Raw genomic sequence first — 144,179 nt, forward strand, 5'->3', positions numbered from 1 at the left:
AGGGGAAAAAATCCTATGGCTTTCTGGGGAATTCAGAAAGTCACTGCTTTCATCTAGAATACTTTGCTTTGTCTCCCCAGACTAGCCTCTACTTTTGCCACTCCTTTGGAGATCTTCTAGACAGGTAATATACCTGGGCCCAATTCTGCTTAGTTTCAGAGCCTAAACAAGATCAGCAGGAATTGTCAACTGGTCAGACAAAACACCAAGTGCCAGATACAGAAAAAATGGTTCAGTTATAAAATGACATATGGAATGTTAGGAATAAAATCCGTTCCTAATACAGCAGCAAGAAGAGTTTGGCAGCCAAAGTACTTACCAAGAAAAGTGGTGTGATCCCCTTATGGGGCTGAGTTCAAGCAGAGGTGGGCATCTGCCTGGAGTACTTTTGAGTTCCTACCCTGAACAGCAATTGGATCCCATCCCACTTGATTCATTTCACACATTCAGCAATGTTGAAATTCCAAGTTCTCAGCCCAAAGGACACAAGCTTAAACATAACCTTCAAAAACTTTTATGGCGGATTACAATAATTTCCCTGTAACCCCATATAGAAAATCCCCCCACCCAATGTTTTCGCCTCCCACTCTTTTCACAACTCCCGGGAATCTGAAAGGAAGGTTTCATCCTCCTCTTTCCCAATTCTTCGTGCCAATAACCCCAACCATATCAAGTTCACGCCTAATACTTTAAAACAGTGAAGCATAAAAATACAGGGTGACATTGTTAAGCAATGAAAGAAGCCAGAGAGCATCAATCCTCGTATGCCAAAGGCACGCTCAAAGATCTATTCAACCCGGGAGCAGCAAATCTTCAGATACGAGCGAGACCAACGTGCGCAGAGCGGATTCACGCGAGGGGTCCCGCCGAGCTGAAGGGAAGCAGCCTCGGCGCTTGGTTACCGAAGACGACCCCAGTTAGCCGCGGAAGGACCGGCACCGGGCCCGCCAATTCCCCGCGGCAGAAGAAGATCCACAAAGCGCCGGCGCTCCCGCCTTCGCCGAACGTTTCCAACGTGTGAGGCTAGATCCGGCTGGGCTGCCGCGGAGGGATCCCCGATCCGTGGGCGGAGGAGTCGAGTAAAGGGAGGGGGGAAGAGAAGGAAGGAGGCGCCGGCGCCGCGGCGGCCCGAGCCGCGGGGGGGGCGGGCGGGGGAAAGGGGCACCAACATGGCGGCTCCATATTAACTTTCCCCCCCTTCGGCAGTGGCTGCCACCGCCGGCCGTCCCTCTCTTGGGTAACCGTCATGCCGGGCATGATGGAGAAAGGAGCCGAGCTCCTGGTGGGCGCCAAGAACAGGGCGGCCCCCAACGGCACCAAGAACGGCGGTGGCGGCAGCAGCCCCGGTTCCAACGGGAACTTTTTCGAGCCGGAAAGCGGCGGCGGCGGCGGCGGTGACAGCGGCGACGAGCACGGTGCGGGCTTTATCTTCCCCCACCCTTTTTTTCTCCCGAACGGGTAGATTTGGGCCTAGTCACGTCGCCCCTGTTTACACTGGCTGACTGGTGGCGACTGCACTGAGCTTCTATAGGTCTCTCTCTCTGTTGGGGTGTGTGCGCGAGCGCGCGCTCGTGCAGAAGAGTGTGAGAGATAAGCGCGCGACGAGGGTCCACACAGGGTGCGGATAACGCGAGTGTGTGTGTGGGGGGGGGGCGTGTGTACGCGCGCGCGCCCTCGATTTCTCTCGGGGGCGCGCGCGCTGTGTGTGTGTGTGTGTGCCTGCTTGTCCGTCTGTCCATCATCCCTCTATCCCGTGGAGAGTGGGTGTGCATTTTCACAATGGGCACACGTGTAGTGCAACCGCAGCTCAGGCGCGGTACTGCATGGCATTTTACGTGTGTGTACACGTTTAGTGGCATATTATAACCTTGCAAACGAGTACGTTGTGGGTGTCTGGACTGTGAAAAGATTGCCATGAAGAGTGGTACACGCAGGTCTAGCTACGTGCAGCCCTTTCTGCCTTGTTTTTTTCTGCTAGGAATGCACTCGAGACATACACCCACGCAACATTGTGCTGCATCAGCACAATAAAGTAAAGGGACCGTTTCTGTATCTTTCTAAATTTAATTTAGCACAATTGTTGCCTTTCTGGAAATTAATCTTTACCTGGAATGTTAAAGGGAAGTAGGCATTTCTTTTTCCGGTGTATATGTGGTGGGGGGAGTAATCTCTTTTTTTCTTCTTTCTCTCTCTCTCTCTCCTTTCTGTCTCTCTCCCTACTTGTTCAAGGCTTTGAGGCTATCAAAGCAGCAAGGCTTGTGCTTATTGGTAATTGTCTATTGCATTGTCTGCGATGCTTCTAGATCCCAATCTCCACATTTTAATTTGTAATGACTATACTTCAATCATTGAAGAGAAAGGCGTCCTTCCCCTTCCGCCCCTCTAAGAGGCATTTATTTTTTCTTTCATTGCAGATGTAGGAATGAGGGTCGGAGCAGACTATCAAGCTCGCATCCCTGACTTTGATCCTGGTAAATATATAGATATATATTTAAAATATATTTGTAATTTGATATCTCTGATGTTTTCAAAAATGGGAGTTTATTGCATGTGTTTATTATAATGAGAATGTAATTGAATTCTGCTGAATATTATGTGAGAGTGAAAGGAGGAGAGTTGCTTTTGTGAAGGTTAAAGGTGTAGGATTTTCTTTGGCACCCCTCCCCCAAGGCTTTGTGCAGCTTGTTCGTGGTCACTGAAGGTTTGCAGAGCCAGCTTTTGATGTTTGGAAGTTGAAATAAGCAGGCCTTATGTATGGAGAATGTGGCTCTTGTCTTCTAAGTAAGAAAGGAAGGATTTTAAATTTTCAAAAACTTACCTGTCTTACATCTACAGTAGTTTGAAAAGATTACTTTATTCCAAGAATATTGAAAACCATGCTTCCTTGATTTTCCAATATTTAAAAGTGGAGAGTAATGAAGTTTTCAATGTAATAAGCAATGCTTCTGTTCACCATGTGATGGAATAGACAAACTTGCACTTCTTGATACTGACTTAACTCAGTCTTAATTTGCATGTACTATATTAGCAGGAAATCACTATTATCCAAACATACTCTTTATCTCTAGCCATATGTACAAGGAAGCACTAATAACTCTTCTGTAAAGCTGGACAATCTTTGTCAGTTGATTACTGCTGCCAATAATTGTGCCCTTTTCTTGAAATTATTATTTCATTCTAGGGTGACTCTGAATCTTTTGTTTTAAAGAAGCAAACTCATTTTCTTTTTTAGAAATATTTTACTATTGCTATTAAAATCTTATCAATTATAAATGCTTCATTTTATAGTAGAAAACTGTTTTCAACAATAAAAGGATTCAGGTTTAGTTTTGTTGTACCTGCCATATATAATGTTGGCTTTTGTTTCGATTCATCATATTTTAAAATATTGCCAGAGGTTGATAGAATTTGTGACTGGATTCTTGATTTTAAAAGTGCTTTGTAATTTTGCATATTTAATATAAATTCAATAATACCCTAAACAATGCTAGTAGAAGAATTTGCAATTGAAGTATTGTCCATTCTTAGTTTGTTGTGTTTCTTGTTTGTTCCCAGAAGTTTCTTTGATATGTTATTTAGACATTTAACAAAAGTCACGCCTCTTTTATAACCTATTTGCCACTTCACAGGTGTTATTATTACTCTATGATGATAGAGTCCCAGTATTTAGTATGGTTGTAGATAATTTGGGAATGTCGTATTTGTTTACAGTTCATCCATTTGGTCTCAATCAGTGATACAACTATAAGAGAAGCATAAACTATTAGATAGGTTGCTGAGGCTGAAATGTGGAACACCATCTCATAATCACCTAACTTAATTATGTGTTCCATAAACCTTCTTGAGTCAAATGATTAATAATTTCACAGAACTGGGTATTTATAAGAAAATAGCAATAGATGACAAAAACCAACATCTAATTGCTTTTTCTCTCTGACCAACTTAACTTCCAGGATTATCATAATGTTTGTCATTTCAAAAACATGAGAGAATATTATATCTTGAATTTATCATTGATCTATTCATGTAAAATGTTCCTCTCAACTTTTCAAATACTCACAGCTAGAATTAACATTTTGAACTACCTACTCATATTACAATGCTTCTTAAGCAGTGCTATTAAAGATGTATAGAATATTTTAAGGATGGATTGCCATTAGTATTTGATGCCTATAGTGTGCCACACTATAAGAATTGTCTTGATTTCTCATGTAACCTCTTTCCCTAAATTTACTTTCATTTTTTTGCTTAATAGATTAAACCTATGGATTTGTTTTTTATATATTTTACCTAGTTGTTTTCTTTAATTGAATTCTTTCTGCTATTTAAATTTTACCAATTTTACCTTCACCCTGTTTACTTTCTGATGCTGAAAAGTATCAGTTGAATAGCAATAACAATAGCACTTACAGACTTACATACTGCTTCATAGTGCCTTACAGCCCTCTCTAAGAGATTTACAGAGTCTGCATATTGCCCCCAACAATCTGGGTCCTCAGGTTATCCACCTCGTTCAGCATTGAACTGCTAGAAGTGAGCAGAGTCAGCCTGCAATACTTCATTCTAACCACTGCACCACCACAGCTCTTATCATATTTTATATGGTAATATATAATATTATATTACTCATATCTTTTCTGTTCATTAGGGATTTGAAGTATCAAAGTTTAAACATTTTCATATGAGAAATCACCCTGTTTGTGTTAGGTGACATGTTACCTAAAGATATTTTCTTCATTTTCAGTTATCCATGACATGAACATATTCCAGCAATCTTTTTTCTTTTCTTTTCATGGCATTGTGTTCATCTTGTTCCATACCTGAGATAGTTAAAGTTGCCCTCAGCTGTTCCTTGACAAAATAATACTTCCTTCTTTAAGCAGACAACAAGCTGTGGCAATTTGGTTGTGGAGTACAATCTGATATGTTTCATCAACTGAGTTCTTTTGGTAGGACTATCAAAAGATACTTATCAGCATGGCATCTATTGGACACTTTAGGGTGGTATGGAGTATATGCCTTTTCTCTCTAGCTTTTGGTGTAATTTCAGAGCTATACGACATTGGGCAGTAGGAAAGTGAGTCTATCAAATTGGGCTTTCTCCTTTACATCCTTGGGCGGGGAGGGGAGAACCCAGCTTCAAAGCTTGGATGAGTATAACTAGCAGCGAAGCAGCAGTGAAAGCAGAAAAGTTTCAGAACGATGCCAGATAGGCGAGAAAGAGATAGGTTCCCAGTCATGCTTTATCGTGAAACTTCTCCAGTGCCTGTCAACTTTTGTTTGGGCTGCTCTTGAACATGAGTGTAGTACTGTTCAGGAAGAGCACTGAAGCCATGTCAAAAAGGAAAGCAAATATCAGTTGATAGTCAAACTCCCTTTGAATGGTGCTTATGCAAAATATATGTGCATAATCAGAGCAAATTTCAATAAAAAACTAAACCTACCATTCTTACTTTCCTCTCAAGGCCTAGCACCATCCCATGTTAAGGATAGAATTTGGTAAACAATTTTATGTCAACTGGAGATATAATGGAAGGGAAAAGAACTTCTTTCGGTCTCCATTTTAAAATGTCCAACATGTCATAAAGCAAACACTGTTTGCAGATGTTGCGTTTGTTCCAGGTTAGGTATTGGCTAGAATAGGGGGGCAGCAAATTTTATGTCAGGACAGGCATACAGTACTTCGACTTTGTCAAAAGAAAGAACCCAAATCTGACCTGGGGACACAAGCAAAATGCAAAAAGAAATCACCAATTAAGAATAAATCAAATTATCTGAATGGTAAAATATATAGTATTAAACTATCATTTGATTTAAAAAATGGGAAATTGAAATTTTTTATTTGGTGACTTGTAAAAGCTTTCACTAAGAAGGCTTGCAGGAAAGCAAGGGCCAGGTGAAAGAAAAATCCTGAAAATAACCCAGAAAATGTGTGGAAAATTATTTTTTCTTTTTTGCTGTTGCTGTTGCTGCTACTACTATAACACCATTCTTTGAGTTTTTTCTGAAATAGTTAAAAGAAATGAAAAGATCATTATAAAATGTTTCCTAAAAGATTCTTTTCAAATTAAGATAAAAATGTGTTCTGCTTGGAAATACATCAAATTAACAAAATACAGCATTAACATTACTTATTTATTTATTTATTAATAACATAATTAACAAATTAACAAACCATGAAAGGAGAGTGAAGCTTACTTCAGACAAAATAGATTTACATGACATGCTAAAAGTTTTTAAAAGGCTCAGAAGTTAAATTGCTGGTAGCATTTTAGATTCAGAAAAACTGAAATATTAGCTATCACTTTATATAGCAAATATTATTCCCTCTTTTTTCTCAGCTTGCTTTGCCTTTAAAATGCATGGTTTTGTATCAGTGGTATATCAGGAAACAAAGTCCACAGTATATAACATTTTTCTTTTAGTGTTTCAATTCCTTGTTTTCAGATGAGTTATTTGGTGTCTTTTTTTGTGCAACTTGCTATAATAAAATATGCTAATTTCCTAGAATTGCTAGTTTAAGTTGCAACAAAAAATTAAAAAATGTAAAGAAAATCAAATCAATAAATGTATAATTATTGCAATTATATTTTTTGGTTTTATTTACTAAGAATATTTTATCTATTTTGCAAAGAATGACTTAATAACTGAAGAATTCTTCCAAACTATTTTTTCCTCAAATTTGAGAAAAAAATTGTTGCTGAAATTTCTAAAAATGTTGTATTTCTAGTTTAATCCTATGCAATATTTTATCTCCAACATTACCTTATATAATTTTTAGTATCGTATAAAATGTTCTTGAATTTTTAATACAGGTATTACAATAAAAATAAAAATGTAATATTTCTGCAGGGTGGTGGTTTGGTAATGTTATAGAATAATTACCTCTTCCTTCTATTAAGATTGAATTTTATTTTTATTTGTTACCCTTGTTTTTTTATGGCTATAATTACATAATGCAGTTTAGATGCCCAGAACCCAGCTGGGTGTTTTATCATGTCTTCTCTTTTAATAGTTATCTTCAAGGATATTATTTGAATTCCTCAGCTAGAATACAGGTAGTCCTTGGGCTACAACAGCAGTTAGCAGCAGAATTTGTGTCACTAAGTGACATGGTCAAAAGGGCAATGTCACGTGACCACACTGTTTAGCTATGTCAATTCCGGCATTCCTGGTGGCCGCCATTAAGCAAGGACCGCTCATGACTGCAATGTTCAACTTCCTGACAGCATTCCCATTGATTTAGCTTGTGGGGAGACAGCTGGAAATGTAAGAAATTGTGATCACAGGGACATTTCAACAGCTGAAACTACAAGGATCCATCATAGGTACCATTCATTCAGTGCCATCATAACTTTGAACAGTTGTTGAACAAATGCTTGTGTTCCAAGGACTACCTGTATCTACCTTTGTGTCCTGGTTTTCTACATTGATCATGTATCATTTTATTTACTGACTTGCCAACTATGGTAATTTTTAGATGCCTCTACACAGAAATGATTCTGTGTCACACTCAGATTTTATGTTGTATACCAACTATTTAGTCATTACTACATATATAAATAGAGAGACGCGGTGACTCTCTATGGCTAAGATGCCGAGTTTGTCGATCAGAAATGTCGGCAGTTTAAATCTCTAGAGCCGCGTAACGGAGTGAGCTCCTGTTATTTGTCCCAGTTTCTGTCAACCTAGCAGTTTGAAAGCATGTAAAAATGCAAGTAGAAAAAATAGGGACCACCTTTGGTGGGAAGGTAATAGCATTCTGTGCGCCTTCGGTGTTTAGATATGCCGGCCACATGACCACAGAGACATCTTTGGACAATGCTATCTCTTCGACTTTGAAACAGAGATGAGCACCGCCCCCTAGAGTCAGGAACAACTAGCATATATGTGCGAGGAGAACTTTTACATTTACCTTTACATATATAAATAAATATATATTATTACAATACATTTATTTATTGCAATTTATATGGCTGCCATCTCAAATTCATATTGAGAAGCTAATAAATTAATATACAGCTTTAATAAATATTCTCTATGTTTTCTGTAGTTATGGTGGTTCTAGATTTTATCTCAGTTTGACAATATTAGTGCTTGTGATTCTTTATTTCCTTGTTTTGAAAACATTCTTGGGCTTTTTGCTACAAGTTGGATTCAGAGTTGATCATACTAAAACAGATCCGTTGAAATCAGCAAGTCATGACACATCCTTCTGATTTCAGTTGATCTCTGAATGTGATTCCTTCTACATCCAGCAACACGTATATGAGGAAAGATTAGTGGGAAAGATTCATCACTATTTTCACAATCCATGATATTTGCACCTTGCAATGGAAGCAGTTTTCATCTTTGATTACCAAATGCAACTGAGGTTGACAATCTATTGCCCATGTCTTGTTGACTACATATCCTATCTTAGACATGCTAAGTTTTCTTTTTGCTGTTTTTTCATCTTTCTCTTTTCTGGCTTGGGAGATTTCTTCAGCTTCTCTTCTGATCACATTTCCACATCATGCTTATGTAGATTTATTATTAAGCAGTATCTCCTTTCCTTCAGTGAATATGGAAAGTACTGTATTTTTCGGAGTATAAGATGCACTGAAGTATAAGACACACCAAGGTTTTGAAGAGGCAAATTTTAAAAAATGTTTTTGCACTCTGCTCCTGGGTGCTGGGGGAGGGGGGGCAAAAATGAACCAAAAAAAGCCCATTTTTTGTGAAAACTGGCCCATTTTTTGTCAAAAAAGGGGCATGAATAGCCTTAGAAGGATTATAGAGTCTCCTGGGGCCTGGGGGGACGACGACAAAATTGAGCAAAAAGTGGCCCAATTTTGCTCATTTCTGCCCTCCCCAGCCCCCAGGAGCACTCTGCAAGGCTCCTAAAGGCTCTGCACAGCCATTTTGGTGAAGGGGGCGGGGTTTCAGGAGGCAAAAAATGTTGTATTCAATGTATAAGATGTGTCCAGATTTTCAGCCTCTTTTGAGGGAAAAAGGTGTCTTGTACTCCAAAAAATATGGTAATCTATCTGTGGCATTTTTGGCCTAGGTTAGTATGATGTGGGAACATTTATTTAGTGAATAATATGAGTGACATATAAAAATAAATAAATTTCTTCCTTCATCAGTGTGGCCCTAAAGCGATCGTTGGTACTTACCTGAACGTCGATTCTAATGATGAGAGAGGGAGGTGCTACCAGTGGGACATACCCAAGCTAACGTCCAGAGGGGGGGGGGAATTATAAATTTGTAATGGCTGATGGAGCCACTACTTGCTGCAACACTCTATGGCCAAATGATGCTTCAGCCTTGTAAGAATCCAATCTGTAGTGTCGAATAAATGAAGTAGGAGTCTCCCAAGAAGCTGCCTTACAGATATCTTCAAATGGCGCTCTAGTCGCCCATGCCGTCGTGGTGGCCGCACTGCGAGTAGAATGCGCAGTAATTCCCTGAGAAGGACTTTTGCCCTTAGCTACATAGGCCAAGGAAATCGCTTTCCTTAACCACCTACCTATTGTGTTAGATGTCACCCGCGCACCTTGCGTGGATAGTTGGAAGGACACCAGAAGAGCTTCTGATTTACAGAATGAAACTGTTTGACGGAGATAAATCTCAATGCCCTGCAGACATCAAGCCTGTGCCAGAGTTGTTCCCTAGGATGAGATGAGCAGGACAAAAGTTGGGCAACACTATCTCTTGTGCCCTATGAAACGGGATATTAAGTTTGGGTAGAAAAGTCGGATCTAACCGTAATGTCACCCTATCCTGGTGGAAAATGCATAGATCGTTACTCGAGGACAGAGGCCCAATCTCTGAGAGGCATCTAGCCAATGTTATAGCAAATCAAAAAAGTTACTTTCAGAGTTAGGAATTGAAGGGACCGAGCGAATTGGTTCAAAAGTTTCAGTCATAGCCTGTAGAACCAAAGGTAAGTCCCATGTGGGGAATCTACGTACCATCGGAGGGGCAATATTGGCAGCCCCTTTCAAGAATCTACTAAAGGAAGATGAGATAGGGGAACCTGACCCTCACCTGGTAGAATGGTGGAAAGTGTCACCATTTGGTGACATACGTCAATCCCTTGTCTAACACAGCTTGCAAGAAGTCTAATACTTGCGGCACAGATGCGTCCTCTGCCCTAATGGACGTTGCCTCACACCACTGTACAAACGCCGACCACGTAGTGTTATATATTCTAGTGGTTGAAGGTCGCCTGGCTACTTCTAAGATGGAAATAACCTTAGCAGATGCCTGGGCCCTACTCAAAATGTCCCTTTCAAGGGCTAGGCGGTTAGTTTTGGCCATTGAGGCTCTGGATAAATCAACACCCGCTGGCACAAACAAATCTCCCTGGGTATTCTCCAAGGTGGAGCCACTGACAGGTGGACCAAGTCCGCATACCAAGGCCTCCTGGGCCAGTCCGGCACTAATAGAATTAGCTCCGCCCTCTCTGACACTATCTTCCTGATGGTCCCTGGAAGAAGGGGAAGAGGAGGGAAAGGGTATAGAAGGCCTGACGGCCATCGGCATCTCAGCACATCCGTGTCCTCGGCTCCTTGAGTCCAATATCTGGTCACAAATCTCGGCAGTTGAGAGTTCACCAGAGTTGCAAACAGATTGATCACTGGAGTCCCGAATCTGTGGCAAATACGCTGAAATATGTCCGGGTGAATCTGCCACTCCCTGTGGTTTACTGTGGCTCGGCTGAGCCAGTCCGCCTGGTGATCGGCAGTCCCGGAAATGTGATCCGCCACTATCGATATCACATGAGTCTCCACCCAGGAGATCAGTCTGTGTGCCTCTGTCCACAAAGCCCTGGAATGACTCCCACTTTGCCTGTTCACATGTGCCTTCATGGTGATGTTGTCAGTGAGAAGTAACACATGTTTGTAATGCAAGGCTGGAAATGAGAGAGAGCGAGACGTGCCGCCTTGAGCTCTAGTTGATGTTGTGACACAAATCTGTCTTTGTCCAATGGCCTTTGAGCCCATCAATGCTCCCCAGCCGAAGAAACTTGCATCCGTAGTCACAGTTACTCTCTGTGGCTCTCTGAACTGCGACCCTTGGTTGAGTGCTGCTGACAGCCACCATCGCTCTAATTTCCAATAAGCGTTGAATTGCGAGCTTAACCAGTTCACATCTAGCTGGTTTCCGGGACGAAGGGAAGGACCTGTAGTACTTCAGGGGGGAAGAGAGGAACTCTAGTATGAGGCCCTGTTGGACAAAAGAGAGGACCCAGGCATCCGGCATTATGCGTTCCCATTGTGATGTAAAATGATGCAGGCGGTCGTCAATGGGAAGTATGGGATTTGCTTCACTTCCCTCTGCAGAAGGGACGACCATGCCCCCTCGAAAGGGCCATTTAGCCTGATCTTGACCTCTACTCCTGTCCTGAAAGAAATTCTTGGACTGGAATCTGTCTCCCCTGGGGCCCCAATACCTGTTCTGCTGAAAGTCAGGTTCAGAGGGTCGGTAGAACTGTCATCTGCGATATGGAGCTGAGCGGGACTCTTGGTGTTTAGCCGTAGATGGGAGGACTTTCTTTTTCTCCTTGTTTTCCACCAAAATGGGATCCAAGGATTCCCCAAAGAGCTTTCCGCCTGCATATGGAGCTGATGTCACGTGAAACTTCGACTTATTATCAATCTGCCAGTTCTTTAATCACAGGAGGCGTCCTGAGGCTACAGAGGCAGACAAAGCTCGAGAGGCAAATTTAACTGACTCAAGCGTGGCATCAGCAGAATATTGGGTTCCGCAATGATCTTGCTAAGATCTTTCATTGTGCGGGTGTCTTCTGGGCATGTGCGCTCCTGCAATTGTTGCAGCCACAACAGAGTTGTTCTATTGAAAAAGGAAGCAGCGGCTGTTGCCTTAATGGCCCAAGTGAAGCTTGAAAACCCTTTCTAAGGATAAGGTCTGCTTTCTTATCCTCAGGCTTCAACTTGTCTGCCACATCTCCCGCAACTACGGCTGCTGAAGAAGACAGAGCGGCAACAGGGGTGTCAACTGTAGGCACCTGAAGGGTCTGGGAGAATGTTTACTTTACATTACTTTACAATGTTATTGTAAAGCTTCCTGTCATCCCAGGGTTAGGGAAAGTACCATGTTGGCCCCATTGACTCTTGACCACTTCTAAAAATAGAGGTGGAGCTGGCACCTCTTCCTTATCTAGGGTTGACTTGGCAAACATAGTTTGTGTTAGGTCCTTGCGGGAATCTGGAGCGGCAGCAGCAGTACTGGCACCCAACTTAGTTGTAGATTTCACCTTGGTTAGCAACTGTTTGAATAGAGAAGGCTGGAAAAGTCCAGCAAAGGTAGGACTGTCCTGCTTTGCTGAGTCCTCATCATCAGACATTACCAGCCCATGCACAGGCTCCTCCCCAGTAACTGACTCCCTCACTGGCTAAAGAGGGGGAACTTGGAGCCTCAGCCTCCTTGGCAACATGGACCGCTTCGGACCCCTTGTCCATAATAATCAGTCGGGTCTTAACTGGTTTTTTGGAATCTGTGGACTCTTTAGCTTGTGATTTCATGCCAGAGGAAATCCCATGGGATATTGCAGGAGCAATTAATCTTTGAATGTTAGGGGGTAAATTATGTAATTCCTCATAATCATCCTCCATCTCCTCAATGTCAGGAAGCTCTGCATAGGGAGCCAGCGAGGGATGAGGAATGAGGAAATCTCTAGAAGAGCCTTCCAGAGGATCTCCCATCACACCCCTGATGGCCCTAGGGGAAACAGAGGGGGAAGGGGAGACATCAATTCGAGCATCTCTACCCTCTCTAGTGGGAGATGGGGTTAAGGATGAAGCAAGACTAGAAACTCTGGAGGGAGACGTGCTCACCTGGCTCTGTTGATCCAGCAAATGCTCTGCCTGGGTCACACATTTCTCCAGGGCCCTCTGCCTTCATTGTTCATCGCGCAAAATGGCCCTGGACGGCCGTTGTGTCGCTGGTGTTTTTGCGGCTGAAGACCTAGGTCTCGCCCCAGTCACTGTTACCTCAGAACCCTGAGTCCCAGCTGTGCCCTCTTGTCTGGAAGACATGCCTGCGCTAATCTTCATTTGCTCCACTGGCAACCCTGTGGAAAATCCATTCAATGGGTCCTCCTTCCCTTAATTGCCTTGCGACTCCAACAAGTAACGACCTTCCCAACTCTATACTGAAGGCTGCAGCCTTGTGGCACCTAAAATGGTGGCTGCTAGTATTTTTTTTAAATCAAAATGGCCACTGCTTATTCCTTGCAACTCAAAATGGCTGCTGCCTTCAATTAACGGCCATCCGCTTCAGTACAAATGGCGGGCGGCTCAGGAAATGCTGGATTACATGGTGATAACAAATACCGCACTTAAGACAGCTTACAGGGAGCCCCATGCAAGAATCCCGCCAGCGCGACTGCCGACTCCTGAAAAGCGCTTCTTTCGGTGGCTGCTGGCTTGCTACAAGGGAAGGAGAAGGGCTGTTAGAAAAAACTTTTTAAAACAGCCGCGGCTTTTCCCACCAGCCGGGGCCAGAGCTGCGCGAGCCAGCTCTAATTTTACTTTCAAGCTACCTCTTACCTCGTCTGCCATGGAGCTGTAACTTTAAATGCTGCCGGATCCAGCAGAATGCGATCCGGTGCCACGCGAGGAGGCGATGAGCCCGATGCCTCCCCCACTCAGTGAATCACGATCTCCGAAGTTTGAAGGAATTTAGATAAGGAATAGCCAAATTCTCCTCAAATAATGTAAATCTCCAGAAAAAACAGTAAACCCACAGAAAATAGCAAGAGCTATGAAGAAACCCAGCCTAATTGGACCATAGATTGAGAGGAAACTGGGCAGGAGGGGTGGCTGCAACAAATTTCTCTCAGTCTATGGACCAATCAGGATTGATGATAGCCCACTGGTAGCACCTCCCTCTGCTCATCATTGAGAACTTTCTATTCCCAGTTAGACAATTTTCTTTTCACCTCAGGATAAATTTGGAGCTAGTGGTAATCTTCAACTCTAACACTTCTCAGCATTTCTATTAATGATGTGAAAAACTAAGAGGAGTCCTTCAGGAGGGATTGAATAGTCTTAGAGTTGGAAAATTTTGCTTTAAACTAAGTTTTTTTCAGGACATTTTTCATAGCATTTAGTGATACGAATTAGTAATGATTCCATTTTCTGAGATATTTTTGACTTTCCAATGCCCAGGGATTTTCTGGTGGCTTCCCATTCAAGTAGTAACCAGAGGTGATGCTTCATAGATTTTCAAGATAATCTAGAAGATGTTACTAGCTATGACTATAGTTTGAGAACCAATTTCTTATTAATGTAAAAAATACAATATATTCCACAAGCTCATAGGAAAATAAATAAGATGTTCAGTTTGAATTTTAAATTTAATTTTTTCCTGTTACCTCTCTCGTTAATTATTTTGCAAAGATAGATGATAATAGCTATCTTCCATACACATTAGCTATGCCTTCCCTAACATGGTGTTAAGTCTTAACCTTAAGATAACTTTTTTCTAACACGGATAAAAACTAAATGTATCATTCTAAATGCTCAGCACATGAAATTATTTTAGTTGTATCAAGATGGGATTACTTTTGAAAGCAAAGTTCTCATTGGAATGAATTCCAGCCTATGCTACTTGAACAAGTTTTCCATTGTTTCTATTTCATTACTTACAAGGTGAAAAATACAGGATAGTTTTGTCCAATTACATATTAGCAATAAAACGCCAATCAGGTTATGTTTCAGCTTTGACTTAATAAATGTTAATGCTTTTATTATCTGAATTAAGTGTTCTTTGAAGTACTGAACATATTAACTTGTCTTTCAGGAGCTACAAAATACACAGATAAAGACAATGGAGGAATGCTTGTGTGGTCTCCTTATCATAATATTTCTGATGCCAAATGTAAGTTTGATAAACTGCATTAAATAGAATCCTGGGAATTAATATGTATCAGGATTATTATCCAATCTGGTAAAATATTGAAAATATATCCCTGCATTTCATAGGAATACGCTTTCTAGTTTGACAGATATATGATGTGACATAAAATCAGATATAGTGACGAGCAATAAAATAATCTTCAATAGCATAATGTGGATATGGAACATCCTGCAACAGCAAACCGTGTGGGTGTGGGTGTGTGCACATGCGCTTAGTATTCTGATGCTTCTGAATCTGGAGTTTTAGATGAAGCATTGATTGGTTGAAGTGTACGCTGAGTTATAATCAATTAATGATGACTTAGAACAAAATAAAGTAAAATCACTATCAAAATAAACTGAAGTAAATAAAACATCCTAATAGTTAATTACCAAATAAATCTGATTCCAAATGGCATAATAGTTAATTACCAAATAAATCTGATTCCAAATGGCATTCAATCATGTCCCAGGAGTTATCTGAAAGGATATAGGCTATATTAGCTTCCAGAATAAATAACTGCATTAATCCAACATGAATATATGTGTACGTACTGTTATCATCTAGATACTAGAATTTTTATGCAGTTTTTTTCTGCGCAGGAAAATTAATAATATTCTTTTAGTCAGAGATTTATATATCTAGTGTGGTGTTCTTGCATGCTACTATATATAGCCAGTTCCATATATTGCATGATTGGCTTATGGATTCATGAATCCCTGTTCAACAGTCCCTTGCTTCAAAAGTATTTATAGATTCATGAATCCATGTTGATATATTTTCTAGTTACCAAAAGAAGGATTCTGTAGGATTTAATTCTGTAGGATTTAATTCTTTTAAGAATTAGATTTTAAGAACAAAATATTTTTTTTAAAAAATGGGGGAAATGACAGTTGAAACCATTTCAGTTTTCTCCTAGATTGTTGAATATGCCATAGTACTAATAAGTTTAAATATCTGCATCTCCATTCAGAAAATTAGTTGTTCCAGTGTTATAGAAATGGCATCAAATTAACAAATATATCACATTTTCATGTTGCCTATTTCAGGGCTTAAATAAAGTCTGCCCTTCTAAATGAAATATTCTTGCTCCCTAGTTTTTATCAGACTTTCTGAGCGTGTCACATTTATCTCTCCACATTCGTTTTATATTTTTAGCTCTCCATCTGAGTCTTCTCTTTCCTTTCTACCTTATTTAACAATACAGAGATCTAAGCTGTTCTTCAATAAAGATCAACAGTGCAAAAAAGGAAACACTGCATTGAATCTCCTTGTATTGCACTCATATTTGAATGTAATATTATTTCATTGAAGCAGAAAAGAAGCTAGAAAGAAGAAAACTCAAAAGTACCTGTACAACTGATGAAAAGGTGTTTGGAAGCTCTGGGGTAGTAATGAATTGGATTTTAGACCTTCCATAGAATTACTTCAAGATGGATCTTTTTGTGCTTATTGTTGGATTTTTTACTGCACTTGAATCAACGTAGGATTGCAGTTTTGATCACTTTTTTTCCATTCCTATAGAATCTTTTCAGTATATGCATTTTAATAAATGCATATAATTGAAGCAGGATATAAAGATAAACAAATAAAAAATAACATGAGCACAAATATATATTTCAGTATTTAAATAAACCAGAATGGAATTATATGGGTGAATGTAATCAGGATCCATGATCCTAAAATGTTGTTTTTTTCTGTAAATATATTAGAAAATAATTCTAGCATCCTTCTGTTACACAGTGGATGAATACATTGCTATAGCAAAGGAAAAACATGGATACAATGTGGAACAGGTAAGAGTTTTAAAATATTAATTAGTACAAGACAATTTAGTCTTTTTCTTTGCAGGGCTTTGATTTGTAAAATTATATAATCATAAAATAGTGTGTATTGTTTGTGAAAACAGAAAAAAGTAATGTTCCATCTTCTGTTCCTTCTAAAGGAAGTAAAGGGGAAAAGAGGGACATTCAAATATCCCCAGGGAAGAACTCTATAATAAAAAGGCCACTGGTAAAAGTCTCAATTCTGATATCAGCTAACCTAATTTCCAAAATGAGTGGAATGTAGTGTTAAACTTCAGATTTGATTTAAATGTGAAAGGGAAGATATGAATCTTCAAATTACCTCAATGTCAGCTTATTTAGAAAATGAATGAAGCCTGTGCCCCTGTGGACACTTAAAATGTCAACTCCCATTAGATCCAGCCAGCATTGTCAGAGATGATGGAGCTGAATATTAGGCCCAAATTACAGTTTTATTTATTTAAATAAGCATAGTTATTTCAGTGTAAATATTACTTGAGTACTGTAGGAAAGGGCAAAATTCATTTTTTTAAAGTAAACTTTTTGAACCTGATTGTAGTTCAGTGCAGGCTGCAGAATGTAGAATATAAGCAGAAGCAAGGGATTAAATGGCAGTTACGTTGTTTGCAACAGTATACTGTACAATGTGAAACTTTCCTTTTTTTCCTTTTTTTCTCATCAGAATATATAGTTTGTATTGGAGAAAGTATCAAAAACATTAGGTGCAGCTAGGTGGGTAAAATGTGCCTTCTGACAGACCTGGATGTGATCTTCCACATCATTAAGATAAGAAAGTAAAAGATCAATGTGGCACACCATGAAACTTATACCTGTTTGGTTCTTTTTTAAAGGCACTTGGCATGTTGTTCTGGCATAAGCACAACATTGAGAAATCCCTTGCAGATCTCCCGAATTTTACTCCTTTTCCAGATGAGTGGACAGTTGAAGATAAAGTCCTTTTTGAACAAGCTTTCAGTTTCCATGGAAAAAGCTTTCACAGAATTCAACAAATGGTAAGGAAATAAACGGCTTCCCCCCCTCCCCTGTTATTTATTCTTTTTAATTTATAAAAGTTAAGATCTACATGTATTCATTCCAAATTTCCTTTTTTTAGTTGTGAAGATGTATTTAACAGTAATATAAATCTGTCTTTCAAGTTCCATCCCTTAACAGAAACTAGAACTTGAGCCGACTTTAACTTTAAAAAATAAACTTTAGAAGTAAAGGGGAAAATACTTGTTAGTAATTAGTAATAGATTTATAAGGCTAATGCTATTTCATCAGAATTAATTGTCAAGAGTTTGTTGCAAAAATTAAATCCAGAAAGCACACACAGATAACTGACAGCTGGATTCATTAACTTCTATTTATACATAAGAATAGATGAATAAATGTAGTATACCAACAGGTGGTTCTTCCAAGTAAACACAAGGCAGGAGAATTACAGGCAAACACAAGCAGTTAGTTTCATATCAGCAGACAAGGCCAGACAGACTGCTACTTCTCAGAGCAGCAGACTGCTTAAGTTTTTTGTTTCAATAGTCTGCACAGACTCAGATCTGTTTAAGCTCCCATTGGCTGACTTAGTTGCTATGCCTATTCATTTGCTGACCTTATTCCCATGTCTCTCCCAGTCATGGATATTTTAACATTAATGATTAAGGTAAATTCTGTTTTCTAAGATTAAGAATTAATATACATAAATAGTCTATTTTCCATCAAAACAGGATGGACCTTTTATGGCAGTATTTCTCAACCTTGGCAACTTTAAGATGTGTAGACTTCATTTTCCAGCCAGAATGGTGACTGGGAAACTCTGGCATTTGAAGTCCACACATCTTAAAATTACACCTTATGATTTAAGGTTTTAAGGTTTTTTTCACACTAAACTATGTGCCAATTTTCCCATAGCATTTATAACTAGTGTCTGCATACTCTTACCTTGTTTCAGCTTCCGGACAAGACTATTGCAAGCCTTGTAAAATATTACTATTCCTGGAAGAAAACACGCTCTAGAACAAGTTTAATGGACCGCCAAGCAAGAAAACTAGCTAATAGAAATAATCAAGGTGATAGGTAAGCAATGAAATATGTGTTTTAAACAAGTAACCTATTAGAGAGAGTAGGCATTCTGTTTGTTTTTGTTTACCTTTGACTATTTTTAATTTAAGGGAATAGGTTCTATGCCAGTTTTGCCAATTTTGGTGCTTTCAAGTTTGTTGAAAGTGTAAGTCCCAGCACCGCAAACCTTGAAATTCTGGGACTTCAAAGTTCCCAACATTTCTGGAGGACATCTAATTGGGGAAAACTGTTCTATTTCTCTCTACCTGTTTTGTTAAGCAGATGGAAAGACTGCTTCCTAATATCAGAGCATAGAAATTGTTAAATTATAACCATTTAGATATTTTTGTATTATTATAACCAATAACAATAAAATGACATGCCATATACAGCATTTTTGACCTGGTGATCTCACATATATAGTTTTTCTATTGTTAGAAATAGCTGAACAGACACTTCTTAAGGGAAACCATGACAAGCTGACTTTGTAAAATATTTAGACATTTCTAGATATCTTACAAGGTAGACAGGAGTTGTTTAAGATTTTTTTACAGAGCCTGTTTCAATAATTACGTGAATTTGTTTTGATCATTGATAAAGCAATATAATTTAAAAAACCTCACACATAAAGACAATTCACATTTTCTTTCCAATGCATACAAGACCACAGCAATCAGTTGTGACTATAGTGAGTGGTAGTCAACATTTCTGTTTCACACCAGACTTCATTTGTAACTGATTCAGATTTCTGAACAGATAACATATCCTTAGGTTAGGGAATACTAGTAGTACAGATACTGATTTTCCCCTCAACCTTTTTGCTGGTTTTCACAAGGCAAAGGTGAATGCTTTTTCCTACTCATCTCAATATTTCTGATTGCAGCAGGGCACCTGACAAGTATTTCCATCATTTTTAGCCATTCCAGAGCAGGTATTTTCTTAAGAAAATTATTAGATGATTGGGTGAAGTCTCTATTATTTTTTATATCTTCAGAGAAGGTATCTTTAATTGCAGATTTCTTGTAAAATAAGTAGGGGTTTTTAACAGTCTTGCACATGGGACTGAGATGCTTTAAATAAACAGGACATGCTTTGATTTACGTAGTATGGATATATTGCTTAAAATTATTTTAAAACTAATATTCATATAATAAAGACATGAAATTTTAATAATTTGTAGCTGTGTATTTAAAAATAACTGAATTAGTACTATTTAAAATTAAAATGACATTTTAACATATAATACAATAAGCACAGTCTATTTGAGCACTTAGGGCAGAAATTGAGTTGTGAAAGTAAATATTGACTAATCATTTTCAATCTTCAGTGATGATGATGTTGAAGAACCTCACCCTATGGATGGAAATGATAGTGATTATGATCCCAAAAAGGAAAGTAAAAAAGAGGTAATACAAACTGAAGTTAAATTGTCACCTGAATTGGAGGTTCTGTTTTTATTGCTATATTTTGGTCTTCAGATGCTGCAATCAGTGATAGGGATATTATGACATCATAAAGAAACTTTAGCGGGGATTTTCATCCTCTCCCTCACCCTGCATTTATGAGCAGAATTTTAACTTTTATGAGTTATGCAGAGATTTAACATAATTAATTTCTTTTCCTGAAAATAGCAATAGCATTAGTACTTAGACTTATATACCACTTTACAGCGCTTTACACCCCTCTCTAAGTGGTTTACAGGGTCAGCATATTTCCCCAAACAACTTGGATCCTTATTTTACCCACCTTGGAAGGATGGAAGGCTGAGTCAACCTTGAGCCTGGTGCAATTTGAACTGCCAAATTGCAGGCAGTTAGCAGAAGTAGCCTGCAATACTGCACTCTAACCACTGTGCCACAAATATATTGGAATGTGTTTATTTAGAACATGGATATCATATAAATATACATTGATATTTACACTGATAAGATACAAAATGTAATTTAATTAACACTTATAATTATTCTTCCTGCCCACTTGTAATGCAAATACATTTATTCATTCAGAAATCTCACAAACTACCTATCATTTTAGGGAATCGTGGCAACATAATGCTTGAGAACTCCCAACTTATCTGATCACATGTCAGCCATGTGGCCTTTTTTGCCAAGGAAAACTTATACAGCTGATTTTGTGTTGTATGATCATATGTGATATGAAAAATGTGTTAAAGATTTTAGAAAATTTGAATAAAGTGATACAATTAATGTGATAATTTGTTTTTAAAGTACAGTACCATGCTTAATAGAAACTTTGAACATTGCAGGGGAATCATGAGCAGCCTGTGCAGTCCAGCAAAATAGGATTAGGTAGAAGAGAATATCAAAGTTTGCAACATCGTCATCATTCTCAGCGCTCTAAATGCCGTCCTCCAAAAGGCATGTACTTAACTCAAGACGACGTGGTCGCGGTTTCATGTAGCCCCAATGCTGCCAATACACTTCTTAGGCAGCTAGATATGGAGTTGATCTCATTGAAGCGACAGGTATTTACTTGGGGGGGGGGGTATTTTTTTAATATTTTAGGTTCTAGTAAACAGGGAAATCTGAAACATGCCTATGGTAGATTAAAAATAAATTCAGTGTGTGAGTCTCTGATTATTACAATAGATTCAGGAGTTGAGATTTCAGTATAATTATTGGTTTTCTCAAGACTACACAGATAGCAGTTGCAGTAGTATTTAGACTTGCATATTGCTTCACAATGCTTTACAGCCCTCTCTAAGCGATTTAGAGAGTCACCGTATTGTCCCCAACAATTGGTTCTCATTTTACCCACCTCGGAAGGATGGAAGGTGAGATAGCTTTGAACTCATTAGGACCAAACTCCTAGCAGTGGGCATAATTAACCAGCAATACTGCATTCTAACCACTGTGCCACCAGGACTCTTAGCTAAACGTATTGACTTCAGTATGAGTAAACTCATGGTTTCAGTTTTACAGTGTGATTTTATCAGTAACCTAATCCTGTATTGAACTTTTAGGAGTTAAGGCAGCAGGCTAGAAACCAAACAGTTTGGTGTTCCAGTTCCGCCTGAGCCATTAAAGTCAACTGGGTGACCACCTTGGGCCAGCCTTTCTCTCTCTTTTCCCATTGTGGAGAAATAAAGAGGAGGAAAGTGTGTTGGACTTGAGTTATTTATAAAAACAATAAAGGCAGAATATAAATAAATAAATAATTGTATATGATAGAAGTTCCCAAACTTTCTTGGTTCATGGCACCTTTAGGGTTTTAGGAATTTTTTCACAGCACTTTTAGTCCTGTAGTATGCACAGTGTCCAACAGATGTCAAAAATCACTTTGTTATTCCACAGAACCCTTTTGAGTTTGCTGTGGTGTCCAGGAATGTCATGCTGTAGTTTGGATCCATATAGCATTTTTATTTCTAGTAGACTCAGTCCCTTTGAACTGGAAAAATGGTCTAAATAGATAATAAATAAAAGTACACTCTTTCTCATGCTTTCCCATTTTCAGCAAGATAAATGTTTAAATGGATTTCTGAGTTTACATAAATACAAAATAGCATAGGGATGGTAAAACAGGAGAAAAGAGAAAGCAAGTGGTGCTTCTATTCTGTGATGCTTAATCATGAGAATTAAAGAGGCTCTCCAATGAAACAAATAGCCCTGATTCTTAACTAGGTATAAGCGGATGATCTCAGGTTTTATGCCAGGAATTCAAGATCTTGTTGGAAGCCACCATTTTATTTCTTGCTGTTTATTTTATAGTTTCTATATGCCACCTCAATTAATATAGATTCTGGGTGGCACATGGAAAGAAAATACAATCCTAAACCCACATTAAAACAAGCAATACTAATAATATTTAGATAATCTCACATTTTATTAACCAGGTTTATTTTTTGTGCGTGGAAGCACGCAATTGCGTTGCTCCTTAATACAAGCTTTGTCTCTTCAGAATTTTATTTTATTTCTGCTTGAGGCCTTTGGTTTAATTTTCAAGTAATCACTTAGCAGTGGATATTTACACTCTTTTATAGCAGCTAATTTTCATTCCTGTTTTGTTCATTGGACAAGGTCCAGAATGCTAAACAAGTAAACAGTGCACTTAAGCAGAAAATTGAAGGTGGAATAGATGAATTCAAACCTCCTGAGGTGAGTCACTGAAATGTAGGTGAATTTTCAGTTTTGCTATTGTTTTGGGAACTGAAGAGAATTCTTAAAGTATTTTGCTTTGATGAAAAAAATTGATAGAAACCCTATATTTTAAAGCATGTTTAAAATGTACCTAAAATATTTTATATGTTTTATTGAATGACAACATTTCATTCAATGCAAGTTTAAAAGCAAATTTCATTCCGTCATAAAAGAAAGATGTAAACAGAATTTAACACTTAAATTACTTTTTGACAGGGTTGCTCCAATTGTACTTTTCTAGATTGTAGCCATTAGTTGGCATACAAAAATCCAGTGGAAATTTCAGGGTACTTGCTAGTCTGTATGAGTGATTTCCTCATTTGTTTCAACTCTGGAGTGGATTAGGCCTGTAAGATCTGTTGCATTAAAAAAGAATGGAGACTGCACCTTTTTACAGGAATGGCACTAGCTCAGTATCAAAGCAGTGTATTGCAGGCAGAAGGTTCCAACTTCCAAATGTCCCTATCATTTTCATGTAAGGTTCCAAAAAAATCTTGTTTAAATTTCGAAGAATCGCTGCTAGCTTTAGATAATATGCTTTGGATGTCAGCTGTTATTACTTTAGCTAGCATGCCCAGTAGCAAGAGTTTTTGGGAGGAGGAGTTCAGAATATCTAGAAAGCAGTAAAGTAACCACCAGCCATAAATCCATTAAAAAAAGCCAATTCGCCACTAAATTTTCCTGTTCTTTGGTTTCAGTTAGCTTAAGTTTTTAACGCGAACAGTCTCTCTTGGATAATAAAATCAGCTTACCAGATGACATCACTTCTACCATTCTTAGGGGCAACCTGCAGTTTCAGTTAGCACGCAGCTAATCCAGAAAGGAATTGGCACGAGGAGTTAATACCCCCCCCCCCCCCGAGACTTGCGGGTGTCTCTGAGGTCCTGGGTCTCTCCTCACCTTCACTGTCGTCTCCGGGACAGCTAGAGTTCAAAGAACCCGTCCAAAAATCCTTCGGTATAGAGGAATTTCAGGAGTAGCCTGAAACTCCATCTTCTCACTGCTAAGCCCCGCCTTTTTCTTTAGCGGCGAATTGGCTTTTTTTTAATGGATTTATGGCTGGTGGTTACTTTACTTCTTAAATGCTTCAAGAAACTCCTCGACATCCTCCCCCCTCTGACTCTCCCTAAGTGGATCGTAAAATTTATTTTCTACTAATTAGCCCGTCACGATTCGACATCTTTATTACTTTATTACTTGGCTCTGTTTACGATCAGATAAGATTGCACAGCCTGTAAGAGACTAAGAAAAGTGCTTCGAAGTCTGTGGAAAAAAAAAAGAAAAAAAAAGAGCTTGCAATTTTTAACTGCGACACATCATGGCGTCTCAAAATACCTCTAAGATTTCATTTCAGACTCTTTTTTCCGCATGTAGAGGGCTTTTTGACTCTTATCAAAGGCTGGAAAGAAAATTGGACCATCTGATTTTAAAATATGAAGTAAAAATTGAGATCGTTGAATGTTTAAATGCTCCTGAAATACAAATGGAAAATGTGAGAAATGGTGTCTGGTCTATCTCAGAGGAAGAAAGGAGGGGGGGAGCTATAAAGAAGACTCATTTAAAGAGACAGAGTGCAGGAGGAATGGAAAATCCACCCTTGAGAATTAAAGTTAATTTCGAAAATTTTACAAGCCCAGGACAACATTATTATTTCATCACCGACATTCAGAGTCCAAAGGTGCGAAAATATCATTGTCTGGATTTGCTTATGAAAACATTTGGTAAATTTATCCAACGCGTGGCAATTGGTTTGAGAAGATCTTGCTATTGGAGAGACACTGGCTGACAGATGGAAGAACGTAATTTAAAATTAGCTAAATCTGATTACCTTAATGTGTAATAGATATAGCTGAATAATGACTGATATGGATAGTAATATATATAATTTGGAACTGGCTGATAGATTGAAGAATACAATTGAAAACTAGCTAAACCTAATTGCTTTTTTTTGTAACAGATATAGTTGAATAGTAATTGATATTGATAGTAATGTATATAATGTGGAGTTGATATGATAACTAACAATTGGATATGAGAAAACATCTTTAGATTATACATAAAGAGTATTAACTACAATAATTATCACTATTAAAAAACTAAATAAAATACATACAATCAAATGTTAATCAATACTGGGAAAATGTTATGATATATGATATAATTAAATATTATGGATGTCCAGCTAAAATAGGACATGAGGATTTGATGACAATAGAGGATTTTACAAATAAGTAAATGAATTGTCAGTATGTGTTATGGATTAATTCTTTAGCATAGCTAAGGATGAAGGATGTTTAAATAACCATAGGTAATTAAAACTGGAGGTATAATGATGTTGATATGGTAAATATCCGAGTTAAGATATTTGAATTAATATGAGTTAATGGAAGAGAAGCACCAAAGCATGTTGTAACCAGTTGATATACTTCTCTTTTCTTTTCATAATAGACACCTGTGTTTTGTTTTGTTTTCCTGCCTTGTCTCTTGTCGTTTTTGTCTTTTTTTGTATTATTTTTATTTTTTATTTTTTATTTTAATTTTTATTTTTTATTTGTCCTTTTCTTTTTTGATTTTTTCTTTTCCCACCGGTGTGGGCAGGTATTGTTCAAGATTATTACTCTTATTAATATTTCTAAATAATAATTACAGTTAAATGAAAATGGATATATAATAATGCTTGAGTTAATATGAGTTATGTTGGTTGACTGTGGAGGAGATGTACCAAAACTTATCTGTAATTGATTGATACATTTTCTACAGATGTAAAGAAAGATGCTGTACCTGTTTTAAATTAAAATTAAAAAACATTTATTTAAAAAAAAAAGAATATCTAGAAAGCATCAGTTTGCCTTATCACAGAGGTAGACCAAGAATCTAAATTTTTAAAAGATACTTTTTATTCCTAATTCAATTATCTGGGGAAAACATTAATAAATTGGCAAATGTAAATCTAGGTAATTGAAAGATGGCTTTGTGGCTGAAATTTTTACTGTTTCAGATATTTAATGGTTTGCTATGTGCTGTCATTCTTTGTTTCTTAATAGGCAAATCAAAAAATAAATGCCCGTTGGACAACAGAAGAACAACTTCTTGCAGTTCAAGGTACATTAGTGTTACTAATATTTTCTTTCAGGTTGTAATTCTTGACATTCTGAAAACATTTTTTTTTAAATGTGGCCATATGTACTTGTGTTTGTTGGGGCAGGAAAGAGTGGCAAGTGAGGAAATGTATATCATGATACAAATACCACAACACAGATATTTGCATTCAAATTTTGGAATGCTAATAAATAAGGATGGAATTTGCACTATGATATAATTTCAACTTTTTAAAGTCAGAAAAATATGGATAATGTAACCAGTTTAAAATAGAATTAAGGAGAGTTTTTTCTATGCTTCCTTATTAATACAAATTCTTTAAAACCTGTCAGGCATTACAGTTTATTCGAAACATGTAAATAAAATGAAAATAATAAGTTGAAAGATAAAATAGAGAGCATAGATTCAGAGCGACTCACCCATCACAATCATGAGGACCCCCTTTGCTTAAAAGGAGGTGGCCAACTGCAAAAAGATGGGATGACTTTCCCAGTGGGAAAGCTGGAAAAGTTGAGGTGTAGACATTGTTTCGAGAAGGAATCATGCTAGAGAGACTTCTGTTAAAAATTGTCACTGAAAAATGTAATTTATTTTTCAAATACAATATATTTATCTGGAATATTGAAGATACTGTCTCAGTTCTGCATGAACACAAAAAATCCATTGGTCAAATTATTTTTCTAGGCTGAAGTTCTATATTCATTTCAGCTATAGCAGGCCATGCAAAAGTATGCAAAAACTCAGACATTCCACTGAAAGAAGAGAGATTTTTCTCCAAAGAAATAACTAATAAACGTTGTTCTGGTTATGATTTATCCAATTAAAAAGCTTTGAGTCAGATAAATGACACAATAAATGAACTCTGGTATTCTTACAACTAGTGATATTCACAATATGACAATTTGATCAGTAAAATACACCAACTACAAACAATATTACAGTGTTTTTCCCTGTGATCAATCTTTATAGAAGCACTACTGCTTTTAAAATTGGGTTTCAGTCGTACAGGACATATATGTCATGAATATTTCTATTTATTAACTTGAATCTTAATTATTTATTCTTTTTTAAGGTGTCCGCAAATATGGTAAAGATTTTCAAGCTATTGCTGATGTAATCGGCAATAAGACTGTTGGACAAGTGAAGAACTTCTTTGTAAACTACAGGCGTCGTTTTAACTTAGAGGAGGTATTGCAGGAGTGGGAAGCAGAACAAGGAACCCTGGCTTCTAATGGTGATGCTTCTGCTTTAGGGGAGGACACAAAAAGTGCTAATGTGTCATCAGGAAAAAGTACAGATGAAGAAGATGAGGTGTGTTTCTGTGTATTAAATAAGCATGAGTTCAGAAATGGCATTTACATTTCCTATCACAAAATGTAATATTTAACTCGAAATGGAATGCTCAATCAACAGTGTTGGAAGCTTAATGCCTCCTGGTTTACAGAGCTCTCTCCTCATTGGGATTATGATAGCCAAACACGTCCAGTCTGGGCTGCCTCGGATTCTTCCCACAGTTCTAATATGAAAAACATAGCTGAATAATCCTGAATAGTATTAGATTCTTTTTTTATATTGAAAATTTTATTTCCATACATTGCTAAATAATTTAGAACTTGTTTTAAATAAGGGTTTCTTAACATGGCCACACTAATAGTGCTTTCCTGTGTCTGGAGGTAGCAGCAACCCAAACTGCATGATTATGAAGAATGGCTGCTTTTACATATATTATCACTTTATTTATAGGCCCAGATCCCACAGACTCCTCATTGCGTAGGGTCTTCTCCACCAGCCCAGGCATCTACTCCAACACCAGCAACTCCTGTAACAACTTTGAACCAGCCTCCTCCATTGCTTCGTCCAACCCTTCCAGCTGCTCCAGCTCTCCATCGTCAGCCTCCACCACTACAGCAGCAAGCTCGATTTATTCAACCAAGGCCAACCCTAAACCAGCCCCCTCCACCACTCATCCGTCCAGCCAATTCCATGCCTCCTCGCCTAAATCCAAGACCAGCACTGTCCTCCACTGGCGGGCCACAGCCACCTTCACTTATTGGAATCCAGACAGAATCACAGTCCCCGCTGCATTAAACAAATAGGACAGAACTATGGTATTTAAAGTAGTATCAGTGTCTATTTTCCTCAGCTAATGAAGAGGTGAAGGGAGGGAAAGCAAGCTTTCCACAGTATTGAACTGTCACAAAGAAGAAGGTGGAAATGGATATATAATATGTGAATGATCTGAGTGAGAGAAACTTCAGTGCAGTAAATTATTGCAAAGAAAACCATGTCTACAAAGTCAGCATTTTACAAAGCTAACTTCTTTTTTTAAAAAGAAAAGAAGAAAATTCACTGCACTATGACTTCAACTGGTTTTTAGTCTATTTATTTTATAAACTCCTTTGTATTCAACTTCATGGAAGTAAACCATCTGGATAGTGTAAGTTTCAATTTAAGATTCAAACAGGGCTGTAAATGTTGATAAACTGGGGAAATTATTTTTACATTTTCCTATGTTAGGAGCGCAAGTATTACTGACAAGGCTGCCATTCAGATTTTGACAGATACCACCACTTCGTACATTTTTCTAGGCTTGTATTTTCTATATTTCTTCATAAAGTACTTGTCTACTTATTGGAAAAAGGCTTGAAGAGTGCAAAACTAAGGTACTAAAGAGGTTCAACTATATATGAGATCTTCTGATACTGGAAACATGAATTGCTAGTGCAAACTCTGATATAGACAACAAGTGAGTTACCATTTGCATCCAACACTAGTAGCCAGGCGGCTAATAAAGTCACAGTTGTCTTCTTTTTAATAAACTTTGTAGTACTACTTCTTACCTGAAATTTTATTCTATTAAGTTCTGGAAATAATTTAGCAAGGAATGCTGAATTCCATACATATAGGGGCACGGTGAAACAGTCAAATATTAAGAATGTTTCCTGCTTCATTTCTTGGGATCACTCAGTCTCTTTTTGCTGTTTCTTGCCAGTGCATGTCCTCTCTTTTTTTCTCTTGGCATCAAAAAATATGCCAATTCATGCTTTACTTAATCAGTTGCAGTTTCTAATCAAAGTGACTTGCTTTTAATTTTGGGCAAGAAATACCAAGCAATGAAAATCTATTTTCTGAAAGGTGTGCATCTCTTTAATACAATTGGCTTCCCCACTTCTTACTAAAACAACAGTGTTTTAACTTTCAAAGTTAAAATTCAGGATGATTTCATGTATAGCAAAGCTGTACTAGTCTCTTATGTACTGCATTTTACAGTTCAAATATCAAAACTTTTAGACTAACACTTTATCATGATTAAGGTGTTAAAGGGATTTTGCCCATTAACTTTCATGTTCTTAATTTTTTAAAATTCTTATTTAAATCAAATTTCATTTGTAGTATATTAAATAGAAAATCCTTCAATGGATGTCTCTTGTACATTATCTGTATCCAACCAGAGTGTTTGGTTTTTAATACTGGCTTTTCGGGGGGGGGGGGGATCACTATCCCTTGCCAGAATTCTTGGTACTTCGCTATATTTGACCTTTGGTTCCGATGTCAATATTAATCCACTGGAATTCTTCCAATCTGCCATAGTCCTGTTTGTGCATTTTGGCATAACTCTCTAAATACCAAACTATTAACAATGCATCTTCAATATTTAAATATGTAGATCAGGTTTCCCAGTGACTGTATTGTCCTTTTTTTTTTTTTTTTTTTTGGCTAACTTTTGTCTTGTCTCTCGTTGCTAGAACTTCAGTATGCAGAAGATTGGGTGCTGCCATTTAAATGGCAATTTTAGACTATCAAAACTATAACTGGGCACTTGTGTGTTTGGGTATGATGGTATGTAGTATAATACTGCTTTACATACGCTATGCCACACAGTGGCATACAGTGACAAAATGTTTAGCATTTGTAGTACTGAATATGTACATAGCAAAATGTTGTCCTTTTAAAAAATTGTGTGCTTTCCAGATTATGTGCATACAGCTTGCACGTCCTGTTTGGGGTAGGGGGTTGTGTTAAGCAGTGTTTTTGCCTGGAGGAGTGAAATGCTTGCTGCTTAATCAAAGAATTAAAGTTTCCAAGGAATCTGTGTCTATTTTTATGTACCTTGTAATGGTTTAAGATACTTAGGCCCTATACTGTGATTCTCTTCTAAATTCATTTATATTTTTTTAAAGATTAGAAATAAAACTATACAATTTTTTTTTCATTTCAAAGAAGTTTTCTTTTTGGGCAATATTATAAAAATCTAGTTTGACTTTGTACCATTTCTACAAACCACAATCTTCATCTTGGTTTATTTTTGTCACTTTATAAAATGTTAAAAAAAATGCACTCCCTTTTAAGTTGGGCAAAAATTTATTTCTTACAGTGGTTATGACAAATGTAACATTGCATCTTCTTTTTATGTACAGTTTTCAGTTACAATAAAGAAATATAAAAACTTTTAAATGAATGGCCATCTATAAGGCCTATGTGTATATTTGGAGAAAATATTTCTAGGCTAAAGTATTAAGTGGTTGGAAAAGAGGTTTGTGACTACATGTAGACTGGATACTTGATAATATCCTTTAATTAATTATAAATTTAAAATGGTGGAACACTAAATTCTTGATACTGCAGTTATAATATATTCTTAAACAGAAAAAGTAAAGCCTGTAAGACAGATATGTGGGACACACGTGTGTAGCTTTTAGAATCTAGGATTGCATAATTTTGAAATGGTTAGATTTATTCTTAGCTCCATTAATCTGTCACATCTGAATAATATATATATAACAACATAATAGTAATAAAAATCAAAGATTGGAGAAAAGTATAAACTATTCTGAAGTTAAGCTAATTGATGAAAGTTAAGAACACATTATAACTTTCTTGAACTTTCTGAAGAGATTTTCTGTTAAAAGTGGAGTATAAGCATAGAAAAGACTTCCATCAAATAGCTTTATAATACTTCCTGGCAAAATCATTCAAAGACTTGTGGCAATCGGGTTTGCAAATTCATTTGCAACATACATTTCTTTTTCATGTTTTGCTTTCTATATTCTATCTTCCCTCAAAGATGCCAAAGCTAATAATATATATAACCTCTGATCATTATGCAAATAGATTTAAAAGGGAAGGGAAAATTGAAATAATAAAAAAGTTATCAAGAATTTTTTTCCATATTTTTTCTTCTTTCCCAAGCCGTTATGAACATGTTAGATAGCTGGTTGTTTATTCATGCATGTTTGTATTGTTTCTATCCTGCCTTTTTATTATTTTCTACAAATAAGGCAGCAAACCTCTAACACACCACCTCCTAGTTTCCCCCCAACTAACCTGTTGGGTTGAGAGAGAGTGACTGGCCCAAGGTAAGCCAGCTGACTTTTATGGCTAAGGCAGGACTGGAACTCACAGTCTCTTGCTTTCTAGTCTGGTGCCTTAATCACCAGACCATATATTACCTTTATTAATAACAATTTGGCACTTTAGTGCTGACATTTATATTTATTTATTAAATTTATATGCCATCCCACTTGATAACCAAAGTGGCTTACAGTATTCCTATTTAGGAATATGAAATTCAATCAAAATGACAAAAATAGTATTGAATTCTGCAGGAGACGCCACCCTTTTTGTGCATGGGCTCATATTCTATTGCTTTCAAAATAAAACTTCACCCTAAACTTCTATTTCCACTACTTATGTGTTAGTGGTAAACAATTTTTTGGCTAATTTCACATTAAGATTCTCCATAAAGTTTATTTGACATTATTTGATCATTAATCCAGTCTTTCACGTATCCTCTATCTTATCAAACAAACACCATTGGGAAAGGTGATGCAGACAAATATAACATCAAAAAATTGAAGGGAAAAACCCAACATGCTTTTAGAATAAGTTATGATTCAAGAGTAAAACCAAGGCTGAAAGTTTTAAGCATGATGCCTGACTATTGAGCAAAGACAAAGGTAAGAAATGGCAGGGAAAGTTGCCTGAATCATGAATACCAACAACTAGAGGAAAACAAGTAAAAGAAAAATGAGTTGTTTTTAAGAATATAGAACCCACAGGTAAAGTAGGACTACTTAAGCCCTACTAGAAAAACTTCTAATAGAGGCAAATGAAGATAAAAGATGGAAGTACTATACAGTAGTCCTCGACTTATGACCACAATTGAGCCCAACATTTCTGTTGTTAAGAGAGACATTTGTTAAGTGAGCTTTGCCCCATTTTATGACCTTTCTTGCTTCAGTTAAGTTAATAGTAATCCGGTTAAGTGAATATGGCTTCCCTTTGCTTGTCAGAAGGTTGCAAAAGGTGATCACATGACCTTGGGATCCAGCAATGGTCATAAATATAAACTAGTTGCCAAGCATCTGAATTTTGATCACATGATCATGAAGGTGCTGCAAAGCTGTGAAAAAACGGTCATAAGTGACTTCAATGGTGGTGTAACTTTGGTCACTAAATGAACTGTTGTAAGTCGAAAGACCACCTGTACTAAAATTTCTGCACAGGGGACTAGATTTGCAGAAACATTTGTAGAGATAATGCAAATATAGCATCTGATTCCGCTTAAAAATGAGTTATGAGAATCAGTAGGGATCTCAGGCCCGAAGGCTGCTGTCTACACTATTTGCTTCCATGATTGGAACTATATAGATCAACTGTCCAGTGCAGGGATGGTGTCACTGTCCATTCCTAACAACAGGTGGCAATGTAATCATCACTGAGAACCTTAAAGGAGAGGGAGTTCCCCACTGTTCTAGGGCAGTCCCTTCCTCTGCCTGGGAACTTTTAGTGTCAGGAGATTCCCCTCAATATTCATCTCTTATCAGAGGTCTTCAAACTTGGCAACTTTAAGACTTGTGGACTTCAACCCCCAGAATTCTGGTAGTTGAAGTCCAGAAGTCTTAAAGTTGCCAGGTTTGGGGATCCCTGAGCTATATTGACCCACACATTTCAACTGACTCTCAGTTCTTTCTTTTGATCCTTTTCTGCTTCCAGAGGAAAACCCATCCGCTCTCTTCTGCACCCTAAAAGCCTTTATAATAACTTCCTCTTAAAATTTTAACTTTTGCCAGCTAAACATGCCACGCCGTGCAGTCAAGATTTGCTTAAGGAAACCTCGCGCTACCTACCCTGCCTGGGTAACCTTAACGGAGTCGCGCACGTACAGTACTTGGCCGCCCCCAGAACCGAAGGCTGAACCTCGCGCATGCTTACCTTGGGAGTCCCTGAAGTAACTCCCCGTTGATACTTCTGAGAAACGATGCCACCGATTGGCTGAGCCGAAGCTTCGCTTGCTGCCTTTTTTATTTTTGTAAATCTCCCAAGCTTCGTGGGGAGGAGGCGCATATTCGCCAGTCCGCCCTTTCCGACGCCTCCGGTCGAGCGGGTGTGGGAAAGAAAACGCCAAGTGCCAGGAGGCGCGCGTCCCTCCAGCTCAGTTTGCTAAGCTGGGTCTCTTTCCTCTCCTCTCCTCCCCGACCTTAGTCTAAATCTCCTCGCCTTCCTTTCCCGGGTTTATCTTCCACGCGCGCCTTCCACACGTGCTTTGAAGGCTGCCGGGAGACCCAACGCGCTTTGTACCGCTGGAGGCTCGGCAGCCGCTGCGGAAGCGAATGCGGGAGGCGGCGCGGACGCTTAGAGACGCGCCGCAGGTAGGCGACCGGAGCGCGTTTTAAGCGTGAGTTTTAGCACTAACCGAGCCAGTTGCGGCTCCCTTAAACTTCGAGGCTCTTTCCCTTGTTTGGTGTTTTAGTTTTGAGCTAGTGAATTCACAAGGAGGCGCGCTTAACGTGTGTAACTAGATGGGGGGAGAGGCATGGCCAATTCTGCAGTTGTGTAGGCTGATAAGTTTTAAATCTTTTTTTTTTTTTAAAGCTTCATAGGAAGAAAAAATCCATCTGGTTCAGTTTCAAGTTGGGAGAAAGGCGCTGGAAATAAAATGGAGGTTGACTGAAAAGAAAGTTTATTGATGAGCAGAACCCACAGCGAGCAGTTTGGGGACAGCTGAGGAATTAGCTTGAGGGGTGCAAGGATTTGTATATAGTTTCTGAAATGCTACAGGGATTGTGCAATGTATGGAGCCTGGGGTCTTTTGCTAGTCTAATGGTGGTGGGTTAACCCTTTGTTGTTGTTAGTTGCGAAGTCGTGCCCGATTGACCCCGTGGGCAACTTTCTCCCTGGCCTTCCTGTCCTCTGCCATCCTCTGGAGTCCATTTAAGCTGACGCCTACTGCTTCAGTGACTCCATACAGCCACCTCATTCTCTGTGGTCCCTTTTTTCTTTTGTCCTTAATCTTTCCCTACAAGGCTCTTCTCCAGTGAGTCCTTCCTCCTCATTAGGTGACCAAGTTTCATTTTCGGGTTTTGGTCACCAAGATGTGGAGACTCTAGAAAGAGTGCAGAGAAGAGCAACAAAGATTATTATGGGACTGCAGACTAAAACATATGAAGAAAGGTTGCAGGAATTGGGTATGTCTCGTTTAATAGAAAGAAGGACTAGGGGAGACATGATAGCAGTGTTCCAATATCTCAGGGGTTGCCACAAAGAAGGGGGAGTCTATTTTCCAAGGCACCTGAGGGTAGAACAAGAAGCAATGGTTGGAAACTAATCAAGGAGAGAAGCAACTTAGAACTGAGGAGAAATTTCCTGACAGAACAATTAATCAGCGGAACAGCTTGTCTCCAGAAGTTGTGAATGCCCCAACACTGGAAGTCTTTAAGAAGATGTTGGATAGCCATCTGGCCATCTAAAGAGCAGTCAGGATTGATCTCCTCTGGGATTGACCAGTTTGATCGCCTTGCAGTCCAAGGGACTCGCAGGAATTTGTCCTTAGAATCTGGCTGGGGGAAGGATGTAAATTTTAATTCATCGCTTAGAGGTGAAGGTGTTTTGTTTGCAGGCTGGCCCAGGATTTCTTAATGGGCATCTGCTGTCGGCTATTAAGAAAGACTGGGGACTGCTTTCTACCTCTAAGAGCATGTTTCTCCATTTCTGCTTTGGGAAATATAATATTCTGCCTCTTTTAATATCCCCCAAAATATTTCATTCTTCTAGATGGGGGGGGGGGCTTCCCACAGCTTCAGCATTGGAGGTTTTTAAGAAAAGACTGGGCAGCTGCCTGTCTGAATGGTATAGGGTCTCACGCGTCAGCAGTGGAGTTGGACTAGAAGACCTCCAAGGTCCCTTCCAGCTCTGTTTTGATTAAATCAAGATTTTTGCTCATTTTTGCATTCCCAGAAGCATCCTGCGATGCTTTGTTAGTTTGGCAGCACAATCACCTCAGCAATCTAACTGACTAAATCTTACTGAAGTCAGCAGCCTTAAAGGTTTCAAGATATAAATCAGACTGGTTGGACTTGGGTGTGCTGAGTTCAAAGGAAAAGCATATTCTTTCAAATACGGCTGTGAAGTATATAGTAGATCCAAACTCTTGAATTTTAAAACCAGTAGGTGTAAAAAACTTCTGAAGGTTCAAAAAGCATGGTAAGGAATTAGGAAGATCCTTTTCAAAAAAATAGGGATAGACATAACTTATGAGTAAACAGAAAATGTACAGTACGTGATTGTAGTTATAGTCTTCAGAACCTGCATAGAGCTTTAAAATACTACTTCTGGAACCAATTTGTGACATACTTACACAAGATTCTTTGTGGGTTCTAGAAATAATGTTCCAAACAATGTAAACTATGGGATAAATCAAGAATTCCTCTACTATACAAGATCATTTAATGGAACAAGAGTTGATATATGAGTTTGTTTATTTGTTTGTTTGTTTGCTATTCTGGAGATAAAATGTACAGTCATGCTCCTTGAAACTACTGGGAGACTGCAAAAAACTCATAAGCTACATTAGATTTTTACATTTGTAATACCATTATGTGAGACAACCAAGCATAAGTTGGCCATAGTAGGGTAAGAGGGATGGAAAATTGTTTCGATAGATTAATAAATTTTGTACTAGACCTTTTCTTCATAAGGATGAGCTAAATTTATGTGGTACATGAGTTTTTCAGGGGCTTGCCCTATCTCAGAATATATGCACTACCAAGACAAAAAACTGAATTTGATTTAATTTAAATTAATGTAATTAAATTTAATTGCTCTTCAGAGGTTGAGGTGATTTTGTTTTTACTTTTGAATCAGTGTTGACTCATGGCAACTTCTTAAACTAGTTTCTGCAGTTTTCTTGGCAAGATTTTCACAAGTGGCTTTACATTACCTGGTTTCTAGGGTTGAAAGAGTGACTGGTGCAAGGTTAATTACTGGATTTTGTGACTCAGATGGGCCAAGAACTCACTCTGATTTCTAGCCTGATGTCTTTCTTAATCACTACATCAACCTGGCTCTCTTCAAGAGGATTACTTACAGTTAGTGCAGTAAATTGACTGCTTGCATGAAAGCTGCTGCATTAGTGTAAAAAATAAGGTATCAATACAAAAATAATGTTAGGTATCCTGGACACAATATTGCAGATCCTGTTATGGTTCCAAATTGTCCTCGGTAATCTACATTTCTTTTTTTTCTCTTTTAGATAAATAGTAGTTGGTTTTTAAATTATAGATTTGATACTATACTAAAGTAAAATAGAATAATATTTTTTAAAGTTAGAAAAGGGAATGGAGAATAGCAATAAATTAGTCATGAGGAAGATAGTTATATATGTTTACATCTGTGGGTATTTATACAATTTATAACCACTATTTATACAATTTTCTGTACTGCATTATATGATATATTTTTGTACATTTGAAAATAATATTTTAATGTTAAATCTTGGATTAGTTATTAACTATTTCTGTAAGTCAAGTGATTTTGCTATGAGAAATCAATATTAATTACAAGCAGTTTCATTATGATGAAAGACGAATACTGTCTCTTTTGAGATGAATAACCAATTAAAATAAACTCCAAGAAGTTTAGGGGAAAAGGGTTTTTTTGTTTGTTTGCAAAAGCAAAATAACAGATACTAATGCTGTTCTTAAACATTTTTGCAGTTGTCTGAATTAATAAGAGAAAAGGAACGTTGGTGTGCACTCCTAATTCCAAAACAGTGGGGTGCCTTCTGGCTGCTCTGTTAAACAAGAAATAGTCATTTAAATCAATTTATTTTCCCAAAAGTCACTGCTTTACTTTCAAAATGCATTGGGGCTTTGGTGCAACATCAACTAGTGTTGTAATAGTGATGTTTGAATGTTTTTGAATCATTTTCTCCTTTAACATTGCTTTACAAATAAAATAAATCTCAATAGAACATACCCATGTTTTTCCCCAAAATAAGACCCAGTATTATATGTTTTGGGCTCCAAAATAAGCACCAGGACTTATTTTCAGGGGAAATCTTAAAACGATGTTCAGTACAACCAGCGGGGTGTGGCCTGCACATGGGGTGGAGATGTACAGCTTCGAAGCGCAGCAGCGATTAGGCCAACCTCGGAGTGGGGGGAGGGGCGGACAAACTAGTTTGGGCTGTGTTGGGTTGGTGTGGTAAGGGTGCTGAGATGGGGGCAGCGAGGGGGAATTAGCATATTTTTTACCTTTATTTGAATATCACATCACATCAGATATACCGTGTTTCCCCAAAAATACGACCTATCCCAAAAGCAAGTCCTAACCCTATTTTCACGCCTGCAGCTAATATAAGCCTTACCCCCCCCAAAAATAAGGCCTGGTTAAGCCCTGCCCACCTTCTGGATGCAGGAGGCATGGATGTACAAATCAAGCTGGTGTTGGAGGGGGGTGGAGCTGCCCCACATATCCTGTATCCACTTACCTTAGGACCACCACAGCCAGGCCTGCCAGGCCCCAACCCCTCTCGGGTCGCTGACTAACTTTTGTGGGTACTTGTCCCAGTGCTGCCACTTGCAGCAGAAGGCCACATGGCACGTCACACCAGTGCCATGTCAGGACGCTCAAGTCAGGACGTTGCATGATGATTTGCGCCTGTGCCTCCACTTGCAGCAGGATGCTATGTGGCTCATTGGGCTAATATTGCTGCTCACAGCAGGATACCGCATGGCAAGTTGCGCCGGTGCTGCCACTTGCAGCATGACTCTGTGAGGCTCATTGCACTGGTGCCACCACTGGTGTGTAGAACAGCATACCAAACAACACTGCTTCCTGCTGTGAGTGGCAGCACTGGCACAACGAGCCACGAGGTGTCTGGCTGCAAGCAGCCACAAGTGGCCGCAAAACCTGCGCAGTGGTGCAACAGGTGTCAGGGCATGGGAGGCCTGTCTGCGGTGGTCCTAAGGTAAGACATCCTCTGAAAATAAGATCTGGTGCTTATTTGGGGGGCCAAAAGAAAATAAGACCGGGTCTTATTTTCGGGAAAACACAGTAGTCCACTGTTTTTGTGCTTCCTGCATAGAACATAAATAGGGGAAAAAATTAAAGATACAACAGCCCATGTGACAATGACATACTTTCCATGTGTCCAGATTTATTTCATCCAGTTCATTTTAATTTATTGGGGATTTTCTATGGTGGCACAGTGATTAGAATACAGTATTGTAAGCTAACTCTGCCCACTGCCGAGAATTCGATTTTCACCAGATCAAGATTGATTCAGATTCCATGTGAGGTTGGTAAAATGAGGACTCAGATTATTGGGGGCAATATGCTGACTCTGTAAACCACTTAGAGAGGGTTGTAAATCATTATGAAGTGGTATGTAAGTCTTACTGCTATTGCTATTTTTGCCACTATGCCCAAATTTTATGAAAAATCATTTTTCATAAAATGCTCTACTGGGTATTTCATAAAATGCTATACTGGGTATGAAATTGACTAGGATAACTTACTTGTATTTTATTTCAATTTTATTCCAATTCAGATAAACTCCCCTGCTTCTTTTCACCCCAGATCGTGATTTGTATGTCTAGAAATCTTCATTACCCAGAGGAGGGGAAATGTTTTCATAATTTTATTTTGTTAAAAAGGTTTTTGTGCAACTAAATGATGAGGTCCCCGTGCCATCACCCTCTGTGTCCTCTGTAGAGAGAGGTTTTATTCTGTTTGTTTGCTAAGTGGAGAAAGGCAGTTATATGCATCATCCAATTGTATAAGTTTTCCCCCTATCAGTTGTGTAGTTGTGGGGAAGCAACAAGCATCTACAGTATATCCTGAGGTGTGATTGGGAAGACAGAAGAACTGATCTGCGAAAAGCCATGGCTGACTTCTCTTAAGATTCAGGCTCTTCATTTCTGCTATAGATATTAAAATAGTTATTTGCTAGAATGCTCAACAAAATAATAAATAAAATAGAACAGGTATTGTTGATTAAATTAGATGTACCACATAATTGAATTTATCTAAAGAGAAGACAACCCAACTTAGTCCCTCCAAGTGAGGTGTAGCCACCTTACCATCATCAGCCCTAAGGATGGCAATTTCAGCTGAAACTAATCTTGGAAATTTCCCCCTTCCTAATAACTGTTTACATAGGTTTCACTCATGGGTAAAATATATCCTTTAGAAGCCATTCCTCTAAAAAGACAAACCCAAGAGAAAAAAAGTTAAACTAATGGTTTGTGATATTCAAAATTTATTTTTTTTAAAAAATACCTATAACTAATCCGCATCTGTGTGTAACAGCTATTCTCTCATTCATATACTCTCATATGTAAACAATTAAATGGATCTCTTATTTTGACAGAGATTTTTCGCATTGCAACTGGCTATGTGCTTATATGATCATGCAAAAGAGGTTGGTAATTTGTTGTCTTTCTACCTTATTATCATCTCATAAAAAGCCTTAATTCAGATTAATATTTTCTGAGTGATAAATGTGTTCATAGCAAACATTGACATTTCTTGGGTGCGTTCATCCCCTTTGAGTCTTCATGTTCCACTTTTGGAATGAAAGGTATGAAAACAACTATTTTCACATTCACATTCTCAGCAATATGTGTTTTCATCTTTTCATCTACTATTCAAGTTGATAGGCATGTTCCATACAATGTGGTAATCCTATCTTTACAGTACTTTATTTATTTATTTATTTATTTATTTATTTATTTATAGTACTTTATATTTTTACTACTATCAACTATTAGCATAAAACATATTACAATTCTGAGTACAGCTGAATGATTCTTTGAATACTTTTAGATTGGCTTCTTAATAAATATGAACATAATTGGAAATTAAGTTTTAATGCTGTTTGTTTTCCTTGTTAGCAAAGAAGTGTAATCCAATGATGCTTTTTACTAAGAATTTTTATTCCTCAAAAAGAAATAAAAAATCAGATACAAAATCTGAGATTACATATATTAAAAAAATATAGTGACATATTATATAACTAATAATCTAAACTGCTTTGAAAATTTTAGTAAATGCCACCTTACTATAATTAGGTGCTTTTTTCAAGAACTGAGTGTCTTTTATTTACATACATTCAAAATAATAAAAATGCAAGAAAATGTTTTAGATCTATTTCAGGGAGTTTTGAATTATTGGAGTTATATTTGTTTATGTAATATGAACATCATCACAGACTTGTAAAACCTAATAAGAAAGAATATTAATTGTTATCAATATTTAGGATTGTAGCTGCATTATACTTGAATATGTTAACAACTAGATAAAACTGGGAACTGGGTATGTCTAGTTTTATGAAAAGAAGGACTAGGGGAGACATGATAGCAGTGTTCCAATATCTCAGGGGTTGCTACAAAGAAGAGGGAGTCAAACTACTCTCCAAGGCACCTGAGGGTAGAAAAAGAAGCAATGGGTGGAAACTAATCAAGGAGAGAAGCAACTTAGAACTGAGGAGAAATTTCCTGACAGTTAGAACAATTAATCAGTGGAACAGCTTGCCTCCAGAAGTTGTGAGTGCCCCAAGACTGGAAGATTTTGGATAGCCATTTGTCTGAAGTGGTGTAGGGTTTCCTGCCTAAGCAGGGGGTTGGACTATAAGACCTCCAAGGTCCCTTCCAACTCTATTATTCTATTCTATTTGCAGAAAAGCATGTTAGTTTGTTATAAAAAACTAAGTAAAATGCTTCACAAAATGCACTTTATCTTAAAAGGTGTTTTAAATTGAGGCATGGCCAGTGTTAACATACATAGTGAACCAAATAGTGATATGCCACTTCAATATATTATTATGTTTCCATGAAAATAAGACCTATCCTGAAAATAAGCCCTAACATTTTACATGCTTGCCGAATATAAGTCCTACCCAAAAAATAAGTCGTAGTTTAATCCCCACCCACTCCATCCCACTATCTGGTTGCTCAAGGCTACAACAGGGCAGGAGGCCATGGGGTGCCAGTGGCGCTGCCACAAGATTGGCCAAGGCAGGTGAGGGTGGAGCTGCCCCATGTGTCCTGGAGCCACACACCCCAGGGCCCCTGCTGCCAGACCAGTCCCCTCTCAGCGACCTACCCCTGCCTCTTCCCTTTCACTCCCCTCCTGAGCTGGACTGCCAGGAGGATGGGGGGAGGAGCCTCGGTCCCCTTACCTGTTCCTGAGTCAGGGTGGAATGACAATGAAAGACCTCCACTGCCACTGTGCATCAACTGCAACCACTGCTGGAGGGGCTTTCTTCAGTTCCCCCTCCCCCATATTACCTGGTCACTGCCGCTGCCTCCACCTGCCATGCCGCCTCGCGCCACCTCCTCCCAGTTTGTCACCTGCATTGATGGTTTCAATGGTGGCAGCTCTGGAGGCTGCTGATAGGAAGTGGTGGGGAGCAGGGCGAGGGGAATCTTTCTCCACATATACATACCATACAACTCTCACCAGCCTACCCGCCTCATGCGGCACCCACTCTGCATTGTCCCCCCGGTGTCTAAGCTCTGGTAAAACTACGCTGCCTGGAGCTGGGCAAGAAAGGCCAGGCTTGCCTTCCCCGATGGTTCTGCAAAGAGGTTTTGCATGGAGGAGAAGATCGCTTCCTGCAGAGTTGCCTTGGCACCTAATTCAGACAGCAAACAGAAGAGTTTTTCTCTTTTTCTCCAAGGCCTTTGAAATCCCCTCTCCCTTCACTTTTCTGCCTTAAAATCCAGAGCAGACATGTTTTCCTCCTGATCAACTGAAGATAGCTACCAGTATGATTTTTGTGAGAAGCTGGACGTCTGTGTGAGTCCAGCCTACTTGTCACAGGCTGGCCCTGGCTGAAGTGGATCCACGCTTTCACCTCTGACTACAAGTGAGTGTAGTTTGTTCACTCTGACTAATGTGAAAGAATTGAGTGGAGTAATTTACTTAACAGAGGTCAGGCAAAAGTATTGGGTAGATGAATGCAGAACAGTTTTCTAGTTATTGTGCCTTTTATAACACACACACACACACACACACACCTCCATTCATCTTTTGATTACAGGTGGTCTTTAGCAATAACTTAAGACTTATATCCATTTCATAATCCTTTACAAACCTCTCTGAGCGGTTTACAGAGTCAGCTTATTACCCCCAACAATCTGGGTCCTCATTTTACTGACCTCAGAAGGCTGAAAGGCTGAGTCAACCTTGAGCCGGTCAGGATCGAACTCTTAGCAGTGGGCAGAGTTAGCCTGCAATATTGTATTCTAATCATTGTGCCACCACGGCTCCTTGACTTAGGACCTCATTTGGAACTAGAATTTCCATTACTAACAAGATGGTTGTTAAGTGAGTTATGCGTAATTGTACAATCTTTTCTGTCATGATGTAATCACTACAGTTATTACGGTGAATCAGGAAGTTGTTAAGTGTATCCAGCTTCCCATATTGTCTTGTCAGAAACTGGCTGGGAAGGTTGCAGATAGAAATCAAATGACCTTAGGACACTTCTAACCATCACATATACATGCTAGTTGCCAAGTGCCCAAATTTTGAACACTTGACTGTGGAGATGCTGCAGTGATCATAAGTACGTGGACCAGTCCCTTTTTTTATTGCCATTGTAACTTTGAACATTTGTTAAATATCAGTAGTACAATACCATTTGGCATAGCTCAGTGTTTCTTGATCTTGGCAAGTTTAAGACGGGTGGACTTCAATTCCCAAAGTGCCCCAGTCAGCTATGGCTGGATTCTGGGAGTTAAAGTCCACCCATCTTAAACTTCCCAAGGTCAAGAAACACTGACCATATTTCATAGAAATGGATTTGCAACCAAAACAATCTGAATACTATAGGGAAACATCTGAAGCTGGGGAAATGCTTTAATTGACCTGATGTGAGCCATGAATGGTGATACAGTTAGTAACAGCATGGAACATTTTAATAAGAAGGTACCAAATAGAGTTTAAAAACAAAAGAAATACAGTATATATTCTGTAGGAGTTTTAAACGTCACGAGCTACAATGGGTTACAGGCAGGAAACACAAATGTAGAAAAGTTGCTTCCTGTCTCATAAACGTAAATTTAGTTTCTGACAAATGCAAGCTGATGGAAATATGCATTATGTTTTTAAAAGTATCACAGCTCTGTGTGGTTTTTAAACTTAATTTCCTCCTTACAGTTACTCTTATATTTGAATCAAATTGTAAAAAGCAGTTTTATGAATCTTAATTTTGGAATGAAGAACTTCTTTATATTAATTGCAACAATTAAAAAATGGAATGATACATTAATTCAGACCATACAGTTTCTTGATATACTGTATGAAATCAAAAGAAGAATTTAGATGTATTTATTGGGTGTGTGTTATATCTATTTATGATGATTTTTGTGCAATTAAAACTGCTCCCACTGATGATGGAATCAAAATGAATGTACAGTAAATAATTTTCAGCTTCAAGAATGTGGGAGTCTGCACGTGTATTTCTCAACCTCAGCAACTTTGAAATGTGTGCACTTGAACTCTCAGGATTCCCCAGACAGCAGTGGGTAACTGGAGCTGATTAAGTGGATAAGGTCAGACTCTAGACATGTGTCCAGTTACGGTAATCAGATCTATTTATCAATTCTAGTTTTAGATAAATGTTTGTTTTCTGTCATATGGACAAACTTAACCTTCATCTCATTAATTCATAGTATTTTCAGATCCAGATTATATATAATTGAGGGTACTATCATTTTTTTTGTGTTTACATTTTCCAGAGGACAGTCATGATTCGCTCTCACAGTGAAAATAATGAGAAGTTTTGCCATGTTTTCAAGAGAAATGCATTTATTATGTCCTACATTTTTGTAGATGGTCCATTTTCGTGTGATGCCACTTAGATGCCTGAAGCATCATCCTTGGAAATTTAAGGAAGATACATTTAACTATTGCTGGGGAAGAGAGTGGAAGGAAATACCAAAGGAGAGATGGGAAACATCAACAATTTATTGTAAAAAATAGTCTATAGCAGGGATGGCGAACCTTTTCGGCACTGAATGCCCAAACTGGAATGCATATGCACGCTGGAGCCCCAGAAACTTGAAGACCAGCTGGCCTGTGCGCATGCGTGTGTTGGCCAGCTGGTCTTCTGGTTTACTGGTTCTCTGGAATGTGTGAAGATCAGCTGGTTGGCGCGCATGCGCGTGCCAGAAACCAGAAGACCAGGTGGTGATGGCGCACGTGCCCATAGAGAGGGCTCTGCATGCGACCTCTGGCACGCGTGCCATAGGTTCGCCATCACGACTCTATAGTAATCTTTAAAATGAATGCACAGCATGCTGGCTGCAAAATATTAGAAGTCGCCAGTCCACACATTTTAAAGGTGCAGAGTTTGAAAAGCATTGCTATGGATGAAACAGACTTAGGCCATCACTAACGATAACAAGGTCCTTATCATTTAGCTTTACTGAGAATTCCTGTCAACCTTCCTCCCTGCTCAGGGTGATGTAATTTAGCTGTCAAAATAAAAGGTACATTAATAGAAGCAACAATTTTCTTATGGTATGGGGCTTATATTTGGGGTTCTCAGAAAGTGGGTTGTAACATAATGATGATGATAATGAAGAGAATGAAGATGAAGATGATGATATACAGTGCATACAATGTGAAATCACAGCTGCCAGTTCTTTACCTAGTGTTGGCTTTCAAAAGCATCAAGTTCTTCCCAGTAACCTAAGATGATATCATAATGTATTATATGTGTGGATTCATGCAGTTTGACCTTTTGTAATTGACAGATGGAAATTTTGTCAATACCCAGTGTTGTTCTAAACGATTTGGTGTGGCAGCCAGTGTGTCAAAAACCACTGGTACCACCACAGCTAATTTATGCCATAATCCACAAACTTCAATTTTCAGATCTTGATACGTTGATACTTCGTAATCTTCTTCCTATTCTTTGTCTTCTATTCTATTGTTGCCTGGCATTATAACCGTTTACACTCAGTGTTTTGATTTGTAGACAAATTGCTGGCATTTTGTAACATTTTAATTTCCTTACCAAATTAAGGTAAGGATCTGGATAATTTTTTTAGTACTGAAACAAAAAGAGAGGGAGAAGTAACATTAATACTCAAGTATTACATTTCTCTTTTATTCATAGTTAAAGCCCATGGCCTCTGAAGATCTTGCAGGCCAGTTGCCAAATCTATATGTCAGACAGAACTCCTCAAATGCAGTATCTCTAGAATTTGATCCTGATGTCAACTATCAGTTTGTGGAAATCTTAGATGAACGATACAAATGTACACGCTGTCACCTAGTCCTCCATAATCCTCATCAAACAGGATGTGGACATAGATTTTGCCAGAATTGCATTGATTCTTTGAGGTATGAAAGGCTTCTTTTTCTTACAATATTTGTGCAAATTCATGCTGTCACTGTTTCCTTCATAACAATTATACAGTTTGTAATTTTATAGAATATGGAATGGTAACCCATGAAAGGATGCTTATTTAATTTTGCTTTTCTGGGGGTGTTATATAATTCCAGCAGTCTTATGTACGTAAGTGCTCCCTAAAATAAATGAATTTCAGATATATTTAATGCTAGCTGGTTACTATTCATAGTAATTTTTCCCAGTAATGTACAGCTAGCATTGTACCAAAATAGGTAAAATGTGGGCAGATTTTATATCTTGGCTGGGTAATGCTGTGAGAAATGGCCCATATATTCTGAACATAAGATCATAAACAGCTATATTTTCCCATGAACTTTTGTTTATTCCAACACTTGAAATCATATGTGACTTTAAGAGCACAAAAGCATTACAATGATAGAATCAAGTGTGGCTTGGTGTCATATCGTTACCCCCAAAAAAATTTTTTTTTAAGCCTCCTATCTGATAGTTAAAAGTCTCATTTTGATTCACTAGGTTTTCATTAGAAGATTGCTGTTTTCGTTTTCTGAAATATCCAGAAGTTTCTGGTTATATCTTATGAATGAAGTGGACATGTAGGTGATAGCTGTTATCATAAAGTAACATTAGCTAATTAGGGTGTTACTAATGAACGGGTGGGGGGAAAGCTGTGTAGAATCATGTCTGGAAATACTGGCCTCACTTGCATCTTTTCTTTCCTCTTTTTGTTGAATAAAACAGCTCATACGCTTCCTGTATCTTTGAACTTCCCACAGTAGTTTTTTGAAACTAGAGAAACCTCTCATTTCGTAAGGATAGCTCTCTCTATGGATATAGATTTATGCAGACATAGATATAGATAGAGCTACTCTCATGAAATATATATTGCAAACTAACAATGCAAAATAAATGTTATAAATTTTACTATTTTTATGAACCAATAGCATAAAAATTATAAATACAAAATATAAATACAAAAGTTTCAAGTCTATAACCAAAGAAAATTTGTTTCTGTCCTTACAGAGATTTAAATGCAGTACCTACATGTCCTATAGACAATGAAATAATAAAACTTCAAGAGGTAAGAAAAATTGTTTATATGACTTTCTTATATTCATATTCATATAATCAGTATCACGCTTTGTGTTGCAATCTGTTTATTCAGGTTTTTTTAGTGTACTGCTAAATGGAAATTATAATCAAAGTAAGGTAAATTTAAACCCAAATGCAAAAGAAATATAAAAATTTGAAAATAATCCTTGCTGAATAGCATTTTCAAATATGATATAAAGCTTGTACTGAAACTTATAATTAAGTCTCTAGGTATGAGAAATCTTATCTTAATGATGTAGTTCTTTTCCATTTCTTTCATTCCTCACATAAAGTTGCAGTTGTCAGAGAAGGTATCATCTATATAAAATGCACATAAATAATATATAAAATGTAATAATTAATTTTAGGAAAGTTGCCAGGCTGTGTCTTACAGGCAAAGGGTTGTCACGAATTACTATTATTTTGCTTGTGTGTATATCAAAATCATACTTTTTGTTTTAAATTTAAGGTTTTCAAAGATAATTGCTGCAAAAGAGAAGTACTCAATTTGCAAGTGTTTTGTAAAAATTCACCAGCCTGCACTGCAAAGTTATGTCTCGGACGATACCAGGTTTGTATTCTTGTATTATATGTTAAGCAAATTAAAAATAAATGCTTCTATAAACTGAAAACCGATCTTTCTTCACCTTTTTATCAAATAACTTTTTGAAGAAAATAGGACAGGGGTTTTCAAACTTTTTCAGGATACAGAACTTGTTAAGTTTTAAAAAAACAATCCAGAATTCCTGATCAAGAGGCAGAACTCTAGTGATAGAAAATCAGCTGCATTCAAATGAACTTTTTGTTGTCGTTAATCTTTTATTGAATGTCTTAAAGTTATCACAGAAACTTAAGAGTTCTGTGGAACAGTTTAAAAGATCCTGTATTCTTTTTTAAAACTTACAATACTCCTGACAATTTTTGAGTACTTTGCTTTTTTTAAAAGGTTTTTAAATATCATTTAGACCAAATTGTTTGTAAGACTGAATATCTTCTTCTGTCTCTTTCTAAATATGACAGTATAGGCGTGAGTATTGTTGCTCTCTCATCAATTGTATAGACTTATGTGTAGTTAGGGGCAATCACTTCACTCCATAATCACTCCATGATCATTTTCCTGACTCAATTCTAAATGTATTCAAATATTTTTATGGATAGAGCTAATGGTGTTAGTGGTATTCTTGTAAAAACCCTTTTTATACCTGCTATAATCTCCTTGCACTTCTTTTATGCCTTTGTACTTTTGTTGTTGATGTTCTTGTTAAAATGTTCTATTTTCTGCATGATTTTTTCCTGATTCTAATTCTGTTCACATTCTTTCAAAATTCATGCAATTCCTATCTGTTTTAAATTTATGACAGTGTTTTATATCTGTAGAAAATACGGGATATATATGTAAGCTTTTTCTGCACAGGGAATAAGCTTGCTTAATCTGGTGCTAACAGTTACAGTTTTCTCAGCATATTAAAGAAGTAAAGTGATTAATGAGTGTACGATAAACTCGAGAAGTCTACAGCATTAAGTAGCATCAGTTCTGTACTGAGAACAGCTTCCTCAAAAAATAATTAAAAAGAAGTGGTCCAACCATGCAAAATGCTTTTGTAGCGGACTAGGAAGTGGTTATAGTTTTACTTTGGGCTATTTTAGTCAAAACTTCAAAAGCTTCTATTCTTTGATATTTCAAGCAAACACAACTGTTATCATTCGCAGGATAATAAGACATGAAAAAAGAGGTTTATGTTTGCTTGGAGGGAGAAGGATTTATGTCACAATTTGTAAGTAGAAACCTAGAGGATAAGGCTGCTTTCTCTGTATAGTATAACAATCTGTCTAATGAGAGTACAATGCAATCTACAATGCATTATTCTACTTTCATTTACAGGATCACCTGCAACAGTGTTTGTTTGAAACTGTGCAGTGTACTAATGAAGGCTGTAATGAAAAAAATGTTCTGAAGGATTTAAAAGAACACCTTATTCAGCAATGTAACTTTCGAAAAGAACAGTGCCAGTACTGTAAACACCCTGTGATATCAGTTAATTTAAAGGTTAGATTCAGCTTTAAATTGTGTATTTAAAATTACATTATTTTATTTTTATAATGCTATGAATTATATATGAACACATCCAGAAGATAACATATTGGAGAAAGTTTATAGATTACTGTCTCCCATATGATCTATCACAGTCTTGAAAATAATGAAGGCACTCTGGATTATGCTATCATCTATATCAGGGGTCCTCAAACTTTTTAAACAGGGGGCCAATTCAGACTGTTGGGGGGGGGGCAGACTGACTGGGTGGGCGTGGCTAGGTGGTCATGTGACTGAGTGAGTATGGCTAGGTCATGTGACTAGGTGGGCATGGCCAACAACAGTCCATTGAACAATGCCACAAATTAAACTTTAATTTATTTTGCTCCTGGGGGTGTTTTATTTGCTTTTGTTTTCATGTTGCTCTTTGATTGCCTTTTCTTTTTTTCAGTTGTTTAGGAGTCTAGTGGTCCACTTCAGGAAACTCAGTTTTTCAGCAATTCTTCTCAGCCCCAAGAAGTTTGAGAAATCTCTCTGTCTTTCTCTCTCTCTGTCTCTCTCTCTTCCACGGGCCGTAGTTTGATGACCCAAGAAGTTTGAGAAATCTCTCTGTCTTTCTCTCTCTCTGTCTCTCTCTCTTCCACGGGCTGTAGTTTGATGACCCATGATCTATATATACCACATAATTTTGAAAATGCAAATTAGAAGCATTTTGGACACTAGTTGAAATTCATTGGCTGCTAAAGAGCTACCGACTATGAGATGCTATCATTATTGTATCTGACCTTATGAGAACTGCAAGGAGTAGTTCTTGTTGCCATAACTTTTTCAGAGGTTTCCTGAAATGATTTTGTATTGCTGTTTTTAAGTATCAAATCATTGTCATTTACAGCAGCTTCCGGCTGGGAGAGTAACATTTTTTTGTTTATGCTTGGTTTTTTTCCAATTGGCAAGAGGAATACAAACTCTGCAATTTTATGGAGTTATTTCTAAAAAACTAAAATAACTAGAAACAGATACCAGTTTTCTACTTTATAAGCAATTAGTTTATTGCTAATTGTTTCAACATATTTTCAAATAAGGACCATTTTCTTCTGCTTAAGCACAGCAGAAAATGGAGGAAAATATAAAGCAAGATAAACCAGTAACTATAATGGATCTTCCCTAGTTATTTGGAAAGTAAAGGCCTGGAAGATCAGAAGGGCTTTTAATCATCTATTGCTCTAACCTTGCGATAAAGATAGTGTTAGTACTCAGGGTTGTAGTTTCTTTTATGAGGTGTCTTGAAGGGCTGGCATCAATTTTGCAAATCTGAAATTTCTTCTTCCCTTCCTTGCTGTTATTTTTCAGAGAACTATTGAGTGTCCCTTCTGAGTTACTTCCCACACATTCATTCATTCCTTCAGTGAGCTGAGATATATCTTGTTTAGCCACTGACTTGTTTACTATTGCAGCTCTTCCTCCTCCTCTCCCCAAGTTTATTCTCAGACCATTACAGAAATATGATTATGAAAGATTAGCAGTTTTAAATTGTCTACCTTTAATATATTAATTGTGATATCAATTCTTTTGCCAGCTTATTTTTTATATAGCCCAAATTCCCCACCAAACTAGAGGTGTGTTGTGATTGTGCAGGTGTTTGGGCAGGGTGGCAGAATTTGCATACACTCAATCACCATTATATGCTGACTATATTTGGGAGGAAAGGAAATGGAATATCTAGGAAAAAGATATCGCTAATTAGCTGGTGCATGAATAGAGACTCCCCATTGCTGCATTCTGATATTGTCCATTGAGCAAGTTCAATATCCACATATAGAACTTTTGAAAAAAGTAGTTATTCAACTGTATTCCTTCCAATAATGTCAGTAATCCCGCTAAGGAACTGTCCTTGTAGACTGTGCCTGTAATTGATTCTATTAGGACTTTAAATGAGTGGTGGTAAATAACTATTTATTTACAATCATTTGTATGCTACCTGTTTTCACTAATTGACAAATCTCTTTGTTGGGCTTGTTAACTATCATCATCACCATCTTCCAATTTATTTTCAGACCCATAGGGAAGTAGATTGCCCAGATTATCCCTGGATTTGTCCCTATGGCTGCATGCAGATGATTCTGATGAAAGAGGTACAATATTATTTTTGGCTCATTAAAAGAAGAATTTTAAAATATAATACAATATTTTAATAACAAGCTATGCCTACTTTTGCTAGTTTTTATCTCATATGCAAAGTACTTATTAAATCTTAGTAAAGTAATTCTATATTTCCATAACAGTATCACATAGTATTAAAATTATTATTGAAATTCTAAATGATCATTAGACAATTTCCTTATTCCTAGGAAATTGTCTATTTTTTACCAAAGTTTTTATAGAATGTTGGTAAAAAATATGCTTATTATCCTCCCTTCTCCTAAATATTGAAATATTCCAAAATATTTCATTAATGCTTACTTAATCTGTATTTTTACAGGCAGAAGATCATGTTTTGGTATGTCCTGAAATGGAAATTGATTGTCCATATAAAATGTGTGGCTGTCCTAAAAAGGTATGGCACAATAAGACAGACATAATTAGTATTACAGTAGAAGCAGACTTTCCAAAACACAAAAGGGAACCAATTAATCACTGAATATTTTTCCAGTCCACTTTTAAGTTTGAGCAACAGTGAATATCTTCCCAATATCCTAGTTACTTTAAAACCATGGTAAGAGAATGTACTAATCAGGGTGCTTTCTCAATTACCTTTTACATTTGATATAACTTATTCATGTATTTTTTGTAGATTAAAAGAAGCAAGCTTTTAGAACACGAGGATATCTTCTTGAGAGAACATATGCTACACATTGTAGATAAGAACTCAAAGTTGGAAGATCAGGTAAAGTGCACATTCTTGTAAATTCCCAAAAGTTGTTTTTAAAAATGAAAGCTGTTTGGGGAATAGATGTAGAATGAGGTTTGAAAAATGACTTCATATCTAATGGAGTACCATCAATATGTAAATTTGCTTTAGTGCGTTAGCATGTAACTTTCTCTCTTTATCTTACTTGGGACATTTTTAGTGGTTTCCCATTTTGATACTAATTAGGCCTGAACTATTGAATTTCTGTAGGCTGCTTGCATCATGTTTCCTCAGAAGCATGAAACACAAAAGTGACATTGACATCAGATCATTGCAGGAATTCTTTTGAAACCAAAATTTTCAAGATTCTCCTTTGGCCAAAGGATGGACATAGATACTATTGGCAAGATGAAGTAGAGTCTAATGTGTTTCAGTGAATGAAAAATTTTATTCTTTTTTTTAAAGAACCATCAGGGTTTGAGTTTCTTCTGACATGTCAAATTACCTGAATGATTTTTAGCAATGATTTTGAAAAGTGTAGTGCCATAATAATACATATTCATTTCAATTCCTCTTACAATGCAGAAATTATGACACTAACACAATTTGGTAGATAGGCATTCATGGGATTCTTACTTCTGAATTCCCCTTATTCTCCAGATCTAAGTAGTCAGCCGATTCTATTAGTACATGAAAGTGGGAAGTTATATCATTGCATAGTAATTGAACGGTCTGAGTGTCTTCTGACTCAGCACCCAAATGCAGTCTTTTCCAGGCATTTTATTCCAGAAACATTGCTAGGCAGTTAGCAATATAGGAAACTATTAGATTTAGAAAGGTGTGGCTTAAGTTTGACAAGATGGTGATAATTCTATTCAGAAAAATGTAAAATGGAGGGCACCTAAGTACAAGAATGTCCTGTTTGAGTCAAAAATAGAACACGGGATGTTACGACTGTCCCAGGTAATTTTTTCTAGAAAGATGTGAATTACAGGTAGTCCTCTACTTACAAACTGTAATTGAGTCTGGCAAATACATTTGTTAAGTCATGAAAGTCATAAAGCAGGTCATGAGATGTGATAATTACCTTTTGTGAGGCCCATCATAACTTTGAATATTTGGTAAGCAAACACTCTTAAATTGAAGAATTCCTTGTAGTTGGCTTGTTTGCTACAGCCAACCGATCCAAGGTATGTGTGACTGCTGAGGCAAATGTTTGAATACAGCTCCTAACCAAGATGAGCATAAGTTGGGGAAGTTTACTGTAGGCTGTAGTGTTGCTCTGTGTGTGTGTGTGTGTGTGTGTGTGTGTGTGTGTGTGTGTACACATATGTATGTGAGAAAACTGTTTTTAATTGCTTACATTAACAATTTTAATCTTTCACTTTTCAGATTTCAGATCTTTATAAGAGCCTTAAATATAAAGAGTTAAAAATCTTGCAACTGTCAGATATGATTAAAAATTGTGAGAGAGAATTCAGAGAGTTATCTCAGCTATTTTGCAAAAACAGCAACCTGCTGACAAGCACTCAGGTAAAATAATTCTCCTTTCCTGTTATCTTCCTTACCTCAATGGAAAATCAATGAGAATCTATTTGTGAGATTTCAGTTTTGCTATAGTCGATGCATCCGTTTTTTAAAATTTATTTTGTTTTTATTATTTATTTACATTCTGAAAACATTGAATAATTTTAATATTAGTAATGCTTTATTAATATACTACTTTTATCAAATTTGGTTTTTTTTACAAGACTCAGATGTCCTAGTCATCTCATTAACTGAGATGGTCCTTGATATAAGTCTGAAGCTTATGTCATAAATAAAAAATAGTAATTATGCATCTCATTCCTCTAGGGAATATCACAATTTCAAAAATGAACCAAATACTAGACAAACAACTGCCTGCATCCCCAAGGAACTGCTACAGCAAAAAAAAAAAAAAAAAAAAAAAAAAAGGAAAAAGAAAAAGGCTGGAGGCTCAATTTTCTTATGCCTCTAAAAAGTCTTCCGAAAGAAGTCTTGTTATCATGTCACAGTGCTATTGTAGAGGGCACAACAGTTAGAACAGTTAGAATTTAACACTTCTATCTACTCAACTCATATATATTACATTCATAGATCACTGAGCTATCTGTAAGAGTTCAGGTATCGAAGACTACACTTTCACCATCTTGAATTTTATTATGCAGAATTCTAACACAAATATGATTTCTATTACATTCTCTCCTTGTAGAGGTGTAGATAATTTTGATTTTCAAGTAGTTAACATTTTGAGCAAAGTTCGTGGAAAATGTTGTTGACTAATTTTTTTCTGCCAAAAGAAATTATTTGGAAAAATTCCAAAATGAAGAAATTTTGTTCCTAACAGATCCATTGAAGGTTTAATAAAGATATTAAATAATGCTAGTTGCTGCATTTTCATTTTATTTTAAAATTGTGTTCCTCCTCTTACCCCCCCATCAACAATGCAACTGAAGACTTTGGCCATTCACATTGATAAAAATATCTTCCTGGAAACACAAGTAAGACAGCTGGTACAAAAGACAAATCAGCAGCAAAGCAAACTGGACCCGAGAACACTACTGGACACCATTGATAACCTAAAGCAGAAAGTTGCTCTTCTTGAATCATATGAACAACGTCTAGGTATTATTGGATTTACTTTCTCATAGATCTGGTTGATAACCCCAATTAGAAGTCAAAAGAGAATCATGCAGATAAGAGTTCTCAAAGTTTTGCTTTGGTCAGACAATTCCCAGTTCTTGAAATATTCCTTCAGTTTTTGTTGTCTGGTTGTGTAATATTGATCTGTCTATAGATGAGGGATCCACTTTTGTGCATCTTCTATCAAAGCCAAAATGGGTTGCGCCATCTTTCTTTACAATAATGTGTATATCAATTAAGTATATACTAATTCACTTAAATGCACATGTTTGGGATCAGTCCAACCTAATCAACAGGTTTGTATTGTGAAAAACTGCTAGATATTTTCCTTCAGCTCCTGTAGAAATTTGGGATAGACAACTAATAAAAGAAGACACCCTACTCTGTCCCCACTCAATTTCTATGTAGGATATGTGTTTGTGAGAGGGGTGCCAGTGAGAGAGAGAGACGGGGAGGAGGGAGAGAAAGAGAGAGAATAAATAGGCACAAATAATTATTGTGACTAAGAGCAACACTTCTTTTCTTGGTGTCCTTTGCAACAGGCTAGTAATAATGACATCATTTTTCAGTTCCTAAAGACTCCCTAATGTCCCATGATCATTCTTCCGTGTGGTGGAAACACAAATTGTAACCACTCTGAGTTGTCATGGCTAGTTGATGGCCTACTGACCATTTGCTTTCAACATGTTTTCTCTAGAGTGAAAACACTGTTTTAGTCCATTTGTTATTTGAACCCAATCACTGCATATTCAACCCAGAGTTTACCATTTTCTGGTAAAGCCAGTTATTTATTTTTCTTCATTTTAAACAATTTATATGACCACTCATCTTGCTTCTGTGACTCCGGATGGCTAACACAATATAACTTGTTCAGTAAATAAAATTAAGTAAACTTTGGCTTAGTAAAATCTGATAATGTTGCGTTTCAGTTTACCTTTACTTTTTGTTAAATATGGGATTGTACTCTACAACTTAAGCATTTTTTTTCAGGTACAACCAATTTTAAGTTGCAGAGCAGTCATATCGATATGTAATTAAAAATTACAAGATAACTTACTACCAATCTTAAGAACAAAGGTGGTTTCAATCAATAGAGTAGATTGGGTCTTTAAAAAGCAAATATTTTTTAATAGAGAAAATTGTGTGATAGATTTTTAATAACTAATATAAACAATGAGATATTAATTTGAAACATTTATGTTGAAGCAATGAAAATGCTGATTTCTAAGTCTCTATGTCATTCTCACTTCACCCCACCCTTACCCTCATCCCCCCAAAAGCCAAAAAAGCAAATCCTGAAATGTACCTCTTTTACTCCTCTAATTGTTTTAGAAGACTTGGCTACCCAACAAGATGTTGTCTTCAGAATGCACGGGACACAACTTAACAAAAATGAAGAACGGTTCAAGATTTTGGAAGGAGCAAGTTACAATGGAAAATTGATCTGGAAAATTATGGACTACAAAATTAAGAAGAAAGAAGCTATAGAAGGGCACAGCTTCTCCTTATTTAGTCAACCTTTTTATACCAGCCGCTGTGGATATAGATTATCTGCCAGAGCGTATTTAAATGGAGATGGCACAGGACGGGGAACTCATGTTTCATTGTATTTTGTAGTGATGAGAGGAGAATTTGATGCATTATTATCATGGCCTTTCAAACAAAAGGTTACACTTATGCTTTTGGATCAAAGTGGAAAGAAAAAACATATATGTGAAACTTTTAAAGCTGATCCTAACAGCATCAGCTTCAAAAGGCCAGGAGGAGAAATGAATGTGGCTTCTGGATGTCCTCGGTTTGTTGCACACTCTGTGTTGGAAAATGCAAAAAACACCTACATCAAAGATGATACACTCTTTCTGAAAGTAATGGTAGATTTGACTGATCTTGAGGAATTATGAGAATATCCACTATAAAACATTAGAGTGAACACTTTTATGCTCTCTGGATTCTTTCAAACTGATGAAAGTTGCTCTGTGGTCTACCAAGCTGTTTTTTTGTAGAGTTTTGAAAGACTGTTGTATTTTTTTGTACTTTTAAAATGTCATGTTAATAGTTCTGTGAATTATGAACATCCAGCAAAAGTTGATCTTGTTATTATTATGCTCTGTTACTGTTTCAGTTTAATAACTGAGAAAGCTTTAAATGGTTATGTTATGGCATCGTCAATGTTGACTCTTATGACCACAGATAGATCTTCTCCAGGACAATCTGAGCCAACCTGGTTCTTCATGTCTCAATGATGTGCCACTGCTTCTCAGTGCAACAGCATATCTCCAGTCCATTACATTCTGGTTGACAATTAGATATTTACAAAATAATTTTGAATTAAACCAAATACTAAAAGTCTCTACTATTTACTCTATATTCTTTATTCTCTGCATCATTTGAAGCCAAACTCAATTAACTATGAAGAATGGGACAACATTTTCTGGTACCTTCAGATTTCATTATTTTCAATTGTTCCTTCAAACCAGATCCCTCATAAGAGCCATATTTTTTTCATAGCCCAATGCAAAAGTACAGATTTAATGCATTATTCCAATTTTTAAATGGAACCTATTTGAAACTACTGTCCCAATTTAGATCATTTTTCCTGCAAGAACAATCCATTTTCAGTAACAACCATTAATTTTTAGTGCCTACGAGATACAGAACCGCACTATTTTCTCTAGAATCCATTTATTGTAAATCGGAGATCTCATCCCATGCGTAGTTACGAATTTGAAGATTATTTGCAGAGCTTGTGCTAAAACACGGAACCGAGTTTTTATGCCAAACCCTGCTACAGTGCAGTGCTTCTCTACACCCGGCCTGGAATCCCATTGTACCTGACTTATTGCTGGCTTAACTATGGCTTATTCAGACGCAGTTTCCTGAATTCATAAGACACTGAGCCCTACTATTCATAAGCGAGCCTGAAAGGTGGGTGAGGGCAGTGACAACAGTTTGTGGTTCGCCAGCTCCTTCAAGCGCAGTTCAAACGGTTTAGGACGAACGCGAACGCCTCCCACCCTTCTCCGCTTATGCGCTTCGTTCGAAACTGCCGAGAGGCGTCGGGAAGCGTAGCCACATGATATTCGCTTACAATCATTTCCGGGATGTGGGCGCCGGCCTAGTCCCGACAAGCGGCAGAGCTCAACATTGTGGTTCCGGGTTCCTGGAGATCACGGGGCCGCAGCGGCTGTTTTCCGTAAATCGCCGCTGCGTCCGCGTTCGCTTCCGCTACCTGCTAGAAACCCCCTCCTGAAAGTAGCCGGAGGTGAAGTTGTAGGTAGGCTTCTCTGGGTTGCTGGACTAAGTTCATGCGACTCTCGGTGCTGTAGCCTAGTTCTGGGGACGCGTAATGCATCCTTCGCAACCCTAATCCTTAGTATTACGAGCACCTCCTTCCTGATTGAAACGGCGACGAGAGTGCAAATAAACCCGAGAGACTCTGGTTTTGAGGTTGCGAGGGAAAAAACGTCTGGGTGGGGGCCTAGGGTGGGAAGAGAGAGATCGCACAAGCGTCTCCTGTAACCCGGAGCCTTTAGAGATGCCCCGGGTGAAACGAATTCGCCGCGTTTGCCACGACCACACTGATATTTGCATGTAGCTTGTAATCGAAGAGAGAGCGATTACAGTCGTGGTTTCTCTTGATAAATAAAGGATAATCGACATTTCCATGGACCTGCACTGGGGAAAAAATTTCCTTTAAAAGAAAAAAAAGGAAAAACAGCGGAGATTCATAATACCTAAAAGAGATTTAGAAAAATATTTGGTGCTTTTATATATTGGGCTTTGCTGCATCATTTTCTGCCTTCACATGACACCGTGAAGCGTAATGACATATACAAACTGGGTTTCTACGCTGTTCAACTAAAATTAGTTAATTTATTGCTTACTGAATTTTCTAATTTCAATCAACAATCTGACAAAATCGTAATTTTTGTATAATGGGTCTTTATTTTATTTAATGTTTAACTGAACATTTCTATAGGTGATTCTTCATAAAATATAATACAAAATGTTCATATGGTAGCATATGTATTGATTGATTAATTAATTAATTCATCAAATAAGACTAAAGGCAACACTTTATGAATGGAGCCTTTATATCTGTGGAGCCTTTATGTCTTCGCCCTTAAGGAATAGGCTTAGAGTTCTTGATACTTCTGTTTTGATTTGCTATAATAGATTGATATCGCTATTGGAGGTACTTGAAATTACTATTCAAAATAAGTTCCCAGAGCTCAATTCATTAATGTGATTGATTAGTTATGGTTTGATCTCATGTAATTTCAACCACTTTTGATTTGTGAACATAAACAGTATAACAAAACCATTGTGAGATAAAACATGTTAAGTATAGACAACCAATGTGCATCTGATAAAAGTTGTAGAGTTAACCTATAAGTATATGGCTTATGTGCAGTATAACTTCCAAAAATTGGGACTGAAGTATAAAGGGCTATTTAATTTGTGCTACTGTTAATTTTTATAAACTCTGTATTAAAGATTCATGCCAAATTGCCTTATGCAATATGAAGCCACTTTTCAGAAGCCTTCTTAAATTGCATATTTTATTATGATAGCAGATTTATCCTATAAAGAAACTTATAAAGTTGATTATCAGTTTGAAGAATTATATTACATGTGCATATGTGTAATTGGGTAACTGTATTAACCCAATTTTTTGAGTTCTCATGACACACTGAATTGTAAATTAATCAATTTGTGTATGCCTAAAATGTAACTAGCTTCTGATTTACTGTATTATAAAAAGATAGTCATAAATTTAAAGCAGCGAGGAGTTAGGACCACAAGCAAGTGCATTGATGGTCTGTTAGAATAGTTAGTGCTGTTACATAATAATTTAATGCTTCCGACAAGTGTTATGTTGAAACTCCTTTAAGGAAGTTCTGCAGGTCATAATTCAGTATTGGTATTGGTATTAGAAGTAGGCAGTGAAAGTTAACAGGTCATTTACATTTCTTTAGGAAAAATATTGTTTGCAACTCTGTGATTTATATAATGTCTCACAGATATGGATGACCACCATGAAGCAATAGATGAAATGCGGTGTGCAACATCACAAGAGAAAACAAAAGTCAGAGGTAAGAATGATTATTGGCCCTGTAATAGTAGTGTCAATAAATATATTAGACTTTTGATTCTGGTACAAGCTAAACACTACAGATGGAACTTTTAGTCATTTTTTAAAAAACATACCAAAATTGATATTTTTCTAATTTTCTATTTTCAAACCTCTGACATTCAAAAATAAGCTTAATTTATTTTAAATGTAAAACTTTGTAAAGATGAAGTAATGATGTTTGCCAGACAATTATTGTCTGGAAGTACTTGTCTCGCTGAAGCTAACTTGGTCTGGTTCAGATAAGGTAGTAATATTGCTTTTAACATTGGTGTTACTGTTTTCCTTTGATTTGTTTTAAAGTTTTAATGCACCATGTGTTGCCTATAATTAATGAGTAATTAAAGTATAATAACACATTTTTTTTAAAAAATGGGATCTAGATATATTGTATATCAATCATTCTGTGCTTGCATTCTAGATGGAAAAAAGGCAGAATGTACTAAATAGATCCATATATTTATTTGCTTATTTTTTATTTAACTATTATTTAATGTATGTTTCAGTCATTCAGTACTAACGATAGTTGACAACCATTTAAAGGAGAATCTAACACTAATGCTACTCAGCATATGAAAAGGGAAACCCTAGTCACTCTTTCTGTCCTTTTTATTTCTTTAGAGGAAAGTAAAAGGAAACGGAAGCGAAGCAGAAGCAGATCATCCTCCATCTCTTCCTCTACATCTTCTAATTCTTCTACATCCTCGTCTTCAAGGTCTTCTTCAAGGTCTTCTGCCTCACAAAGCAGAAGCAGTTCAAGTAGCAGAGGTAAGAATGTTTTGTTACAGTTATGAAATTCATTTTGTAGATGCTGCCTTTAGATGTTATATAGCCAATAACAATTATTGACCTAGCAGGAGTAAATATAGGTGGTCCTCCAGAAACGTCCATTCATTTAACCACTGATGGAAATTATGATGGTACTGAAAACATGAACTTATGACTGTTCTTCAAAGCCCTGCCTAATGCAGTGCCCCCCACGGTCATACTTGAATAACATTTAGGCCCACTTGCATTTATGGTCACCCATCCTGCTGTTGCCACACATGAACACATCTCTAACTGATTGTAATCCTTGCTTGCCACTCCTCTGCTGGGTTCACCACCTTGGCTGTGCACAGAGTAGACATTGTGAAAATATCCTACAGAGTTCTAGATGAGAGCTACTCTCGGGGCATGGGGTGCATAGTACACTACTAAGTGCTGGGATCTTCTGCTAGTGCAAAAGAAAGCGAGCATGAAAGAAGGTTCTGGCTAACACACAACGCCAGCAAAAGAAAAAAAGGACGAGCAAGTATGTGAAAGAAGGCAGCAGAAAAGAAGACCCAGCTAGTAGTGCTAAACAGTATGGCAATCACAACAGCAGGCAAGACAGCAGCGCAAAGGCAGGCAACCAAATGGAAAAGCTTGGGGGAAGATAAGTGGGCGAACGGAGTTGTAGTAATTCTTTACTTTCTTCCAAGAATGGCTTGGTGGGCCCTTGCCTAATGACTATATGGGATTCACTCAATGACACCAACTGGGATTGCCAGAATTGCTGTTTCTTAGCCATGTAGTTATGATATTTCGCTTAATGACCATTCCCTTAGTCATTAAAAATGAAATATAAATATTTGTTTCAATGAAATAATGCCAATATATTGAAGTGTACTGGTAAGTACTATACAGAAAATCAAGTAATGTGGGTAGGCAGAGCTGACGTGACGATACAATGTGCCATCTTGGAACTCCAGGATCGCCGTCGATAGCTCTGCCGCTGGATGGTCATTTTGGACCTAAACTCCCGTAGACACGGTGATAGAGAAGGACACATCTTGCCAATACCAGGGGCATTGCAAAGTCCCCGGTCGATCCAGGAGAAGCCCTTTTTTCCGGCCATAGAGAAGCAACCATTGAAGCTGCTGAAAGTTGGGATAGCTCCAGAACGGAAGCAAAATGGGAGAAAAAGTGTGTCGAATTGGTGAGATAAATTTTATTATTAGAGAAGCGAACACCCAAAAAGATCAAAAGTAAAGTTAAAGTTGAAGACAGAAGAGATTAAGCGGCGAGATTAAGCCTGAGTCAAACTTAGTGTTTTTTTCTTCTTCTTTTTAATTCTTTTATTGATGGAATTCTTACAAACGCTTCTTACTTTTTAAACCGGACTGAGTTTTTTTTTTCTTCTATTTTTCCTTTTTTAATACCTATAGATTAAGACTTTTTTTCTTTTTCAATGCTCTATTACATTTTCTCTTTAAGAACTTTTTTTCCTCCTTAAACCTGGAATATAAAGAGGGGAGTAAAAGTAGAAGAAAAGAAATAACACTGCCACTTGGAGGCTTGGAAACATTTCTTTTCTTTTCTTTCTTTGAACATTTAATCTACATTTCAAGGTCTTTGAGTTTGTTTATTGAAAATGATAGCGAGAGGAGCATGGATTGTTTATACAGGTGCTCCTCTGGGGTACTATCAGTAGCTGGACTGGAGTGAAAAGAAAGCCTTGACTTGAAAAAGAGACTTGTTTACTACCTGGAGGAATGTTGCAGCACGGAAAAGAAAAGGAAGTGACATTACAGATGATTATGCAAGAAATTCAAAAAATACAAGTAAGAACAGAGAGCATTGAAAAGAGAATGGAGAATATTGAACAAAGAACAGAAAAAATAGATGGAAAAAATGAGAATACGTATCAAATGATGATGAAATATGAGGACAGATTTCAAAAAATTAAAGAAAAAGATAAACAAAAAATTAAGAAAATTGATGATATTGACAGCAGATTGAGCATAGATGGAAAAGACGAGTGGAATATTGGAATGGGAGATTGACAGATTAGAATTTTACCTCAGATTCCAGAATATAGAAGAAGAAAAAGGAGAAAATTTGGCAGAAGTAATGATAGAAATTTTGGCAAAAGCATCGGTGACAACCAAAGGAAAGTTTATGGAAGGAACAGACGAGGAGTCTCAAGTCTTTACAAGATATGCAATGGAAAACAAGTTGCCAAGAGTTGTCCATATAAGATCTACCAAGAAAGCAATTAGAACACAAGTGCTACAAATGGCAGGAGATATAAGATTGCACTACTACTGGAAGGATACAGGATGATGTAATGAAATGCTATAATAAAAACATTTAAATTTAGAATATTACGCATAAAATGAAGTAATAATAGTTATAGTCAAATAAATGATTAACAATGATAATAATGCATATATATATATATACATTTTATATATATATATATATATATATATATATATATATATATATATATATATATATATATATATATATATACATATATATATATATATATATATATATATATATATATATATATATATATATATACACATATATATATATATATATACACACACACACAAACACACACATATACACACATACATACATATACATGCATATACATATATATCTACACACACACACACACATACTAGATTGATAATATGAACTTTTATATAAATTGTAAGTGAAGACACTGGGGAAGACGCACAAATGTTTTGTAACCAAAGGTAAACAATTTCATGTAGTATACAATATAAAGAGGTAATATTACTGGATGGTTTTAGGATGATGTCATGGAATGCCATAATATAATTTTATTCTAAATTTAGAATATTTCACATAAAAGGAAGTAATAATAGTTATAGTCAAATAAATGTTTCATAATAATAATAATTTTATACCTATATATTAGATTGATGATATGAGATTCTATATCAATTATAAGTGAAGACTACGATGAGGAATATTGGACTAAAATCCACACCTGGTTGGAAAAAATGAGGAAATACCAATGCAGGAGGAAATTATTCATAGAATAATGGAATGTGCTGAAATGAGTAAATTGACATTTGAAATTAGAGAACAAGAAGATAAACAATTTTATAAGATATGGGATTTGTTTTATTAATGGTTAGATTAAAAAAACATGGAAATAAAAGATATTAGGGAATGTTATTAATACAAGAATAATAGAATGATACTGAATATAACATAAAGATATATTATAATTGGATAGATTGAAGATGATGTAATGAATTGTTATAATATAAATGAACCCAATATTTATTATATCTTGTTTAATATGAAGGAATAATAGTGATAGTCAAATAAATGAGGTATAATGATAATAATGTATACAAACATATTCGATTTGATATTATGTGATTCATATAACTTGCAAGTGATGACTATGGAAAGAGTGCACAAAAACCTTGTAACCAATCGACACACTGTATGTAATGAAAGATGGTTTTATGTTTTGTTTGTCTATGTTTGTCTAAAAATAAAAACTTTTTATATACATAAAAAAAAGAAAATCAAGTAATGTGGTAGGTTTATATAATTCATCTGGCATTGCAACTAACAGTGACCATTCATTTCAAATGGACTTTAGGGGGAAATACCACCTAACCCAGGGGCCCCCATCCTGTGGTTCACAGCCCACTACCCAGGCCGTTGGATAATCGCCACCAGGCCGCATGAAAACTATGGCCCCACTTGCGTGAGCGTCGTCCCGAACACTCATGGCTCCTCACACAAGCCTCATAGGTGCTTGTGGCCCCATTTGCGCGAGCATTGCCATGAACGTCATGGGCACTCATGTGTGCATGCACTTGCCCCTCCCACAAAATCATCCCCTCTTTCCTCCTCTCCCTGCTCTGGGCTCATCAACCCAGAAGAGTTGGAGAACTCTGACCTAACCATCAGTGACAGAAGCAGCATTGTCCAAGATTATACCCTTGGGGACCAATAATCCAATCCATTACCCTAAGATAGTAATTACTTTTAATTGGGTGAAACAGTTTCCACAAATTATTATGAGAGTGAATTTCATAGTAATGTGTCATTCTTTAGCTAGTTGGGGGAATATCTGTATATGTAGCCCACTCCTTCACATATCACAGAATATACTAAAGTTCTTGTTTTAATTTACATCATGTCTCCCCTTCAGGAGCTTGGGGCAATGTGCATAATACTTCCTTCAATAATTATTTACCATAAGAAGAAATATATGAGGTAGGGTAAACTTAATGGCTGGCTAAATTTCAGCAATTAAGTTTCTACACTAACTAGAGTAAGGATTTGAATCGGGATCTCCCCACTCCTGGCGCAAGTACCTATGTCTTAATATCCAAATAATAAAATTCCTGGAAATTTTGAATCTCAATTTTAGTGACAAAAATCTAATGTTGTTTGAGTCTTAATATGCATTTGTTAAATTTTAATGCTTAGATTCTTCAAAAGTAAAAGCTAAGAAGAGGAAAAAGGAAAAAAACAACAAAAAGGTAAAACTAAAATTACTAAAAATATTAAGTAAAAATACAGCAGTGAAATGAACAGTACTGTCATGTACACATGATTCACATAAAGGAAAAGCTGTTATGTCCCTATTAATTATATCAAAATTATCGTTTCTACTTTTGCACTCAAGTATTAATCATGCTGCTTTAGAGCAACTGCCCCTTAACAGATATTGGCAACATGAATGGTGCAGGCTTATTTTTTTCTTTCTCTCTCTCAGTTTTCCCCCAATAGCAGTAAATTATCACTTTGGTCACTTTGAGCCCTGGTGGCAAAGTGGTTAGAATGCATTATTGCAGGCTAACACTGTCCACTGCCAGGAGTTCAATCCAGACTGGTTCAAGATTGACTCAGCCTTTCATCCTTCCAAGGTTGGTAAAATGAGGATCCAGACTGTTGGGGACAATATGCTGTCTCTGTAAGCCACTTAGAGAGTGCTATAAAAGCACTATAAAGCAGTAGGTAAGTCTAGGTGCTATTGCTACTGCTATAGCTATTGGTCTTATAATAGTTATTTGCTTTTCAATTGACTCAGTGATGTACTTGCATAAGTACATATAGAAACAGTATCTCAGTATTCAGTCAGTATCCCAATTACGTCGACTGAAGTATTCACATATATGAGTTGTGTGCCTTTTGTAATAAGCATCCAGCATTGACCGTGTACTTGGCAATGCCTCTAGAACAGAGTTTCTTGATACAATGTATCATGAGAGACAAAGGAAGCTCCATATGTTATGAATATCATAAAAAGGTTATCTTTAATCCCTAGGTCACAGTTAAAAGAGTTTGGGAAGATGTTGAGTACCAAACTTATCATATTATTTCTTATAGACTGAGAGATTTAAGAACCCCATTCCCCCAGTTCATTTTTTTGGTTAAATTTATATTATTTTTGTTCAGAAGGTAAAGGTAACATGCGTATTGTTCTCTTCTATTTTTTTTCCATAACAACAATCCTGTGAAGCAGGTTGGGCTGACTGGTTCAAAGCCAAAGTTCTTTCTCATTTTGAAACAAATCTCGATGCCAGAAGGAGCCTGGGACAAATATCAAGGGACTACAAGAAACTAGGCAGGAAAGCAAAACCATTTGGAGTAAAGATTATGTTTCCATCAATAAATTCATCTAAAGGTTTTAGCCTAAAGAAGGAATGAAAGAGTCTAGATGTGAACTGCTGGCTTGAAGAACATTGTCGTCATAAAAGGTGAACCATCTACGGGAAGCCATGCGCCTTGCAAAGACTGGGAAGCTTTAATTTAAGCTTGGAGGAGGGAGGTCTACAGGAAGACATGACACTTGAAGGCTGTCACAGGAAGGAGAATGTGAATTTATTCTTCTTAGTGCCTGAAGGTGGGTCAAGAATCAGTGAGTGGAAGTTTTACTAGTTTGGAATAAATAAGTTGGAGATTCAAACTGGAAATAAGGAATTTCCTGATCACCTGACTCCTGGAATCCAGGAGTGTTCTATCCCTCAAGGTTTTCAAAGAAAGGTTGGACAGCTATTTATCTGGAATAGTCTTGAGGATTCCTGGCCTAGGCTGTAGGTTGAACAAGATGATTTCCAAGAAGATTGCCAAATATTTGATAAATCATGTAGTATGACTTTTGATTGAGTGTCGATTTGAATCTCCTTGGGAGATTTTAACCACCATAACCTACGCTGCCTTGATAGGATGAGGACATTGATTTATTAATTCATAGAACTTATGTGAATATGTTTGAGTTTTCCATGGTCCATTTCTAATATAAACTTTATATTAACAATATTATTCTCATAGTCAAGTTGCCTTTTTTTTCTTTAATTGAGGAAAAGATCTAAATGGATGCAAGATGGTGATAGGCACCTAGATTTTGGGCCAGGGTAATTGTCAGGTTCCTCCCCACCCAAGTCCTGATGTGCTGCTTCATCATGGTAGGGGGTATTCCTGAAGGTTTAGCCACAAACCTTGGGAGCTTCTGCTTTGAGTACAGTAGAGTCACTCAAAGCCTGAAAGGCTGCCCAGATAAAAAAAGCAAGCACCTACATTGAGGAGCAGCAATCTAAAAAAAACAGATGCTAGGGGCAGATTATCACTTTCATGACAATAGAAAAGAAATCAACTCGTACAACATAGGAGAAGGCAGTGGAAAATCACTCCTGTATTTTTACCAAGAAAACCAGACGGATAAGCAATGATATTCTCTATGGAAGTAAAAGTTGGACTTTGAAGAAGCAGAATTCGAAGAGTCTTAGTGCTAGTGTTTGAGAAGACTACTGAGAATATTATGGACAACCAAGAAAGCAAATGGATTATTGAAGAAATCAACCCAGAGTTTCCACTCAAGGCACAGATGAACAGGCTCAGATTATCCTATGTCAGACAGTATGCAGAGACCCATTTCTCTGGAGAAGACTGATGCTGGGAAAAGTCAAAGGAAAGAGAAGAGTGCCACCAGCAGTAAGGTGGATGGACTCAGTTGAGTGACAAGGGATGCCATGTTTGAAGAGCTGAAGGATCAGGTTAGGGACAGATTGTCAAGGGGAAAAAATCTATATTGTGGTTGCAAAGAGTAATAAAATGACACAATTACACATAATCAAATTTTCAGGTATCTCTTTTTTATCAGAAAAGAAAAAAAGAGAAGATGAAAAAAAAGAAAGAAAAGAAGAGAAAGAAAGAGAAATCAAGTCCTGTACAGCTTTCTAAAGTAAGTGCAAAAACTTAATACAAAGTGTGTTTTTCCTCTTCTCAGAAAGACAGTCTGTGAAAAGTTAATGGAATGACTTTGATTAACTCTTTTCTGTAATTTTCAGATTGTATCTTACTATTATGCTACTTCATGGTTATCTTTTCTTCTTTTGTTTCCTTATATTTTCTTTTGTGACATATTTCTCCAAGTAATCAAAGATGGCATATTTGAATCTCCAACACATCCCCTTTTAGTTTTCAAAACTAATTAGCAGTTTAGGAAGTTAGACAATCGATAATGATTGACACAAAGTCCTTCAGTGAACTTCTAAAGTAGACATTTTAACCTGATTTTGTAAATCCAAAATTGACACTCTAAACATACCACCAGAGTGTCAGAAATAAATCAGATTAACACCAGGAATGCAAGAGTATAATGTCACTTGACATTAGCTTTGAGCTAATGATTTTAATTTTTAAGTTAACTTAATTCTATCTAGACCCAGGATGGCGAACCTGTGGCATGTGTGCCACAGGTGGCACACGGAGCCATTTGTGAGGGCACGCAACTTCCGGTTTGCTCATAGGGTCATTTTTCATCCTCAGGAGCCTTCAGGGAAACCTCTGGAAGGCCCCTGAAGGCTCCAGAGGGCTTAAACCAGCCCTATGAGCAAACCAGAAGTGACTTCTGGTTTGCTCGTTGTGTTGTTTTTCATCCTCCAGAGCCTTCAGGGAAGTCTCCGGAAGGCCCCTGAAGGCTCCGGAGGACTTAAACCGGTCCTACGAGCAAACCAGAAGTCCGTTCCTGAACTTCCGGTTTGCCCATAGGGCCGTGGGGTTTTTTTGCGTTCCAGAGGCTTCAGGGAAGCTCCTGAAGCCTCTGGAGGGCCTCCAGGGGAGCAGGGAGAGGCTGTTTTCGCCTGCCCCAAGCTCCTATAAAGGCTCTGGAGCCTGGGGAGGGCAAAAAAATCATGCAAAAAATGGGGGGGAGTGTCTATCATGCGCACATGCACGCTGGGGGGGGGGTCGCGCATTACATTATGGGTGCGGCACGCACCCCCTCCTGCGCTCCCCCTGCTTATGGCAGGCGAGCCAAAAAAGGTTCGCCATCGCTGATCTAGACTATGGAAATGAGTTATGGCTAATTAAATATATATACGATAAAAGTACTTCAGCCCTTGGTATTTAGATGATGGGAGTAAAATTAACAAATTGAGGAGATACCAAGTTTCCTATCTCTATCTTAAATCCCCTGGTTTTTTTCTATCATTTGAACATTGTTTTGGAAAGTTCAAATTCTGTGATCACTGTGAGAGCAAGACCATCTAAGTTATAGATCAAATTAGCTCTTTTTGAGGAAGGTGAGAAATCTGCTTTTGGAGCGAGAAATCTGATGATAGAATAACCTTTTAAAAACCTCTGGAAATATGAAATATTTATCTTTGAAACATTTGCCTCTGTTATAATGAAACTTGGGGAAGCAAAAAGGTGAAGAATGAAAAGGCTCAAGATTATCCTTATCAACCCTTGTGTTTTGTCCAAAAGTATGTACGGGAAATTATAGCAATCAAATTTAAGTAGTTCTCTTTGCATCAAACTTAACCCTGATAACCTCATAGGTGTATCCATGTGTTGTTGTTTTGGCAACAATATTGAAGTAATTTATCATTATTTCTTTTCGACTTATTTATTAATACCATAATTTTTACATCACCAAATTTCATACATTTTGTCATACATACAAATATTTGTCCAGGCTGTAACCCTGGTGTTTCCTTGTTTTACCCACCAAGAACTAACCAGGTTCTTGGGGACTTACATCAATCAAAGTTAGTAAGTTCAAGATCTTTTTTTTCTAGTGATGCAAAAAAAAGAGAGAGAGAAAGAGTTAAAATGCTGCTCTTTCTCCTGTGAGGTCCCATTCCTGTCCCACACCTACTTAAAAGTCATGCTTGATATCTCCTTTTCTTTTTCCTGCTGTTTGGAGCCATTATTGCTTTGCCTAAGGCAATTTTTCTGTATTCAGATAGAATTAGTCTACCAAACAACTTAATTACTCGTGAGCAGAAATCATTATTTTTATTGGATTAATTTACATGCCAGAATGGTGGCATGTAAATTAATGTCTTACATGTCTGAATGGTGGCAATATTTGCTAGCACTGTGTGTTTCAGTATATGAGGCTAATAGGACATCCATGTCTACTTAGTGAACATGTAGGTTGGGACTCTTGGCTTTATCCAATCCAAAGAAAATAGAGGGGAAAAGCTATAATATACTTTTTAGTAAAATAGTGCCTTTTTGTTACAGTTTCATTCTTTCAAGAAAAGTCATGGTCCTATAAATACCATTACTTTAGCTAACAAAGCCACAGATAAATATAGATAAAGATTATAGAATAGAGAGAGAGAGAGAGAGAGATACAAATTAAATATAGAGAGAGTGAGAGAGAGAGATGTGAGAGAGACAGACAGACAGACAGATATAGATGATAGATATAGATAGATGAGCGAGAGTCCATCCTTACTGCTTAATATGATTTACGTTCCATTTCTCAAATTTATTTGAAATTTAACTAAGGTCAAGCAACTAAACAACATATATAGCAGGAGGATCCTGCTCCTGGGGGGGGGGGAATTCTTTTTCCTCTTTTTTAAGTTGTTTCCTTGGGAACAGTATTCTTTCGTTGGGGAACATAGGGTAGTTTTGGTTTCTTGTTCTTTTAATAAAGTTTTATTCAGCACAAATTCACACTTTCTTGTGATTGTTGTGACACTAAAATGGTTTATAAGTCCTTACTGATGTAATTTAAAATGTACATTTTATTTATAGACCACAATATTGTATTGTTTTAGTATCTCAAAGATAAAAAGAAGAACCATAACTACAGTATGATCACAGGAAAGAAAATAAAGATGAAAATAAAGAAGAGTAAAAAGGATAAAGAGGTATTTCTGAATATGAAAAACATATTTCACATCGATATATTTAATGTTTAAAAATTTTAAACACTTAAAAATTTTAAAAATGGTGTTACCTGCATTTATAATGCATTAGCATTTAGGGTGTTCAGTAATTATCCTGAAATATAGATAATTTCTTATGTGTGTTTCTTATATGTTCCATCTAATATGTTCGAATATATTTTCTTATAAATTAAAAAAAAACTATTTCTAACCTTCAGACACACATACATTTACAAAATGTTTACAAATTCACCAAAATTTGAATCAAAAAGTATCAGGAAAGGCAGCAACACAAGTCCATTACTTATTACTGAAATATCTGTTTATGAGCAGTGAGATATGGAATGTGATTTGTAAATCTCCTGTTAGAACAAAATAAAGGAACACAATGGAAATGAGAAAATTAGTCTTCTCACGATTGTATCATGGAATTGGTCAACTTTAGCTGCATTAACCCTATGTCCTTTCTTAATTGTTTTACTTGTGAACCGTCATATATATTTTTATTACCTTAGATTATTAAAAATTGCAAGAAATGTTTATTTAGAATATCTCTTACACTCTTAACTATGCCGTTCCCACAGTTGTTCCTCCCTCTCATATATAGCTATAAGTGCTTGTGACTAGAAGGAAGGTAGAGGGGGCAAGGAAAGAGTGCTTTAACTGTCTTGCTGCTGAAACTCCGTATAAAAAGAACTGAACAGACCTACAGAACAGTGGTGGGTTGCAGGCTGTACGAGTGTACCGGAGCCTGCCCGGAGCACCGGATACCATTCTGGTACAGTGCTCCGGAGGGCACACCCGTCCACCCAAGCTCCTTACCGGTCTTTTAAGTCTTCAGGCTTACGTGCATGGTGCATACAGCGCCTGCGTGACGCTCTGCTGAACAGCTGGAGCATCGCAGAGGCACTAAAGCATGTGCGCACTGCACACGTCCATGTGAACACCGCTGGGCCCATTCCAACCATTCTGGTTGGAACAGGCTCTGGAAACCACCACTGCTACAGAAGTTCTGGCAGGGTTGTCTGGAGACCTCATTATTTTGTGTCTATAGAAGGTTCCCCCAGAGGAACTCCATGCCTTCCAGAGTGGTATTTCTTGTCATTATTCTGTGCAGAAGAACAGAAATGGAGGTGTTTTTGCAGAAGAAACGGTAGAGAATAGTCATTCTCCTTCCTAGGAAGAGGGGGCAGAGAGGTCCTTGTTCAAGAGTCAAGCTCACCTTGTTCAAGCTCACCTTGTTCAAGAGTCAAGTTCACTCTCTGTTGAAAATGCCCTATGGCCCACAGAAGTTTGTGGAATAAGAGAAACTAGTCCTTGGCACAAATTCAGTTTCCCTCCTTCGTTAGGAGATGAGATAAAATATACTATTCATTATTAAATGTATGCTGGTTGTATATCATTTCTAGTTTTTAATCTGCAACATTATGTAAGTGCATACAATTTTAGGAATACTCATTTGCCCTTGCTACCCTACCCAAAGTCATAGTATCTATTAAAATTTCTTAGCTTAATTTATTCCTTACATGCAGCAGTTAAAACTTAGCTTTGTACCTATGAATAACTGGGCAGCAGAATAATTTGAAAATAGTTAATGGGGATACTATTTATTGGGAATAGTCTTTGAAAATTATTTGCAAAATGTATTTTTGATCACTTAAAATTAGGTTTTAATGACTGCTCTCTTTTTTTTCAGCGAGATCGGAACCGAGCAGAACTTCTTGATTTCTTGAACTCTACTTTTTAGTGAAAAAGCTGTTAAATGAGGACCAATAAGTGTGTCAGCTTATTCAGTCATCTTGCTCCTTTAAAGCACCAAATACAAGCTCAGGGTGAAGCATGAAAAAACATCTTGATGCATGAGGAGTTGAAATTGTCCCACTATGACGATAATTGACAACTCCTTTAAAAGGGTAAAATAATTGGTGACATTTTATCAACAAAGAGCCATATTGAAGTTGAAAAGAACCTAATCACACTAGGACAAAGGCATAATCATTCATTAAAATGAAAGGATGCGTTGGAATTTCAGCCTACTGTGAATATCCAAATTGCATGCAGAATGCAACTTCACCATCCGTTGTCCTTGGTCATTTTATTGATTAAAGCCAAATAATAGCAGAGAAGTTCTTAAAGAAGAATCAGACCCGTGTATATAGATATTTTTAGTATTGAGAATATTTGCAAACAGCAACATACCTCTTTCTGCGTAGTGTACATTCTCTAAAGCATTGAGTAGATTTTTTTAATCATTTTCTTTTGTAAAGTATTTTCTTTTTAAAGTTAGTAAAAAAAAAACACTATAATTTCAGTTTATTTAATGAGGTGCTAGGCATTTAATTTTGAAACTGGCGTGGTACAACTATTAAATGAACATTATGAAATTAGCTTACTGCCCACTGCTGCTTGGTTTTTTCCTTATTTTGGATAGGATGATCCTTGATCAGTATTGTGGCCTTCAGAGAGGCATGTATCTAAGTCCATATTATGAAAATCTCAGTGGGCTACCAATTTCAGTTGAGTGTAATGGTATGGCTAACAGAGTCCTCAAAAGACTGGTTGTGGCATATAACCTCACGGTGTGTGAAGTTCATTTTATGAAAAAAAATCCAATAAAACATACTGCTTCCTATATAAATTGTTTTAGTGAAGTATTAACAAGTGTGAAGAAAGCATTAGGATTAGAAAGATACTGTTGAGAACTACAGCTACCACATAAGTTCATGATGGTGAACTTATGGCACATGTGCAACAGGTGGCACACGGAGCCCTCTCTGTAGGCATGTGAGCCATCGCCCAGCTCAGCTCCACTGTGCATGTGCGAGCACCTCCCACCGGCCAGCTGAGTTTTGGGTCTCTGCTGTACATGCTGCACAGGAGTGGGAGGAGCCAGGGGGTGCGGCATGCTCCCCTGCACCCCCTTTTTGGTTTCAGGAGGCTTCAGGGAGGCCTGCCAGGCCCAAAACGGGTTGCGGGGAGGGGGGTGAGGCACCAGGGCAGAGTGCATTGCATTATGGGTGTGGGTTTTTCTTTCCCCAAAGCCCTTAATAAGAAAAATGTCTAATGACTTAACAGTTTGTCTTCATTTTTGCATTTTTTAAATATTACACCTTAGGTGACTTGTTTACCACAAGAACATTTAAAACAGTAAACACCTTTACAATTTAAAGCAATTTATTGAAATAATGTTAAATAAGTATTGTTTAATTTATCAATAATTAAAACATAGTTATTATTCACTCTCCAAATGGTCATTGAAAGAGCTTTGTGGAGGTTTTAAATATAATCAAGATTGGGGACATCTAGATCTCAGGGTGGGGGAGAGATAATTCCACAGATGGAATAGTTACCATAAACATCTGCTTCTAAGTTCCTATCCTCTAACTTTTTAAAGAGGGGGATTCACAGCATTTTTCTTAGATTGCTTGAATAGCAGAAGCAGATTCTATTTATAGAGATAGTTCATTACACAACCTAAACCCAAACTACGCATTGCTTTTTAGATCATTAGCAACTTCTTTAATTTGAATCAAGAGCAGTGCTTGTAATATTGGTGTTACATTGTTGAAGGAGCTCTCACCTGATTACTTATTCCAAACAGTCTTTTGATAGTGTTCAAAGTCATGACTAAGAAGAGTGCGTTGTAGAAATGCAGTAGTAAAGTACGGGGGTGAGCAATTGGGTAAAGACCCATCTTTTTTATCCATGTCACCCCAAATCAATGGATGACTCTCTCCCCTGAATGGTTTAATATAGATAATAAGATAGGGAAAGGGGGGAGGAGAACTCTGAGCCCCATAAATCAGTGGCCAAGAGCTAAATCACTTCCAATTTCTAATGCAGAAAAGTGCTTCCAACTCCCTCACATGTATGCCAGCCTGACCTCTTGATTGCTGGTGTCAGATGTTGCTGAGGGATATAATAGAACCAGAAGATAACACTGACCAAATCCTGATAGAGGTAATTGAAAAACCAATATAGTTTCTTTCCCATAACTGTTCTGAACTCTAATTGAAAACGAGAGAATGTAACTTTTCCAAGGCCCATTGGAACTGCAGCCGCACAATCTTCTCTAACACCACCTCTAAAGTTGAAGGAGGATGTTGATTGCTTCAAGTCCTGCCATTTACTCATTTGTCTGCCTTAAGGAGCCAACGAAGGGCATAGGTTAAGCCCAGATGTAGAGAGCATATTCTGTTAATCACGCCACTTTCTTAACACTCCACAAGATCAGAATTCCATGTAGGCTTGCAGGAAGTTGTCCAATTAATTTCATTTGATTCTACTAAGCTGGGAATAAGATCTGAGCAAATACAAATTGATCTGTGAAATGTTTTGCAAACGTAACACAGCAATATTGTCAGGCCTGCAGCCATGTTCCTTTTGGATCTTTGGCCTGCCACACTTTCTATGATTCTACTCTGGTGTTTCTATGGTGGGGAATTCAGAGGGGGGATAGTACAGAGTAAAATGCTATGTAGCCAGAATAAAATTCCTTTCTAGAATGCCAACGTCATCCTTTGTCTTGCCATCTCTGCCCCTGACCGGAACTGGATGGGTGGAACTGCCAGCATGGCAGTGGAAGATTGGACTATGTGATGGACTTGTGGATGTGGGGGCAAGATCATGAACTTTAATGTGTGTGTGGGGGGGCCCAGGACCTTCAGATTCGGGTTTTCCAAAATGTGCCAACATGGCGCTCTTAATAAATTGGAACTTTGAGCAATACTTTGCCTTGGACTCTGATTTAATTTTGGATGCTATTTGGAATGCTGACAAATATATACATTGGGAAACAATCTTGCCCCCATCTGTGCAGATTGCATTAAAGAGTACTGCTAGATGTCAGTTTACTGATGCAATGATGTTCCAGTGCTGGTTGCCATGTGTGAGGGAAAATGGAATATGCTTATTTATGAATGCAATGTTTATAGTCCCCTACTTGTGTATCATTCTGGACACCCAGTAAAAGCAGTGTAACAAGACGAATAAAACAGCCATCCAGGGAAAAGAAACAATTCAAATTAGTAGAATTCACTCTCAGTGGCAGGTGTGCATAGTGTACCAGTGCAGTACCCGTGGAAAGAGCCACGTTTTCAAGGCAGGATCAGAGTTCTATGGAGTTCTTAGGCTCTACAAGATGACCCTGCTTAGTAGGACTCAAAGTATGCCAATTCTGTTTATTATTTATTTATAAAATTAATATGCTACCCATTTCACTGAAAAAAAAGATTATTAGGTTTTACTGGACAGAGACACACAACAGAAGGCAGGCAGGCAGGCCTACAACTTGATCCATATGGGGAACTTACAAATGACCACCAGTACAGTAAAAAAAATTAAACTTACTTTAAATTGCATTTGGAAGTCCTGACTGACCATTGGAAGAATAAGCATGGTGAATGCCTATTAAAATGCCTTTAAATAGGCATTTGGTTGATCCAACAGTTATCTTAATGTTTTTACTCTTCTGAGATTTGTCTGGATAGTATGTATTGATGGGATGATTATAATTCAGTGTTGCTGTCCCTAGGATTTGACCCACTTGGTTACAAGATTTGTGTTTTTCATTGTTCTTGCTTCAGTTCTCATAGCAAAGCTATTGGCACACGATGCAGTTATTTTTCAGTTAGCTTGTTACAAACTGACTTCCATGTGACTAGAACATGGATTTTCCTACTCCTAATCCAGCACCATAACCACTACAACATACTGGCACTCCATAATTCAAACCAGGTGTAGTACAAAAGTAACATCTTGGAGTTGAGCTTGGCTCCTGCTGATGCCATGGGTTTTGCAATGGTATGAAAAGGGCCAGTGACTTCTTCCAGGGTATTTGAAGTGTGATGCAACCTTTAAAGTAACACCAGAGGGCACCCTGTCCACCTGTAAATTTATCAAGGATTGATAATCAACATGAAGAATTTTAAAACCAGTACAGTATCTTATTATTCACTGCCAATTTTAGCTGTTAGAGAAAACACTGAGAGGCTCTGTTTTAAGTACTTCCCGGTACTTATGCAGAATTGGCAATGAGTTTATTTATATATGCTGCATCCAATATATTTAGAATGTGCATTTTAATGTGTATCTGAATGAATGCAACTATTCCTTTATCTATGCATCTTAGGGTCATTGTGATCTAGAGGCTACTGCAACATAAATTTCATATTTTTAAACCCTACAGCCCTGATGGCGAACCTATGGCATGTGTGCCAGAGGTGGCACGCAGCGCCTTCTCTATGGGCATGTGAGCCGTTGCCCCAGTTCAACTCCACCGCGCAGGCACGTACGCCTCCTGCCAGCCAGCTGGTCTTCTGGGCTCTGCTGCGCATGTGGGGGGGTGGAGTGCACGTGCATGTGTGGAGCGCATGCGGGGGGTTGCGCATGCATGTGGTGGTTTGGGCGTATGCTTTGGGCACTCGGTCCAGAAAATATTAGCCATCACTGCCCTATCATTACTCTTATTTTTACAAACAGGAGAATTTTGAACTTTAAATGCACTTAATTTTTTTATACCATACAACACATCCCTTATATTCTGATATATCTCAATAGTGTTTCTTTGAAACAAATCTAAGTCAGCTAGGGAAACAAAAATGCAGGTATTAGCACAATCCTTGGGGTAATGTTTAAAAGGATAATGTGGTGAAGAAAGCAGCTTGACCTTTGGACAATAATTTACTTCATGAATGCAGATAAATTCTTGTTGCTCTTCATATTTCCACTATCTTAGACTTTCAGTGAGAAACAATGCAAAATATTTTTAAAAGCCCGATTACTGGGTATATTAATAGGTAGATCATCTCACGAAAGAAAATTCGGACAACAAGTTTAACTTTTCTTTGTGAAAGTCATGCCAATTCTTCAGAATGCCAGCTGGTTTTGTGTTTCATAGATATTTATTTATTAAATATATGCCTCCCATCTCACTCTTAAAACAACTCTGGGTGACTTACAATATCGGAAAACAGTAATATAAAACAATTTAAACATTTAAACATCAAAAGGCCATAAACATCAAAAGTTAACAAAAAACACCACTATGTAACAAAGAAACCAATACATAAATAGGATGAAGGTGGGATCTTCTTCTTAGTGTACAAAACACATCCAGAGTGGATGCCTATTTTTAATCAACCATTTAATAGGAACGTTTTCTGCTAAATCAAATTTTAAAGTTTCTCTTTTCAAATTAACAACCCTTTTTCCAGTTTTTAATTTAGCAATTTGCACTGGAATTCTATGTGTAGGTACTAAAATATACAACTCCACTGTCTTCTGTGGAATTTTCCTGGGGAGGTAGGAATATGGGATACAACCTGAGTGATACATAAAATCTTTCAGTTCTATGTATATTTCAATCACACAATTCTTCAATATTACTCTCTCTCAGGTAAGAGTGGATACTATATTCAGGTATAACTATATAACTCCTGAACACAGTCTCTATTTTGCTTACTCAAGAAATTGCATTTTAATAGCAATAGAAAAGCATTGCTAATTGTAATCTATATCTAGATCTATGAATGAATATGTGTGTGTGTGTGTGTGTGTGTGTGTCTTGGCAATGTTTCAATGAGCTCCCACTCGCCATCTTCAGCTTTTTCGGCTTCGTGCTTGTGCGAGTAAAGCGTGGTCGGAGCTGCCGTCTCTCTATAAATCTTGAGGGGTGGAGTGCTGGCTTTGTTGCTGTAAGTGGGTTGATTGGCTGTGTAGTTGCATCCTGATTGGTAGATGGAGTTGGTGTTTGTAGATTGGTCGGCTGTTTCATATCATCCTGTGTGGCTGAGGTGCTGACTGTGTGTCAGTTGTTATTTTGTGTTGTAACAACCTGGATGGTGGGTGGGGCTCATTTGTTGACTAGAGCTGGTTTCCAGATGTCTGGTAGGCGGGAGGTATTATCACGTTTATTCATGTTGTGGGGGTATTTTTCTATTTCAATGGCTTCCATAATTATTCTCTTGTTGAAATGTTCAGTTTTGGAGACTTCAGGATATTTTTTTATCTCAATCTTACGCGGGAAAGACCGAAATACAAGAAGACCAGCATGTGTGTGTGTGTGTGTGCGTGCGTGTGTGTGTGCGTGTGTGTGTGTGTGTGTGTACATACTGTATACTGGATACTAAAGTAACACTGGAACTGTTAATAAATAGAACACAGCAGATCTGTATCTATCACAATCAATCACAAGGCAGTTAAAGTTAAGAAAAGCACTTTCGTAATTGAAGCATTTCACTCCTAGATACAAAAGTGATTGTATGACTTGATAGGAAATGGCTGTTTTTGTAGTTTCCCCCACAAATCGGGTTCTAATGCAAAAAGGACCAGGCACCCAAAACACCACAAAGAAGGAGCCCATTGTACAAGAGATGTTAATATTTACCATGTTCAAAATGTGCCGTAAAAACCACGTGTCCAATATAGATAGAGAGGATTCACACCAGCAATTTCTTCACATTCTCAGGCTGCCTGAGCAGAAAGAGGGGAGACCATCTCACAGGTTTCTGCTCTTGACCTTTAAATCAGCCTTGACTGATATAGTACCATCAGTACTACATCGTGTTGAGGTTTAAGAGTTGTCATTCCAGTCTATTTGGAGTTCATGCAATTTGACCAGACTACTTTAGAGTTAAGGTTAAATATGTGCCAATATTTCAACACTGGAGAAACAGTATAGAAATGCCACAATGAAAATAGTTTTCTTAGATGGCTTAGAAATGTATGATTGTCAAATTGTCAGTATCTCTGTACTCCCACTCGCACATAACTGAAGCCCTAAATCCATTTGGCATTAAACAATGCTATTTGCTGGTGTCTTTGTCAAATATATTTGAGAAAGAAGATAAGCAGGAATAGAGAAAATTCTTCAGTGCATACTCTGCTTACTTTCAGGAAATCCAACATTAGCAAAAGCATTCTAAAATAAAGCTGAAGCCACCATAATATAAAAGAACCCCAACAGTCTTTTGGGAACTTGAGTTCTGCAAGCAGCACAAAACCCTCTCAAGTGCTCCATTAATTTTCAGAATTGGTCTGAAGCTCTAATCAAAAACCACCACCTGTTCCTGTATCAACAAGATATCTAGCAGAAACAGAAAAGTTTTTTCTTTAGACAGATGACTGAAATACCACAGTGTACAATTTGCACAAAAGACTATGGCATAAATAAGATAGTCAGTCCTCCTATCTTCAACAACAATGTTACACAGTCTCTCTCTAGGGCTGTAAAACACCGAGAAGGACTTCACCTTGGCAGTTTGAGTTGTGCCTCTGGTGTGAAGAGAGTATGCAAGTTAGAAGCCATGTCAAGAACTCAAGTGACCATTCTTAAAGTGAGATTATGGCTGTTAAATGTTACCACAAAAATAAGCCCAGTAAGAAAGGGGAGCCGGCAGGACAGGAAGTGTCGTTCCAGGAATGCACAGAAACATCCTCAATGTTCTTTAAGAATGGAGTAAGGGAAGAGATGAAAGCAAAAAAAAATGGAGTATTAAAAGCAGCAAAGATGAATGCTTCCCTTGCATCAAAGATTAGAACAAGAACAATTAATAATTCCTCTATAATTAAGGTCTCCCTGAGACAGAACAACAAGGCATTGGCTATGGCCCTCAATGCTGCCAAGATAACAGCCAAGAATCTTACTGATGACAAGATGAGACTGCAGAAAGAAGTAGAGTTGGGTCACTTTGAAAATGCTTGCTTACGCCAAAAGCTCTCTTCTGAGAAAAAATATACTGATGAACTGCAGCTCTTTATGAACAGCTGCTTTCAAACTGCAATCAAGATGACGAGATTGTTAGAGGATGAAAGAGGGCACAATGATACTCATGATATTTCTTGCAGTCAGGATGATAGCAACTGTCCTAGAGTGGCACCAAAATTTATGAGAATTCCATTGTCTCATGTGGATGATGAAGGAAGTGGCAATGCCAGAAAGACATCCACCAGTCTGGAGAAATTCCCTTTGCAATCTGCTTTTGGTGAGACTTGGAGAAGTATGCCTTTCCATGAGGTAAAGAAGTCATTCTCTTCTTTCACTGACAAAGTATTGGCAAGCAGTGGAAATAGTCATGCAGGATTACATGGAGTAGATGACTCTACTTTGGCATTGAATTCAAGCACAATTTTTGGAGACAACCTTTGGAATGTGCCACAGAATTCCAGGAGCAACTCACTATCTATCCTGGATAAGAATTATCCTGTCCATCAATGGAATAAAGTCCTGAACGATTTAACAAATTCCATCCCTCTTGAAACTTCTCCAATATGTCTATACCGACGAAGAAAAAAGGAAGTTTCCTATGCAGAGCCTAGCCTGAATAAAAAACTGAGGCGTGGTGACCCCTTTACAATGACTGACTTCCTCAGTTCCCCCATCTATAAAACAAAAAAAAGTTGACAAAAGGAACTGAAATGTCCAGGAAAACCAAGAAAATTTTAAAAAGTTAGATCTGTTGATTAATCTTTAGACAAAGAATAACACAATTGTTTCCTAGGTATGAGGTTTTTTTCTTAATTCAGCGAGTTTTAGCCACTTCATTGTAAAAATAAAATTATTTTTTATAAATATTTGTTTCTCAAACTAGGTCTGTTGAATTACATCAGATTTATTCTAACTATTTGAAGATTAATTGGAACACCTATATGTAAACTTGTCATAATAACATGAAAACTAAAATCAGGTATTCTAAAAAAATAAATAAAAAATAAGCCCAGTAAAATGTCTGACTCACGTTTAGAGATACATTCTATCGTGGTCATGGCAGCACTGTATTTCATTTTTAAAAAATGTATACATCCAAGAGACAAATATGTTTCTTCCTGAACCAGTAGTGTAGAAATGTGTGCAATAAAAATAAGGAAAATACATTTTGTTGTATCTATTATAGAAATTATCAACCCAGGGGAGGGAAAATGGAAACACTGCCTTGGTGATACACCTTGAAAATGGTGTTTCAAAGCATTCCTTTTTCCCCTAAGCATAGGAGCCCATTGCTTTTTTCAGTTTTTCGGTTTTAAAGAAACGTTTTGCCTTAAAATATCTACATGGAGGTCCCTGTTTTTTTTTCAAGATAGAGCTAACATAGCCTGTCCATGGTAGTCACTGATTAGCCAAGATATATTGTATATAGTTAAGGCTATATAGCAACTAATTACCAAAAAGGAAGAATTTCCAGGTGCTAAAATTTTTCAAGGTGTATGTCTCCCTTCCCTCAAATTTTGTAGCCAACGTACCCGGCAAGGCTCACCTTTCTATTTAAGAGTTATTGGCATTCCTCCAGCTGATGATATTGACAGCAATGCCTGATAACATTTTGGCAAAAAGAAAAAAAGGGTAAACTACTGCTATCTTATAATACTTACTTTTGTTTAAAATTTAATGCTGGGAAATTCTAAATGAGATATTTCTGCCTTTTTATGCATGGATCCTTGCATATGGCTGGGTAGGGTTGGTGGTTGGGTGTTGTGCGGTGTATGCCAATTTTTCTGTGATCATGGACAAAAGGATTGAGAGGAAAACCCAAAAGAAAACTAAAATAAATAAGCATGCTTTTCACCATTATTCCCTGGGCCTTTTAGGTGACAAATAAGCACCTATATAAATGTTTTAAATAAACACATACCCAGGCTGAAATATGTGTAGTTTTGCATGCAAGTTCATAGCATAATAAACTGGTAAAAGTGAGGCTAATCTGTCGGAATGATTTTTAAAAAATGTATTTGCCCAAGGGAAACAGGAACTTGCAGGCATAAATAATAATAGGCATGGATAATCCAGGCATGGATTAAAAGGTACCTAAAAAGAATTCAGGTGAATTCTTCCCAACAGAGAAACAATTAGAAACAGGACAAAAATAATCATCCTGCAAATAGACCCCCCCAAAATAAATAAAATAGTCTGTTTCTAAAAAAAAAAAAAAACTATTGTTACAAATAAAGTCAGTAGTCCTTGGTATCCCTAAATTCAGGCATGCTCCACATTCTTTTAGTCGGATCCATGCCTCTCTCCACGTCTTCTGAAATGGTCTTGATATCACTGCTGAAAGGGGAAATCCTTATGCGGGATCTGAAAGTGGTGAGGGAGAGGCTGGTTTTGTTCTTGGTGTTCCATTGCCTTGCAAGTTTCTTGGCGTCCTCTTCCTCTTTGATCTTCTCAGTGGCATCGTGCAGAACGGAACGGAAAAGCTGAGGTATTTCTCCAGGCTCTGGTTCATACTCAGCAATAAGTTGCCGAAATCTAAGAAATAAATGAGCAAAAGATTCTAGCCTTAGAATGGCATATACAGTCCACCTTCACTTAAATTCTCAGAGCAGAGAGATATAGGTGTTAACTCAGTGTTTCTCAACCTTGGCGACTTTAAATCCTGTGGACTTCAACTCCCAGAATCCCCCAGCCAGCGCTGGCTGGGGAATTCTGGGAGTTGAAGTCCACAGGATTTAAAGTTGCCAAGGTTGAGAAACACTGTGTTAACTTACGTTAGGGGTGTCAAACTTGATTTCATTGAGGGCCGCATCAGGGTTGTTTTATACCTCGTGGGCCAGGGGGCATGGCCAGGAGGGGTGTGGCCATTACTCATCGAGACTCCATTTTTGGCAGCAACAGCCTGCCCAGATTCCATTTTTGGCTGCAAAGGCCTCCTGCAGCGAAAACAGAGCTCGGAGAGGTCACATGCAGCTTCCCAGGCCTTGTTTTCACTGACAGAAGAACTTTGGTCCTTCGTTGTTTCCAGAGCGGGCCCACGGGCCAGATCTAAGCATCCCATGAGCCGGATCCAGCCCACGGAGCTTGAGTTTGACATCCCTGTCTTATGACATTCTCTCATATATCAGGATTGACACAACTTCTACCACCATCTCTTTTGGAGTAAAGGGCACATTTATGTATTTCTGTATTTTTACACACTGTATATTCTTTATTGTGTTTTTATTTAAACTGACCTGTATTTGACTTCTACTGTTTTTACTTATTACAGTACAATAGTTATACTTACTTACTTACTTATTTCCATTTCATAATTCTAAACCACCCATCTCCCTCCCTCCCTTTCTTAAACACATTATTTCCTGGTGGTCAATATAAATGAAGGAAATAATAGCTCATCAACTATTTCCATCATTTGAATTTCCCCATCTATATAAATTATAGGTCCTCTTTAAAAAGAATCACTTGGCATTATAAATTATATGCAGTGATGTTATTTGGTTAAATTGGTAGCAGGCAGCAAGTTATCCTATCCAAATTCTGCCAAGCAAAACATTATAATAATCAAATGTCTGGATAAAACCCATTAGACAATCGCAAACTTTTGCCTGTAAAGACAGAATATGCACCTGAAGCAACTGATTGCATTTGTGATATATTTCTGCAAATTATTTCCAGCAAGAGTTTCTAAACAGACTCTCAGTACTGAGTTCTTCGTACATACAAATAGAATGAACATTCAGTAATTGATTCTAGACATGTCATTTAGAAAGCCGTGAATCATTTTTGAATTATTCATAAACAGTTGTAAAAAACAGAAAACGATGGTTTACTCTGCTTTTTTTAGTCCAGTTCAGCTGCAGGGGAAAATCAATCAAGTTTCAATGCTAGATATTCTACCCAATTCCCTGCATCTGGTGTTCTCTAAATGTGATGGATTTCAGAATCCATCATCTCCAGCCAGAGCAGTCTTTGGGATTAAGTTATTTCTACTTCACACTCATCCTATATACAGTGCATGACAGATTCCAAACAAATACCTAATAATAATTGGTCCACAATAGGATGGATGTAGTTTGGAACAGATATCCTCCAGCTGCAGACGCTCCCCTGGACTGATATCATGGCTGTGCTTGGGGTAGTTAACCAGCCAACCATAATCAACTCCTGTTTTGAGCTTGCGATACTCGTTTTCTTTCTCCCGCTGTTGTTTCTCAGCTTCTTTGATCTGCCAATCAAGCTCCATCATCAGGGTTTCAGTCACCATTTCCATTGGGCTTCTTTGAGAAATACGACTGGAAGGTTCATTCCATCCAAACCAGGATGCCAGTGCCATGTTCTTCTTTTTTCCTTCCTTTATCTGCAAAGAACAAGTGAAACCAAAATGTTTTTCATGTTTACAAGAGATACGGTGGGCAACATGTGTGTGTGTATGTTTGTTTGTGTGTGTAAAGAGAGAGAGAGGCATTCACATATAATACGTACATACCCAGCAAGTCTCTGAATTCTACAGTGTTCTCATAGTCCACTTATTGCCCTCCAAAGGACATCTGAGGGAGGGAGGGAGGGAGGGAGGGAGGGAGGAAGGAAGGAAGGAAGGAAGGAAGGAAGGAAGGAAGGAAGGAAGGAAGGAAGGAAGGAAGGAAGGAAGGAAGGAAGGAAGGAAGGAATCTCTTTAATGAACTGGAACAGGGCTACCTGGACATGCTTATCTAGAGTCAAATTAATATTATTTCCTTAGCTCAGACATTATCTACAGAATTATATACTGAACTAGCAGCAGATCTGAAATTTCACTAGTTTCTTAGGATGAATATTTAATTTGATATTTGATTGATATTTCAAAACGTGGAACTTTTTTTTAAAAAAAGGTCATCCTCACACCAAACATTGCTCCATACTCAACAATACCCTCCCACACAAGTAGCCTTTTCTGGCAATAGATGCACCAATTTTCACCCTCTATACATAAGGATGATTGCATAATGGGCTTCCCCCACCTCTGTTGCTCAGGATTTTTCAGGCTATTCCACAAAATAAGAAGCTATTTGCATCTAGTCCCACTTGGGAAGGAAGGACTTGAAAGATCAGCCATTCTCTCAAGGTTAAAAGGTCAACATTGTCTTAAGGAACTCAAGCGTCTATAACAGTGGTAGTGAACCTTTTCAGCACTGAGTGCCGAAAAGGACGCATGGAAACATCATGCATGGTGTGAGGTGCTGCTGATAGGGCATGTCCACAATCACTGTAGGTGGTTTTCCCAGATTTTCTGTTATTGGTGCAACACCCATATGCTGCTGGACTGTATTGGTGCTGATGTGGTTGAGAAGGGAGATGCCTAATGATGCCAATACAACACTTGCATTTCCATGGTATGCAAAAGACATTCAGTACTTTAGGTAGTTGGTTTGCGCTTAGCACCATACGGTGCTATTGGGCAACCATCATTCTATACAGTTTCTATTTTAAGTAATTTGACAGGCACCTATTACCAAACATTACATTCATCCTCATGCGCACTTTCCTATTAATGCCACCGTCATTTTGCAGATGGAATCCTAAGTAACGGAAGGAGTTTGCTTTCATTAGCACTTTGCCGTTGATCTTGACAGTGAGGTGCTCAGGCTGATCTCTAGATAATCAGGTTTCTTGATCTTAAGTCACAAACCAAATCGGCTAAGACTGTCATTCCACATCTAGACCCAAGCATGCAGTTCTTCCCTGGTGGATAGCTGTGAGCAAAACATTGTCAGCTTAGAGCAAGGCCCAGGGGACACTATAATGCAGATCTTGCATGATGGTATCCATGATGAGAATGAACAGCAATGGTGATAACGCTTTGGGGCATGCTAACTTTCCCAGGAAAGCCATCAGAAAGGCCAATTGTGCATCTTACTCTGGTTCTGATATTCTGATATTCTCTCACAAATTCACCATGCTTGATAAAATGTTTTCCACATTTGTAATACTGATTAAAATATATTTATATTTCTTAGATAATTTCCCAAGTGTCATATACCAATGGTACATTATTTAGTACAAGTTATCTTTTAAACTGTAGCAGAGTGTGAACTTTAGCCTTTAAAATAACTCCTCTTCTCTTGCTCTATCTGTATGACCAAAATTCTTAGCCCATTTCATCATGTACTCTTTAACTTTCTTTTCTTCCATTTCAAATCTCAGCAAAAGTTTATACATTTTAGCAATCACATGTTCATCATCTGTAACGTAACTCATTTTCAAATTCCATCTTATTTTTATAATTTCAGTTATTCTTATCTGTATTACATCTTCTCTTAATTGTGCTTATGAAAACAAATGAAAACCAAATCCATCTGCAATCAGTTATTCTCTTGACTTTATTTTAAGTTCCTCATATTCCTGTATGAGCAGTAGGGTAGTTGTCACTTAGTGACTATTCACTCAGTGACCATTCACTAAACTGTTTGCTCTTCTTCATGTCTAAAGTTATGCAGTCAAGGTGGCAGCAGATACCTGGCACACTAAGATGAAACTGGAGGAAATAAGTCAAAAAAACTACTCCAGAAAAATGATGGTACTAGTTAGAGAAATAGACAATGAAACAGCAGCTTATAAACCCGTGACCCGTCAAAACCGCAGTAGACAAAAGCGCGCTCAACGAAAGCGCGTACCTGACGTCATCAGCAGCGCGATGAAAAAAATTAAAAATAAATTAAATTGAAATTAAAATAAAATTAAAGCAAGCCGATTCACATAAAGGTAAGGGTTAGGTTTAGGGTTAGGGTTAGGTTAAGGGTTAGGGTTAGGTTTAGGGTTACGTTAAGCGTTAGGGTTAGGTTTAGCATTGGGTTAAGGGTTAGCGTTAGGTTTAGCGTTAGGTTAAGGATTAGGTTTAGGGTTAGGTTTGGGGGGGGGTTAGGGTAAGGTTTTCGCTTTAATTTTAAATTTACCGCTCACAGCGTGATGTTTTCGTCGCGCTGTGATGACGTCACTTACGCGCTTTCGTCGAGCGCGCTTTTGTCTACCGCGGTTTTGTAGTGGAACCTATAAACCAGCATTGTGTAAGGCAATTCAGCCAGCAATTAACAAATTATAAAAGGTATGAAAGAAACAATTCCAGCAGAACCAGAGAAAACCCCATGTTCTTTTGGACTACATGTTGGACCAGCTTTGGATGCAAGTCAAGTGAATGGATGAATTACTGCAAAAGTGAAAGTGCATTCAGTGCAAGTTATATTTCAATAGAACTTACTAATGTTTGAAAAGTGTCCAGTGGCACGGTAACCTAGAGGTGCAAATGCTTGCCTCGTGCTCAGGAGGCTGAGAGTTCAATCCTAGGCAGCAACAGACATTTATCTGTCAGGGTGCAAAGAGTAAATATCTGTTGCGAACTCTGCATAGGCATCAGGAAGGGCACCCGGCTGGTAAACTATCAGCTCCATTCAGTAGGTCCAACTCCACTCTGATACAAGGGATTATATGGTCGTAAAAAGCAAAACAAATAATGTTTGAAACTGCATACTTATAATTCACTAAAGGAGTCTAAACTGATTATTTAATTGGCACCTAGAGAAATCAGAGAAAGGAATTGCGCTGAGTGTTTGTGTGTTTTCTCTGAACAATTTACTAGAGCTGTGCAACAATTAGCTCTTTCAGAAGGCCTGGTTGTAATCATTTGCAAATTGCTGATGAAAATAAGGGCCAGTTTAATTTAGAAAGGAAAATTTTGTAATAGTAGATATATTTGAAGATTATTGAGCAACTGAAGTTTGTTTCTGGAGAAATGATTACATGGAATAATTCTCCTTAATAGCAAATTATAAGGGGTGAAAAGTTGTTACGCTAGGTCAACTTGTTAATTGTACCTTTAAGTGTTTTGAGAAATTATAAAAAGAATATAACTTGCCTACCTGGTGAATGACAATATATTCAATTAAAACATTTCTTATGTTCTTAATATGAACCTAAAGTTTTAAAACTCTCAGGAAAAATCCTACCATTTTAATTATATTAGGCAAAGATTTATCTTCAACTGAAAAGTTAAATATAAGCCAATGCTGCTTTTGATTTTTCATTTGAGTAGTTTAATACTCCATGTTACTGAATACTCCCACTTCCCCTTACAGTCTATAAGTTTCAGCAAAAAATATTTCGCTTTGTGAGGCTTAACCCATCCCATTCCAGCAGTTTATCCCGATAACTCAAAGCAGTTCCAGATATCAAATTTCTCCCATTGCATGTTGTTGTTAGTTGTGAAGTTGTGTCTGACCCATCACAACCCCATGGACAATGCTCCTCCAGGCCTTCCTGTCCTCTACTATCATCTGGAGTCCATTTAAGCTCACATTTACTGCTTCGGTGACTCCATCCAGCCACCTCATTCTCTGTCGTCCCCTTCTTCTTTTGCCCTCAATCTTTCCCACCATTGCATAGGCAGTTGCAATATTCTTCTTTCCCTTACCAATTTTATTCTGTGAACAGATGAGCTCTCTTACTAGATCTAGTCCAGAATAATATGCTTGTAACTGCTCTTGGAAGTATCGTTTGCCTCCCACATTGATTACCAAGAAAGAATCATTTTCAATTATCTTGATAAGACTTCGAAGTTGACCCGTAACATACTAATCTATGCTCTCAGAAGACAGTACACTTCATAATCCAATGGGTCCAAGTTGACATAGGTTTGATTGAATTTCTTTAAGTACTGAGTCACCAAATACTACAGTTTTTCTTTTTGTCTTCTTGCAGAATGCTGTTGCTTTGCCCAGTTGCTATTTCTTGGTGGAATACCAAGAGCACCTTCTGACTCTCTTTCTGAGAAATCCTCTGTGGAAGTTCACAAAGAACTTGAGATGCATAAATTTTCAAAGCAATCCAATAGATATGAATGTAATATATAATGTTCTCAGCCAGTTACTTGGATTTCTCACTGGTATCTATCCCACCACAATTTACTTTCAAGTATTATTTTCAGACTACAGATACTACAGATCTGGTATCTATGACTGTTTAAAAAAAACCCATCAGCTTTAATAACCAAGAGAAGTTTTTGAAATAATAAATTGTAAATTGTTTAAGGCAGTGGGCCCTTATCTTTTGGGCAGCAGGGACTGGTTCCATGGAGAGGGTTTTTTCCAAGGACCAAAGGGGGTGTGGTTTTATGGGCTGCCTGCATCCCGTGGCTAGGACTTCGCTTGTTTGCATGGCCTGTTTTCCTGCATGCCGCAGACTGATGATGGTTCATGGACTGGGGTTGGGCACACCTGTATCACATTGGATGTTGAATCAGCTGAACAACAGCTCAACAAGTCAATGCCATATAATTCTTAATATTATAGATAAAAATAAATGTGAATCTACAGCAGAATAGACGGAAATCTCTCAACTTTAATAAGATTAAACCTCTTAAGATCTATAACCAACCTGAAATAGAAACTTACAGAACAGGACATTATTTGTTTTTATCTAGGCTGTTTTGGTTTTGGATTTATTTACCGATATAATAATATATAATTTATTTATTGATATAAAAAAGCAGACCCTGTGTGTGTGAGGGGGTGATTTTAGTATATTAATTTATTATATGACCTCTTTTATTAGTTTTGTTGTTTTTATATGGGGTTTTATATTCTGTAAGCCGTCTTGAGTTGTCCTGTGCGAATAGGCGGCAATATAAATTCCCTAAATAAATTCCCTAAATAAATAAATAATACTAAATCCATTCATCACCCAAATCTGTGAGAGACAATAAATTGAAAAGTCAAACTATGTATTCCACATCCATTTTGGTCAAGTCATAGGTTAGCCATAAATTTAACCTATCCTATCCATATAAACTCAGCAATACTTCTTTCTTTAAGGAGTAAACTAAGCAATGCACAGAAATCCAAGAAAGAATGCTCCACAATTCTGCCTTTATGTTAAGTGTGTACATTGTATTTCCTCACCATCTGTTTTATACCCAAGGTTTCCTAATGGATTACATTTTCCAGGAATAAAGATTTATGTGCTTAGCTGGAAAGCTATAGATAAAAGCAACCAAAGACTTTTTAAAATACCATTGCTTTGTTCAAAAGCACAATTTTCCAACTTTGCAAGCTAATACAGGATACTGTTACTTGCATTTGTTATCATAAATCCAATACATAACAGTCTTTTTTTAAAATGGGATAGAACATAGTGGTTCTATTCCCTCTCCCCATTCAATTCTGTGAGATGTCAAAGGACTTTCTGTCAAGTTATGGCATAAGGTTTACCTCACCGCCAGTGGAAAGTTGATTTATTTATACATATTCATTCTCGCCCTCATAAATATTGATTTTGTTACATAGTTAAGAGTTTTAAAACATGCCAAATTCATTTTTTAAAGTCTGCATCTAAAATATATATTCTTTAGTTGCACATGTGTCCATTTAAAAATCAGAAGTGTTATTATTTAGAAATGCCTAGAATTTATTATCCATGAGACATCTGACCATACATTCTTTCATACATATTTCAAGTTCATGTTCTCTGCCCAATGACCTTTCAGGTGCAGAACAACTGTTTGGAGTCAGGTCTCTACAGCACTGTTAGTGCAACTGCAAAGCATGGAAAAAAATATTCATTGATGGAAGGAAACTCGCTGGGTAAATAGTATTTGCTTAAACAATATTTCTTTGGTTTCTGCATTTAGGCCAGTCTCCTCCAACATGGGGCCTTCCAGGTAGGATAGATTCAGTTGAGAACAATTTGAATTCTATCCCAATGCAGTTGGAGAGCACCGGAATCTAAAAAGCTAAACTACATTACTCTGGAGCACAGAAAAAGCAACAAACTTAGAAGTACAATCACCTTCTGAAGATACATGGAATTATCCAAAATATTTAAATTTTCTTTCACTAAAAATCAACTGAATTTATAAAGTCCTTAATCTGGACTTGGTTTTATGAAATGTATCTCACATTCTACAATTTGAGGTTTAGTACTTACTAAATCATTCTTTAGGGATAAAAATAATACTGGTTCTTTATGGTCCACCAACCCATCACAAAAATATCCTTTATTTTAACTTATTGTATTGAAAACATTCCATTACATATTATTGCATTTTATATTCTAGAAACCTACCATAGGATCATCCCAATCTGTCATCCATTTAAACCAAATGGTTTTTTTAAATAGAATATTCTCAGTTACAGCTTTTTTAAAAGAATCACTGATTTGGTTTTTCACTAAATATAATAGCTATTAAAATTCAACACTTTCTCAATGCAAATGACATTCTGAAGTCATGTGACCGAGAACTATTTTGCTTAATAACATGATAAATCATTCTTAGTTTGCAACCTTCTCAAGAAAGCATTGACTAAACCTAGCAAGTTCCTATAAATAGCTTTGCAATAATGCTGCTGAACCTTAATACCTATGGGGGTGAGGGTGGAGGTGGAGAACAGCTATGATTAAAATAATGCTGAAAATCCCCATTTTAAAACAAATTGCAAAAAAAATCCTCTACAGTTTAAATGAAATTGAAGTTAATTCACTATCTAATTTTTAATCTTCTTAACAGATTGCAGATCTTAATAATTGCTGAATGAAAGCAATGTATAAATTCAAAATACAAATGTGAAACAATTACAGAAATTTGATGCAATATTCCACTTGGTCTTTAAGTTTAATATAGGAATGGTGACTTTGAGATTCATTCAAATAAACTTAAATAATTTTTTGTATCTGAATACTTCTGAACTCTTCAAACCCCAATAGCAAAGATGATTAAGAGGTAAGATGAGGGGAAGGTGAACTTTGCACACATGTAGGCTAATTGTATATAGATTAATGCCTATGTTAGGAGTATTTTCTCCCAACAAATGGTTACTACTTTAAAGTGTGTAAAAAGTGAATAGTATCTTTCAAGTCAATGCCTTCATTATTTAATGGACACAATTGTCATTATCATGACAACAGTATAAAGTGTTTTGACACTGCCTTCCTTCTAGATTTTTCCTCCAAGTTCAGGAGGTTTCTGTACAATGAGTATTTTGATACTTTTTCATGACAGTCTCCCAATTGCAGGATTCGTTTACTTCCGTTTATTAGCTACATCCCTACACCCGGTCTTCATTAACTTTTCACTTAATACAATACAATACAATACAATAGCAGAGTTGGAAGGGACCTTGGAGGTCTTCTAGTCCAACCCCCTGCCTAGGCAGGAAACCCTATACCATTTCAGATAAATGGCTATCCAACATCTTATTAAATACTTCCAGTGTTGGGGCATTCACAACTTCTGGAGGCAAGCTGTTCCAGTGATTAATTGTTCTAACTGTCAGGAAATTTCTCCTCATTTCTAAGTTGCTTCTCTCCTTGATTAAATTCCACCCATTGCTTCTTGTTCTACCCTCAGGTGCCTTGGAGAATAGTTTGACTCCCTCTTCTTTGTGGCAACCTCTGAGATATTGGAACACTGCTATCATGTCTCCCCTAGTCCTTCTTTTCATTAAACTAGACATACCCAGGTCCTGCAACCGTTCCTCATATGTTTTAGTCTCTAGTCCCCTAATCATCTTTGTTGCTCTTCTCTGCACTCTTTCTAGAGTCTCCACATCTTTTCTACATCGTGGCGACCAAAACTGAATGCAGTATTCCAAGTGTGGCCTTACCAATGTATTGTAAAGTGGTATTAACACTTCACGTAATCTTGATTCTATCCCTCTGTTTATGTAGCCTAGAACTGTGTTGGCTTTTTTGGCAGCTGCTGCACACTGCTGGCTCATATTTAAATGGTTGTCCACTAGGACTCCAAGATCCCTCTCACAGTTACTACTATTGAGCAAGGTACCACCTATATTGTATCTGTACCACCTATAATGTACTGTACTTACTAAGAGTTGAACTAAATTGTGACTATAAACAAAATCAGCACCTCCATGGTCATTGTTCCAACTTTCCCCACTAGAATTATTGCTGCCTGAGAATTCTGACAGTCTTTCTAACCTGTTCCAAGCATTCCAGATTCTGGAAAAATCTACATAGGACTTTAAGAAAAGAATAGTCTATGGAAGCAAGACAAAGAAAGATTCTCTCTACATACAATCAGATTAAGGAATTACTTCATGTCTGTAAATTTTTTAAAAAGGTGTGCATTTAACATCTTTAAGAAGCAATAGAAACTATGCTTTCTTCCCTAACAATACTTAAAATGAAAGGAAGGAGGTAGGTGAGAAATAAAATGAAATAGAGGCACGTGCAACAGGAATGAAAGCAAAAAAAAAGGCACGTGCAAACTCATTTCAAACCTGCCTCAAATGGAAAAAGAGAAAGTAACTGTTGCTATCCAGGCTACTAAGTATACATCGCAAAATTTCAGAATTGTCTATACTCATCCTGTATCACACACACACACCTCACATTTGTCCATTTGGATAAACGACTTCATTGCAGAATACAGTGATGTTTCATATCCAACAGGAATTAAGCACCACTGATCTTCAGTGGGTCTCACTTCCAAGCAGCAACACATACACACAAAGAAAGAGCATTTATTTACAACCTGGATGTTCGCACCGTCACCTGCGCTTTACTTCATTGGGAGAATTACTCAGGCAGAAGCAGAAAGCTAACCCTTGCCTCTCTTCCTCCCTTTTCCTCAAAGTTTCTGCAAGTTGTCAACTTACCGGACGGCTTGTTCGAACTGAGAGACAAATCCAAGCACAACTCTAAAAAAAGTCCCTCGATCAAGGCGAGAGGGGTGCTCCCAGACTGCGCGCCCGCCCGAGTGTCGGTAGCCCAATTCAGCGCGAGGTTGCGCGCAGAAACTGCTTCTCCACCCCCAGTCTCTGCCTTTGCTTAAATAATCAGGGCGGGCTGAATTATTTTCTCCGAAGAACTCCCGCCTTCCTGCCTTCTGATTGGCTGTTGCTATAGTGACCCTCCTAAGCTTCTTTGGCCTGTGGCAGGAGGGAGAGCCGGCTGTAGCGGGACCAGATGAGAGGGAAAAGTCGGGGTGGGAGGGCGGAGGGAAGTGGGTGTGAAGGGCTCATGTGGAAGAAAAGTAGACGCAGGGTGTTTTCCCCGATGGTGAATTATAGTTCACCTGTCCACGAAGGGCAGAAAATTAAACTGACTTGAAATACTCTCTGTCCATTGCTTATTCCTATTCTGCTTTTATTTGCCAGGGAGTCCAACTTCCTTCTAAGATAATGGGTGACAAAACCTATGAGATTGTACAAGTTTTGAGGCAGGCTGCCCTTGGATGGTTTTGGAATAAGAGGGAAGTTCTTCTGAAAATACTGGCCCAGCTAAGGGAAATTTAAGTCTGTTGGGCCTTTTTCCCTATTTGTTTCAAATCAAGGCACAAACATGGCTATAGTAAATCTCTTTATAGCCCAAATTAAAATCAGTGTAGCAAATAACTCATGACCGAATAAAATTACATCACAATTCCAAACAGTATTTTTAATTTGTATAGTTTTCATATTTTATACGTCTGTATAATACTTTATGTAACTCATTTGCATTCTCAGCTGACATCATGGCATTGTCTACATATAAAAGATACATTCACATCCTGCTATATTTCTCCATAATTGCATTAAATAACAAAGGGAACATTGCACATTCTTGTTTTATTCTTTATTCAGTATTGGATCATTGATGAAGCATTCTACTTATTTTCAGACTGGCTACAGTGCATCCATGCATGCATCCATCCATTCATATTTATATGGCCACGTATTTCACAAAATGTGAGTGGCATACAATTCTTTTAAATGATATAACATATGATTTATATTTATAATATAAATACAATTAAGTAAAAATATTAAAATTAGTTTTAAAAGCAAGAGGGCAACAAATATTAACACAATAGAACTATCTCAACAATTTACCATTCCCTTGAGATCCCCAGGCCTGATGACTTAACCAAGATTTGAGTGGCTTGCAGATAGTTACTAAGGACGGAGCCAATCTCACCTTTGGTAGGGGGAGAGGGAATGATATTCCATAAGGCAGATACTATAGGATAGTAGGACTATTTCTTGGGTCCCATTAGATGTACAGAAGCTACTGTACATCTGTAACAATATATCTTTTCTGCTAAATCCGATAGACAGATGTAATTGGGAAGAGATGGTCCTTCAAATAATTCAGGCCTATGAAGCATTTTACTCAGCACCTTGAATTGGATCTGGAGACAAAACAATTTATGACATAATATAAATATAATAAAACATTTCCTATGCTGATGTTTGACCGTGCTATACAGTTCAACGTAAGCTCTTTTCAAGATAGATAAGTCTCTGAATATAGTTCCAGCTTTCCCAGTGAAGGCAGTACATTAAAAGCTCTGTCAAAAGCATTGGTAAGGAAATATCTCTGAAAGGATGATCCAGCAGGTTCAAAATTCTCTGGTATACTAGTAAAATTCACATATCTGTAACCTTCAACTGGGCAAAATGGTGCATCATAGGACAAAATATTTTGAACCAAGGTGCCTCAAATGAGCTAATTCACAGAATGTGTCCAAAATCCAGGACCCATAACTCCAATGAAATGGAAATGTAGCATTTAAAATATATATATTTTATGACACAAAAACTATCCTACAATATTTTATAAGACTCTTTTTAGAAATCTTCAGTCATGGAGCATGGAGCTTCTGAAGACAAGCAGTTCCACCAATTAATTGTTCTCAATTTTAGAAAAATTTTTCCTTAGTTCTCGGTTGGCTCTCTCTTTGATAAGTTTTCATCCATTACTTCTTGTCTTGCCCTCAGTTGCCTTTGAAAATAAATTGTCTGCTGTTCTTTGTGACAGCCTCTCAAATATTGAAAGACTGCTATCATATCACCCTTATCTTCATTAGATTAGACATACCCAGTTCATGCAACTGTTTGTCACACATTTTAGCCTCCAGATACCTAAGCATCTTTATTGCTTTTCTCTGCACACTTTCTAAAGTATACTCTTCAAAATGGACTACTTTCAAGGCAGATTCATCACTTAAAATCTACCTGAAGTTTTCCTAGTATGTTAGAAGCTCTCCCATTGTTGAAGGCATTGGGGAATCTGGTCCGGAAAAAATTCTATCAGATTATGGATTGTCTACTATTTCTATAATAACATCACTAAACATATTTTTTTCAATTGCTTGTTCTTCTGGATGCCCCTGCAATGGCAATGTTTATGTATAAATAGAGAACCCAGATCAGTTGACTTCAATAAAAATACAGTACTTGATTTATGACCACAGTTGGGAGTGGAATCTCAGTCATTGAGCAAAACAGTCTTTAAGTAAGATACCATATGACCACTTCACTCAAAACTGCAGTCACAGCTCTTCAGGCTGAAGTTATTAAGTGACCTGGCAGTTTTCCTCCATGTGCAAAAGGAAACTCCTGTGCTGGGCAGGAGAAAAAAAAACTTGGATGTCTGCAATTTCTGCTTCATTTCTCCAACCCAGCACAGGAGTTTTGTTCCTGCAGGAAAACAGAACTCCTCTGCTGGGCTGGAGTATAGAAGTGAGGACCCTGAAGATCCATTCCTCATTTCTGCAGTCCAATGAAGGATTTCTGCATGAATGTGAGATGAAATCCTTTGGCAGGCAATAGCAGCTTGCAACCTTCCTTGCCAGCTTCCCCAATGACTTTGTAAGGAATCTGGCAGAGAAGATTGTGTTTGGAAACACCAACCTAGGCAGAAAGAGGCAGAATTAGCCTCAAATCCTTGCACAGTTGAAAGAGGTCAAGAACTTACTTCCCCTTAGGCTCCATAGAGCATTGGCTATCTGTTCCTAGGCTGAAGCTGACAGTCTCTAGGCAGTATAATAGAATATAATAAAGTAGTAAGTTTCAATTGTACACATGTGGATCTGGTTACTTCTGCCTGACAGTTTGCAAATGGTGATCACATGATCACAAGGGGCTTGGCAACCAGTCATAAGTGCAGACAAGTGTCTAAGGACCATCATGTGACTGGGAAGAGGGGATTCAAAATGTGCAGGAGTGCTTTTTGGACCATAAAGCACATTTTTGAGCCATCATAAATTTAAATGACTGATTGTAAGTTGAGACCTGCTTGTACAATGCAACTGTAAAATAATAAAACTGGGAAATCTATAAATTAAAAATACTGAGTTAAATTTCCAATTAATCATGTTGTTCAGTCATGATTTATTTGCCCCTCTGATTTCAATATGGCTCTGCTGCAAGCATTATTATACTACCCGTTATGTGCTTTATTTGGTTTCAGCTTAGTCTTATTCATTGTGATTTTTGGTTTAGTGTTATGTAAAACAAACATATGGCTTGTTCAGTAAATCATGGATAAATATAGTAGTTGAATCTAAAATATATGTAAATATAAACCAATGTAATCTGAAGTAGCAATCATTTAAAAATGGAAGTGTAAACTGTATATTAACCATCTATGGAAATAAAAATCACTTAACTTGGTATAAAAATCATTAGAGACCAAGCTGAATCTCTGCCTGGATATTTATACGGCTGTAGAAACACCTATGAGCTGATGTTGTTTCTTGTGTACAACCATTACAGTCCAAAAGGAAGATGAATTTAATCTAGAAAATTTCTAAGAGACAAAAAGTTCTTAAGGCAATGAATTCCCAATAACCATAACACTGGGAGTCTTAGTTCTACCTCATTTGGATGGTACTGAGTTGGGCAATAAATCTGTAAAAGTTATGACTGCTACTTCAACTTTAGAAACATAGAGGTAATGTGTTTGAATTCTGGATTAAATTAAATCAAAAGAGTTTATTATCTAGAGAGTCCAAGTTAAGAGTTTATCCATGTCTAGATTACAGTGCTTCCAATAAAAAGCATTATTCCAAATGTGCTCCTTAATTATTTTTATAGTAAAAAAAATAGAATGAAAGAATGATGAGATAATTTCTAATGTCTTCTCCTCCCTTCAATTCTCAATTTCGGATAGAGAGAATTACACTGTATAAACTTTCTCTTGGAGAAACAAATGGTTGAAATAAAATGTAAGACAAAAGTCCATGATTTCACATATACTCATGTGACTGTCAAATGTTGCTGGCCACAACAATTCAAAAGCATAATTAAAGTGCTTCAGCCAAAGCAAATACCAATTAAGTGCAGCCCAATAAAACAAAGGATAGTAAGATATTTGCATATCTCTATTGTTTTCCATTTGACTCTACTAATTTGTTTTTAGTTTTTCTCTTCTCCTATTAAAATCAATTAATTTAGGGTAGCCAAATAGCGAGTTACTTTTTAGACCAGAGAAGTTCAGATTTTTTTAGGTACTGAATCTTTTTTCCTCTGTTGGTTCCACATTCAACCCTTGGAGGGCTTTTAAAAACACAATACTTATAAAAATGGTAACAGTGTTAGAGCATGGGAAGTTTCTGGGAACATAGCTGGAAATATCAGGATGAAAAAAATGGAGCAGATATGTCTAATTATTTTAAAAAGTGAGAGATTTAGCAAGAACAGTTTTTATTTCATATAACTGAAATTGTCTGTCAAGGCAAAAGCAAAAATGGATGTTAACGTTTTTATTAAATAATTCTACTAGACTAACCAAGGAATTAGACTAATGAGGAGTTTTCAGCTCCCCATTAATCATAGAAGATTAAGTGTCTGTCGTCATAAATCTCAGCTTTAGTCTGACAGATTACCTCCACTGTCCTGTATGTCTCAAATTATATAGTAATTAGTATATAATCTGTGTAGCATAATCTTACTAGGTTTTTAATTAAAAGTGAACTGAACAGATGATTCAGTCTCCATTGGTTGCCATCCAGAAATAACTTACTAGCTCTGATCAACTGAGAAAAATAATTTGTTATGTTCCAAATTATTTGGAAATGCAAATGCCAGGAATAGTAAGCATCTGAGCAACATTTAATTTGTAGGAATGCTTCATAGTTAGTCTGAAATTTGTCTGAAATGGTATAGAGTTTTCTGCCTGAGCAGGGGATTAAAACTAGAAGACTTCCACTGTCCCTTCCAATTGTTATTCTGAATTTGTAGACATAAGGCCTCCTGACTTCTGCTTCTTATTCAGTTGGGACCTCCATATAAATTAGCCAGTAGTTATATGGGAATAACATGGTTTATGAAGATTCCTTGTCTAGGGTAATAATCAGACTCAAAACATTCATGATAGAATTTTCTCTTTTGCTTCTGATTTCATTAACAGTTCTTTCTTCTGAATCAAATCATGAAATTGTTTTGTTTTGTAACTCAATTTATAGGCAAGTTGGAGAACATTGATGGTGAGCAGAGGGAGGAGCACATTGCTTGAATCTTCTATTACCTTCTTTAGTTCCAATCCATTTGGAACTACTGTATTTTTCAGACTATAAAACGCTCCGGACGATAAGACACGCCTAGCTTTAGGGGAGGAAAACAAGAAAAAATAATCTGCCTCCCAGCAATTTCAATTTGCCTCCTTGCAGCAAACAAGCTGGTCAGCTGCAGCACAGCCTGATTTACCACGAGCAGCTGATTGGCAGTTGGATCAACCTCCCGGAATACCAATGATCAGCTGTTCCAGGCTGCAGGGATTGCCACCGCCTATCATCGCCTCTATGGGCCCCATTTTTGCCTCCATGCAGCCTATTTTTTTACCTGTATGTATCCCATTTTTTGGCTTCCGCACATCCCATTTTTGGCCTCAGTGTGCCCCATTTTTGGCCTCCACGTGTCCCCCTTTTGGCCCATTCAGCGACAATCAGCAGCTGCCTGGAATGGGCCAAAAATGGGACATGTGGAGGCCAAAAATGGAACGCGCACAGGCCAAAAATGGTGTGCAGAGGCTGAAAATGGTGTGCACGGAAGCAACAATGGGAGCACAGAGGTGATGATAGGCGCACGGAGGCAACAATAGGCTCAGTGATCCTTGCAGCCTGGAACAGCTGATTGTCGGTATTCCCGGAGGCCAATCCAACCACCAATCAGCTGCTTGTGCTAAATCAGACTGTGCTAAAGCTGACCAGGTTGTTTGCTGTTTGCAACAAGGAGGCAAATTGCTGGGAGGCAGAGGCTGAAGGGTGGGGGCCGACAGGGCTTCGCAATGTTCGCTCTATAACACACAACATTCGCACTATAACACACACAGACACTTCCACCCACTTGGGGCGGGGGAGTGCATCATAGTCTGAAAAATATGGTAATTTTTAGATCAATACAAAAGCTAATTACATGAATGGAGTTACATAAAATTTGCTCAATAACTGCAGTAGCAATAATGCCAGCCTTTAGTTATTGGCAGAAAATTTGAGGTTTCTCTGCAAGGTCATCTTTGTTCAAAAAAGATGCACTTATAACTCATGATTCAGTTATATAATAATTTGCATGTGAAAAGTGTGGCTTTTTTTCAAACTACCAACCAACCTAAATTAGTAAGTTAAAAGGCTGCCAACTTCCATAGTAGTGTTTCCTTGTTTAAATTCATTAAATATTCAATTTTATGTGAATCAGGCCAAGATTATTTTCCTATCAAGAGGGGCTTCAAAAAAAAGTTACTGGTGAAATTTTAGTAGTGAAGCAGAAATAGGACAGTACAATAAATAACTTATACAAACTTCTATAATTATATATGTGATACTTGGAAGCCCTTATAGCTTCTGATGCCATTCATACACGATACACACTATTTATAGTTTTAATGTGACCTGTCTAGGAACCAAGCAAAAAGCAATATAAATCTTTTGCAAATAAAATACAAAAATAATGTTTTCTGATCAAAATATGGAAATACTGACATGTTAAAGTCTTTAAATACTACCTATCTTAATACTTTAAATTCTATCTATCTATCTATCTATCTATCTATCTATCTATCTATCTATCTATCATCTATCTATCACAACTAACCTCCATCAAATCCATATCTGCAGCACTGGCCAAACTGAAATCAAATATAGGGCCTAGCAGTTAAAATTTCTCAGAAAAAAACATTTAACTTTTACTCTCTAGTTCCTATATCTTTCAGTAGGCATCTATATTAGTTCCATTTTTAGCTGTCATGTTAATACATCTGCTCTCTGCAATGTTTTCTCATTTTAAAAATCCATTTACACTCAAAGCCTTCACCACAAGCCCCAAAATAAATTCAATATATTAATGTTTCATTTGCATAGAGAAGTGTTTTTCACTTGGTTGCTTCGTTTGATCAATTTCATTTAACAACATACATGACCCTAATTTCCAGTCAGCTTTGAGAGAGGAAGGGGTGTTAATGAGAATCATTGCTTCCTCTGTTAAATTAGCATTAGCTTCACTATCCAGGTGCAAACAGTTGCTAAGAAACATATTCATAAATCTTTTTTCTTCAGGAGATTTTAACCACACTTCCTACACTTTCTACTTGTCGACTTTATATGCTGCCTGGCCAGCTTTGTGAGTGAAATCCAAAGTCTCTGGAACAATTTTGGAAAGCTCCTTATTCATATATCTTGAATGCTATACAAAGTAAACATTAGACACACTATATGATTGTGAATGTTCATATACAGCAAAAGAAAATTCATATTCATAAAGAAAACATTCCTCGGGTTGTGGGTGATCCATCATTGGAGGTTTTCAAAAATAGAACTGGACAACCATTTGACTGGAAGGTCTAAGGCTCTTGCCTTAAGCAAGGTGTTAGCTTAAGGCATCCCAGAACCATTGATTAGGTATCCTAGGAATTCAACCCTTGGCACATTAATTTGGCATTTCTCTTTTTTGAGATGGAGACCTTTGTCTCTAATTCGAGCCAAAACTGTTCGTACACGTTTCAAAAGTTGTGCCTTGTTTGCAGCCGATACCAAGATGTCATCGAAATAGGGGACGACTCCTGGAATCCCCTGCAAAAGCTGGTCCATGACGCTTTGGAACAGTCCAGGGGCGATACTAACGCCGAATTACAGGCAGTGACATTTGAACGCACCCCTGTGCGTCACAATGGTTTGGGCCTCCGCAATAGCACCATCTACAGGCAATTGTTGGTATGCCTGCACCATGTCCAATTTTGAGAAGATATTTCCTGAGCCTAATGAATGAAGTAAGTGCTATACAATGGGTACAGGGTAGGTGCTTTGTTGTAGTGCTTTATTTATTGTGCACTTGTAGTCTGCACAGATGTGGACAGACCTGTCAAATTTCACAGGTGTCATTATAGGGGTCTCCCAGTGTGCGTGATCAACCAGTTCTAGGATTCCCTGGCTTACAAGCTTGTCAATTTCCTTGTCAATTTGGGAGCGGAGAGCAAAAGGTACTCTCCTGGGTTTTAGCCTAATTGCGGCTATGTTGGGATCCAAACTAAAGGAAATTGGAGTCCCCACATACTTACCCAGACCGGTGCTGAAGACATCCTTGAACTCCTTAAAGATGGCGCCATCGTCTTTCAAGGCATTGATACCGGTCACTTCTAGGCCCAGGGCTTGGAACCAATCTAGTCTTAGGAGGCTCTGCAAGTTGCCACTAATCACTGTCACTGGGAGTTTCCCGCTGAACTGCTTGAATGCTGGAAGGTACCTTGGCCTATGATGGGGACCTGGTTTCCCTGGTAATCGCGTAGGCAGATGTCAGGGGTCCGTAGATGCTGCTTCTGTAGGCTAGGGATAGCCTGCTTAAGGGTAGACCATGGCATGATGGTCAGTGGTGACCTGGTGTCAATCTCCATCTCACATGGAGATTCCTTGATGAGGACTGTGACCTTCAGCTTTTTTGGCCACCTGGTGCGGACTTGGCCAATTGATGTATGGTAGGTGACTCTATTGTCGCCCTCTGAGTGCCATTGTGGCTTCTGCCAGATCCCTGGGTTGGGTCTCTGTTGGCGGTTTGGTGCACTTCTAGGCTGCCAGGTGGTGGCAGGGAATTCACTCTGGCACACCTTGGCGATGTGCCCCTTTCGCTCGCAGCACTGGCAGGTTGGGTCACAGAAATGGCAAGCTGATCTGGCATGGTCTCCGTGGCTAGCGCAAGGTGGGAGACTCGATTTGAATTTGCATGCCAACTGGGCACGGCTACTGCGCATGCGGCAGCTGTCATCTTCCTCGCCTTGTGAACTCTCGGGCTCTGAAGCCTTGCGATGTACGCGTGTACTCTTTCGCGCGTCTTGTGGTACGCTTTGGTACTGCAGAATCTCAGTAGATTTGGCAGCTGATTCGGACACCCTGGCCTCATCCAAGGCGATCTGCAGAGTGAGGTTAGATTTAGCAAGTAACCTCCTCTGCAGAGTAATGTCCCGTACGCTGCAAATTATGCAGTCCAGAATCAGCTGGTCTAGGTCTCGGAATTTGCAGTATGCTGTGACCTTGCGAAGTGCCACAACGTACTCATTAATCGACTTGCCCTTTTTCTGGTTTCTGATGTTAAACTCATGCCGGCAAACGTGCGCATAGTGGGTCCTTAGTGGGTCCTTAGCATCTGCTGCAGCACGGACCAGGCGACTGTTTGAAATGGTGTCGGCTCAGAAAGGCTTTTTGCCATCTCGAACACTTCCCGGCCACAGTATCCGAGGAACATGTTCTTCTTGCAGCCTTCAGGAAGGCCCATGAGGTCGTTTGCCTCGAGGAAGCAGTCAAATTGTAGCATGTACGATTCCCAGTGCTCAGTGACTGGGTCATACAGAGTCGGTGGGGTGTGCATAGCCATTTTCTGTACAGAGGGCAATTTGAGTTTGCCGCTCAAAAATGGCTGCTCAAAGCCATGCTGAGCTCCGACCTGGATGTACTTGCTGGATTGCTATGCTCTTTTTGGTTCACCTAGTTGCCTGCCAATCCCACCTTTGTCGCCAGTGTTAGATTGGGTAATGGATAGGCACATACAGATAACAACAGCTCTTTATTGAGTACAACAAGTGAGAACAATCCAGCGAAGGTTGATTCTGCAAGCAGCCCTTTTATAGGGAGCTGTCAGACCCTTCGACCAATAGGATTAAACCTCTGTTCCCACCAGAACAGAGGACCTTGGTGGAAACCACTGTAGTTATAACTAATATCTAACACAAGGGGTTGGACTGGAAGACCTTCAAGGTCCTTTCCTAGCCCTATGATTCTATGTGCAAAAGAACACATCTCTCCTGAGCTTTCCTCTCTTTTTTCCTTCCTGATAAGAATTGTTTAAAATGGATGCTCTTTAAATCAAGTCCTTTGATCTTTCTTACAATTGTTCCTGGTTCAATTTATATGGACTTCTTTTGAAATTTCAGTCCCATCAAAAGATTTTTATTTATTAATTTCAGACCTGTACACTGCACGAATCAATAATAAGCCCATGAAAATATTTACAGACCCATCGCATCCTGGACATAAATTGATTCAACTCCTACCCTCAAAACGACGCTATAGAGCACTGCACACCAAAACAACTAGATACAAGAACAGTTTTTTCCCTGAATTCCATTACTCTGCTAAACAAATAATTCCCTCACCACTGTCAAACCATTCACTAAGGCTGCATTATTATTACTATTAGTCTTCCCATTGTTCCTAGCACCCATCTACTCCCACTTATGACTGCAGGACTGTAAATTTGTTGTTTGTATCCTTATGATTTATATTGATATTTATTGTTTCCTGATTTCTTATTTGTACCCTATGACTATCATTAAGTGCTGTACCTTATGATTCTTGACGAATGTATCTTTTCATATCTTTTTATGTACACTGAGAGCATATGCACCAAAGACAAATTCCTTGCGTGTCCAATCACACTTGGCCAATAAAGAATTCTATTCTATTCTATTCTATTCCATATTTGGCTGCCAATTTTAAGGCACAGAAATCTTCCTTGTTGGGAAGGTTCAGTTTAAAAAGCTTAATTTCAAGTATTCCCCAGGAACTCCACAACTATCTGAGATTAGTTCTGTACACTGCACGAGTCAAAAAGAGGGCTGTGAAAATATTTACAGACTGTGGTTCTAGGCTTCCCTTAGGCATTAAAGCTGGCTGAGTAACTTGGGGTTAAGGACACTCTCTCAGCCGAACACACTTCACAGAATTGCTGTTGTAAAAAAAGTATGTAAAAAAGATGTTGAGACTCTAGAAAGAGAAGAGCAACAAAGTTGATTAGGGGACTGGAAGCTAAAACATATGAAGAACGGTTGCAGGAACTAGATATGTCTGGTTTAATGAAAAGAAGGGCTAGGGGGAGACATGATAGCAGTGTTCCAATATATCAGGGATTGCCATAAAGAAGAGGGAGTCAAGCTCCAAAGCAACTGAGGGTAGAAGAAGAAGCAATGGGTAGAAACTAATCAAGGAAAGAAGCAACTTAGAACTAAGGAGAAATTTCCTGACAGAATAATTAATCAGTGGAACAACTTGCCTCTCGAGGTTGTGAATGCTCCAACACTGGAATTTTTTAAGAAGAAGTTGGATAGCCATTTGTCTGTAGTGGTGTAGGGTTTCCTGACTAGCAGGGGGTTGGACAAGAAGACTTCCAAGGTCCCTTCCAACTCTGTTATTAAGTATATTTACTGATATATAGGCAAATATATGAGTTTACCTATATACAGTAGCTATTCCCATTAATGTATTTAATTTGCATAAACTAAAAGAGCTCTTGGTACATTCATATTCTTTCTTCATCCCATAATATGGCTATTGCAAAAAAAACTGAGGCAAAACTAATCATTTAATGAAATGCAAACATTGATGTATACTATATTTGTATGCGTTTTGTAAATAAGTTAGAAAATTAATCCAGGACCCCAGTTGAGAAGCATGAGCTTTAGAAATTGAACAATTGAACCTGAGAGTTGTTGTTGGGGAAAGAACCGGAAAAGAAGGATATTAAGTAACACTGAGTTACTTATAAAGTAATAAAGGCAGGATTTTAAAAATTCAAATAAACAAAATGAGAAGACAATTTCCACTGAAGTTTGTTAGTCATGTTCTACTTTCTGAATTTTGGATGCAGAATCTACTGTTCCTGCTCTGAAGCCTTTGCGCCAATTCTGGGATGAAATCAAGCTGTATGATCTAGTCATTTGTTTTTGTTTTTATTTGTTTTCTTTCATTCAGTCATGTCTGATTTTCAGAGATTGCTGGGCAAGTCCTTGCAATTTTCTTGGCAAGATTTTTGCCATTGCCTCCTTCCATGATCTATACTAGACTACTCACTGACAAATTATGTTTTACTATTAGTACTATTACATAAATTACTAAGGTAGGCCTCCTGTTGAACAGATTATCAGAAAACAAATACTGTAGTAAGTAGAGTGCATGAATGGATATACACAATGAGGAGAAACTTCCAAACATTCATGATTTGATCAAGGATTAAGCAAACTTTATAACTGTCACTGGGCAACAAGAAAAAGGATTGCCAGTGGAGTTGCTAATACATTTTTCTTAGTTGATTGGTTTGCTTCTTATTTATTATGGAAAGTATCCAGTCAAAAACCCTGGAGAACAACATTCGCTGCAGAGTCTTAAGGACTGACTCATACTCTGACTCACTATAAAGCAGCTTCTTGACTTCCCATATTTATCACATGGGCAGTTCTAATCCCTGAAGAGTTCTTTCATAAAGCAAGAAAAAAAAAGATGTTGCCAGCACCTATTTCTACTGTGGTACTGAGGAAGCGGAGAAAGGGTCGGTGGGATGCGTTAGCTAAGCCATTGTGGCTTTATCCAGAAACTGTGATTGAAGCAACTCATTACTGCAACACATGAATTCAGCCAGATGTTTCACCACTAGTTATTAATGGGGTGAGACCAAGAGAAAAATTAAGGAGAAAATGTGCAGGTGGGGAAAAAAATATCGCTCCAAAATAACTTACAAGGAATGTGGATTCTTTGCAAATATATCCATAGTTTCTGAATTCTGCATAAAGGGTGTTGCAGAGGAACAATATTTGGGTTCATCAAATTAATGCTAAATTATGTTTATGTGCATATGAAAATATCCTCCAGGATTGAATGAAATATTATATTACTGCAGCCACATATGCGTCTCATAAGAAAATATGCCTTTGAAGTACCAAGTGTGCTTTTTCAAGAGGCAACTGGACTTTCTGGTTTTTCTTTGAAGACATTTCACTTTTCATTCAACAAGCTTCTTCAGCTCTGACTGGATGGTGGCTGAAGAAGTTTCTTGGATAAGAAGTGAAACATCTTCAAAGGAAAATCAAAAAGTCCAGTTGCCTCTTTAAAAAGCACCTTTGGGACAACCAGCACCTGGATGACAGAGAATCTCTGTAGACATTGTGCCTTTGAAGCTACCTAGCTTGGCCTTAACCTTTTAGCCTTGATCTGCCACCAAGAATTCATTATTATTATTATTTGGTCTTTTAAAGAGAACCATCATGCCAGAAACTATTGTGGCTTCTCCTTTCCACGTTGATACTGCTGCTTTCCATTACAACATAGAGTAGTGATTATTAGTGTTGTGTCCATTCCAGGATGATGCTTTGAAAAAGCTACTAAAATTATACTTTGAGGAACTGGGGAGGTCTCCTGCCTAAGAGCCTTATATACGGCATTGATATATTAATAGAGTCATTACTTTTGGCAGAAATCCTTTTTTTCGAAGAGTCCAAATCCTGAAAAATCAATCCATTCTGAGCACCCAGAAATAGTTGGATGTTATTTCTAACAAAAAAATTCCTTTACATTGTTATCATTAAGAGTGAAAAAAAGATGGGAATTTTGTCCATTCTCTTCTCTCTTCAGAATAGAGCCAGACATTATTCAAAGCGGCAGCATATTGGATAACTTTCCTTTCCCATGGACTAAAGAGAACTTTTATTGCTGTGGGACCTGTGATGGTCCCACTAATCCCAGAGTTTGGGAGTGATAATATCAATGTGCAGCCCCCGCCCCCCCAAAAATAAACAGTGCAACCAAAAGAAGGGATAAATGAGAAGTCTTGAAAATATATGGTAGAAGCTGTTTTAAGAGCCACATTTTCTCAAAGCATCAGGAAAAATCTGTTTACAGAGAAACTTGATGGTGAATGCAACATAGTAATCCAAGATCCACACCTTTAAAGCCATACCTTTACGAAAGGGGCAGTGTCTCATTCCCGCACTAGCCATCCTACAGATTTTAACATACCTTAGCGGAAACCACCAACAGCAAATATAGCATAAAGATGTATCTTGCATTCTTCAACTTCAGCAGAGCTTTTTCAGGCTTTTTTCCTGAAATGGCAACCATTTCCCTGAATGATCCAGCAGGGTCTAAACTGCAAGGATACAGTATGTGAGATGGAGAGAGGCTTGCTACCAAAATTTATTTTATCTCTTTACTCATTCTTTCACTATTAATTTCATCATACTCCTTTCAACAAATAGCTAGGAAATGATGTAATGATGACGATAATGGCGATGATAATTCATTCAGCTGGAAAAGTAGTCAAATACCCCAAAAAATTGGAATGGAAAGTGGAGTTCCTTCTATGTCCATATTTTAGAACCATCAGTCATTTCTTTCATAGACAGTTGCTCTTATGAGATTTGTTAAATAAACCTATCTTCTGCCTTTACTAAGTATTGAGTTAAGTAGCCAAGTACAGTAATGAACTTCTATTGCCAGAGCTGACACAACAAAGGCTCACAAGAAATGAGTTGTGGCTTTTACCATATAGTAAATGCTTGCCTTTGTATTGTTTATGAGCGCAGGATTGTTGCTATTTTTTAATGGTAAATTTTTACAGCTATGCAGCTATGTTCCCAATAGTAATCTGCAAAAATGTGGTTAAATAATAATTAGTGTCATCCAATGTGAGGGAATAAAGAGCTATTTCAGATTCCCTGTCAATATGTTATCTGTATCTTTTCTCACACCCCAAGATTAACAGTAAGGATTTGGAAATAATTTTGCTTGAAAAATTCTAGATGTCTCCATCAAACCAGAAGGTTGGGAATCCATGCTTCTATTAGAACTAATGGACATGCTTAAGGTATAATCATTATAATGTTAGTTTGGTCCCATCTTTTCTGCAAAGCATTCTTGGGAAGAATTAGCAGTGAGAAATGAGTTAAATCTTGACATTTACACACAATACATTCAAAATATATAATCAGACAAGTATTCTTGTTCAAGACCTGTCAACTTCTCTAAAAGGATGCTGATTTGTTAGAAAGGTCTTTTTATGGAAATTAAGAACTTTACAACAATGGTGCTTTAATAACTCACGTGAATGACAGAAAACTGACAGGGCAATTTTAGCTTTCATTTTAGAGCATTACTCTGATTTACAAGAATAATACTTAGTTAATGCATTAGTTGTTTCCCAGGTTTATTAAAGAGCACATTTAGTGGAGGTGGAGCAAAAAAATTATGCTACTCTGCATATAAGTATAGGTTTTTATACTATGGAATAGAAATTATACTTTTACTTTTGCTGTAAACTGTATAAAAGATTTTGAAGATTTTGGAACTGAAGCAGTTTATCAAGAAAAATAATAATTCCTCTTTATTCCATACTGGCCAGACTGCAGCTAGAATATTCCATTCAGTTTTGGACAATGCATTTTAGGGGTGGGAAACATTTAAAGCAGGGGTGGGTTTCTCGCCCCATTCCAACCGGTTTGGTTGGAACGGGGCCGGCGGCATCCTCATGCACGTGCGCGGCGCACGCATGCGTACTAGCATCTGTGCGATGCTTCAGCTGCTCCTGGAGGATCGTGCAGGCGCTGTATGCGTCCTGCGCATGCGTAGAAGCGCAGAACACATCAAAACCGGGTAAGGAGCGCGGGCGGGCAGGTGGGCCCTTCGCCGTTCCCGGAAGTTACTTACTTCCGGGTTCGCCAACCAACCGGTTCGCAGGGACCGCCGCGAACCGGTTGAAACCCACCCCTGATTTAAAGACTGAGTCCTGGAAGAAACAGCTTATAGGGAAAGATTGGAGGCACTGAAAACATTTACATTGGAGATTGCAAGGAATCTTAAGTATGGTATCTGAAGGACTGTTATGCAGAAGACAGATATAAGTGTTCAAAGTTGTTCTGGAAGACAGGACAAAAACCAGTGGTTCGAATTATAAGGGAATAGAATTCTGGAGGACATTTTCAAAAACCGCATAGGTAAGAATTGTCAACAGTGGAATTGTTTACTTGAAGAAGGGTTGGATTCTACTTCACTGAAGAGGCTGGATGGCCATGTATCACTGTTGTTGTAATGGATTCTGGCATGCATTTAGCAGGAGATGGAATTAGATGAATTCCAAAGTCTTGTCTATTCTATAATGCCACACAATAACTTCCTCTGAATTTATTTTGCAAAAATGATTACTGTAAAATATCTGGTTGATGAGAAGATAGAAACAGAATTTTCTCTCTCTCTTTGCTATCACCTCGTCGTCATCCAATATCTACTATTTTTTGGCAACCCATATCTGAGAAGCTTATTTGTATTACATACCCTGGCATTATTCTAAATCTTGTTTATACCCATTAAACAGGCTTATACAAGAAGTCAATATCTAGTTTAGGGGTATCAAGCTGGTGGCCTGCGGGCAAGGTGCATCATGCTCACCTCCACCCCAGCTTTGCAAATGGAAAAAATGTCACAAAACATCACGTGACAACAATGTGACGTGGCAACTTTGACACCCGTGATCTAGTTAGTTTAACCATGGTTTATTTAATCACATTTGGTTGGGCCTGTACAACACAAGCCATAATTAATGGCTTATCAAGCTCAAGAACTGGATTCACAAACCTTTTAAAATTGAAATGAGGGGCAATTGAGTCTAACTTAACTTACTGTCAATCAAAGCATGCTTTCAGAAAATTCAGGAATTTACTGTTGCAGTGCTAAAGTGTTATGACAGAAGGAGCTGTTGCATAAAAGATGCCTTAATATAAATACCTGATTGCCTCAGTACAAAAGAAGCCTTGTTAATACCTAGCCTGCCTCTCCCTTTGGTTTAATGGAAAACAGATCAGAAGTAGGAAAGCAGATCTCCCATCTCTCTGATTAATTTTCTCAGGAAAGTGCCATGTGACAACATTCAAAGCTTATTTCCTGGACCTTGTTTTTGTGAGTGACATGACAGCTGTATTTTTCCACAGAGGACTTGCACGTAACACATGCTCTCATGACCACATGGCTTGAGTCAACTTAATGCGATAAACAGAGCTTTAAGCTTCACGTCAATGTCACTTCCAGCTGGTTCTAAAGCAAAATGATATATATACTCTCCAGCTTACATTTGCTTTGTAATTCAATTGCCCTGAATCCTCAAAGATGCCTTTCTGCATGTACTGAGGTAGATTTGCTGATGTATTTATACTCAGAAATTGTTTCTCAAGGTGATAACAATTGAGATTGATTTATATGTCTCATTCAGATACTCCTCCAATTGAATCTCAGTATGGTTTTTAGATGAGATGCATACAGTAAAATAATATTATTGTGCTCTTGTTATTTTAGACTAGGCTAGGCTAGGCTAGGCTAGGCTAGGCTAGACTAGACTAGACTAGACTAGAATAGAATAGAATAGAATAGAATAGAATAGAATAGAATAGAATAGAATACCATTTCTGACAGATGGCTGTCCAGTCTCTTCTTGAAAGATTCCAGTGATGAATCTCCCACAACTTCTGAAGGCAAGCTGTCCATTGGTTGATTGTTTTCACTGTCAGAAAATTATTTCCTCCTCGTTTCTAGGTTGAATCTCTCTTTGGTCAGTTTCCATCCATTATTCCTTGTCTCGCTTTCTGGTGCTTTGGAAAATAAGTTGACCCCCTCCTTTCTGTGACAGCCCCTCAAATATTGAAATACTGCTATCATGTCACCCCTGGTCCTTCTCTACACTAGGCTAGCCATGCCCAATTCCTGCAACTGTTCTTTGTATGTTTTAGCTTCCAGTCCCCTAATCGTCTTTGTTACTCTTCTCTGCACTCTTTCTAGAGTCAACATCTTTTTTATGGTGTGGTGATCAAAACTGGATAAAGCATTCTAGGTGTGGTCTTACTAAGGCTTTATAAAGTGGTATTAGTAACTCATGTGATTTTGATTGAATCCCTCTGTTAGTGCAATTTAGGATTGCATTGGCTTTTTTGCCTGCTGCCCCACACTGCTGGCTCATATTTAATTGACTGTCCACCAAGACACCAAGATCCCTCTCACAGTTACTGCTATTAAGCCAGGTTTATGAAAGTGTTTAATAAATAAAAAAAATTTTTATAATTCCAGATGATAAGATCCACAGGAACACAATTTTTCCTCTTCCTAAGGTAAAACATGATTAGAAGATGCGAAATTATTCAGAGTAAGTGGTAGTCAGTGAGATTTTGTTTCCAAGGACATCACCATACATACAAAATAAACAATTCTAACCCTAAGAGTGTGCTTTAAAAGCCAGAACTGAATAAGAACACAGCTCTTAAGAAAACAAACCCTTTTGTTGTTGTTATTGAGGAATTTCTTCATTTCAGTGAAATGATAGATTTGTGCAGAAATTGCTGCTAATGGAAACTTTAAATGGGATTTTAAAGTAATAAGAACAAAAACACATAATACACCACATTACTATATGCACAGGCACATATCAAAGAAAGATTGTATAAAACAGTAGAGATGCAATCAGAAAGCTAAGGTGCTATTTAACTGTTTCTCAAATTCAGGTGATTGTTAGGCTTTCTTGGAAGATCTGGAAAACTGGCTCAGCCAAGGTTTGATCCCTTATTACTCAGATGCTAAGAGAGTTTAATCTTACTGAACTGAACAGGGCAACACATAAACTGATCTCCATCTCCTTGTTATTCCAGCTGTTGGAATTGCTAATGCTGCATATTTGCAAACTCCAGCTCTCTTTAAATAAAATCTCTGTGTAATGTCTTGTCCTCTCTATTATTGAATTGGTTAATATTCTCTCTTTTTTTTACATATGTTTTCTGTTAGACCTACTGAAACTTTGCCATTGCTGCTACCATTAAAAAGTGAAAATCAGAATCAAGAGAATTTCCAATATCTACTAATCTATTGCATGTGTATTTCAATTGTGTTTTGTATAACTTCACTTCATTATTGTTTGGCTCATCCTCAAGTAAAACTGAACAAATATTGAGAGACAATGTAATGTACTGATGAGAGAGCTATACTGAAACTGGAGAAACATAGTTTATGTTAGTCTAAAGTTAAATTTTAAAAGGACAGAGGTATATGAAAGTAGCATGCATGTATATATAAATTAACTATAATGTAGTATTAGCTGTTTAAAAACTGTTGACATACTGTATCACCCAGATCTACTCAGGCTCTTTAGCAAACTTCTTGTTACAGGAAGGAACATAAGAAATTGCTTTAAATCAAAATCACCTATTGGTTTACCTACCTAGATCTTTATTACAGGCAATTCATATCACATATTTAGAATAACAGAGTTGGAAAGTTAGAATAACTTGAAGGTCTTCTAGTCCAAACCCCTGCTTAGGCAAGAAATCCTACACCACTTCAGACATATGGATATCCAACATCTTCTTAAAAACATCCAGTGTTGGAGCACTCACAACTTCTGGAGGCAAGTTGTTCCATTGATCAATTGTTCTATGAAGAAGTATTTTTGCATTAAATCAGTACTACACTTTTAATCCTACGAAAATGAGATGACTCCATGCAAACACCATCTTATTTCTAAATATTCATTCACAACTGAGTGACTATTATCATAAGTCAATCATATTAGAAAATGTGTATTAAAAATCTGTATTAGAGGAGGAGCCTTATACATGATATTTCTATGCTATTGGTATGGTTATTTTTTTTTCTTAATATTTATTTTTAGACCTAGAGCCTCACACTGTTTAGCAGCTCAACTGTGTTTCTAAAATAAAAAAAATCAACTGTCCCTCATAGTTCCTTGAGAACAATAAAACAATTAATAAAGCCTCGATTGCTCATAATTACATTAAAAGAAAATGTGCATTTGTTTCTGCATTGAGAGCTATCGCATTCTTTGCAAATAGAATTGTGACAGGCAATCTGAAAATGAATCCAGATGGAAGAGAAATGGTGGGAACAGAGGCTCATAGACTAAGAACCTGAATATAAAGAATTGGCACTTGAAATTCTCATAAAATTATTGTAACAGTTACATCAGGCACATCATTAATATACGCAGGAGACAATTTATGGCTAGTACCAGAATCTCCACAAAGGCAGAATTTTGCAGTAGTCCTTGAAATAAACAGATGTTGTGTCCTGATGTAGCAAAGTACGTTTATATAATAGTAGCTTAAAATAATCCATTTGTAAAAACGAATGCAAAAACTCAATTTGCAAGGGGTTATTTTTAAGACAAATTACTCTTCTGTGCATTCTCTGCTGTAAGAGCAATCACAGGCTCATTTAGCGAGCAAGCTCTAGTCACAATACGTAGGCAAAGAATATGAAGAAGCTTTGCCCCAAATTGTGTCCAAGCCCAAAATTTATCAGGTAACTTTAAGCAAAGTTGCCATGTACAAATTGAGTAGTAAAAACAAAGTATTGAAGTGCTGGGTGTTATTGGCCACTCTGCCCTATTTCCCCTTTCTCCAGAGCCCTCAATATCTATGTCCACTGAACACGGAGTTGTTCTTGAGCACATCTCCCTCAGCCCTTTCCTCCTCTGAAGATCTACTAGAATATTGGGATTCCCTGGACTTGCTAGAATGTCCAAGGGCAAGTAAGTTTGGCTGCATAGCGATCAGGGATTGAAGAATTGAGATGACTATTAGGACCATCCCAGGAAGCTATTTTGCCTTCCAGGAAATGGTTGGTATGTGACAGGTCATGCCTGTTCTGGCAGCCATCTCATGTCCCCCAGAGCAGCCATTTTGAACATGGGTCTATGTTTTCAACTTTTGAAATGCGTTCTAATATTACTGACCTCTGATTGTAGATATAGGTGGTCTTTTCCAAGCAAACTTTCTTTTTCTCGAAGTTTCCACATTCATCATAGCCATTATTTCTTTGTTTGTTTGTTTGTTTCTAAATAAATAATTTATATGTAAATAAATAAATAAGGCAATTTTTATCTCACCAGTCCCTTCCTTTTATTTTCATTTTTGTTTCCAGAATTACTAGTCCTTTTTAAGCATTTGTAGTGTCATCTAGTGGTGAGAAATGGAATGATACAAGGGAAATGGATCCCTATTGGGGAAATGGGAATACAGGCGGTCTTCGAGTTACAACAGTTCATTTAGTGACTATTTGAAGTTACAGCAACACTGTAACTTTAGTGACTTATGACTGTTTTTCACACATAATCAGAGATGGTATTCAGCCAGTTCTGGCTGGTTCTGGTGAACTGGAGGGGAATTTTTAGTAGTTCGGAGAACTGGCAAATACCACTTCTGGCTGGCCATGCCCCTATCTATTCCCTGCCTCCCAAGTCCCAGCTGATCAGCTGGGTTTTCTTCTGTTGCCCTGCACAGGAGAACGGAGCTGGAAAGTAGGTTAGTGGGGTGGGGAGGGAATGGGGATTTTACAGTGTCCTTGACTTAAAGTGTGGTAGAAATTGAGATTTTAGCAATAGCAATAGCAATAGCAGTTAGACTTATATACTGCTTCATAGGGCTTTCAGCCCTCTCTAAGTGATTTACAGAGTCAGCATATTGCCCCCAACAATCCGGGTCCTCATTTTACCCACCTCGGAAGGATGGAAGGCTGAGTCAACCTTGAGCCGGTGAGATTTGAACAGCCGAACTGCAGAACTGCAGTCAGCTGAAGTAGCCTGCAGTGCCGCATTTAACCACTGCGCCACCTCGGCAGTATCCTTGCCCTGGAATGGGGTGGAAATGGAGATTTTACAGTATCCTACCCCCAGGAGTGGGGAGGGAATGTGGATTTTGCGGTATCCTTCCCCTGCCATACCCACCAAGCCACGCCAACCAAGCCACACCATGCCCACAGAACCAGTAGTAAGAAAAATTGAATCTCGCCACTGCTTATAATCGTTGCAGCAGCCCCATGGTCACGTGATCAAAATTCAGATGCTTGGCAACTGGTTCATATTTCTGACAGCTGTAAGGTCCCGAGACACATGTAATCAACTTCTGTGACCTTCCAACAAGCAAAGTCAATGGGAAAACCGGTTCACTTAACAACTGTGTTACTAACTTAATGACTTCAGCATTTCACTTAACAATTGTGGCAAGAAAGGTCGTAAAATAGAGCAAAATTAACTTAATAACTGTCTCGTTATCAACAGAAATGGTGGGCAAAGTTGCAGTCATAAGTCGACAATTCCCTGTACTTCATCTTTTTTTTTTTCTTTCTTGTATTTTTTTCCCTATCTCTTGTTCCTTTGAATTTTAATAACAGTATCAGAACTGCTACATGTCATCATTTCATGAGGGGAGTCAATATCATTTGAAGAAAGCAGTTAGCCCTGGCCTGTTTCTTCAGCTCTTCCAGACATGGAGTTAAGGGATCTTAGGGTTAATTACTTATTTCTGAGCATTGCAATCCAGAGCAGGTTTTAAATATGGATTGCTTGCTTCCTTGCTGACATTGCTTATTCTTGTTAATCTGAATGCAAATCATTTTATCAGGCTTTATTATCTACACAAGCTGAAGCAATTGGTGACACATGAAATTAGATAATTATACCTCCGTGGTCAGTAACATCATTTCTGGAAGGTGTTTAGCACTGTAATGTAACAAAGCCCTGTTTGTGTATTTCTGAGACAACCAAATGAATAGTATACTTTGTTTCTCAGATGTGTGGTCAAAACAACCTTAATCCTGGGTTTTGAGTCAGCAGCATTTTTAAAGAGGGACCAGGCTGGCCACAGCTTCCAAGGAATGAGAGAGTAAATTGACATTTGCCACACCTGTCCCTTTTCTATATCTATCAGCCTCCTCCATCTCTAGGAAAACAGATTTTTTAGGGAACCCCCACATGCTGGAATAAAGTTTATTCCCTCCAATTCTATCAAACCCCCAGATACCCACTAGAATAGAGAAAGAAAATTCAGTTTTCTGTATCTTTTTGCTGCCATCTGCTGGTCATCTGCAGATCTGGTAGTCTTATAAGTGGCTTTTATGCCACGGAGATAACACAAAAAGAGGAATTCTAAGATATTTTCCTGTAGATACTTTCACTTTGTTATTTCTAATAATATTCTTGCTTTCTATGTTTTAACTGTTGTTAGTTAATTTCGTGAAAATAAATTTACAATTAAGAGTTAAAATTCTGATGTTTTGCCTTTCATTATATAATCCAGGGATGTGCAGTCAGGGGAGGCAGAGGAGGCAGGGCCTCACCAGTGTCATGAGGAAAAGAAAAGAATTTTTAAAATAATTAAAAAGGCTAAGGTAGTTGCTGCCAGACTCCAGAGTCACAGTGACTCTGAGTCTGCTTAGTGCTAATTGTAGGGGGAGGCGAGAGAACTATGGGCCTCCTTTGCATAAGGAATTTTTCGCCTTTTAACCCTTGCTCAGAGTTAAGCAAGGGTTAAAAGGCAAAAAAAATCCTTATGCAAAGGAGGCACATGATTCTCCCGCCTCCCGATCTGGGAGCAGCAAATCGTGCCTTGTCTAAGTAAGTTGCTTTTTTATTTAATTTTTTACATTTTCATCATGGTGGGCGGACAAGAGGAGAGTTGAAATCCACAGCTGGAAAAGGTATGTGGATCGGACAGAGGGAGGGGGGATTCAAAATGATTGTAATTTAATTTGTATCTTTTTATTGTGAGGAATTTGTGTGTGTGTGTGAGTGTGTGTGCATGTGTTTCTTTCGGGGGGGCGAGGTGGCGGAGCGCAGCAGTGGCAGGGACATTCTCGCCACTGTGTCCAACAGGGCAGGTATTTCACGTTTATGTCCACCATAAACGCGAGACACCTGGCCTGTTGGACACAGCGGTGGCGGGGAGGAATGGGCTGGGTGGGCTGGCTGGCTGAGGAGGGGGGAATCATGGCCGCTCAGGCCCCGGCAGCAGGGCTTTAAAGTGGTACCAGGGCCCTGGCGGCAGGACATTAAAGTCCCGGTCCCGCTCTATGGCGGACGCGGCACTGGGGCTTCAGTGGGGCTTTCGTGCTTGCCTCACCGGCCATGAAGCTCACCGCACGTCACTGATATAATCTTCCTTCCATAATCTACATCCGTCTTGGATTCTCATGTTTCCATTTAATCCGAAGGGAATATATTAAAAGGGAATTTCTTTTGTCTGGCTTTTTCAACAGTGGGGATACTGAATTCCACAGTGACATGCCATTGAAGGCTTTTCTATAGTCAGTGGGTGCACATGTTAACTTTCTCAATTATTCATGGTTCATCAGCAATAATGCATTTTGTTCCTCATCCTTTTCTTGAACACCTGGCATTTCCTTTTCCATGTATGGCTCTAATCTCTATCGGATGATCCCAAGTATTATTTGGTTAGCATGTGAAATTAAGTTTATTGCACAATAGATGGCACACTGTTAACTCCTTTCTTTGATATTGGTATATAGACTGAACTTTTCCAATCATTTAGCCACTGATTCTTTCTCCAGATTTGCTATCATAGTTTGGTTAGAAACTTTATAAATTATCCTTCTGTTGGTTGCCATGTTTCTGTAGATATCCCATCGTTTCCTCCAGCCTTCTTACTTGGTAATGGCTGGAATGCTAATTTAATTTCATCTTCAACCACTACAGAGCCTTTCAAATAGGAATATTGTCTTTATTTCCTTCATTAGATTTCTACCACCCTACCTCAAGGTAACATTGGTGACTCACTATTTAAAAGAAGAAATATAAAAAAATATAATAAACAACATGAGAGGTACAAAACATCAGCATTTGTCTCGATAGCGTAGTCTAAATTTACTACCTATCATTTCCTCAATCTATCAAAGGCTGGGTGAATAGCCATGTTTCAAGGTCTTCTGGACCATTATGAGAAAGGTAGATGCCACGACAAAGGAGGTATCAAAGGGACCCAGGACTACTCTCTCTAACAGAATTTACCAAATGGGCAAAAATCATGGGAGATAGGCCACCCTTCAAGTGACCTATCCAATGGTATATAGAATTTAATATATTGTAACCATCAAATTGAACTGGATCTGGAAACCAGCACAGCTCACATTGGTATAACAATATAATTGTCCAGGCTGCTGCATTCTGAATCAGTTGAAACTACTGAGTAATCTTCAAAGACAGCCAGGGTAGAGATCATTGCAGTAGTCAAGTTGTGAGGTAACTGGGGCATGAATGACTATCTGAAGGGCTTCACAATCCAGCCAACTATCCCACAGTTCCCCCTGCCATGCAGTGGGAAAGATCACAAACAAGGCTGGACAAGAAGAAGAACACCCTCTAAAGCTGGGAGAATGGCCCCAGTAGGACACACAATGGAGTTCAAAGTGAAAGCAATGAATCGGGGCCACCTGATGCCTCCAAATTGCAAGATGAGCTCCTTAAATAAATGCAACATTCCCAGATTGGCACTACCAAGCACCCTCCAATTCCTCCCTGCCCCCCCCCACCTCCAGACCAGCCATCTTTGAGAAGATACTTCTAAAATATATTGAATGTTAACATCTCTACTTCAGAAAATTGCAGTATACTATATTTATTTCACCTTTGTTTGATTCAATTTCAATTGTCCCTTGATGTCTTGTAGCATGCCAATTCAAGGTTAGAACCTCCTTCTGAATCCAGGGATCTTTTAGAAGACTTTTTTTGTATTTTTCTATGTGTGTTTTCATTTTCAAGGTCTTAACAGCTTTTGCAGTAATACTGCCTCTGGTCTCTTCTAACAAGTCTCCGAAATTCTTTATGAAATTCCTTTCAGAGATCTTTATCTTTCTTGACTGGCTTCTCTTCTCTGATTGGCAATTTCCATTGTCTTTTCCAACAGTTTGGTTTCTTCCGCTCTAATTTAATGTTCTGTTTAAAACTAATAGATGAATATGTGAAATTTTTTGACAGAAAAGGATGAAATAAGATGCAGGAATGTAATTTATTGTGATGCTATAGTCTGGTGTGCTTCAAGTCACAAAAATCTTTGTTTTTACTGACAGCTTTTTTCTATTGTTAATTATAGTTGTAGACTGTCAAGCAGTAGACGAGTGTGAGAGAGAACGAATGGGATTTTATTTTAAGAAAAGGAATAAGTGGTGTTTTTTTTAACTTTACAAGAGGTGTGTTGTTGGTCTGAGCAGCAGTTCATTTTCATATCGTCACTTTCATCTCACCATTACAAGCACATACACTTCCAATATTTTTTTATTCATATTCTGATACCTTCAACTAGTCTCAGCCCATATATAGGTTAGGCTCAAACTATACTTAATTGTACCAGTATTAAAGTAATATTTTCCATCTCTGCATTAACTTTCCTCAGATACAGATAGAAGTCATACAATTAATACAAAATAAAGATAGGCTACAAGTCCCTTTTATCTTAAGACATGTGGGAAGTTTTGATTTGCTTGTAGAATATTTTTACAAGAACAATACAATAGTACAAATAGAATAAAATACAAATTATACAAGAAAATTTGGTAATTTGGCTGGAAAATTACTAGGACAAAATATCTTTCAGGGTTTGTGTGGTATAGCTTTAGGAGAAAGCTCTGAGCCAATATTATGTATATATTTTAATACAAAAATAGATACTTTAATGATGAGTTAATATCAGCAATTGTTAAACTAACTGCAATCCTATACATGCATCCTGAAAACAAATCCTAGTTTTAAAAAGCAATATTGCCAAATAAAAGTACATGTCATATAATATTTGTCAATCTGGCAATCTTCAGATTTGTGGGATTAATCTCCCTTAACCTAAGCTGTGAAAATATCTCCCCCCTCACATCCTGGATATAAATAGTTTCAACTTCTACCCTCGAAACAATGCTATAGGGCACTGCACACCAGAACAACAAAACACAAGAACGATTTTTCCCCAAATGCCATCATTCTGCGAAACAACTAATTCCCACAACACTGTCAAATTATTTACTAAGATTGTATTATTATTGTTGTTGTTCATTTCATTTCATTTTCCCTTTATTTGTATGCCGCCCTTTTCCCTTGGGGGACTCAGGGCGGCTCACAGTTCAAAAAAAGGGGGGGGGAGGACAAACAATTTCCAACATACAGACAATACAACATATTAAAAAACACAACAGCCACACAATTCGAGTGGGGTTATAGTCTTAACCCCAGGCCAGCCGGGACAGCCAGATCTTTAGGGCGGCGCGGAAGGACTGGAGGGTGGTGAAGGTCCGAATCTCCACGGGGAGTTCGTTCCAGAGGGTCGGAGCAGCCACCGAGAAGGCTCTCCTCCGGGTAGTTGCCAGTCTACACTGGCTAGATGATGGAATTCGGAGGAGGCCTAATCTATGCGATCGTATCGGTCTAGTGGAGGTAATTGGCAGTAGGCGGTCTTGTGTTGTTGTTGTTGTTGTTGTTATTGTTGTTGTTGTTGTTTCGCCGGATTTGGCATTGGTTACTAGTCGGGCCCCACCCAGGGGCCTAGGACCTCGTAACGTATTTTCGTAATATGCGTGCAGATCCAAGCAGTGCGGCTTTTTGCATTTGACTGATGGTGATTTTGTCAATTTTTAACTGTTTTAAATGTAATTCCAGTGCTTTTGGATTAGCACCCAGTGTACCAATTACCACTGGAATTACCACTGCTGGTTTGTGCCATAGTCGTTGAGTTTCAATTTTTAAGTCCTGGTATTCTGTGATTTTTTCATGTTCCTTGTCGGCGACCCTGCTATCACCTGGTATTGCAATGTCTATGATTGTGACCTTGTTTTTCTCAACCAGTGTGATGTCTGGTGTATTATGCGCCAGTATTTTGTCTGTTTGTATGTGAAAATCCCACAAGATCTTGACCATCTGATTTTCGGTGACTTTTTCAGGCTGATATTCCCACCAGTTTGTTGCTGTTTTAATATTATAATTTTTGCACAAATCCCAATGGATCATTTGTGCTACTGAATTGTGCCGCAATTTATAATCAGTCTGCGCAATTTTTTTACAGCAGCTGAGTATGTGATCAACAGTTTCATCAGCTTTTTTGCAAAGTCTACATTTGGCATCATCAGAGGATTTTTCGATTTTGGCCTTAATGGCATTTATGCGGATAGCTTGTTCTTGCGCAGCCAGGATTAATGACTCTGTTTCTTTCTTTAATGTACCTGTTGTTAACCATAACCAAGTTTGTTCACTGTCCACTTCATCTTTTATTTTTTCCAGAAATTGGCCATGCAGTGCTTTGTTCTGCCAACTCTCCATTCTTGATTTTATCACATGTTTTCTGTATTCTTGTTTCGTCTGTTGGGCCTTCAGTAGTTTTTTGTTCTTTACTTCAATTAATAGATGTTCTTGACTTTCTTTTAAATAATCAGCCAGTGTATGTTTTTCTTCTTCAACTGTTTGCTTCACTTGTAATAATCCTCTGCCACCTGATTTTTGGGGCAGGTGTAATCTATCAGTTATTATTATTATTATTATTATTATTATTATTATTATTATTATTATTATTATCATCATCATCATCATCATCATCATCATCATCATCATCCTTCCTAGTACCTAATCTTCCCACTTATACGATGTTGCTTGTATCTTTACAATTTATATTGTTTTATTTGTTTCCTAGTATGATTGGATTGCTTATTAGTAACCTATGACTATCACTATGTTTGTATCTTATGATTCTTGATGAATGTATTCAATTTTATTTTTCTTTATGTATACTGAGAGCATATGCACCAAAGAAAAATTCCTTGTGCGTCCAATCACACTTGGCCAATAAAGAATTCTATTCTATTCTAAACATGTCATTGAGAGTAGCATCTCTGCCTTTTTCCATTAAACCTTAAGATCTCTCTCATGATGAGGTGCTAATATAAAGTAGGTAAACAGTTAAACCACATGTCGATCTATTTACGGAAATATATATATTTGGATATGGCAAGATTTATTCTTCTGAAATTTAATGTTTGCCAAGCAAACATTGGTTGCATAAACTAAACTTATCCGAATGCAGTGTGGCCTGGGCAACACGGGAGACAAACACACCCAAATGATTCCGCGAATTCAAGTAACTGTTGAAACTAAAAGGCACGGCCTGTTTGTTAGGGATGGTTAATCCAATTTTGCTTTTTCATTCTCTGTTGGGAAATGTGCCATTGAACTATACCTCCAGGGCTCCACACACATACTGGGCATCCTTCCAGAACTTAGCCTATAAATGCTGAATACATATTGGATTTCATTCAAGGATATTTTAGCACCATGTAAGAGTTCAAGGGAAAACAAAGGCCTCCGGTTTAAGAAACACCACATGCAATTCCAGAACTGATTGCATAACAGAAAAGGCCAAAACACTGAATATCCCTCTCTGACCACCTTTAGAGTCAGAAATATGTCATGTGTTTAGGACAGAAAGAATGCCCTTTTCAGCAGGAACTTTCACCATAATACATAAACCATTTTAAAGGCATGTGGATTTCTAGGAATATCACTTTATAGCTCTGCACAAGTTTGAAATACCAAAAATACACCTGGTAAAATTTTGCTCTGTAAAATATTTGAGAACTGTCAGAAATCTGTGGCTGGATTCACAAAATGCACTAAGCTATTGTTAGTTTAACCATGGCTTATTGAAAAAAATCTAGTTGACTGGAGTTTTACAGCATTTTAAGCCACAACAAATGAGGTAATACAAGAATCTAGGCAGGGTCTCAGAGCTGAACATGTGAGCTGATTCTATGTTCTGACTTTTATGCGTCTTCCTATGTTATTCTATGAATGTGGAATGTAACAATACAGTACTAAGGCACTATTCTTACAGTTTGACAATATGGGTTAAGAAAAACTACTGGAAAGAGACAACACAAGATTCTTTGCTGACATGCACATTTTGGCTCTTGTTAGACCATCAAGGATGATTGTTCTATCTATTTTTTAGCCCACCTAAGAGTTCTGGATGATTTCCTAAGATTAAAAACAATAAGGCAACATTATATAAAAATACTCCAGTCATCCTGAAGAACCAAATAAACACCTTCTACATCACCCCCAAGTCAAAGGACCTGAGAAAGAACCCAATGTCTGAGAAAAGTACCAATTTTTAGGGGTCATTTAAAAGGGTGGGGCACACAAATCCCCAGAGGAATGCTGTTTCAGAGGGCAGGTTCTCTAACAGAAAAGACCTACTTCCTGGATCCTGATTAATAAGACCTGAAGCAATCCAACTTTGAGTAATTAAGCAGGCAGCTAGCTAGCCCCTCTGTCATGTAGGGCTTTAAACTGTAAGTAAGCAGCATCCTGAATTGCTCCCAGAAACTCAGTGGCAACAAAGCAGAGATATTACATGGGCATAGCAAGACTTGCTTGTGTCACTGCATTCCAAACTAGTGGTAGCTTTTGAGTGGTCTCCAAGGACGGCCTCATGCAGGGCACATTAGAATAGCCAACCTGAAATGAGACCAAGACAAGGAAGGGTCTTGATCCAGAGATAAACCCAACTGGCACAAAAGATGAACTTGTACAAAGACCTTCCAGGAAGGAGTGGCTTCTTGCTCTTCAAGCATGAGCTGAGAATCCAAGAAGACAAGACCTCTAGATCCATTCAATCCATCCGTTCAATCCATTCACAATCAAAGGTAGAAAATTCTCACAAATAGAAGGACCAAGCACGCATAGCAATTTGGTTTTACTAGGGTTGAGCTTGAACCTGTTCTTCCTAATCCAGATCTCAACAGCTTCTAACACCTTGAAGGATTTATTTGGTCACCAGGATTTAACTGGGTATTATCCTCATATTGATGATACATGACTCTGAACCTACAAATAACCTTCCCCAGTGGCCTCATGAAGATATTATACAAAAAGATGCTAAATATGAGAACATCAAGTCCTATGACACCTCACAAATCAGGGGCTTTAGCTTCAACCTCTCCAAACTAACTTGGATTTGGAGAAAGGAGGAGAACCATTCTTGTCATGGCCAACTCAGACTCAGAAAATAAAGAGAAGATAAAGGTGGGTCATCAGCCTGAGGTTATACAACTAGAAGAGTCACAGGCAGGGAACGCAGCATTTCCTAGCAACCAGGCGAGGCATCTATTATTGGCCTCAGAAGATGATGAGGAGCAAACACCTTTGTCAACCAATGCAAGGGCCACAATGAAGAAAGGACAGCTGAATAAAGGCATTCAGCAAGATTATTGGCCAAAAGGAACACTGCCACTCAAAGGAACAAATCAAGATCACATCACCCCTATTTAAAGGGGAGCTATGCATCTCACAGATCTGTGAGCAATAACTCCATTTACCTCACCAACATGTTCCTCAGCTCCTCAGCCTCCTTCTTAAGCAGTGATCCTAGAGTAGACCCTCATACCACTATTGATTGACCCTCTAGTACCTTGTTTATGATATGTCTTTAAGTTGGTTGAGTTAAGTTGGTTGGGCTGGGTATTTTAGGCATGAGAGATAACCCTTCTTAGTAAAGATATAAGACTTACCTGTAGGTGTGGGATTTCCATGGGCTGGGACACAACACATCTTAATACCATGTCCTTACTTCTACTTCCAACTAATCCAGGGTCCCATAAGCAAAAGCTGCTGGGAAATCAAGGAGGAATAGGATAAGCTCTCATATCTATTTATCTGTTGCACAGAGTATCTTAGAACCATCAGACTTCCTGGATATGTAGGTTCATTTTTTTCATTTCTATCCAGTTTTCTTCTTATTCTTGGACCAGTAATAAAATATCCCACAGATTGTCCTTATTCCCACTCACACTGCTTCCACACTCCATGTTCCAGGTTGCAGTTCTTCGCCACTAAAAATGATATGAAAATAATATGGCCACTATAGTTACACTGCCTAGTCAAATATCTCACCACTGAGGGAGAAACTTCAATTATATGTTTCTATTGTTGTTACAACCATTTCATCACCATCAAGAATAAAATCTCCTATTGGACCCCATCAGAGAGACTGAGCCTACAGCCAATCAATCTGCTCAGTCATATCCATAGCTCAGTATTCCTAAATTATTCCCAGGAAGTGGGTCTCTGCCTCCAGATGGCTCTGATTCCATAATCAGGTAGGTCCATTGATGACTGGTGTGACCCAAAGTGGTGGGTCATAGACACTGATAGGGAACAGTCCATGGTTCTACATTTCAAGTCGGTTATGATGCCCATCCCATTTTCAGACAAACTTTGAAATATTCTAATATGATGTTTCCAAATGTTGACTGTTGGGGGGGAGGGGTTGTTAATCACCATGGGGTTTCCTGGAATGCTTAGGAGAAAAACAGAACACTGTTATGTTATGGAATAATTAATTGAGGAGTTGTGTGCTGTCTGTTCCATACTTTTAATTAAAATATTATTGAGTAATCAAGAAAAAAAATGTGTGCATGTTTGTGTAATTCAAGGAGAAATGTTAAAGAATAATGATCTGGAACAAACAATGATAATTACTAAAGGGCCATTGGAAAAATGATCATTGCCTTCTGTGGGATTTTTTAAAAAAATTCAGACTCCAGCATTCTGTTTTAATAAATATTCTATTCAGGATGTTAAATCCAGAGAAAGTTATGCCACCATAACAATGAGGTTGCATACATTTAGTCTGCATTTTGCTGTCTTATACTTCCCATCCATGTATTTATACAGACTTTACTTAAATAATATATCTAAAATGAATCACTACTTTTGATGATTTAATTACTACCTTCCTTTATTGTTTTTATTTTGACTTTGAAATGAAAATAAATATGCAAAACAAATGTCTCCAGAAGGAAAGTTTTTTCTCTCTCTCTCTCTTCCTCTCCCTTTCTCTTTGCCTTGCTGTCTCTCTTCTTCTGTCTCTGTCTCTCTCTCTCTCTGTCTCAACATTTCCAACACACACACAACATCTTCATCTCCTTTAAAAAATAGTAGTTGTAACATAATCTGCAGGTGCTAACTATTGTAAACTCTGGCATACCTTTTAAGACTTCACATAACAAGTTTAACTCTTGCTTCAATCGGGAGAGGATACTTTAGGCTTTAATCCAACTGCAAGTAAGCACCATTGAATTCAACAGACTTCAAAGCAGATTCAGAGAGATTTCACTATTAGTATCAACTATGTTCCTTGCACTAGAAGATGCTTCAAGGACTCTACAGTACAAGGGAATCTGCAGAGATATATACTACAGCTTGCATGTCAAACTCACAGGATCACATTGCCATCACGTGACATAATGCAACATTTTTTCCCTTTGCGGAGCCCACAAGCCAGCAGTTTGACACCCCTGTACCACAGGTATAATATTATGGATCAGCATTAATTTGATTTTCCATAGACAATCTCACTAGGTTGTCAATTCCCATTTCAATACTGACCCCATGTATTGAAAGGAAGCCTAAATATGGTTGAGGGTTTTGCATTGTTTTTATTCTATGATTCCTTCTTTTCAAATATAGCTGTGTTGCGGAGCTTGACATATAATATCAGTTAGGCTGCAGATCCCACATCCAAGAGCAAAAGGGAATCCTTAAGCAAACAGAAGCATACACACAGCACTTGTCCACAATGTGTTAAACCAAAGAGAGCACCTATGATATCCTCAGAAAAGATTCAGCTGGATTACGAAAGCTACAGAAAGACAGCATGCACTTCAAATTATTGGCATCATCATTTAACAAGGATGTTGAGCAAAAGCTTGCATAACCAAAAGGACCTTTCAAAATTAACTATATATATTTTTCTTTTTAAAAAAGTTTAAAACCTTTTGTTTAAAAAAGCATCTTCATAACTCAAGATATATAGCAGAGAGATAAAAAAACCAAAGAAAAAGCCAATATATATTTTATATCTCTCAATAGGACAGCCATCTGTACTAAGAGCTTACCCTGTTTTCACAAATTTAATAGCATCAATTATTTCCTGAAGATATCCGGGTGCGCCTAGATAAAAAGCTTGGCGATGAATAATCTTGGGAAGGGCTACATTGTATTAAAAATCATTAATTTCTTCCTCAGTGATGTTTATCTTGGTATTATTAAATTGAGTACAAAAATAGAAAAACTGCTGAATTCTTAAATCAGAGGCATTACATATTTTACTCCAAGCATCTTTGGCAGTGAAATAATATAGTTTATTTATTTATTTAGATGTATACCTCACCATAGAAATTTTAAGTAACTAACAACAAATGAAAACATCTTGTAAAATAATAAATTTATATTGATAATGATCACCAAGCTAAAACCAGATCTAATAAATTATGAATATTGCATGAACTGCAGTTAATCTCCCACCCCTCAATAGCTGGGAATAGTTCCAGGCCTTTCAGGCTTTTTGGAAAGCTAGAAGGATTGAAGCCAATTTAATCTCAGAGAGTATGGTATTCGAAAGTAAAATTGCTTTTCTGTAATTGTTTCAGGCTAGAAGTTAATAGTTTACAAGATCTTGGTATTCATTCCCAGTGTCTGTTATGCTTATGTGATTCAATTATTCTCCTCAACTGAGTGCAAAGAGGGAGTTAGGTTTCTGTTTGGAAAACATAAATGCTTTATATAAATTGAATGAGAGTTTTTCAGGCATATGCATAAGTTCCTTAAATGTGTTTTTCTTGCCTGTTAGTTTTTCTTTTTTCATGAAGCATATGGAATATACTCTTTCTTGTTGTAATTCATGTTTCTAATCATAAATTATGTCTGTAATATAGACCCTGTAAATTTCATACTGAAGATCTTTGTTTCCAATACTATTTCCACATCTGCGACATATTATCACAATTTTCAAGCTGGGTAATTGTTTCATATAAATCAATTACCAAGATTTTTAATTCTGTCATTTTTAGATCTAACCTCTGTTTCGGATTCAAAGGCTTCTGTTTCACATCATACACAACAGTTTTTACCTGTACAGACCTCTGGGGAAGAAATGGTGAAATGAAAACAGTTCTGCAAATAGACCGCCTCTTCCCAATTCGTCTCGGTATTATTCAACAACTGCAAACAAAATGACTGGTTTTTAAAAAGGCGATCTAATGAAAAATTTTCAAGTAGAACAGAGACTACCAAAAGACTCTTGGTCCATCTGCGCATGTGCGAGATCCGAGATGGCTGCTAGGCGTTCTTCTCCGTTCTGATTCAGACGGAAAATGCTGGAAACCTCAACAAAACCGATTCGAATTTTTCCGGGAAGAGCTCCTTAGGGATGTCCGGAGTCTGGGGGATCCGAAGAAGCCAGACCTCTGCGGGGGCCGCCGTTCTCGGGCGCCCCCGGCTCGTTCAAACATCATCGGAGGTCTGTGTGCTGCCTGGCGGTAGAGGAAGCGAGGCCACTCTGAGAACGGCGGTAGCGGACTTCGGCGTCTTTCGCTGGCGGCGACGTCCCTCGGCGTTGTTTAAAGGTTTTGGTGCCCTCGTCTTGCTAGCTGCACTCCCTGGGGACTTTTTCTGGTTACCATCGCCCCGGAGTGTAAGCGGACGGACGGAGGAATTACTGGAACTGGCGGCAGCGCTTCCTGGGGGCTCTGCTCGGCTGCCATTACTTTGGAGAGAGAGCGGATTGATAAGAACATTGCCGAGGGTGAGCGTGTTGGCTGTGTTTCCTGGGGGCTTTGCCGGACTATTGCTGCTTCGGAGGGAGAGTGGACGATCACTACTGTTGGGACTGAGGAAGCTGGGCGGCTGGCTTTGCCTGGTACCACGGCAGTCCCTCCGGATGGCTCTCCCCCCCGTATGGCTTCGTCTTCGCCCCGTCTTTGCCCCCCCCTCCTCCGCTCTTGTCTGGTCAGGTGGCCCTATAGAAGCAATTCCATCTTTGCCTGCCCCCGCTGTTGTGAGGCTTCCCCCTGTGTTCTCTGTTTGGCACTGGACTATCTTTTATTGTGGCATTTTAACATCCGGCCTTTTTCTGCCACGGCCTCCGGATTCCTAGGCTTGTTGGCACATTTCCATCTGGCCTGGACTACTGTCACTATTACTATCTTTTGTGGCTGCCCTTGTGGCATCGCCCTAGACAGTGCCTGTACAAGAAAACCCTTTACCATCTTGGACTGTTCCGGCCGGTTGAACTTTTATAAATTTACAGAAGAAGAGAGGGGTTATAAGACACTCCCCCATATATCCTACTCGAACTGTAACTGGTCTCCAGCCACTCCAACCTTGAACACTAAGAGCCAGTTCTGTTATCTGGTCTTGCATTTTTAAATTTTTAATCAACTGCGCAATTTATTTTATTTTCCTCCTTTTCTTTCATCTTTTTTTCCTCTCTTTGTATGGGATATGCATGGGATACGTATGAGATGAATGAATGTCCCACTTTTTACTATTATATTGTTGTAATTTTCTGTGTTTTAACTTTTACGTGGGGACTGCTTGGGGGAGTGCATGGGTATGTATGATTCGGAGGACCTGCCGGGGGATGCGGGGGCCATGGGGGTGGTTGAGGGGACCAGAGACACGGGAGAGGGTCGGAGTATCACGGTCGTAACAGGGATGGGCAGATATGGCGGGGACTTTAGGGCAGGCCATTACCGGGGAAGGAGGGTTCGCTACATTACAGAGATCCCTCCTTCCGGCCCTATGAGTCCCACTCCGAGACCAGATGGCGCAAGTAATCAGGACCCTGGACTCAGGCTGCTGTCGCTAAATGCCAGGTCTGTGGTACATAAAGCTCCTCTCGTCCGGGACTTAATTTTAGACGAGAGGGCAGACCTGGCATGTATTACTGAAACCTGGCTGGGCCCAGAGGGAGGAGTCCCCCTCGTAGAGATGTGCCCAGAAGGATTTCAGGTGCTGCACCAGCCGAGAGCCCAAGGAAGGGGTGGGGGTGTGGCTATTGTTATCCGGGAGTCATTAGCTCCTCGTAGGGTCCCTGCTCCGGAGCTTGTCGGGTGTGAGTCTCTGCTGGTAAAGTTGGACCTTAAGGGTCAAGTGGGTCTGCTGTTAACGTACCTGCCTCCCAACAGCGTTGCAGCAGCCCTCCCCTCGCTCCTCGAGTCGGTAGCCGAGCTGGCAATTGAGTTCCCTAGGCTGATGGTCCTGGGGGACTTCAATTTGCCGTCGCTCGGTGAACACTCTGATGGGGCGCAGGAGTTCATGGCTTCCATGACGGCCATGGGCTTGACCCAAGTAATCCGGGCCCAACCCATTCAGCGGGTCACATGCTCGACCTCGTATTCCTCTCGGAGCAGTGGATTTGTGATCTTGGTCTGAGGGGTAACGACATCATACCCCTGTCGTGGTCAGACCACTGCCTACTGAGGCTTGACTTCCGGAGACCAAACCCCCACTGTAGGGAGGAGGAACCGACCAGGTGGTTCCGCCCCAGGCGACTTATGGAGCCGTTAAGGTTCCAGACGGAGCTTGGGGTCATTCCTGATACTTACGCCCACAGTCCGGTAGAGACTCTGGTTGCTGCCTGGCACTCGGCAGCATCGGAGACCCTTCACCAGATTGCGCCACTACGGCCCCCCCGAGGCGGCGGATCCCGGAGACCTCCTTGGTTCACCGAGGAACTCCGGGAGATGAAGCGCCGGAGGAGACGCCTAGAGCACCTATGGAGGTCCGATAAGTCCGAATCGAACCGAGCAATGGTAACCATCAGCACCAAGGAATACACCAGGGCACTTAGGGCAGCGAAAAGATCTTATATAGCCACCTTGGTTGCGTCCGCTGAGTCCCGCCCAGCCGCCCTGTTTAGGATAACCCACTCCCTACTAAATAGGAGGGAAACGGGGGAACCCCTGCAGGGCAGAGCTGAGGATTATGCCCAATTCTTAGCGGACAAAATTGCTCGGTTTCGGTCAGACTTGGACTCCATCTCTGCAGTTCCCGGAACTCAACCCGGAAAAGACCGAGTGGCTGTTGTGTTTCCCTCCCAAAAATTCGACCAGTACTCCATCACTCAGGCTGGGGGGTCAAATTCTACACCCCTCAGAGAGGGTTCGCAACTTGGGAGTCCTCCTGGATCCACAGCTATCCTTTGACCATCACCTGACGGCTGTGACCAGGGGGGCATTTGCCCAGGTCCGCCTGGTGCGCCAGTTGCGACCCTACCTGAATCGGGAGGCTCTCACAACAGTCACTCGGGCCCTTGTGACCTCTAGGCTGGAATACTGCAATGTGCTCTACATGGGGCTGCCCTTGAAGAGCATCCGGCGACTTCAGCTAGTCCAGAACGCGGCCGCGCGAGTGATCGTGGGTGCACCTCGGTTCACCCACATAACACCTATCCTCCGCGAGCTGCGCTGGCTACCTGTCGATCTCCGGGTGCGCTTCAAGGTGCTACTAGTCACCCATAAAGCCCTCCATGGTAGTGGATCTGCGTACTTGAGAGACCGCCTTCTGCCAATTACCTCCCTGCGACCAATTAGATCTCACAGATTGGGCCTCCTCCGAATTCCATCCGCCAGCCAGTGCCGGCTGGCAACTACAAGGAGGAGAGCCTTTTCAGTAGTTGCTCCGACCCTTTGGAACGAGCTCCCCATGGAGATTCGTACTCTCACCACCGTCCAGGCCTTCCGCATAGCCCTTAAGACCTGGCTAGCCCGTCAGGCCTGGGGACAAAGATAATCGCCCCTCCCGAATGATGAATGAATGTTGCTCATTATTTTACTCTATGTTTGTCTACGTTACTGTTTGTATTTCCCTCCCCTGATCTTATGTAAGCCGCCCTGAGTCCCCTCAGGGAAAAGGGCGGCCTATAAATGTTAATAAACCTTCAAACCTTCAAACCTTCCATACTCCTTCCCACATAGAGCTAGTAGTTGTTGCATTGTTGTATTCTTAAGGATGTAAATATGCATATGAACAGACCAATGTTCCTCTTTACTCTGGACGTTAATTTTCACAGTGGTCAATTTGATGGTGGTGAAAAGCTATGAGAAGAATAAGAATTCAGTATAGGTCTCCTAGTCATGTTTTCCAGAGCAGCAGTGGTGGGATTCAGCTTGCTCGCACAGGTTTGGTAGAACCGGTAGCTAACTTTTTGTGCAGTTCGGCAAACTGGCTGAATAGCGGGCCTCCCCACACCTGGCCCCACCTTGCCCTTCGTCTCCCAGCTACTCCTCGCCTCACTGCCTGGCCGCTTACTTGGCCACTCACCTAGCTGGGCAGCAGGGCCAGTAGCTGGGCGTGACAAGGAGTGGCTAAGAGGGGAGGGGTGAGGCATGGCCAGGTGTGGTGAGGAGAGGCTGGGTGAGGCGAGGTGCCGCTCAACATGAGTGATGTTGAGTTGGCCACGCCCACCCAGTCACATGACCACCCAGACACGCCTGCCCAGCCAGTCATTAGGGCAGAGAACCGATTGTTAAATTATTTGAATCCCACTACTGCAGAGCAGGATTTATTGACTGAATTTGAAGCAGTTGCTTTGTCTCAAACTGCTTCCTAGTTTAATTAGTGAAATGAGATCAACTCACAATTACATAAAATAAAACAAAACACCATATGCAAATCCCACATTAGTAATCTTCAGGGTCCTCTTGAAATGGGTGAAGCTAACATTTCCATATTTGGGGAAAGGCTTTGAGGACCTAAATGAGCATCTTACGTCTTACAGATCGTCAGCTGTATCTCTAAAGTTGCTTAGACATGGAAGGTCAAAATGTCAATATGGCAGCTCTGATTACACAATGCAAGGTTTCACACATTTTATATGTATGCAACACATTAAAAAATGGCAATGCCTTTATCAAATAGTCAAAGTTGTCATTTTGACTTTTTTAAATTTCCTGAACGTTCTGGATGATGGGAGCCTATTTTAGCTCTCCTAAGTCCTGGGACAAGTGATCCCATTACAAAAAATTTTATAAAGTGACTTCACTTTTTCTTTTTAAATATTATTTGTACCCCATACTCAACAGATAGATGCTTCTTTTCTGACTTTTTTTTTTTAATATTTGGAGGAAAGCTAATCAAACTATAGCACACAGATCCCATGTTTGTGAAGTGACAGAATTAAAGAAAATAGCAGGTAAAACACTTAATTGCACTCTGTGATGGTGTCCAGACACTTCTCCAGACGCCAGTCCAGATGAGGAAGAGCCAGTTCCAGGGATATCAGAGGGAGACATGGAAGAATGTCCAGAGGTTGCTGGAGGCTCCAAACCAGGAGCAGGGAGGCCAAGCATAGCGGAGTAGTCCCAGGAGGAGTGACCGGATGAGTGGACAGCTGAACTAGGGAATGGAATGGAATAAGTTTATTTATAGGCCGCCCTTTTCCCTGAGGGGACTCAGGGCGGCTAACAACCTATAGGGAGGGAATACAAACAGTAACATATAACATAACACATAATTAAAACATAAACAACATTCATTCAGCATTCGGGTGGGGGCGAATCAAATCTTTACCCCCAGGCCTGGCGGGATAGCCAGCTCTTGAGGGCTGCGCGGAAGGTCTGAAGGGTGGTGAGGGTACGAATCTCCACGGGGAGATCATTCCAGAGGGTCCGAGCTGCTACTGAAAAGGCTCTCCTCCGCGTAGTGGCCAGCCGGCACTGGCTGGCAGATGGCACTCGGAGGAGGCCTAATCTATGAGATCTAATCGGTCTCGAGGAGGTAATTGGCAGGAGGCGGTCTCTCAAGTACCCAGATCCACTACCATGAAGGGCTTTATAGGTGGTAAGAAGCACCTTGAAGCGCACACGGAGATCAACAGGTAGCCAGCGCAGCTCGTGGAGGATAGGTGTTATGTGGGTGAACCGAGGTGCACCCACAATCACTCGCGCGGCCGCATTCTGGACTAGCTGAAGTCGCCGGATGCTCTTCAAGGGCAGCCCCATGTAGAGCACGTTGCAGTATTCCAGCCTAGAGGTCACGAGGGCGCGAGTGACTGTTGTGAGGGCCTCCCGATTCAGGTAGGGTCGCAACTGGAGCACCAGGTGAACCTGGGCAAATGCCCCCCTGGTCACAGCCGACAGGTGGTAATCAAAGGTCAGCTGTGGGTCCAGGAGGACTCCCAAGTTGCGAACCCTGTCTGAGGGGTGTAAAATTTGGCCCCCCAGCCTGAGCGATGGAACGCTAACCAAATTATTGGGAGGGAAACACAACAGCCACTCGGTCTTTTCCGGGTTGAGTACAAGCTTGTTAGCCCGCATCCAGTCCCTGACGGCCTCAAGACCCTGGCTCATCACGTCCACCGCTTCATTGAGTTGGCACGGGGCGGACAGATACAGCTGCGTATTGTCCGCATATTGATGGTATCTTATCCTGTGCCTCCGAATGATCTCGCCCAGCGGTTTCATGTAGATGTTAAATAGGGACAGGAGAGGCACAGCTGCAGCTGTGAAGCCCAAAGGCTTCGGGCAGAGATGCAGCGCAGCTGCAGTTGGCCAGCGGAGATGAGGAAGAACTGCCTCCTCTTCTCAATCCGAGCGTGCATAGGGATGAGAAGATGCAGACACAACAAAGGTCAACTTAGTTGCGAGGAAGCAGTATCGCCTTTCATGATGGGCTGCACCAGGGAGTAGCTACTTAGTTCAGCATGTGGAGGGAAAGGACATTGGGAACAACTCTTCTGTTTCCCTACTGTGGGTTCTTTAGCCGCTGTGATTTTTGCTTTGCTCCCAAACCTGGATTTTGTATCTCGGACTTTGGATCGTGCCTCTTGAACTCTAGATATGCCTTGCGGACTTGCCTTTGTCCTGTGGATTTGTGCTTGGTTTTTCCTGGACTAAGCTATTGAACTCCTTCAGGGTTGCACTGGTGTTGGTGTGGGGAATTTCTGGGGAAGACTATTCAAGGTTTGAGAAGTCTCAATAAAGACTTCTAACACTCATAGCATGTGCATGTGTGAGCAAGACAGGGCATTCTGACCTAGAGTCAGCTGTATGTGGCTTGCCATGACTTGGCATGTTGCATTAACTTCCTGACTAAGATGGATCATTTTAACCTACTTTTTATATCCTAAACAGATATTATCCTTTCAGCAACTTCACTGCTATCAGGTTGAGGCTTGTTATTGGCATGTGGTGGTGCACAGAGCTTGAAAGGATGATATCAGCAGCAACTAAGGTGTGATGGTATCCCTAACAACCAGGGAGTGGCAAAAGCTAAGCTCTCTCATTCTAAAAGTGCAAAGGAAGTTGATCCAAGAGGTCTGGCATGCTTCCTGCCTAAGGGACATTTGGAAAAGAACAAGTGGTCTATTTGCTTAATTGCTCTGTGGTTACATAATTGGCCCAACAGCTGACTGTGGATAAAATAATTGCCACTGGTTTTTTCCACTCCCTTTCTGTGAACTACCTGTTCCCTCATCAGAATCTGCATGATCACCTGTCAGGTTAGAAGCATAAGAGATCTCTGACTGCCAAATCAGGACTTAGACCACACCATTTCAAACCCCTTTCCGACCATAACTTAATATCAAACATGGGGGCTGTAGGTTTAGGCTGATTCTCATTGGACTAAGCCATGGTTTAACTATGTACTAAATAAGCCACAATTATTTGGGGTGTAACCTGAGACGCAGTCTTTTGTACAGTAGAAAACCTTTTTTTAAAAAATAAAATGTCTTTTAAAAGTTGCATAAATTACAGTAAACATTTCCATGACAACATTGGATGTCAGTGCCAATGGCCAAAATTTTCTTCCTTTATTAGAAGGTTCAGATGAAATAAATACCTTGCCATGTGTGGATGTTTTGCCATATCTTGCCATGAACATCATTGTTTAAGAAAATGACATGTATCCTTGTTCTAATCACTTAATCCATCTGGGGAGAGGAAAGGGAGCAGACCGAAGCTTAGAGATTCTTAATTTAGTCTTCCACAGGACTATAAAACTCTCAGAAGAAACAAGGACTGATGACTGCTAGAAAGGGGGCCTTTTCCCCAGTTGAAGAAAACACACAATTTTACATATATCTTGTGTGTTTAGGATAACTGTTTTAATTAAACAGTTCTGAGATAGAAAATCTATCTATATAGAAAAGATTGTTACCAGGAGAGGCTCCTCAAATAGCTATTCTTTTACAAGCAAATTTTAGGCCTCCAGATTTTTCATTTTTGTAATTCTTTCTCTTGAAACTGAATTCAAATGAAAGGTGCCAAGCTAATATTATTGACCATTTTCTCTAGCCTAGAAAATAAGCTGCATGTTACATTGCAATTTCTCTTGCAATGGTGGTTCCCATAGAGTTGGGAATAAATTGAACTGGAAATTGAAAGGCAAGAGATTACTCATCTCTTTCCCTTCAAACCCTACCAATTTCTCGTTAGCTGATTCCTTTCTAGTAAGTTGTGAAATAAACATACTGCCTTGTGCAAGAAAGGTCATTGGGGTTTATCTTTCATTCAACAGAAGGCTTTTTCACGTTTGTGTGTGCAAGAGTGAGGTTGCCTCCAATTAATGCAATCTTTCCATCTTTTCCCAATGACTCTACTGGCTCTGAATTCTGGGAGTTGGCATTATAATCCATCAAGAGGGGACCAAGTTGTAGATTTTTTGTAGATTTATTGAACATTTATAGGCCGCCCTTTTCCCTGAGGGGACTCAGGGCGGCTTACAACAATGGGGGAAGGGAGTGCAAAACAAGACATAAAAGAAAAACGTGAATAAAAAAAAATTAACTATAAAACACAACATTCACTCAACATTCGGGCGGGGTGAGAGTAAATCCTATCCCCAGGCCTGACGGGATAGCCAGATCTTAAGGGCTGTGCGGAAGGCCTGGACTGTGGTGAGGGTACGGATCTCCACGGGGAGGTTGTTCCATAGCGTCGGAGCTGCAACTGAGAAGGCTCTCCTCCGCGTAGTCGCCAGTCGGCACTGACTGGTGGATGGAATTCGGAGGAGGCCTTCCCTGTGCGATCTGATGGGACGCAGGGAGGTTATTGGCAGAAGGCGGTCTCTCAGATAGCCAGATCCACTACCATGGAGCGCTTTATAGGTGGTAAGTAGGACCTTGAAGTGCACCCGATGATCAACAGGTAGCCAGCGCAGCTCACGGAGGATCGGTGTGATGTGGGCGAACCGTGGTGCGCCCATGATCACTCGCGCGGCCGCGTTCTGGACTAGGTGCAGACGCCGGATGCTCTTCAAGGGCAGCCCCATGTAGAGCACATTGCAGTATTCCAGCCTAGAGATCACAAGGGCTCGAGTGACTGTTGTGAGGGCCTCCCGGTTCAGGTAGGGCCACAACTGGCGCACCAGGCGAACCTGGGCAAATGCCCCCCTGGTCACAGCTGACAAATGGTGGTCAAAACTCAGCTGTGGGTCCAGGAGGACTCCCAAGTTGCGGACCCTGTCTGAGGGGTATAAATTTTGCCCCCCCCCAGCCTGATTGATGGAACGTTAGCCGAATTTTTGGGAGGAAAACACAACAGCCACTCGGTCTTTTCCGGGTTGAGCACCAGTTTGTTAGCTCTCATCCAGTCTTTAACAGCCTCAAGGCCCCGGTTCATCACGTCCACCGCTTCATTGAGTTGGCATGGGGCGGACAGATACAGCTGAGTATCGTCCACATATTGGTGGTACTTAATCCCATGCCTCCGAATGATCTCGCCCAGCGGTTTCATGTATATGTTGAATAGCAGGGGGGACAAAACCGAACCCTGCGGCACCCCATAGGTTAGGGGCCTCGGGGACGATCTCTCCCTCCCCACTAACACCGACGTGTTGGAAAATTGGTCTGTGTTCAATGTTGACTTGAATTCATAGCTCATTCCTAAAGAACAGGTGGCAATTGTAGTGAGAGGACCTTTGCATAGGGACATCTAGTTCTCTGGTGGTACTCTTGTCTGGTCAAGAGGCCCTTCAGAGAACCTTTGAAACTTAGCTCATGAATGGATTACTGTAATGTGCTCTATGTGGCCCTTGAAAATAACTCTGAAGTACAATTGCAAGATTCTGTTAATGCTACTTTACAATAAAGTAGAATTAGCTCATCTGGTCTTGCTTTTTGTCTACACCAGTGTTTCTCAACCTTGGCAACTTGAAGTTGCCAAGGTTGAGAAACACTGGTGTAGACTATATTGAAAGTCTAAAAGTATATTTGCCCCCCCCCCCCCCATCCCATTTACAACCCAGGAAATTAGGGAGAATTCCTTATCTGTCCCTATCCACCTTCCTTCTGTGGACTAAGTTGCTTATTTGACTGTTCCCTTGGCTGGGTCTCTTTTCTCTGCTTCCCAAGATCATTCCCACATGCTTACAACCACAAGTGGGTCCATAACTTCCATTGCTAAGTGATGCAGTTGCTAAGTGAGTCATCATATGACTGCACCTGATTTTATCATCATTTTTGCTGTGATTGTTAAGTAAGTCATATGGTCAAGTGAACCTGGTTTTCCCCATTGGCTCTGCTTGTTGGAAGCCTTCTGGGAAGGTCACAAATAATGATCATGTGACATACACACATGCGTGCCTGCACACACACACACACACACACACACACACACACACACAGGACATTGCAACCATTGTATGAGCTGGTTGCCAAGCATCAAAATTGCAATCACTGGAAGGTGTTGCAATGGTCATAAGTGTGAGGATCAGTTGTAAATCAGTTTTTTCAGCACCATCATAACTTTGAATCATTGCTAAAAAAATTGGTCATGAATTGAAGACAGTGCTATTAAATATGTTACTATTTTAAATAAATTTTAAATATGTATTTTATTTAAATATTTTAAATCACAACTGTCTGATGAAAAAGAACCAGTTTTCATTGCCTTCCTAAATGCTTTGTCAGGTTTTTAAATTTATTTATGCATTTATATTTCCCATTTCTTAACCACCCATCTCCCTCAGGACCAGAGATGGGTTGCCAATTTCTTTACTACCAATTCGGCCGTGGTCCCACGCACACTCCCGCACCTGTGTGATGCTTCTGCACATGTGCAGAAGCATCTGGGTGGGTGGGAGGAGCCTCCCGCTACCGCTACTATTGGTTCGGCCGATCCGGGCTGAACCGGCAGCAACCCATCTCTGCTCAGGACCTTATTTGGGGAAAACATTTCACTTTTGACTGAATATTCTTCCAACTACTCAACCAACAACAGCTTCTTCCCTAACATGGTAGGCAAAATTAACATTTTTCCTTTTGTTTTTGTATGAAAATTAGTTGAAACGATGTCACAAACACTGAACTGCTGTTTGTGAGCACTATCAGTAGAAACCATGGTAAAATTGGAGCAACAAACAATATTTCCCTTTTCTGAAACATGGTCATTTAGGAAATGATTGTGATGACCTAGGCAACAATGTATCATTACTAGCCCACTGAAGAAGTTATTCTTCTAAAATCATGAATTTCACCTGTATCAGTCCCCCTCTCCACTGCCTTGCTTGTGAAGTCAGCAAAGAATTAGCAAATATGGTCATTTATTCAGCATGGAAAAAAGAGAACAAAAGATGGTATCACATCTGCATACACTAATTACATCTATGGATACAGATTTAGAAATAATGAGTATAATTTAAATATAAATTAGCATATCCCATTTTGAAAGCCTGCTCTGGTTTAATCTTAGTCTGTAGCATTCATTTCCAAAGTGTACACCAGAGAGATGAGAAGTACATTAATAACATGATCAAAGTGAATGTAAGCCCAAAGACCTAATTATAAGTAAGGTATCTACTGGGTGTCTGAATAATGTGAGTCTTGGCTTCATCAAATCTGAATATTGTTGCATCATTCACTCAAGAGTCCAAAGACAAAACAGAGTCAGCCTGCTTCAGAAGACAATTATCTCCTTTTTCAACAATACTTGAAAAATCTCTGTACTTAAAACAGCACCTTAGAGAAGAGGTCAAGGGGCTTAGTCAACGGAATCTGTAGGTGATTACTAAAGCATACCCTAAGCAGTGACGTGCGGTGAGGATTACTGTTGGTGAGGCAAGAGTGCAGTGGCAGCGAGAAGCAGCGTCCTCGCTGCTGTCCCCGACAGAGGCGTCTCGCATCTATGTCCGCCATAGACGCGAGACACCTGTCGGACACAGCGGTGGGGACAGAGGAGGCAGGGGGCAAGGTGGCGGAGCGTGGCAGTGGCAAGAATCAGCATCTCCGCTGCTGTCCCTGACAGGCATCTCGCGTTTATGTCCACCATAGATGTGAGACACCTGTCAGGCACAGCGGAGGAGGCGGGGGTGAGGTGGTGGAGCACGGCAGCAGCAAGAAGCAGCGTCTCCGCCGCTGTCCCCAACAGGCATCTCGTGTTTATATCTGCCCTAGACGCGAGACGCCTGTCGGACACAGCGGCGGGGACGGAGGAGACAGGGGGATGAGGCGGCGGAGCACGGCAGCGGCAAGAAGCAGCGTCTCTGATGCTGTCCCCAACAGGCATCTCACGTTTATGTCCACCATAGACGCAAGACGCCTGTTGGACACAGTGGCGGGGACGGAGGAGGCGGGGGGCAAGGCGGCAGCCAGCGAAGAAAGGGGAGAGGAGGAAAGGGAGAAAGGAGCAGGAAGGGGCTCCCGGTGGGGGGGAGAGGAGAAAGGGAAGGGGGGCACAGCAGTAAAAGAAAGAAAGCGCCAGCTCGCCAGCAGAGGCGGGTAAAAGACCCGCTTCTGCTGGTGGGCTGCCCCCTCTCTTCTCAAACAAGGCTGCCCTCCCTGCCTCTCCCCCTTCCTCTCTTCTCAAACAAACTCTCTCTAAAATAGAGAGTTTGTTTGAGTGAAGTGAAGAAACAAACACACGCATACACACACACGCAAATTACTCACAATAAAAAATTACTTACAAATTAAATTACAATAATTTTGAATTCCTCCCCCCTCCCTCCATCTGACCCATATACTTTTTCCAGCTGTGTCACAGAGGATTTCAATTCTCCTCTTGTCTGCCATGATGAAAATGTAAAAAATGTAAAAAGAAAAAGGCAAAAGCTGTGCTGCCAGAGCAGGAAGAGGCGAGAGAACCACGTGCCTCCTTTGCATAAGGAATTTTTTGCCTTTTAACCCTTGCTTAACTCTGCTCAAGTGATCATAAAGATAAAGTAAAGGAGGCACGTGGTTCTCTTGCCTCCTCCTGCAGTTAAGCACTAAGGAGAGTCATCCACTGTGACCCTGGCAGCAGCTATCTCTGCCTTTTTCCTTTTAATTTTTTTTCTTTTCATCATGACAGTGGTGAGGCCCTGCCTCCCTGCCTCCCCTGCCTCCCCTGACTGCACGTCCCTGACCCTAAGTGTACAAATACTCTAAAGCCTGTATTTATCACATTGAGACAAATTAATGCATAGTACAAACTCAGAAATAGGAGGGCACAAATTGTTAAACCCAGTATTTAACAGTTAAGCTCTTTAATGTATCATGTACACAATCTACATTTAAAACAATTATGAGTAGAAAAGGCAATTTTCACTTGCATTACAATGTTTGGAATTTTCCCCTGTGGTGATAAATATAATTTTTAAAAAGTATTTCTCTTTCTCTTTAAAATTTGGTGGTGAAACATGAAAATGTCCCCTTGATTGCAATAGGTTCTTTTTTTCTAAACCTCATATTAATATCTCTAAGGATAATTTTTCATCAGAAATTTCTGCTAAAAAAGAAAGGTCTAAGCTTGTCCATGAGGACCATGGTGGCTCAATGGTTAAGACACTGAACTTGTCAATCAGAAACATTGGCAGTTCGGCAGTTCAAATCCCTAGCATCTCGTAATGGAGTGAGCTCCCGTTACTTGTCCCAGCTTCTGCCAATCTAGCAGTTCGAAAGCATGTAAAAATGCAAGTAGAAAAATAGGAACCACCTTTGGTGGGAAGGTAACAGAGTTCCATGCGCCTTCGCCGTTTAGTCATGTCATCCACATGATCACGGAGACATCTTCAGACAGTGCTGGCTCTTCGGCTTTGAAACGGACATGAGCACTGCCTCCTAGAGTCGGGAACAAGTAGCACAAATGTGCGAGGGGAACCTTTACCTTTACCTTTAAGCTGCTCCATAGGCCAAGATAGATACGAGTTTCCCTGTAGACACTTCCCTTAGCACTCATTATTCCACCTGACTTGATTTTTTAAATTACCGATACAAACAATGAAATTGCAGAGCAAGCACAGTATCATCTTTATTTATTTACACCAACATGGACATTTAAGCATTTTTAGAAGATAACAAGGGTGATGGATGTTGCTGCTAGGAAACGAAGTATCTGAGATAGCATGTGGACTTATGGCAAGCAACCTTTCTAAAGAATGGCTATTTAGAACTAGGCATGCTGAACATTTTGATTATGGAATCACACACATATGCTGCAATCTGGTAGCTGTTTTATGGGAACTGTTTTATCTATGACAGGGATGTCAAACTCGTGTTGTCACGGCGTCGTCACATGACGTATCAGTATTTTTTAGCCTTCGCTAAACCGTGTGTGTGTGCATGGCCAGTGCGTGACACATCCGGCTGGCGGGCTGGGAGTTTGACATCCCTGATCTATGACAAACTATATTCTCACCAATTCAAATCTACCCATTGGCCCAAACCTTTGCCAAACCTACCATATGTCACAGTATGTTTTTTTTTATACAGCAACAATAATTAAAGACATAATGATGCAATACACAGTACAGTATGCTAATCGTAAGTTTCATCCTAAAATTATGTAACTGTACAAGGAAGCTACTACCTTATACCAGAGGTATTATAAATTCAAAGTGTGGAGCAATTTCTAAGGATCTTAAAGAGACACCTTCTACATTGCTTCCTAACACAGAATGCTCCCATGCTAACAATTCTTCCTTCTGATTCAAACCTGCCAACTCAAAAACCAATTAGGAATAATCACTGCCTTGTTCCAAACTATCTTTAGTAACAAAACATCTTCTCATCTCCACCGGAAATAAAACAAGTTACTTACATTCCCCTGACCCCCACCCAAATCTATATCCTTATATCATGTTGTAAGCATTTGTCAAATTAAAGACGATGAATAAATATCCCAATTGTTCCTTTCAGGGAGGAGGATTGAGAAGATATGGAAGTTCCTTTCTCTTGAAAGGTTTGAAGCCCAGGAACCAGCAGGCCAGAATTCTTGTAGATTAGGAAACAGACCTTGCACAAGCTTTAGTGAATCATGCTCCTCTCCTTTTCCATTACCATTTCACACACAGATAAAAGGGAAGAAAGGAAGGTCTACTTTTACTATGGGTTCAAAACAAATGCAGTATGATAAATTCTAGTGAGAAATAAGGTGGCCTAGCTTTTGAACCCAGCCAACAGGTAAGCTCACAAAACTCAAAAGGT

General features: G+C 38.7%; 5 protein-coding genes across 8 annotated transcripts; 4 read left to right on the forward strand and 1 right to left on the reverse strand.

The window, feature by feature from the left end:
* Positions 1-1,144: 1,144 nt before the first annotated feature.
* Positions 1,145-30,487, forward strand: RCOR3 (REST corepressor 3). Of its 2 annotated transcripts, XM_087717744.1 has the most exons (12): positions 1,145-1,415; positions 2,415-2,471; positions 14,815-14,892; positions 16,654-16,706; positions 17,567-17,728; positions 18,667-18,791; positions 20,104-20,182; positions 21,043-21,261; positions 22,814-22,891; positions 25,978-26,035; positions 27,105-27,343; positions 27,776-30,487. In XM_087717744.1, exons 1-12 carry the CDS (start codon positions 1,247-1,249, stop codon positions 28,118-28,120), a joined length of 1,662 nt encoding a protein of 553 aa, XP_087573870.1. In that variant the 5' UTR covers positions 1,145-1,246; the 3' UTR covers positions 28,121-30,487. The 2 variants fall into 2 exon arrangements, with proteins under 2 accessions (XP_087573870.1, XP_087573871.1); XM_087717745.1 differs by lacking the exons at positions 1,145-1,415; positions 2,415-2,471; positions 14,815-14,892; positions 16,654-16,706 and adding an exon at positions 17,398-17,447.
* A 2,821-nt stretch (positions 30,488-33,308) lies between these two features.
* On the forward strand, positions 33,309-56,686 carry TRAF5 (TNF receptor associated factor 5). 3 transcript variants are annotated; one of them, XM_087717747.1, is made up of 11 exons: positions 33,309-33,710; positions 45,447-45,673; positions 46,725-46,782; positions 47,263-47,364; positions 48,676-48,840; positions 50,880-50,957; positions 51,305-51,379; positions 51,617-51,709; positions 53,066-53,206; positions 54,151-54,319; positions 55,670-56,686. In XM_087717747.1, the coding sequence occupies exons 2-11, from the start codon at positions 45,456-45,458 to the stop codon at positions 56,236-56,238; spliced, it is 1,668 nt and encodes a 555-aa protein (XP_087573873.1). In that variant the 5' UTR covers positions 33,309-33,710; positions 45,447-45,455; the 3' UTR covers positions 56,239-56,686. The 3 variants fall into 3 exon arrangements, with proteins under 3 accessions (XP_087573873.1, XP_087573872.1, XP_087573874.1); XM_087717746.1 differs by having other exon boundaries at positions 33,310-33,684; XM_087717748.1 differs by lacking the exon at positions 33,309-33,710 and adding an exon at positions 41,659-42,185.
* Positions 56,687-57,440: 754 nt separating this feature from the next.
* LOC106552806 (uncharacterized) lies at positions 57,441-75,148 on the forward strand. The gene is made up of 7 exons (XM_087717749.1): positions 57,441-57,611; positions 59,362-59,433; positions 60,093-60,239; positions 64,716-64,768; positions 67,393-67,473; positions 70,310-70,402; positions 72,117-75,148. Exons 2-7 carry the CDS (start codon positions 59,364-59,366, stop codon positions 72,165-72,167), a joined length of 495 nt encoding a protein of 164 aa, XP_087573875.1. The 5' UTR covers positions 57,441-57,611; positions 59,362-59,363; the 3' UTR covers positions 72,168-75,148.
* Positions 75,149-78,485: 3,337 nt separating this feature from the next.
* On the forward strand, positions 78,486-81,282 carry LOC106542691 (uncharacterized). Its single transcript, XM_014058492.2, has one exon. The coding sequence runs from the start codon at positions 79,764-79,766 to the stop codon at positions 80,820-80,822; it is 1,059 nt and encodes a 352-aa protein (XP_013913967.2). The 5' UTR covers positions 78,486-79,763; the 3' UTR covers positions 80,823-81,282.
* A 1,043-nt stretch (positions 81,283-82,325) lies between these two features.
* RD3 (RD3 regulator of GUCY2D) lies at positions 82,326-93,934 on the reverse strand. The gene is made up of 3 exons (XM_014058493.2): positions 93,770-93,934; positions 84,167-84,486; positions 82,326-82,661 (listed from the first exon to the last, which is right to left on the reverse strand). The coding sequence occupies exons 2-3, from the start codon at positions 84,460-84,462 to the stop codon at positions 82,364-82,366; spliced, it is 594 nt and encodes a 197-aa protein (XP_013913968.2). The 5' UTR covers positions 84,463-84,486; positions 93,770-93,934; the 3' UTR covers positions 82,326-82,363.
* Positions 93,935-144,179: the final 50,245 nt, after the last annotated feature.

This window comes from Thamnophis sirtalis, unplaced genomic scaffold (genome assembly GCF_051295495.1).
Source record: "Thamnophis sirtalis isolate CommonGarterSnake01/CBP01778 unplaced genomic scaffold, rThaSir2_p1.2 scaffold_6, whole genome shotgun sequence".
Lineage (NCBI taxonomy): Eukaryota > Metazoa > Chordata > Lepidosauria > Squamata > Natricidae > Thamnophis > Thamnophis sirtalis.

Coding starts and splice junctions, on each gene's coding strand:
- RCOR3 (XM_087717744.1), top strand. CDS start 1,247: ATGCCGGGCATGATGGAGAAAGGAGCCGAGCTCCTGGTGGGCGCCAAG. Junction 17,729..18,666: donor TTCACAGAATTCAACAAATG/GTAAGGAAATAA, acceptor ACCTTGTTTCAG/CTTCCGGACAAGACTATTGC. Junction 22,892..25,977: donor ATGAATTCAAACCTCCTGAG/GTGAGTCACTGA, acceptor GTTTCTTAATAG/GCAAATCAAAAAATAAATGC.
- TRAF5 (XM_087717746.1), top strand. CDS start 33,646: ATGCGGGAGGCGGCGCGGACGCTTAGAGACGCGCCGCAG. Junction 33,685..45,446: donor CGCTTAGAGACGCGCCGCAG/GTAGGCGACCGG, acceptor TTTTATTCATAG/TTAAAGCCCATGGCCTCTGA. Junction 48,841..50,879: donor TGATATCAGTTAATTTAAAG/GTTAGATTCAGC, acceptor ATTTATTTTCAG/ACCCATAGGGAAGTAGATTG.
- LOC106552806 (XM_087717749.1), top strand. CDS start 59,364: ATGGATGACCACCATGAAGCAATAGATGAAATGCGGTGTGCAACATCA. Junction 67,474..70,309: donor GTCCTGTACAGCTTTCTAAA/GTAAGTGCAAAA, acceptor GTATTGTTTTAG/TATCTCAAAGATAAAAAGAA. Junction 70,403..72,116: donor AGAGTAAAAAGGATAAAGAG/GTATTTCTGAAT, acceptor CTTTTTTTTCAG/CGAGATCGGAACCGAGCAGA.
- LOC106542691 (XM_014058492.2), top strand. CDS start 79,764: ATGGCTGTTAAATGTTACCACAAAAATAAGCCCAGTAAGAAAGGGGAG.
- RD3 (XM_014058493.2), bottom strand. CDS start 84,462: ATGGCACTGGCATCCTGGTTTGGATGGAATGAACCTTCCAGTCGTATT. Junction 82,662..84,166: donor TGTGGACCAATTATTATTAG/GTATTTGTTTGG, acceptor TTTATTTCTTAG/ATTTCGGCAACTTATTGCTG.